The sequence below is a fragment of the Microcaecilia unicolor genome, chromosome 7 (genome assembly GCF_901765095.1).
Source record: "Microcaecilia unicolor chromosome 7, aMicUni1.1, whole genome shotgun sequence".
In the NCBI taxonomy this organism is placed as follows: domain Eukaryota; kingdom Metazoa; phylum Chordata; class Amphibia; order Gymnophiona; family Siphonopidae; genus Microcaecilia; species Microcaecilia unicolor.
Window position 1 is genome coordinate 20,770,380 of NC_044037.1, and position 144,179 is coordinate 20,914,558.

Sequence of the window (144,179 nt, forward strand, 5' to 3'; positions counted from 1 at the left end):
TGAACAGACGCTTCACATCTACCCGTTCAACTCCACTCATTATTTTAGAGACCTCTATCACATCTCCCCTCAGCCGCCTTTTCTCCAAGCTGAAGAGCCCTAACCACTTTAGCCTTTCCTCACAGGGAAGTCGTCTCATCCCCTTTATCATTTTTGTCGCCCTTCTCTGCACCTTTTCTAAATTCCACTATATCTTTTTTTGAGATGCGGCGACCAGAACTGAACACAATATTTGAGGTGTGGTCGCACCATGGAGCGATACAAAGGCATTATAACATCCTCAGTTTTGTTTTCCATTCCTTTCCTAATAATACCTAACATTCAATCCATGATTAGCAATACCAATGAACATAATAATCAGTCAAATAGATACAAATCTCTTTTACAATCCATCCAAAGACTAGGGCCAAGTAAACTACGGTAATAACTTCCAGGTCAAAGACACAAACAGCCACCATATAATACCACTCCTCAGTAAAAGCAAGTTAAGGGAGAATTGATTTCACTGCCTTCCTGAAAGCTAGAAAGTTGTTTAGAGGGGCATTTTTGATATGACGTCTAAATCCAAATCGAGGCAGCTTTGAGCTAGACATTCTCACACTCAACACATCCATCTGTAAGTACCACAAAAAAAAAGAAATCCCAGGGGAAAACGTAGAAAAAACAAGCCATAGGTGCGTCTATCTGGCAGCACTCCTAGTAAAGTGGCCACACAGACATCCCAGCAGGGCAGAGAGGCAGCCTAGTGGTCAGTGTAGTGGACTTCACATAAACGGACCAAGGTACAAATCCAATCTAAACCCTTTCATATTGTATGGTGAGCCCTCCAGGAACAGAAAAAACCTACTGCACCTAAAAGTCCACCACTACAATAGACCTCAGGCTTACAGGTCATTTAAATATTTAGCTATATAGTTAGATACTGGAAGTATTTCTATGTTCCAGGAGGGCTCACATATTTGTACTAAAATTAAAGAGTTAATGTGGAAATTGAACCTGGGTCCCATTGTTCACTGCACTGCTCACTAGGCTACTCCATCCTAGGGTTACCATATGTCCGGATTTACCCGGACATGTCCTCTTTTTGAGGACATGTCCGGGCAACTGGGCAGGTTTTGCCAATCTGCCCGTTTGTCCGGATTTCTGGACAAACGGCCAGGCTGGTGGGCGGCCTGCCCATTTGTCCAGAAATCCAGACAAACGGGCAGATTGCTAGCCTCCCCTCCCCTTACTTACTAATGCCCTGGTGGTCTAGTGACCTCTTCCGCCTTCGGGGCAGGAAAGAGCCGATTCAAAATGGCCACTGAGAGTTGAAGTGACCTCGCGAGACTTCAACTCTTGGCGGCCATTTTGAATCAGCGCCAAGATCACGAACAGGAAGGATGCATGCAGGGCAGCGCTCCAGGCAGGAAAGAGGGGGCTCTTTTCTGCCCCGAAGAGGTCACTAGACCACCGGGGCAGTAGTAAGGTAAGGGGAGGGGGAGTGACGGGGTGTGTGACGGGGGGAGGGGAAAATGTGACAGGGTGCGGAGCGAGGGCGTCGGGTGGGGTGTGAAAGGGGGCGGGGCATGTGTCCTCCTTTTGGGGAGGGACAAAATATGGTAACCCTACCCCATCTACTTGCCTGCTGCTTTCTTAGGAATGGCCATATCTGGAGCTTTCATAAAGCCAAGTATCTAATGTCAATGTCACACAGAGGTGAGAGGCGCTGTCATGTCAGTTCAGGGGGCCCAATACGGAGGGGGGGGCGGGAGCGGCGGCTTCGGGGATGGGGGGGGGGGATGGAGGTTGGTGTGCCGGCAATGTTGCTTCGTCTCCAGGCTCCAGCAGCAGCGTCCGTTTCCCTCGCTGTTCCGCCCTCTGACGTCATCACGTCTTGACGCGAGGGCGAGACAGAGAGGGAAGTCTCTACTGCGCATTTGCGGGTGAGTCAGTCACCTGTCATTTATATGTTTGATATTATAACAGCAAATCCAAACTGGCAGACTATAAAAATATCGAAAAAGGGCACTATACATACACAAACAAAATGCTGAATCGCCAAAACTATTATTGGTATTAGTCACTGTATAGTGCTACTAGACATACACAGTGCTGTAAAAATAAATAATGCTCCCAATGTTATGACATGGACACCAACAGAGATAGCTACCACTGCAATGCAAAGTACTAAGCAGCACATCGTGGGTCTCCAAACTGCCCATCCAGGCATTTCTTTTTTTCCAGATTAGATCCATTAATGTGGCTCATCCACGCATTTCCTGTTTTCAGATCAGATCTTGCCCTGGAGCATTTTTTTTTTTTTACCTTTTTGTTGGCATGCACTCCATCCTGCCTCTCTTTCTCTCTCTCTTGCAGCTTTGGGATTTCATCTAGTTTTAGCAATCCTTCCCTCTACCACTGCCTGGCAAACTTTCCCACTGCTTAGATCCTCCTTTTCCTCTACCAAGAAAGTGACAATGTGACAACGCCAGGAACAATCATTGCCTCTGTTGTCCAGGATTGCTAAACCTGCAGAAAGTGAATCCGCCCATGACCTCTGATTCCCCAAGTTGCACATCAGCTCTGACACTGGGCTGGGGGTATCTGTGTCTCCTTGCTCTAGGAGCTGCAGGATCATAATGTGTGTGCAGATGCTTTTAGCTGCATAAATGGGGTTTATATGCAGATGCACCTACTCAAGTGCTGCAGGACTGGTGGGGGAGAGAGTTACAAGTAAGAGAATAATAGAGGGAATCAAGAGAAAAACAGACAGGAACAAGAGCAGAATGCAATTACATTCTGTGGTTTCCAGTATTATTAAAAAATAATCAAGGCATAATCAAGGGAGTGAGGTGCAGAAGTGAAAAGGGGTGTGCAAATAGGAGATAATGTGCCATCCACCCATCCCACTATCCTAAGAAGCAAACGTTAGAGAAAAGGGGAAGCAAGATGCAGGGTTATCTGACCCACCCCAAGGAATCATGTCCCCTCTCTCGTCCTCATTTGGTATCACCAGAAGGGACAGACAAGGTCCCCATTTTGTTCCTCCCCAACTCAAACTCTTCTCCAAGGAGGATCCTATCCAGATCCAGCCCTCTCAAGAGATGTAAAACGGCCCATGTGGCTCTTCATGGGGCTGGAGGAGTGGCCTAGTGGTTAGGGTGGTAGACTTTGGTCCTGGGGAACTGAGGAACTGAGTTCGATTCCCACTTCAGGCACAGGCAGCTCCTTGTGACTCTGGGCACTTAACCCTCCATTGCCCCAAGTAAGCCGCATTGAGCCTTCCATGAGTGGGAAAGCGCAGGGTTCAAATGTAACAAAAATAAAATAGATACTATTGGAGATTCTACATGGAATGTTGCTATTCCACTAGCAACATTCCATGTAGAAGGCTGCGCAGGCTTCTGTTTCTGTGAGTCTGACGTCCTGCACGTACAGACTCACAGAAGCAGAAGCCTGCGCGGTCAAATTGGTGATCTGCAAGGGCCGACTTCTACATGGAATGTTGCTACTATTGGAGATTCTACATGGAATGTTGCTATTCCACTAGCAACATTCCATGTAGAAGGCTGCGCATGTGAGTCTGACGTCCTTGACTCACAGAAGCAGAAGCCGGGCCACATTGGTGATCTGCAAGGGCCAACTTCTACATGGAATGTTGCTAGTGGAATAGCAACATTCCATGTAGAATCTCAAATAGTAGCAACAGTGGAGGAGTGGCCTAGTGGTTAGGGTGGTGGACTTTGGTCCTGGGGAACTGAGTTTGATTCCCACTTCAGGCACAGGCAGCTCCTTGTGACTCTGGGCAAGTCACTTAACCCTCCATTGCCCCATGTAAGCTGCATTGAGCCTGCCATGAGTGGGAAAGCGTGGGGTACAAATGTAACAAAAAAAAATGCTGGGAATCCCTGCATTAGATGATCTAAACAAGTTATCCTCAATTAGTCTACTGTTCACAAATACATCTGCAGGTTACATTTTGAGAGCTAAAAAAATGTGAGCAAGTTATATTGCCAGTGTCCTATGGTCGTTTATCTAATTATTATGGATGTACTTCCAGCATACATTCATATAGGGAAGAGACAGCTCTCACTTCCCCAACCCAAGAAAATATTCTGCAGACAGTATGTAATGCTACAAATACCTGCTTTAATGTAATACTGTTGTCCCAGGATCCACACAGGTTCATCTGTTTCAGGAAATTCTTCAAGATAATCTGACAAGCCGGTGATCTGGTTCTCATACTTGCATAAAACTGAATGTAAACCTAAAATGTTTAAACAGAATTTTAGAATGTTGTCTTGCTGGTATTATAGGAGACTGTTCTGTTATAGCTCATCCCTTGCCTCTACCCAGCACTACTCAGTCAAATAACTATGGGCCCCTTTTATAAAGGTGACTAGAATTTTTAGTGCGATGCCCATAGGAATATAATGGGCATCTTAGCGTCTAGCGCATGCTAATTTTTAGCACGCCTTTATAAAAGACTCCCTGTGTCCTTGCTCTCATCCTCACCCCTTTCATCCAGGCTACTATTTACTTTTATCCCTCACTACTTTGATTAGAGTACCACAGAAAGGTGGTGTATCAAATCCCTACCCTTTTTCACTACAAGCATATATGTGTGATCATCGCCTTATTTAAATATGGTTTCAGAAAAAATTGAAAACATTTTTCCTTCATGTTAATCTGATTTTTTAAATGGCCTTAAATGTCTAACTTTATTTTGACTTAATCTTTACTATTATTTATTTTTCTGACTTTTATATCATATTATGTAAATCATTTTGAATGATAATTTATCAGGAAAATGGCACAAGAAGGTATAACAAATGTTCAAATACATACATACAAAATGCATTAAAAATACAAATTGTGTACTATTTTTCCCATAGTGAAAATGAATGGAAAAGCAGACTAGTATGATGGAGAAACATAACACACAAAACATATTAAAGAAAGAAAGAAAGTTTGGGAAAGCTGCACTCTTGTCTGAATCACTCAAGCCATGTGATGGAGTAGTCTACTGGACAAGTGGGTTGCACACTAGAGAACCCCTTCCAGTGCACTCCGCTCCATGGATAAATCCTTCTTATCTGTTCCCTTCTCCACTACTGCCAACTCCAGACTTTGCGCCTTCTGTCTCGCTGCACCCTACGCCTGGAATAAACTTCCTGAGCCCATACGTCTTGCCCCATCCTTGGCCACCTTTAAAATCTAGACTGAAAGCCCACCTCTTTAACATTGCTTTTGACTCGTAACCACTCGCCTCCACCTACCCTCCTCTCCTCCTTCCTGTACACATTAATTGATTTGATTACTTTATTTTTTGTCTATTAGATTGTAAGCTCTTTGACCAGGGACTGTCTTTCCTCTATGTTTGTGCAGCGCTGCGTACGCCTTGTAGCGCTATAGAAATGCTAAATAGTAGTAGTAGCAGTAGTAGGATCCTAAACTTTATGATCAACATAACCAACTGTTCCACAGCTTGCCTGGCTATACACCTTTTTGAAAAGAACGTAATTTAAAGGTAGAGCAAATCAGAAGAATGAATGTTTACTGTTTTCATGAAAGAATGATAGTTGTCATTATAGACACCAATATTTCAAAATGACTGGGGTGCACAGCCAGGGCTCATTTGTATTGGGTTTAACAAATTCTCTCTCCCTGTACACAAACAAGGAGCTTGCTTAATATTGGAGATGCTCAGTATCCTTAGAGCTGGTTCCTATGGCTGTTGGATACGAAGAAACAAATATCAGTCAACAAGTTGTAAAAGATGATGCCTTTTTATTGCACTAATTCAGTATATCATCTACACCTGTAGGTGTCAGCTCTGTGGGTGCTCAGCACCCCCCAATATTTCTGTCATTGTGTACAGGGGAAAGTCATTTCCATTGGGTTTTTTAGACCCACCAACATTTTGAAAAGTTTTATTATTATTTTATTTGCTACATTTGTACCCCACCTATTTGCAGGCTCAATGTGGCTTACATTATATTGCAAAAGATATAGTTATGAACAGAGTAAGAGGTTTGTTCTAAATTAACATATTACTATGTAAGAATTAAGGAAAAGTTCGCTCCTATGCCTGTCTGCAACTTGTTTTGACCCTTCTCTCCACGTACTGTTTGAGGATATACATACTCTGACTTATTCACTGTCTCTAAGACGATGAAGTTTTTAGGGACACAGGAGGAAGAAAAGTTTCTTTCCCATTCCCGACGTGTCTAGGTACAAAAACACACTTAAAAGCTGAGTTGGAACCTTTCACGCGTTTCCACAAGCACAGCTCCCAGGGAAGGTCTGTGAAACCCACCCTGGCGCTCAGCAGAACTTAAAAAAGAAAAAGAACAGGAAAAGAAAAGGGCTGCACACACATCCCCCACCCACCCCCACGCAACAGGAACCTGGGTCCCACGCAAAGGCCACGCAGCGGCTCAATGCCGGCACCAACAACAATAACAACAACAGCATGTTCCGCTCTGGGCTGAGAGGGCCGCGGCTCTGGGACGGGGGTGGGAGTGGGGGAATCACCGTGGCCTTACCCGCCTCCATCCTGCAGCTGGACTAAGATGAGCCGCCCGGGGCGCTGAGACCAAAGGAACGAACCGGTCCAGACCCCGCCGCACAGCCCTCCTCCTCCCCCGGGCCGAAGGGCGGCGCGCGGGTTCTACACAGCTGCCGGAAACGGCTGCCACTCACTTCCTCTGCCGCCCCCCGTTGCCAGGGGACTACGTTTCCCAGTGAGCCACTCAGGTGCCTGCCGTCGTGACGCTCGAGAGCGGGCGGGGAGTAAATTGCTGCGTGATTGGACGGGTGGACGCCTGCCTCCGTTTCGGATTGGAGGAAGGGCGCCGTGGGGTGGAGACTAGGGGAGTGCGTGCCTGCCGTCGGGACGCCCGAGAGCGGGCGGGGAGTAAATTGCTGCGTGATTGGACGGGTGGACGCCTGCCTCCGTTTCGGATTGGAGGAAGGGCGCCGTGGGGTGGAGACTAGGGGAGTGCGTGCCTGCCGCCGTGACGCCCGAGAGCGGGCGGGGAGTAATTTGCTGCGTGATTGGACGGGTGGACGCCTGCCTCCGTTTCGGATTGGAGGAAGGGCGCCGTGGGGTGGAGACTAGGGGAGTGTGTGCCTGCCGTCGGGACGCCCGAGAGCGGGCGGGGAGTAAATTGCTGCGTGATTGGACGGGCGCACGGCTGCCTCCGTTTCGGATTGGAGGAAGGGCGCCGGGGGTGGAGACTAAGGGAGTGCGTGACGGTGACCGGTGGCGGCGCGCGAAGAACTAGCGGGCTATGGAGGAGGGTTCGGTGTCGGATGTGGAGCTTTGCGATCTGGCTTACAAGGGGCAGCTGCAGGAGTTGAAGGCCCGGATCCAGGCAGACAGGTCTCTGGTTGCCAGAACCGACCAGGTGAGCCTGCTGCACTTTGCGGTGAGAGGGTGAATCAGCAAGTGTGAGCGGTGCTGGCCGGGACCTGCGCGTGTGTTCGCCTGGGGAACCGCAATCTTAAGGCTACCAAGACTTTAAAAGTATCCCAAACTCTGGGGTCAACCTAAGAGAGGCTAAAAGGCTGCTGTCAGACTAGTAAATTGTGAGGTTTTGACATTTTCTGGATATTGTCGTATTTTTGACAGACGTAGGTGCAATTTTACTAAAAAGGGCCCCGTACTCAAAACTCCGGTGCTGTACGTGCCAGAAAAATAGCGCCTCAACAGTGCTGCAAAAGAACTCTCTGATGCTCAACACTAATAGTATGCAAATAAAGGCATGATTCAGAGTTGCCAAATAGCGAAAAATTTACAAGTCCAATTTGTGGCAAAAAAAACAGCCCAATAGTTTTGATACCAAAATCATCTTAATTATAACAGTTATAATAAAGTCACCATAGTCATTATAATCATCATCATCATCATATTATTATTATTATTAGTAGAAAAGGCCCGTTTCTGACACAAATGAAACGAGCGCTAGCAAGGTTTTCCTCGGAGTGTGTGTGAAAGTGTGTGAGAGAGAGTGAGAGTGGGTGCGAGTGTGTCTGTGAGAGAGTGTGTGCGAGTGCGTATGTGAGCCACAGTGAGTGTGAGAGAGTGTGTTTCACACAGATACAGTGTGTGTGAGAGAGAGACAGATAGTGTGAGAGAGTATGTGTGTGATGCACAGACTGTCTGTGAAAGCGAGAGTTTATGAGATCAAGAGAGTGTTTGAGAGTGACTGTGTGACAGAGAGTGACTGTGATACAGTGTGAGATATAAAGTGTGTGGTAGATAGTTTTTGAGAGTGAGAGAGAGACTGAGAGAGAGAGTGTGTGTGTGTGACAGAGATACCTCCCCCCCTCTCTGGACCCCCTCCCCTCAGGTCTCAGGACCCCCCCCCCCCCCCCGTGGTCTCAGGCCCCACCTTTGCTGCCCCGCCCCCCCCCGAGGTCGCAGCCACTCACCCCTCCACCCCCCCCAGGTGCCACCGCTCCTCCCCTCCACCCTCCCACCCCAAGGTCGCCGCAGCCACTGCTTCCCCCTCCACCCCCCCTCCCGAGGTCGCTGCCGCTCCCTCCCCCCCCTCCTTCCGCTGCTTCTGTCGAGCTGCAGCGGCCGGTACAAAAACAAAAAAAAAAACAAATTAAACCTGCAAAAATGCTTTTAAAAAGGAAGCGGGGCACCGCAGGCAGCCATCGGCGGTCAGCTCTGCGTCCGCTCCTCCTCTCACCTCGTACATCACTGCCTCTGGAGTAGAACCCCGGAGGAGCGCAGCGACGTGAGAGGTGAGAGAAGGAGCGGCTGCAGAGCTGACAGCCAATGCCTGATGGCTGCCTGCGGTGCTCCGCTTCCTTTTTAAAAGCATTTTTTTCAGGTTTAAGTTGCTTTTTTTGTTTTTGTACCGGCCGCTGCTGCTCAACAGGAGAAGCAGCAGTGGCCAGAAATGGCAGCTGACGTTGGACAGAGGGGGGGCGCGGCAGCGACCTCGGGGTGGAGGGTGGAGCAGTGGCTGCGGCGACCTCGGGGGAGGGGGGGGGCGTGGCGAAGGGCTGAAACTGCTCCTCCAACATTTCAATGTTACGAATGCAGCCAGAGACATTGGAACGTTGGGAGTGCAAGATGAACATTCAATGAAGCTGCTTGGGGCCGGGCCCACACTGCTGTTGCTTGGGCTCTCTGGATGACGTCATCTGAGGCTTCAGTCCCAGGCACAGCCAATCAGAATGGAGGCACGGGCCCAGGCAGCTTCATGGAACGTTCATGGTGCAAATTATTATATAGGATTATTATTAATAATAATAACATTTTCAAACTATCTTCATTTTTCTTTTTCGTAAAAAGTAGACTTTAAAATTAATTTGTGTAAGCACTTAGCAGTCCAAAACAAGTGAAGTCAGAAATAACACGGTTTATATCTAATTGTGCAACCAGCCTTAGGATTCACCTTTGGGTTTAAAAAGTAAAACCATGTGCGTTTAAAAACTGGATAAACAAAGTTTTCAAAGCAGATGCCCTTAATATGTAATACTTAGTAGCAATAATGAAATGGTGATGGGGTATTCACATAACAAGCAGCCTGAACCAACAGATTTCCCCCCCCCCCCCCCCCACAGAACATGAGAAGGAACCCCTTCCCTCTTTATGTAATAGCTCTATAAAATAGTAGTAATAAAAAAAGGCAAGTGCAGTTTTATAATATACCTTCATTCTACAAAACAAAAGGAGCAAATTCCCACATGCCATCTTTTTTCTTTTGATCTAGGCACAGGGAAAAAAAGATGTTAAATGCTCCCAGCTTTCAATCTAATTAATGTTTTCTTTTTAAATTGTACTTATAAATAGTAAGTCTGGTTGTTAAGCACCTGATTCTCATAACATGATGTCTGTTTTGGTGGCCCTTTACTAGGTGAAAACATTTCTGCACAAATACAGGGAGTCCCTATAACCAGCCCCTCCAAATGACACAATGAGAGAGAGGAGGGGGGCCAGGCATTTAAAGCGAGCTGGATCCCGCCTCCCTCGCCCTCCTGTTGGTCAAATTTGACCAATAGGATGTCAAGGGGACAAACCTACCAACCCGCGGGCCCCGGTGGTGAAAAACAACCAAAAAGCCACAACCCATAGCTTTTCAAATTTTCTCATGAAGGAATGCGGTTTTCCCACAGACATGGGAACTTTGGTTAGCATCAAGCATTAGGAAGTTAAGGGGGGGAGGGGGCAGGGAGCGCATGGCCAGGGGGAAGAGGCACCAGCACAGACATGTCGCTGGATCCAAGATCTTTACGTTTCTGATCAAACCAACCCATTCCCCTGCCTTCTCCAAACACGCCTTTAGAGTTTCTCTCTGTGTCCTGTTATTTCATGATTTCAGAAAAAGGTACGGAGAAACGTGATTATTGAGGCTATTAGCACTGGGGCTAGCGAAACACGGTAAGCAGGGTATGTATGGCAGGGAGGTGCCAACATTCAGGGGGGGGTACCAGAGACTGCCATGATTACCCTGCCCCCACTGCCACAGCAATGCCGCCATCCCCCTCCCATGTACTACTACCTTGCCGCCTGCCCTGGTGGTGTACTTGTCTCTGCGGGGGCAGGAAAGAATCCCACTCTTTCCTGCCTGCTGCTGTTACTCTGTCTCCAGCGCGCTCCGCTTTTCTGTGCCGCGGAGGGCTCCGCTGTATTTTAAAAATGGCTGCTGAGGCTTCCGGCGGTAGTCTCGGCAGCCATTTTGGGAAAACACTGCGGCGGCACCCACAGCACAGAAGAGAAAAGCGGAGAGCTTCGGAGACGGAGTAGCGGCAGCGGGCAGGAAAGAGTGGGATTTTTTCCTGCAGCCGCAGAGGCCACTACACCACCAAGGCGGGGCAGCAAGGTAGGACTCTAGTACACTGGAGGGGGATGGCGACATTACTGTGGGGGGGGTGGGGGCAGGTTTTGGCACAGTATAAGTCATCACAAGGACCAAATATAAGATAACCAATGGACTGCATTAGGGGCTTAAGGCCCATTTAGTTATGTTAAAACAAATGAGAGATCTGCATGAAAGAAAATATATTTTGTTCTTATTTTGACTTATGAAAACCACTTGTCCCTGAAACATTTTCAAAACAGAATAATCCATTTGTACAAAAGAGATGAGATGAAGATGTGATTCCATGTGCCCCAATGAAAGGAGAGTTTAATTTTACTTATCATCATCTTTATAACACCAGGCTTCCCAAGGCAGATTATTTATTTGTAACATTTGTATCCTACATTTTCCCACCCATTAGCAGGCTCAACAACAACAGTTAAGATGAACCCATCAGTAAACAGGATATCATCACTGAAATTTGGCCATATATTACTGTATTTATAGAACAATGTAGTTCTGTTTCCACCAACTGCAATAATTTTTTTAAGCAGTTTTTGTGATATTCAATTTTATTTCATGATATTTCTATCTACATATAGGAAGGTTTTCAAATAAATTAAAAAGGTGTCAAGTAAAAAAAAAACAAAAAAACTTTTGTTCTTCACCTTTTAAGGCACTGGACTGAAAAAGGGTGCGGGGAGGGAGAAGAGAGAGAGGAGATTCTGGGTGGGGGGAGGGGGGCTGCGCAGCGCCAGAGACCCAAGCACCGACCCTGATCAGCACAGAGGTTTCATTTATCAGATCCCCAAGCAAACCCTTGTTATTGTACTAGCAACTTTTTATCAACTCCGGCAGGAAAAATAAGCCCAAAATATTAACAATTTATCTGTCAATATCGATAGGCACCCTAACGCCAGCTCCGAGTCAGCGTAGGGTTTGCAGTGGTGAGGGTGCCCTTGTTCTGCACTCTCTTCTTCGAGCTTCGGAGGGAATAGGAAATGGCCTCATTTACATGATTTTGACTACACTAGCATGCCACTTGTGCTGATTGTAGGCAAGCTTGTTTTTTTATTTGTAGCATTTATAGCCCACATTTTCCCACCCATGGGCAGGCTCAAAGTGGCTTATATCAGTTTAAAAAGGCTTACATCAGTGCTAAGTGTTTCTCGTGGTAAGGGCCTTTGAACATTTTGCACTGGTAAATGCAGGCGCTAGTCTAGTGCTAAAGGCCTCTAGCACCCGCGTTTGCTTCTGAGCATCAGCTTCTTAATGCGCAGTTAGTGCATTCTAAGGCTACGCACAATGCATTAGAGCATTTTCTGTTATTTTGCCTGATTGTGCAGGTTAACCTTCAAGTTACTGATTTTTTTTTTTTTTAAGAAATACGTGGGAGCATTTAGCACCTCCTAAATAGGAGGCGGTAAGTGCTTCTGTGTTAATTCTTTGTAGGTTCCGTACGCTAACGGAAACATTAGCATATGATCTGCAATTAAAACAAAAGGCCCCCTAAAAATGCTACATTTAGAGGCTCATTTTCAAAGCACTTAGCCTCCCAAAGTTCCATAGAAACCTATGGAACTTAGCCTCCCAAAGTGCTTTGAAAATATGCCTCTTAGTCTGAGCTTACCACGCAGGAAAGTCTCATGTTAAGCCTTTAATCCCAGATTTACCGCAGTTTAGTAAAACAACCTCATAACATAGTATACCACGTTCAAGATGGTGATGTGATTGTATGTGAATTACAGCTACAAAGACTAACCAGCAGCTGCCGAGGTCTGCCACTGATTCATAGGTCAATCCCTTTGCTTTAATTTGTACACCATGTTATATTGATTTTTCTGTGTTCTAAAGGTAGGAAAAGACTTGTATAAAAGTGTGTATAAGTACATACACCAATAACATAAGAGTAGCCATACTGGATCAGACCAATGGTCCATCTAGCCCAGTATCCTGTTTTCCAAACAGTGGCCAAGCGCAGATCAGTCAATCACACAGTCCTGTACGTCGGTGACCTGACACGAGCCGTGTTTCGGCACACAGCGCCTACATCAGAGGTCACTTGGTGTCAACAGTACAATGTAAACACTACTAACATATCAGCTGAAGGCAAAAAATAGGAGCCTTGTCCAAATACTGTGTATAGATCCCAACGTGACGTAGCCTCTGTAATATATGTTCTTATGTTGTTGATTCACATTTCTTTGTTTGTTTCCCCTGCAGGATAACAGAACAGCATTGCACTGGGCCTGCTCGGCTGGACATACAGACATTGTTGATTATTTGCTACACTTGGGCGCTCCAGTGGATTCTAAAGATGATGTAAGATTTTTAGCCTTATATGCCATTGAACATGTATGAAGGACGTGCCTTTCTTTGAATTGTTTAAGTCAAACAGCAAGGGTAATAAAATTATCATGATGAATAATTTCTAGTAATTTAAAGGTTGTGTTGACAAACTCACATTAAGGAGAGTTGGGCGAGAACCTCTGCTTCCCTGCAAACAAGCTTAACTCAAAAATACTCAATATATTCCTTTTGTACAGACATAGAAGACTGATAATAGAGAGAAATGTAGAATAATAATTAGCGAAATTAGTTGAGTCCTCAGTGTAAAATTTCAAACTGAGATAAGAGATAGTGCTCTATTTAGGTATGCATTCGAGTGAAACAACATTCACATAACAGCTGAAGCTTCACACCATCATCGGACACAACTACTTGTGAACAAAAGTGCACCAAAATAAACAGCGCTTATACAGTGAAATCTATAGGAAATGTTCTCTCTCTCTCTCTCTCTCTCTCTCTCTCTCTCTCTCTCTGAAATCAAGTCAAAAAAATGAACAGATATATTGAATGCCAAGTCTCTAGTCAAATGGGTCGATAAGCGGGTTCTACAGAGCTCCGTTTCGGAAGTTTCTCCCTGCAAACAAGGGCACTTGCTTGGTGCTGTTGTTAACTGTTAAAGGAGAAAGTGACAAAAGAATAAATAGAAGAAACTACATACAAGAAAAGCAGGTTGCAAAAATGAATAAATGACTTAATTCTATTTCCTTGTCATTTTTCTGGACTAGTCCAGACCAAAGATTTATGTTTCCTTCCTCCCCCGCCCCCACCCCAGCAGAGAAATGTGAATATTTCGGTGATATCACTGATGGATGGAGTGGTGTAGCCTGAAACACTCAGCTAATTCTCTGCTTCACGGTGGACTGGTGTGGCAGGACTTCCTAGGTTATGAGGTCTAGTCTGTGGCCAGGACCCCTCGGGATCAGCCCATGAACCTTCCTTCATTGAGCTTGGAGTGACATTGGCCTTCGTAGCTCTGAGCTTAGCCTTCAGGCTTTCTTTAAGTGCTGAGGTCAACAGTGGCCCCCAGCTGCTTCTGCTAGTGGGGTAAGTGTATCTCCTTTTTCTTGGCTGTCTCCTCACCCCTACCTCAGGAGTTCTGTCTGCCAGTCCTTTGGAAAAAAAAATAGAGAGGCTGTTTTAAAGCAGCAGCTCCTTTAAAAAAAAAAAAAAGGGAACAAAGAAGAGAGAAACTTCACACAGCCAGGAGACAGGGTCAGGCAGTGTGGCGGAGCAGAGGTAGCCTGGGCAACCCAGCTGTAGAGGGAACCCTGGAAAGGGTGCGAACCAGGTCAATGCTGGCGGCACTCTGCATTTCATGGTTGGTACAGCTAGAGGTTTCTAATGGTGATCTTAGAGAGCCTCCAGAAGCACCCCATCCCCCTCATTCCAAAGTCCTTTCCCTTTACAGGGCCCTGAGATGGTCCTAGCAGAATGAGGAGCTCTGGATTTGAGGCCCAGGATACCAAAAAACTGAGTTATACTGTGTCTTCTGTAGCAGGACCCGGATAGGCCCCTGACATTTCCTAAGGAGGTCACCTTTTATCTGTTTGTTTCAAAGACCACCATCTGTTTTTTTTTTTAGGCTGCTTGTATCACCTCTCAAATTAGTACTCACCAACCACCCGCAATTTAGAGAGATAAAAGACTATGAGGGCCAGCGTATGAGAAAAGCAATTCTTTAATTTCTTACCAAGATAAAGTTACAATTACAAATGCTAGTTTCTCATGTGGAGAGGAGGGGACACAAACATGTGGTCTGCCTCTACCTCTCCAAAGTAATGCTCTGATTCAATTGTTCACATACTTCAGCACTTATCTTCCTGAGAGATCATTCTGTTCTCACCATATATTTTCGCTTCAGTTACTAAATCACACTCTTCTGTTTATACTAGTTTATTTCCCAAGGCCTGCTTTGCCTCCTAAGGGTATAAAATGCCTGAGTTTACACAGTCTCATGTTCTTTAATAAATTACAGACTTCTCAATCTCTGATAGATTCCAGAATGGCTTGTCAGCCTCTGCCTTTTTTTTTTTTTAACCTGTGCTGGGGTGCTAACCTGTGCTCATAATCCTAAACATCCCAGTTCAGGGAGGGGTGGTATCATGATAGTAAGGTAGAACAGCTCTTAAAGCAAACCATTGGTGCCTCCACGAGGCTATGTAGCCAAAGCAATTCTGCAATGGTTGCAGAGGTTTCCTGTATATCCTGAGGCTGGAAGGCTCAAGTTGGGCCTGATAACCTGTATAATCTGATCAGGATCTCTGCCAGCTCAGTTGCTGTGTTTTTGATGGCTTGGGGTTGGCTATGGTTGCGGAATTGATTGGTGGATGCCGTCTCTAAGACTTACCTCAATAAGTTCCTATTTAAGGGACGCTTGTTGTTTGGAGAAGACTTAGAAAAACTGGTCAAGGATTTGGAGGAATCCAGACCTCGGTATCTGTCCAAAGATAAAGCACAGTTGTCTAGATCTACCGTAGGTCACATTCCCAGCACTGAGGCTGCTGGTTCTTGAGCCGTAAGGCCTCCTCTTCAGCTGCCAGAGTGAGTTTTCAGAGGGGCAAGGAGGAACAGGGATGGTGGTACTTCCTTCTCTGCTGTCAAAGGCCCCCAGTGGGCCCTCTCTCGACGGGGTGAGGGGGGCGGTTGGCTCTGCCTGTTCCACTAGGCATGAGCCCTAATGACCTCGCACCGTTGGGTTTGGAGGTTGTACGGAGAGGTTACGCCCTGGAGTTGGTGCAGCCTATTTCAGATACCTTTATGGTGTGTCCCTGCAGTTTGGCTCTAAAAAGACACTGCAGCATGCACTCTTCTTGGAAGCAGTTGAGCCTGTGCTGCCTACCAAGCAAGGCACGAGTCACTATTCCATCTATTTCATCGTGCCCAGGAAGGGAGGGCTGTTTTGACCAGTTTTAGATCTCAAAGAGATGCATGCTTTACCTGGAGGTTCCCAATTTTTGTATAGAGACTTTACGCTCAGTGATAGCTTTGGTGTGTCTCAGGGATTTTCTCACCTTTCTGGATCTTTCAGAGGCATACTTCCATGTGCAGTCAGCGATCTGTGGTTAAGAACATAAGAATAGCAATACTGGGTCAGACCAATGGTCCATCTAGCTTAATATCCTGTTTCCAACAGTGGCCAATCCGGCTCACAAGTACCTGGCAGAAACCCAATTAGTAGCAACATTCGTGCTACCAATCTCAGGGCAAGCAGCGGTTTCCCCCATGTCCATCTCAATGTAACACACTATGAGCTTTTCCTCCAGGAACTTGTCCAAATCTTTTTTTTAAACCCAGATGTGCTAATCACCACATCCTCCAGAAGCTAGTTCCAGAGCTTAACTGTTTGAGTGAAAAATTATTTCCTCCTATTTGTTTTAAAGATATTTCCATGTAATTTCATCAAGTGACCCCTGGTCTTTGTACATTTTGAAAGTGTGAAAGATTGATTCACTACACCACTCGGGATTCTATAGACCTCAGTCATATCCCCCTTAGTTGTCTCTTTTCCAAGCTGAAGAGCCCTAACTTCTTTAGCCTGTCTTCATACAGAAGGAGTTTCATCCCCTTTATCATTTTAGTCGCTCTTCTTTCAATCTTTTCTAATTCTGCTATATCCTTTTTGAGAAACAGCAACCAGAATTAAATACAGTACTCAAGGTGAGGTCGCACCGTGGAGCAATACAGAGGCATTATAATAGTCTTGGTCTTATTTTGCATCCCTTTCCTAATAATTCCTAGCTTTTTTTGGCCGCTTCTGCACACTGAACAGAAGATTTCAGAGTATAGTCTCTAATAGATCTTCTTATTGAGTTCTGACTCCTAAGGTGGACCCTAGCATCAGGTAACCGTGCATCACTTTGCATTTGTCCACATGAAATTTCATCTGCCATTTGGATGCCCAGTCTTCCAATTTCCTAACGTCTTCCTGCAGTTTGTCACAATCCACATGCGTTTTGACAGCTTTGAATAGTTTTGTGTCATCTAATCACCTCACTCGTTGTTACAATTTCCAGATTATTTATAAATATGTTAAATAACACTGATCCCAGTACAGATCCCTGTGGCACTCCACTATTTACCCTCTTCCATTGAGAAAAATACCCCCTGTTTTTTGTACAATACCCAATTCCTAATACAGTGTTTTCGAAATCCAGTCCTGGAATACCCCTTGGCAGTCAGGTTTTCAGAATATCCACAATGAATATATATGAACTTCTTTTGCATGCACTGCCTCCATTATATCAGATCTCTTTCTTGCATATTCATCATGGATATCCTGAAAACCTGACTGGCAAGGGGTATTCCAGGACTGGACTTCGAAAACACTGGCCTAATCCACAGAAGGACATTGCCTCCTATCCCATGACTTTTTAATTTTCTCAGGAGTCTCTCATGAGGAACTTTGTTGAGAGCTTTCTGAAAATCTAGATACAGTACATCAACCAGCTCACCTTTATCCACATGTTCATTCACAACTTCAAAGAAATGGAGCAGATTGGTGAGGCAAGACTTCCCTTGGCAGAATCCATGCAGACTCTCCCATTAAACCATGTTTGTCTGCGTGTTCCAATGCTCTATCTTGCCCAGCATTAACACTGGGCTTACCTGTCTAATTTCCTGGATTACCCCTGGAACCCTTTTTAAAAATCAGCGTTACATTGGTCACCCTCCAAGCTTCGGGTACTATGGATGATTTTAATGACAGGTTACAGATCACTAACAGCAGATCATCAATTTCATGTTTGAGTTCTTTCAGTAACCTGGGGTGTATGCCATCTGGTGGAGGTGATTTCTCACTCTTTAACTTGTCAGTTTGGCTCAGTACGTCTTCCGGGTACTTGGCTGGTATTTTCAGTTCAGTGCTTTCCCCACTGGTTATAGCACCTCAGACCTTCTCCAAGGTCATGGTAAGGGTGGCAGCTTTCATCAGCAAGAAAGGTATTTGGGTACATCCTTATCTGGATGATTGGCTCATTCAAAGAAACTCGGAGACAGACTCATGGCTGGGAAGGGCGAGAGTGATCGAGTTATTGGAAAGCCTTTGTTGGGTAGTGAGTTGTTCAGGTACAGTAGGTATTTTCCTGTCTCTGTAGTGCTTAAATCTAAATTTGTACCTGAAGTAACGGAGGGTTAAGTGACTTTAGTGTTTCCACCAGCTTGTAATATGCAGGGATTCCATTTAGGTCTGATGTGTTTTGGTCTAGCCCAAACACTGACTGTGTGGTGCAATATCTCTGCACACCACATGTACACTGGAGAGTCTCTATGAAGACCAACAGATGCATCCAGTGTCAACTAATTTTGACTTTTTCTGTTTATGTAGCTAGTATATATAAGTGGGACATCCAAGCATTACTTTGACAGTCTGACAGAGTGGGAGGGTGGGGGTGGGTAGGAGGTATGCATGGGGACATCAAAGCGTTTCATTGATATTCTAACAGGATGGGTATGGATAGGTGAGAGGAGGGTGATAAACAGAGAAATACAATTTTATGTTTTATAATGGGCTAGAAAACCCAGATCCTGTCTGTTGGGTGTCAAAATATTCAATCATTTTGACACCCAACAGACAGGACTTAACAAGGATCTGGGTTTTCTAGCCCATTATAAACCATAAAATTATATTTCTCTGTATCACCCTCCTCTCACCTACCCACACCCATCCTGTTAGAATATCAATGAAATGCTTTGATGTCCCCATGCATACCTCCTACCCAACCCCACCCTCCCACCCTGTCAAAGTAATTCTTGGATGTCTCACTTATATATATACTATCTGCTACCACATTTGCTTATTTCCGATCTGACGAAGAAGGGCAACCTTCGAAAGCTAATCAAGAAATGTATTAAGTTATGTCCAATAAAAAAGGTATCATCTTATTTTCTTTCCAATGTTTTATTTTGTTTGATTTCTATTGATAACCTTAAGAGTGGACTAACACGGCTACCACACCTCTCTGTTTTTGTACAAAGATAAAAACGCAAAGCAAATACGAGTATAAAAAAAAGGAATTCATGCAAAATGGTAAACCTGGCAAGATGCAAGAAAAAGTACCTGCTGGATTCACAGCAGGCCAGAAGAGGACTTCTAAAGCAACATGATCTGCGGTATATTGATGTCTTTCTTGTGTTATACTTCCCAACAGGCCGATTGGACCCCTCTGCATATTGCTGCCTCCGCTGGCCGTGATGCCATTGTGAAAGCCCTCATCGGCAAAGGTGCCCAAGTGAATTCTGTCAATCAGAATGGCTGCACTCCGTTACATTACGCAGCCTCCAAAAACAGGCATGAGGTACGCTGCTAACCCTTGTAGTTTACTGCAGCATATGGCTTTGTGAGACCATGTAAACCTTCACCCCCCACCCCTGATTGTTTGCCCTTGTCTTTCCCAGATAGCGCTCCTGTTGTTAAGCAATGGAGCTAATCCAGATGCAACCGATCATTTGGAGGCAGCTCCATTACACAGGGCAGCAGCCAAAGGAAATCTAAGAATGATTCAGCTTTTGTTAAAGCACAAAGCTTCCACCAACATACAGGACACAGAGGGAAACACACCACTGTGAGTAGCTATATGACTTGTTTCTTTCTTTCTTTTTTTATTTACTGTCTGTCTCTTGATCTGTCTTGTTCATCTTCTCCTCCGTTCACATTGGCCTCCTAGCACAGGTCTGGCTCGGCTAATCTGAGGTTTACAGGACTGGGGTGGAACCCTTGAGACAGTGAAAATAAATGGAAGTCACCCAGAGTAATCTGCTGTCTGGTGCAGTGATGTCTGCATGCTATTGCATACCCTTGGTAGAGACTGTAGTTAGTAACAGGGGTGTAGCCAGCCTTCCGTGGGGGAGGGGTCCAGAGCCCGGGGGAGGGGGCACATTTTAGCCGCCCCCCCCCCCCTCCCGCCGCGAACCCGCCGCCGCTGCAGCCTACCTTTACTTTTGCTGGCGGGGGATCCCACTCCCCGCCAGCCGACGTCTTCTCAGTCGCTTTCTGCTCTTCAATTTGTTTGCTGACGTGCAGGACGTCAGACTCAGGGAACAGAACTGTTCTCTGAGTCTGACGTCCTGCACGTACAATTACGTGCAGGACGTCAGCAAACAAATTGAAGAGCAGGAAGGACTGAGAAGACGTCGGCTGGCGGGGAGTGGGATCCCCCGCCAGCAAAAGTAAAGGTAGGCGGGGGCGGGTTCGCCGGGACGGGGGTCCTGGGGTGAATCTGCGGGGGCCCCGGCCCCCTCAGGCCCCACGTAGCTACGCCACTGGTTAGTAACGATGTGCTTTCATGTCCCAGTCACTTAGCCTGCGATGAAGAGAGAATCGAAGAGGCGAAGGTGTTGGTGGAGCACGGTGCAAGTATATACGTCCAGAATAAAGAAGAGAAGACGCCACTGCAGGTTGCCAAAGGAGGGTTGGGGGCCTTATTGAAGAGGATGATGGAAGGCTAACAACCCCAGCAGCCCTGACTCTCTCGTGAAAAATGAGGATGTCTGTAGTTACGTTTTGCTTCTTATGGGACTGCTGCATCAGCTGCAAGATGCGCATTTGTTGTCATCTACCATTTTAAGCTTATGTGAAGACCTGGGACTTGAGTTTTCTGTATTGCTATGAAAATGTTCTTCTCGACTTGCTTTTGTCCAGTTAGAACAAAGGGTTGCCTAGAACCCACTTCATTGGTACTTGAGCATAGTGTGGCTCTTGGTATCCATTCCCTTCGAGCACAGGGTGGGCCTGCAAGGTCTTAATGATGTCCACATCCACCTGTAATATCTGCATTCTTATTATTTTTAATGAAAAAAGGCCTTTAACATGTTGGGATCAAAATGCATTTTTTTTTAAATATGTTTGTCTTATTCATGTCCCTCTGGTGAAAGCTTTTCTGGGAACACAAGTGCCATGATATATTCTGTGGCTGGGTTAGAGAACGCGTTCTGTTATGAGGTAACTTGAAGAAATACCAAGTGAAGTAACTTCAACCCGTAAGAGTTGTTTTAATCTCAGACCTTCATTATAAGACCTTTTGTAGTGCCTAGTTGTACTACCGTCTTTGTGGATAGAGATATTTTTGCTTTGCAGGTGTAGTGTAGGAAAGCCGAGGCAATCGCTATCCTTCCCCTTGCCTTCTCCCCAAGCAAGAAAATGTGGCATTAGAGGCAGAGCCTGGAATCCCGATCTATACTTTGGCTCACCTCTGGGGTAATGTGGACGAGGGGTAGCTGTAGACATTGGGTGTGACAACCTGTGTAATCAGTCAGTTAAGGAAAGGGAATGAGAGAAAAACACAAGAAAACAGATGAGTTAAAATACCCTGTCACAGCCTTAATACAAATTGATACGTACTTGTCAGTGAAGTAAATAAAAAAAACTTCAACTGAATTTCTGCAGTCTGATTATATATAGTTCCCAATAGCGGATTAAGAATGTCTAAAGTTTCACCCACACAGGTAAAGTTCTAAGGAATTAGCTCCCCTGTTTTCTAGGCCGCATTAGTAGCTGCTGTGCGCTAATACCGACACTTTGAATGGGCTGTGTCGGCATTGCCGTGTGGCATGCCGCTAGTACAGCTTAGTAAACAGGCAGGTAAGAGATTTTTTTGTTTTAATATTTTTATTTGGTTTCTATATTGACGTTCTTTGCTGGAAAATGGTGGCTGCTTCTGTCTAGCAGGGTGTACCAGTAAGCACCAGTCTGCATTACTTTATTTGGCAGACTGACCCCCCTCCCCCCCCCCCCCCCCCCCCCCAATAGCATTAGCAAATAATTCAGACCTACGTTTTATTTTTGTGACCTGCTTTGATGTTTTGTTTTTTTTAACAGGCACTATATCAAATTTTAAATTAAGAAAGCAAACATATGTTAGAAGACGACTGTGATATCTTCAGAGCAAATATTTTTTTATTAAAACATAAGGCATTATAATAAAAATGATTCAGGATTCCAGTTTCCTCAACTACTATGCATATACTAACATGTACCAAGGAGCAAATTAATTAGGGTTTTTGGTGCCATCATGCAAAAATATTATTACAAGTACAGCACATATTTATGATATCAAATTCTATTGCCTACAAAATATTGATCAGGCTATGCGCAGTGGGCTAGGTTTACTAAAGTGTATTCCTTCATGTTAACATATAATTCACATTATTAGTAAATACATCTGATTGCATAAAGTACTACTACTATTACTACTGTTTAGCATTTCTATAGCACTACAAAGCGTATAGAAATGCTAAATAGTAGTAGTAGTAGTAGTATTTTATGCAATCAGATGTATTTACTAATAATGTGAATTATATGTTAACATGAATGAGACCTGCAGTCAATAATGTATGTTAACACAATAGTAACTCCAAAGCCCAATGTGATTATATACAACACCCAAAATTAATTCAGGTTCTATACTTTATGTTAAAACAGGAAGGGATGAACGTAAAGAGCTGGAGTGTAAACTTTGTTGTAATACACATGTGACTTAAACAAAAAATAGGAAAGTACCACTACGTTTGAAACAAATGAAATTTTACCATCCAAAGTGGCTCAATCAATTAACAGTTGCTATTCAACTTTTTTTTTATGTAAAAGTAAGGAGGAAAAAAGCTTGTGTGTTCCCGTTTCAGTACATACTTGTGTCCCGGTTTAACAGACACAAGTATGTACTGAAACGGGAATACAGAGGCTTTTTTCCTCCTTACTTTTACATTAAAAAAAAGTTGAATAGCAACTGTTAATTGATTGAGCCACTTTGGATGGTAATACACATGTGGCCATTGTCGTTCAGCTTGTTGGTGTCATGAAGGATCACTCATTCTAACCTGTAATAGGACTAAGACCTGTGTGTGGTATTTCTATTTCAGTTCTGTTAATCCCAGGGGGCAGAAAGCCGTACTCGTCCAGAGTAGCAAAAATTGCACAGAGGCCTATGCCACTTTATCGGGAAACAGATTTGTCATAAGCTTTCATGGACAAGAATCCATGCTGTTGGGTGATGATCATCTGACAAAATCGTCTCTTCTTGTAGAAAGCTTTTGCCTGTTTGTCGATATGGTGGCATTTGCCATTCTTTACAATTTCCAGTGTGTTTGCTTCTCCTTCCCTAATCCCCTCTGGTACCAGCATAGCAGTGTCCACTTGCGTTTTGAGTGATCCTTCATTGCTTCTCCCTTGTCAGCCACTAGATGTCGCCATATGAACAATATTTGGCTCATGCTTCCCCTTGCCATGCAGTTGTGAAGAGGTGCCTGCATGTTCCTCCTCTGAAATTGATGATTGATTTGGTGTGTTACATCAGAGGGTTCTCTATCAGCAGCTCACCTATACTCAGGGCTTTTTTTGAGGGGGTACTGAGTACCGGCACCTTTTCCATTGTCTGATAAAATTGACCCCTGGACCTCAAGTTTTAATGAAAGAGCTCAGGCTCTACACACCAATTCTGCCTTGTCATAGATTTTGTGACTGGTTGCAGGGGGCCTGGCTATTGTGAGGTGGGTCCCTCAGTGATCACCCCACCCCTGAAGGGTGGCCTAGCATTTGAGTACCAGCACCTTTTTTGCTAGAAAAAAAAACACACTGCCTATACTACTTCTACCTTAGAAGAAGCTGGAGTGGGCATTAATGCTGAATTGGGTCCTCTTCCCCCATTGCTAATGTGACTTACTTATCCTTTGCTCCTCCCTCCAAAAAGTAAGCATGCAAACTGCACACCTGTGATTTATTGTTTATCATTTTTATAATGCTATAGAATGCACAAAGAGATGATCCACAGACCTGACCCCAAGGAGACAAAGCCTTGGCATGATAATGTAGCACTTCTAAGCACCCCCAGTGATCACAGACAAGCAGTAAACACGTATTGTAGACCAGGTATTGAAACTGGGGAACTGAGTTCGATTCCCACTTCAGGCACAGGCAGCTCCTTGTGACCCTGGGCAAGTCACCACTTAACCCTCCATTGCCCCATGTAAGCCGCATTGAGCTTGCCATGAGTGGGAAAGCGCAGGGTAGAAATGTAACAAAAATAAAATAGATACTATTGGAGATTCTACATGGAATGTTGCCACTATTGGAGATTCTACATGGAATGTTGCTATTCCACTCGCAACATTCCATGTAGAAGGCTGCGCAGGCTTCTGTTTCTGTGAGTCTGACGTCCTCAGACTCAAAGAAGCAGAAGCCTGCGCGGCCACATTGGTGATCTGCAAGGGCCAACTTCTACATGGAATGTTGCTAGTGGAATAGCAACATTCCATGTAGAATCTCAAATAGTAGCAACAGTGGAGGAGTGGCCTAGTGGTTAGGGTGGTGGACTGTGGTCCTGGGGAACTGAGTTTGGTCCTGGGGAACTGAGTTCGATTCCCACTTCAGGCACAGGCAGCTCCTTGTGACTCTGGGCAAGTCACTTAATCCTCCATTGCCCCATGTAAGCCGCATTGAGCCTGCCATGAGTGGGAAAGTGCGGGGTACAAAGGTAACAAAAAATAAATGTATCGTTCAGGTTTATTTTACTTCCTGCCACCTGTCGGATGCGAAATTTGCAATAGGAAGCCTAAACAGTTTGTTTAATCTTTGTAAGCTTTTCAGATTATGAGTAAAATGTTGAAAGACTGTCCAGACTGGCATGATTTCCTTTAGAGCAGGGCTCAATGAATCTTGCCTCTTTTTCCCCACCCCTCTAACATTGCCCCAATGAAGTTGGGAGGGGGGGATCCCCTCCCAGATCAGCAGTACTCTTAGCAACTTGGAAAATAAGCCAGAAGATCAGTATAACATCAAAAGGATTTTATTAAAGACTAGGAAAAAATGCCCATTTCTGAGCGGAATGAAACGGGCGCTAGCAAGGGGCCCCCTCCCTCCGTCCCTTGAAGCTACTTGCCTTGTTCGCTGTGGGCCATTTCGGCCCTCGAGTGTCAATAGCTCCGCCCTCGACGTCATGACGTTTTGACGCGAGGGCGGTGCAGACACTCCAGGGCACACCGGATATCTCGGGCGCCTCAACTTCCGTGGAGGCTTCAGAACGTTGGGGTTGCCTTTTATATATATAGATACCGTGTGTAAGAAAGTTGCCCAACACAGGCCGTGTTTCGCCCACAAAGGGCTGCGTCAGGGGCTAGAATGTATCCTTTTGAAAAGAACAATTGCAATTTTCATATCTGGACAAGGAAAAAATAAATGAAGAAAAAACCAGTACAAACGGCAAATCCTGTTAGGTTTTCGAATCACTAATGGATACGCCGGTATCTGCTGGCTTATTTTCCACGTTGGATTTTGCAGATCACTTGCCTTGTTGTTTTTTGGTACTCTTAGCAACTGACATACGAAGGCTTTTTTTTTTCCCCCCTATTCTGTGGCAATGGGCGAAGAAACCTTCGTAAATCAGTTCCTTAAGGTGCCTCTGCAAATCACTGGCAGAAGCCAGCAATCTCCCTTCCCAAAGCATGCTTTTTCACCTTGACAGGCGAAGCAAAGGGACAGTTTTTCATGTTATCACATAGCCTGAGTCCCCACTGGTCTCTCTCATGACCTCCCACCCCGTCCGCCCAGCCTCTTTCTCGTACCTCCTTTTCCCCCAGCCTTCACCTCCTTGGTATGCAAACAATCACATGCATATTCATTGGGATTATCCTGAAAATCTAACCGGCTGGGTGTGCCCCGAGGACTCCGTTGAGAAGCCCTGCTTTAAAGGAAAGTAGGCGCCTGCTTTCATTTATTGGATAAGCTCCTTCCAGGGGCCTGGTTCTAGAATTCCCCTCCACATGTACATGACAACCTAAGCCAAAAGGCTTCTTGTGAATGATAAAACACAGGAGCTGGGACCTGAGGAGGAAACAGAGGTGCGGGTTTGTAATGTAGATGAACTGGTTCTATCTGGGAAGGGTGAACTGACCCCAGTGTTTGACAGATGTTAAGAGTAAAGTTGCCATGCACAAAATGTGATCAGAAGAATGTGTTACCTCTTTGTTAATACGCATAGAAAACTCCATTAACTATTCCTTGACACCTGCAACATCTGCCCACTGTGAATTTTTACTTTTAAACCAAATTTCCACCGATTGTCCCAGCAATAGTGCCTTCGTGTGTCACCCATAGTATGCAAAATTCCTCCCCAGAAGCGGAGCCTTACTGTTGATTTAAGCATTTGGAAGGTCCTAAAGCAGTACTTTCTTTTAAAAAAATGACAAGGGGTTAAAATATGGGGAAACTCAAGTGACTCTAATATTCTGTAGCTGCTCAATTCTGTTTTCAGGCTGACAATGAAAATCCCGGCCACATCAATAATAGAATACAGAGTAATAACTGAGTAATCGCATTTTCTTTACAAGGGAGGAGCTTAGTGTATGGCTGGAAATTAGGCCATGGCTGGTGTTTCCTGTCCTTCCCTTTCTCCGTTTTCAATGACAGCAGAGGTGGCGCTGTCATCCTGTTGAGCCTCATGCCCATGGCCTGGCTGGGCTGCCAACAGGCTTTCCGCAGTAGGTTCTGTCTGCTCTGCTGTTCCATGCTTAGAGCTGCTCTGTTGCTGGGTCTGATTCATTGGCCTGTGATAAGTTGAAAAGAGACATGATGATTACGTAAACGAATGCAAAACAACATCATTCGCAGGTAGATTTCTGCAAACTTTTAATAAGGAGTAATTCACATGCATTGCAAGTACAGGTGTACAAATGTACATAAGTATTGTCATACTGGGACAGACCAAAGGTCCATCAAGCCCAGCATCCTGTTTCCAATCCAGGTCACAAATACCTGGCAAGATCCCAGAAAAGTACAAAACATTTTATACTGCTTATCCCAGAAATAGTGGATTTTCCCCAAGTCCAATTTAATAATGGTCTATGGACTTTTCCTTTAGGAAGCCGTCCAAACCTTTTTAAAACTCTGCTAAGCTAACCGCCTTTACTACATTCTCTGGCAACGAATTCCAGAGTTTAATTACACGTTACGTGAAGAAAAATTTCACCGATTCGTTTTAAATTTTCTACTTTGTAGCTTCATCGCATGCCCCCTAGTCCTAGTATTTTTGGAAAGAGTAAACAATCGATTCATGTCTATCCGTTCAACTCCACTCATTATTTTATAGACCTCTATCATATCTCCCCTCAGCCGCCTTTTCTCCAAGCTGAAGAGCCCTAGCCGCTTTAGCCTTTTCTCATAGGGAAGTCATCCCATTCCCTTTATCATTTTCATCACTCATCTAGATTAAGTAAATGGCACCAAAAAAAGGGTGTGGAAAGCGTAGATGCCGTTTATAGAATAGTGCTTAAACTCGATTTCCACGCAAACTTTGGGTGCAAGGATTTACACCACCAACTGAAACCTGGAGTAAGTCGTGGTGTGTAATTTAGATGCGGATCCCTGATATTCAGTAATACTGCACATGTCTTTAGTGACTGCCCCTCCCATGGTCACGCCCCTTTTGAGTTGTACACTATAAGATTTTCACGCGGATTTTTAAAGAATGGTGCATAGCAAGATGCAAGTGCCAATCCAAGCTGTTGCCAATTAACGCTAATAATTGTTAGCACCCAAATATTGGTGCTAATTGTCTCGTAAGCCAATTTAGTTGTGCATTCAGCACAGCACACAATTTTGTATGCAGAAATTTGCACACCATTTATAGGCTCTGGATGACGATGTGATAGCAGGCCACTGTAGATGTGAACTGGGTATTATATGTGGGCAATCCTTTACCCGGGCCAGCTTAAGGTATAAGCCAGGAAAAACACTGGTTCAGGGCAGCGAGGCTCAAGGGGGTCATTGGCTCACTCTTCACAGCAGCGAGAGAGTGTTGGTGCTCTCACTACTATGCTCTCTCACTGCGCTGTCTCCAGCAGTGGCATACCGAGGGGAGGGCGGTCTGCGCTGGGTGTAGGCAGCAAGGGGGTGCGCTGAGCAGCTGCACAGCTTTCGGCTTTTCCGGTCCTCTGCTCTAGGGTTACTATATTTCGTCCCCCCAAAAGCAGGACACATGCCCCGCCCCCACCACACACTCGCCCCGCCCCTTTCCACACACTCGCTCCGCCCCCTGTCACATTTCCCCTCCCCCCTGTCACACACCCTGTCAACCCACCTCCCCTTACCTTACTGCTGCCCACCAGGTCTAGTGACCTCTTTGAGGCAGGAAAGAGCCCCCTCTTTCCTGCCCGGAGCGCTGCCCTGCATGCGTCCTTCCTGTTGCTGATCTCGGCGCTGATTCAAAATGGCCACCGAGAGTTGAAGTCTCGCGAGGTCACGTCAACTCTCGGTGGCCATTTTGAGTCGGCGCCAAGATCTGCAACAGGAAGGAAGCATGCAGGGCAGCGCTCTGGGCAGGAAAGCGGGGGCTCTTTCCTGCCCCGAAGGCGGAAGAGGTCACTAGACCACCAGGGCAGTAGTAAGTAAGGGGAGGGGAGGCTAGCAATCTGCCCGTTTGTCTGGATTTCTGGACAAACGGGCAGGCAGGCTGGCTGCCCACCAGCCTGCCCGTTTGTCCAGAAATCCAGACAAACGGGCAGATTGGCAAAACCCGCCTGGTTGCCCGGACATGTCTGGGTAAATCCGGACATATGGTAATCCTACTCTGCTCCCTCTGATGTCAACTTCCTGTTCCGGAGCATGGGACCTTCATAGCCCACAGCCACGCGACTGCTCCTGGAGGAGAGGGTTCTCCAGCAAAATTAAGGTTTGAATTCAAAAACAGGTACTTACCCATTCTTCAGTTTAAACCTGTAGCAGTGCTGGCAACAGCAAAGGGGAACGAGCGAGAGCACAGCAACATGCTATCGCTACTGTTTAAAGGATACAGAAGCAGCTGCTGCATCAGTGGCATAGCCATTGGGGGCCCGGGCCCCCCAATTTTGGGTTCGGGCCCCTAAGGACTGTTGGTTTGGCTGTCGGGGGGGGTCCCCAATCCCTGCCAGCAGAAGCTTTCCTGCGGTGATATTTGGTGCCATGTTTCCTGTCCGGCTTTACCCCTCCCGTGCGCTCATACTCAGTTTTGGTGCGCATGCTCAATTTCACTAAAACCAAGCGTGCGCATCGGGGTGGGAAAGTGGGCCAGGCAGCACGGCACTGAATATTTCTGCAGGTAGGATTCTGCTGGCGGGGCTTGGGGACCCCTGCCAGCCCCGGTATGTGGGGTTATGGCAGGGGTTGAGCGCAGCAAGAAGGTGGGGCAAAATGACCCCCCCCCTCACACTTTGGGCTCAGGACCCCCCACCCCCAAAACTGAGGTCTGGCTATGTCTCTGATGCATGCAGGTGGAGGAGCTGGCTGGAAGGGAGCCTGAGGGTAGGTGGGAGAGTTGGCTGGAAGAGAGCAGATGCAGGCAGAGGGTGAAGGGTGAGCTTGCTAGAAATGATCAAAAGTTAGCTTAGGGCATCAAAGTCCCTTGAGCCGGCCTTGCACTGTACATATTGGCATGTGTAGTGGCTAGCAGTTGCTGTGGATATAGATTTCAGCATTAAAACCCAACTAAACAGCTTGGGCTTAGATGATATACTATTATGATAATTGTAACCCGGAAAAGATCCACTCATCGGGAAGAAAATCACTTTTCTATCAAAGATATTTACATTATATTCTAAATTAAGATACACATGGAGGGGCATAATTGAACGGCGCCGGCCATCTATATGGCAGGCGCTGCAAAGAGCAGTCCCAAACCGTATTATCGAAAAAGATGGCCAGCCTTCTTTCATTTCGATAATACGGTTGGGGCCAGCCAAATGTCAGAGATGGCTAGCATCGGTTTTCACCAATAATGGAAACCGATGCCGGTCATCTCAAACCCGGCCAAATCCAAGGCATTTGGTCGTGGGAGGGGCCAGCATTTGTAGTGCACTGGTCCCCCTGACATGCCGGGACACCAACCGGGCACCCTAGGGGGCACTGCATTGGACTTCAAAAATTGCTCCCAGGTGCATACCTCCCTTACCTTGTGTGCTGAGCCCCCCAAAACCTACTACCCACAACTCTACACCATTACCATAGCCCTTGTGGATGAAGGGGGGCACCAATATGTGGGTAGAGTGGGTTTTGGGGGGGGGGGGGGTTGGAGGGCTCCCATTTACCACCACAAGTGTAACAGGTAGGGTGGGGGTGGGCCTGGGTTCACCTGCCTGAAGTGCTCTGCACCCACAAAAAACTGCTCCAGGGACCTGCATACTGCTGTCAGGGAGCTAGGTATGACATTTCAGGCTGGCATAGAGGCCGGCAAAAAAGTTTTTTTTTGGGGGTGGGAGGGAGTTGGTGACCACTGGGGGAGTAAGGGGAGGTGATCCCCGATTCCCTGTGGTGGTCATTTGGGGCACCTTTTTGAAGCTTGGTCCTGAAAAAAAAGGGACCAAGTGAAGCCGGCGAAATGCTCGTCAGGACCGGCTTTCTTTTTTCCATTATCGGGCGAAGCCGGCCATCTCCTGACCACGGGCCCGTCCCGCCTTCGCTACCCTACCGACATGCCCCCTTGAAGTTTGGCCGGCTCCGCGATGGAAAGCAGTTGGCGCCGGCCAAAATCGGCTTTCGATTATACCGATTTGGCCGGGTTCAGGAGATCGCCGGCCATCTCCCGATTTGTGTCAGAAGATGGCCGGCAATCTCCTTCGAAAATGAGCTGGATAGTTAATGGTACCATAATCGACCAAGATATTCCAAGATCTACAAACAGAAAACATCAGTGTTGTAACTTTAAAAAAACAAACAAACAAAAAAAGCAGAGCGGTCTTACTTCATTTCAGCAACAGCAAATTTTTCCTTTTTGCTCTTCTTTAACTTTATTGTTAAAAAGACGACAATGGCACAAATAACAGCCGCCACTAGGATCGCTCCAATTACCGCTGCGGCAATGATTCCTTCTCCAGCTGTAACACACAAGGCCAGTGTTGAAAGAAAAGACAAAGCAGGTGGAACAGGGGAAGAGGGCAAGGACTCCAGGACTGTAATGATCCTGGATCACTGAACTGCCACCAAACTATTTGTGGCCATAAGGGGCTGAAATGCCAGACGTCTGTGTCGTAAAAACAGATATTAAGAGAAAAAGCCCCATAATATATATATATTTGGCAAACACCTTCTAAAGATGTTTGGACCACATAAGAGGCGTGGCCATCATAGACACTGTAACTCCACGTAGGGCAGTGCCACCCACTGGATTCACCCAAATTTGTTTGTAGCTTTCATGCATTTTGGAGTGAAAACATACCTGCTTCAGGTACAGGGTGAATCTTCTCAGAGATTTGTAAAGGGTTATGGATTTGATATGTTGTTTTTCTGTGGTACACCCTGGTTTACATTTATTATATGCAGGAACTTTCTGTGTCTCTAGGGGCCGCACTGTCTAAGTGTTTGTACCTGGAGCAATGGAGAGTTAAGAGGTCCTTCTACTAAGCCGTGTAAGCGTCTACACATGCCCAACGCGTGCCAAAATGGATTTACCACCCGACTACCATGTGGCTCTTGTGGTCGTTTCATTTTTGGCGCGCGTCTGAAAAAAAATTATTTTCGGGCGCGCGTAACGGACACGCGTCAAGTGGCATTTGGTTTGCAAAGGCCATTACCGCCCAGTTACCGCGTGAGTCTTTACTACTAGGTCAATGACTGGTGGTAAGGTCTCAGACCCAAAATGGATGCACGGCAATTTTCATTTTGCCATACGTCCAAGGCCTTTTTTACAGGCGTGCTAAAAAATGGATCGTGGCACGGCCAAAACCCGCGCCTACACTACCGCAAGCCATTTTGTAGCACGCCTTTGTAAAAGGACCCCTGTGACTTGCACAGGGTCACAAGGAACCACAGTGAGAATTAAACCCCTTTCCCAGGTTCCCAGTCCACCGTGCTAACCTCCACTTCCAATTGTCACACCCCTTTCAGCTCTAATCATTGCTGTCTCCATGACTTTTACTTGACCCTTACGCTACACTGCTTGAATTTTTAGCACTTCCGTTCCCTACTGCTTTGGTGGCTCAGCTATTTGGTAAGTCTAAAGAGAGGTGGGACTAATGGGATGGGATGGGGCAGGCATAACAGGACAAGTTGAGATCCTTGGGGTGGAGGGCACATCTATGTCAGCAGTACAGGAACAGTGCAGAAACATTTGAAAACAGCCTCCTCCCCTCTCCCCCTCCCCCCCCCCCCCCCCCCCCCAGTATCACTGCTGCTGATGGTATTTCAAAGTCCACACACTAATCCACAAGATCATAGGAGCCCGGTATAAGAGGCTTGGGGAGGCTAAGCCTCCCCTGCTGCAGCAGGATGGATCAGCTGTGGAGTTCCGCTGCTCTGGGGGGGTTTAAATTGTTGATTTACCTCCATCCTCACAGCAGGAGCTGCAGTGAAAGCCCAGTTGTAGAAATTGGTTTATGGTTTAATTTGTTTACCTTACTGCTGGGAGAACAGGGGGGGGGGGGGGGTTGGCTGGAGGTGTCCTGGGTTGCCAGGGAGATATTTAACGTGGATGACTTCCTGACCTGCATATGAGCAGTTCATACCAAAGAGACTTGCACTGACACCTGAGGACAGATAGCAGCAGAATCGGATATTGGGCCAGCATGATCAGAAAAAGTCACCAGACAACAAAGGTAGAAAAGATCATTTTATTTTCATTATAGTGTTTGGAACATGTCCACTTTGAGAATCAGGTGCTCAACATTAAAAGTTTATATTTATTTACTTATTTATGGCATTTTATCCCACATTAAACATGAATTAGGGTGTTTTGTGGCTCTACATGAGAATTGTGGTGATATGATCCCTTGTTTCATATTGTTGACGGTCTGCATTTTCCGTATGGGTGGTATATTGGTGTATTAGGTTCTGCCCAATGTAATATTTATGGTACAGTAAGGTTCTGAGTGTGTTTTTGCACAAAGTTGTGCATAGTGTTTTGCAGTTGAGCGATTGTGGTTAGAATATGCTTTGAGCAACCACTTTATTCTTTGACATATGATACATATCTAATATCTAAATTTAATAAAAGATATTAATTGTGACTTTTATTTATTTATTTTTTCTGTGTGTTATCAGACAATTATGGATTTAAGCTCCACCCTGGCCCCACCCCTAACCCCGCCCCCTTTAGCCTCCCCAAACAGTTGGGCCACCGACCGCCTATGCACAAGATTATCCACGGTGAATCTCCAGGCTATATGCTCGACTTGATCGACCTCCCCACCAGGAACATGTCTACAACCTCACGAACTTACCTCAACCTACACTACTCCAATTGCAAAGGACTCAAGTACAAAACCTATTATGGATCCAACTTCTCCTTCTTAGGCAGCCAACTCTGGAATGCCCTCCCCAGACCAATCCGACCACTCAGTGACCATCTGCCCTTTCGGAAATCACTAAAAACCCATCTGTTCAGACAAGCCTACCCAAACGATCCAGATTAATTCCCACAAACCCATCTATTCATCACATATCCAGGAGACAATGACAACGACCTAGACTACATCTCCCGCCTCATTTTCCCCTGCTTATCCCCTGTTCTATCCCCTTTCGCCTCATCGACCCCTCCCCCAATGCTCACCTACCCTTACTCACACCTCTCCTACTCCCTTCACTCTTGCCCATTCCCCTCCGCCTCATCTACCCTCCAATTGCTCACTTACCCTTGCTCCTACTTCTCCCACTCCCCTCACCCCTGTGTTTCTACATTCTTATTTCTTTTATTACTTATTTCTTTTATTACTCTGATAATACTCAACTTATTTCTCTCCACCAATACTTTGTAATCCCAATTACTATGTAAGCCGCATTGAACCTGCTTTGAGTGGGAAAGCGCAGAGTACAAATGTAATAAATAAATAATATTATGCACACTGAATACACTCCAGGGAATTATTTGCCAAAGAAAAAAAAATCTAAATATGTGCAGTATTCTGGAAGTACGGAACGGGCAGGTACTTTAACACTTGTCTCGCAGTCAGTTCAGCATCTTCCTGACTGGAAATCATTAAGGTGCCCTTTTACTAACAGGCATTAGGCCCTTGGAGTGGAGGAGTAGCCTAATGGTTAGTGCAGCAGATTCAGATCCTGGGGAACTGGGTTCCATTCCCACTGCCGCTCCTTGTGACTCTGGGCAAGTCACCCAACCCTCTATTGCCCCAGGTACAAATAAGTACCTGCATTTACCATGTAAACCACCGTGAATGTAGTTACAAAAACCACAGAAAGGCAGCATATCAAGCCCCATTCCCTTTCCCCTTCCCTTTATGCATGGTTAGTGTGTGTAAACAGCTGCCACAGAAACACGTTTAAGCCTCTTGTGGTATATTGCCTGTTTGCGTGCGCTAACCTGCGTGTTACTGATTTTTAAAAATATTTTTGGGAGAGGGCATGAGGTGGCAGATAGTGGGTTGGAAGCATTAATCAGCTAGCACATTATACTTAATGCACTTTAACTGGCTAATGCAGGGTTAACTCAGGACCTCTTAGCGCGTCCTAAATAGGAGTTGGTAAGTTCTCCCGTGTTAACTCCATGTGCGTACCATGCACTAGTGACAACATTAGCACATGACCTGCAATAAAATATATTTTAAAAATCCCCCAAAAGTACTGAATTATATCTGGGTTTAGTGCACAGTAAAATCCCGCATGACCACACAAAGCCCCGATTCTAGAGCATTTTAGTTAAAGGACCCCCTAAATGATTTGCCTATCGTTTTGTTTTGGGTTTTGGTTTTTTTTTGATAGGTTGCTAAATAGCCATCAGGCTTCAAATCTGTTAGCCTTTAGTTTATTGTTGATTTACTAAACATGTTTGGAGTATGAATTTTCTGTATTAGTCATACACAGTGGTTAGAGCAGTTTGCTGAGAATAGTGGAAGCCAGGATTCAAATCCCACCACTGTTCCTTGAGATCTTGAGCAAGTTACATAACCCTCCATTGCCTCAGGTACAACAAAGTTCTCCAGGACAGGAAAATACCTACTATATCTGAATGTACCTCACCAAGAGCTACTACTGAGTTAAATCCAAATGCAAAATCCAGTATCAGTCATATTGGCGTATTTTCAAAGCACTTAGACTTACATAATAACCTATGTGAAAAATTTCACTGGCTTCCTATCAAAGAACGAATCCACAAGATTATCCACGGTGAATCTCCAGACTATATGCTCAATCTGAATGATCTTCCCACCAGAAACATGTCTGAAACTTCGTGAAATTACCTCAACCTACATTATCCCAATTGCAAAGGACTCAAGTACAAAGCCTATTATGGGTCCAACTTCTCCTTCTTAGGCAGCCAACTCTGGAATACCCATCCACTCAATCAGTGACTGTCTACCCTTCCGGAAATCATTAAAAACCCATGTTCAAGCAAGCCTACCCAAATGACCCAATCTAATCCTTTGAGCCCATCTACCCAACACATATCCAGAAGACAACGACAATGACTCAGACTACATCTCCCACCAAACTTCCCTATGCTTTTCCCATGTCCCATTCCCCCTCCCGCCTCCTCTACCCTCCTCCAATGCTCATCTACCCTGGGCTCATACCTCTCCTAATCCCTACACCCTTCCCCATCTCTTCTATTATTCTAATATGATTAACCTATATTTTCTCTATCAATACTCTGTAATCCTTATTATTATGTAAGCCGCATTGAACCTGCTTTGAGTGGGAAAGTGCGGGGTACAAATGTAATAATAAATAAATAAATAAATATGTAACTTTGTAAGTCAGAAGTCTTAAGTGCTTTGAAAATGAGCCCTGATTATTGTGATGTAATACAAAACCCCCACAAAAGTCACTCAGGACCTAAATAGCAATTCCACCATACCTTAACAGCACTAACATCCAGGAGTCACACCACAAGGGCCTACCCAGGAAAAGGCAGCACAGTAAACATTTCAGTATGCGCTAGAACATTAATACACTTACTGGGAAAACTAAACGAACCAGTACAAATGGATTCTTCACAGACAATCAGTGCTAACAGAATACTTCACCTCTTTCACATAATACAGACAGAACCTCACCAAGAACAGAATAAGTAATCACAAGGTAAAAATAGAAATAGGTAGACAAAAATTAGAAACAGTGGTGAATGTTCCCATTGTGCATATATAAAGATAGCAGATGTCAATTTTAAAAATATTCATATTCCAATCACAAAATTAATCAATGCAGATTTAAAAATAAAACATGAAATAAAGGTGATACCAAAATATTGCTCTGACCTGCCCCCTTCTGCCTAGTATCACCCTAATCAAAAAATATATTAAACCAATAAAAATGGCATCACCTTATTTTGTGTTTTCTGCTTTATTTCTATTTATTAACCTTTCAAGTGGACTATCAGCTACCCACCACTGTTCCCTCTAAGCTGAGCAGGAGTCCTCCGCCTACAGTCCTGCCAGTAGGTGGTGCTGTTTCACTATCACATTTTCAATAGAGCCGGACAGGCAAGCTCTGCAGGACTCCAGGGAACTGTCTCTAGTCATTGAACACATAATATTGAACTCCCCCCACACACACACACCCACACTCACAGACTGGCAGCAATGCAGTTGCCGGACTCCTGTTCACCTTAGAGGGGACAGTGGTTACCACATTACTGTATCCTAAATTAAAAATAAAATTCTTTTTTTCTACTGTTGTTATCTGGCCATTTAATTTTTGTAATCATGTTGGTCCAGGTCTCTAGTTTCTGCTTTCCTCTATTTTCTTATAGCTCTCTTTCCATGGTATTCTGCCATTTATTTGTTTTTTTTTTCTCTTCTCCTGTCATCTTTTTCACCTCTATTCCTGTTTTCTAGTTTTTAATCTATTGTTATTAAGTGATTATAATTTTGTTGTTTTGTCCCACAGTTTTGCCTCAGACGCAGGCTTTGGCCAAATAATTCCTTGCCATTATTATCCATGTGGTTGTTCAACCAAAGCCGTTTACATTTTATATATGCAGGCACATATTTCAATGCACACGATGGATTATGCTACTTCACTTAGAATTTGTCTTGGTGCCAAAATCAAGCATTTCTGCGTTGAAAAAGTATTGCTGTTTTAATGTATGCAAACAGATAGGACTGGAGCACACAGCGATACTTTTTATGGTTCTTCTAGCTGACCTCGTGCACTGAATATAGATTAAAGGTTCTCGGAGCACGAACTGATGCTGTAATGGCTGAGCTACAGAAAGAGAAGAAGCTATATAAATGGGATGAAAACCCAGGGATTAAAAAAAACATGTCATTTATAAATAAAAATTTTATAATTACCTCCCGTGCTTAAGTCAAGTTCACACGTAGCGTTCCCAAGGCGGTTAGAAGCAGTGCAGCGGTAATGTCCTGTTTCAAAACTAGAAAGATTCCCAATAATCAGCTCACCTTTCTTAGAATCTAAAACACAAAATAAAATACAGGTTCTTAATGTTATATTTATTTATTTAACACATTTATACTCCACATTTTCCCACTAGTTGTAGGCTCAATGTGGCTTACACAATACCGTAGTGCAGGCTACAGTTAGTAAAATACAATTAAACAATGTAATAATAAGATAGTAATCGTATATGCAACGTATAAAACAACAGAGATAATAAAAGATAATTAAAGATAATAGAGTCCATGAATTTTGCTGTAACAAAGAAGAAGCAAGTTAGGTTGAGTCTGGAAGGTAAACAGGGGCGTATCTGCGTGGGGCCAACTGGAACTAAAGATGCATGCAGCTTTCACGGCGCGCTGCACGACAAGGATGAAAAAGTTAAAGATCGCGGCTGGGCTGGCAGGGGGTTGGGGTCCCCCGCCAGCTGAAGCAATATTTTAAAAAGCCGGAGGAAGTGGACCTCGGGGTAGGTGATGGCGGTAGGCGAGGGAGGGAGGGAGGGAGTGTTAACGGCGGTGGGGGGCGGCTGACGGCGGTAGGGGGGGCTATAATGTGCCCCCTCACTCTAGCCCCTGCCCCCCCTACCGCCGAACCTCAGATACGCCCCTGAAGGTAAGCCTTCTTGAACAGGGTGGTCCTCAGTAATTTCCTGAAATTTAGATGGTTCTGAATTGATCTTAGGTAGTGCATTCCATAGCTGTGTGCCTATGAAGGAGAAGCTGGATGCGTAGGTAGATTTGTATTTAAGGCCGTTGCAATCTGGATAATGTAAATTTTTTTGCACGTTAGATACGTTAATCTAACATGCAAAAAACCACTGCTGCTCAGGTTTATGGCTTTAATTTCTAGACTTTTGTTTCTGCATATTTCGGCATTTACTTGGGAGCCCTTTTACCAAACAATGGTAAAAAGTGACCTAGCGTCCCTTACGCAGGTCTTTCCTGTGCGCTAAGGCCATTTTTTACTGCTGGGGTAAAATGGGGAAATTTCCTATTTTTGTATTAATGACCATGCACTAAGGGGTCCTTTTACTAAGCCACAGTAAAACGTGGCCTGTGGTAGCGTGAGCATATGTTTTTGGCACATGCTGGGCCATTTTTTACTGTGGCTGGGAAAAAAGGCCTTTTTAACGGGGCAGTAAATGGCCACGCGCTATTTACTGCCATCCAATGACCTAGCGGTAAGGGCTCATGCACTACTCATGTGGTAATCATGCAGTACGCACCAATGTGGTTGTGCTGTCGATTACCTCTGGAAACGCCCCCCGTGGTAGAAAATAGAAAATTATTTTCTACCGCGGGAAACAGCACGCGCCAACTTTGGAATTACCGCAGGCCACCTGCGCTACCCCAGCGTTAGTACTAATGTGGCACTACCGCTGCTTAAGAAAAGGGCCCCTAATTTTGCCATTAGCGTGTGGTCATTAAAGCAGATTAGCGCATGAGCCCTTACTGTCACCCGTTACGTTGGCGGTAACTGCAGCTTTGTATAGGGGTCTCTTAGTTATTTGGATAAAAAGAGTATCCTCCTCCAGCTCAACCACAACTGGATTTGCAACCACCCAGGTTCTCTTCCCCCCCCCCCCTCCACCCCCCATTTATATCTCCTTCTAGATCACATAATGCAGTTATTAAATTGATAGTTCTCAGGTGGAGGTCAAGCGAGAGAGCTCCTTCCAGAATTCTAAAATCTTGGAGGACAATGTTTGAGGGGGGGGCGGGGTCAACTGAGAGAGGGTGAATGATGGGGAAAATGAAGGAAGGGTGAATTCTGGACAGTTGCATGGGGAGGGGGGGGGGGGAATGATGAAGCGTGAGTTATTCCCAGGGAGTGTATGTGTGTTTCTAAAAAGAAAAGCATGCATTTGCTCAAGAAAGGACCTAGGAAAGTAGATTTTTACAACAGGAAATGTGGCCGGGATAGGAGCTTAATCATCTCCAGCCCATGGCCTAGCTCACTGTCAGGCAGGTAAAAAAAAACATTGGATCAAGGAAAATAACAAGTACACAGCTCAATTGGATGGGCACTGAAAACTTCCATGGAATAGAACACAATCTCAAATGAAAAAGAGAATCGTGGAAGGGGCCAAGGGTGAGAGAGACTGGCAAATAAATTGACCCATAGATAGAGGCCAACTTTTTGAAATAATTGGGGGTGCCAAACACAACACAAATTACCTTACCTGGACACAATATTGGGGGTGCTCAGCAGCCAGCGCACCCACAGAGCTGGTAGCTATGAATTGACCTCCTTATTTAAGGGGTTCTCGCCTGCTCGACTGCAGTCTCATAATTGGGGGAGGGGGAGAGCGTCCTCCAACACATCACTGGTTATAAGGCTCTCAAATGCTACAGGACCTTAGGTATTACTTACTCATTTCTGGCGGTGTGGGCTTGAGTTCATTATTTACCACCTTATTCCACTGGTAAGTAGGAGGGGGCATTCCATCCTTGGAATAGCATTCAAGGGTGATATAATGACCAGTTTGGACAGCCCCTCTGATGCTGCAGTGTGGCGTTGAAGGTGGAACTGAAAGAAGAAGGAAACATTCAGTCTGCCGGCAAGATCCGATCACTGTCACTGTTCTTTACCACTTCGATATGGATCCAAGCATTTGCATGGACGCCAAAATCCAGAAATGTAACTAGCAGAAAGGAAACCATCTCATCTCTTGTAAACTGTGTTAAAGCCAGGGATCCAAGTGCTTAAGGTACTCATTTTCAAAGCACACAGACTTACAAAGATATGTGGAGGGGCATTTTCAATAGTGCATCTAAGTCACACTTTGGACGTTCTGCACTAAACATACCAAATCTGAGTTGGAAATATACCCATTTCAAAAAAAGAAAAAGGTCCTTTTTTTTTTTTCGAAAATACCATTTCAACCAAGGTTTTGTGCTTTGTGTGTTTATCTTTTTAGGCCATTTTCAAAAAAAAAAACAAAAAACCCACACAAGTTAAAGATATACAAAATCAAGCCATTGGGATGTAGGAGGGGCCAGTGTTTTTAGTAGACTGGTCCCCCCAGACATGCCAGGAGAGCAATGGGGCACCCTAGGGGGCATTGCTGTGGACTTCATATAAATGCTCCCAGGTACACATCTCACCATTACTCCCTTATTTTGTCTGCTGAGCCCTCCAAAACCCATTACCCCCAACTGTACACCACTACACTAGCCCTTATGGATGAAGGGGGCACCTATATGTGGGTTCAGTGAGTTTCACCACAAGTGTAACAGGTAGGGGAGATGTAGGCCTGGGTCCACCTGTCTACAGTGCACTGCACTCACCACTAAATTACTCCAGGGACCTTCATGCTAATCTGAGGCTGTCGTAGAGGCTGGTGAGTACTATTTTTATTCACATTTTTAGCAGGTGGGAGGGGGTTAGTGATCACTGGGGGATTAAGGGGAGGTCATCCCTGAATCCTTCCAGTGGTCAACTGGTCATTTAGGGCACCTTTTTGTGTCTTATTCATTAGAAAAACAGGTGTAGAAGTTTTTGTTCAAGACGTTTTGATTTTGTTCCATTATGGCTCGTCCAGCGGAGAAAAGGCAGGAACGATGCTCACTTGCTCTTGCCCATTGCTACTTCTCCTTCAAAATGGCTGCCACTAGAGGATGCAGCAGCCATTTTGAAGGGGAAGCTGTAATGGGCAAGAGTGAGTGGGCATCGTTCCTGCTTTTTCTCTGCTGGACTACCAGGGATTGGGAAGGTAGGCCGGAGGGGACCTACAGAGGGTGAGGAGGATCCTTGGACGTGGGCCAGATGCAGTGTTGCCAGGTGGGCGGTTTTCCGCGACCCACCACGGGAAATTTTTGCCTGCGGCGGGTTGCGGTTTTTTGGGCTTGTTTTGGGGTCTTTCGGCGGTTTTTTAAGTGGTTTTTCGGGCCGTGGGGGGCGGGGCTAGTGGCATTTTGGGCGGGATCAGTGATGTTTTGGGCGGGGTTAGTGACGTTCTGGGCGGGGTGATGACACGGGAGTGGAGGTGTCAGGGGCGGGGTTTGACTTTGGGCGGGTTTTGGGCTGGTTTGGGTGGGGAAAAAATTTCCCACCTGGCAACCCTGGCCAGATGCTGTTCCAGGGAGGATGGAATGGAGGGAGGGGAGATTGGAAGGTGGCTCAGATGCTGTTCCAGGGGGAAGAGAGAGAGTGGAGATTGGAATCAGGGTTGAGGTCGGGACCTGGCCAAATACCCTTAAGCGGGTTCCAGCTGATATTCAGCCAGAATTCGCATGTTATGTGGGTGCCTGGCTGAATATTAGCCAGGACCCACATAAGGTCTGGTGGCTTCTTCCTATCTGGTCAGGCCTGAATATTGAATGCTGGTGTAGGTGACAGTAAGCATTTAAAACAACCCTCACCAGCTGAATATCAACTGGAACAAAAATTATTTAACTTAAATTATTTATCCTGGAATTCTTATATTAAAAATATTGACTCTTGACCCTGCACCATCACAATCTTAAATGGAAAAATATTCTGCATCCACAGAAGTCTTCCAAATGCAACAATGGATGCAGAATAGAACTAGGATATTTCCCCCCATAGAATTCACCACATTTTTTTTTGTATTATTTGCTACAGTTTAACATAAAACTTACAATTTTGTTAACAGCATAGTAAAATGACCAAATATTAAACAGAAATGCAATAAATGAGGTGAACTTTTTTCCTTTTTTGAAATCTAGCATAGCAATGAAAAAACGTGTATAATTTAGGCCCGAACTCTTGCACCAGTCATAGGTGCTAACAATTACACAAAAATTATACTATTCAATAATATATGTGTGTAACTGTGCACCCCACCCAGAATCTGCTGTATAATTATGGTACAGCCAGAGACCCCCCCCCCCCCCCCCACTGGAATGGTGGCGGGCCCAGTCATAGAGCTCAGGCCATTACAGACCTTGGCTGAGTCAGAAATCTGATGGCTGACATAACTGGGAGCTTACTGGAAAAGTATGGCCTAGTTTGTAGCCCGGATTGAGGCCTAAATAAGCTAAATTAGGAAAAGTTAGGTCAATAGATATGGAAACAAAATGGAGGATTTCAGCACAAAATGGAAGCCGTATCTGTTACAAAGTGGAATTTTCTCTAATGTAAGTTAGAAAAACAAGTTGAGAAATGAGACTTTCCTGTGAGCAGGATTGTGGTCAGCCATGGTGTGAGAAAGGAAAGGTGTAGCTGGATGCAGGGTCTTGCTTAAGATTTGTGGTCAAGCGAGCTAAAGACAAAACCATGTTAGCAAGATAGAAGCTACTCATTAGCATGAGCCAATCAGTGACAACCATGACATTAGCATAGATCCAATCAGGTATATCTATTGTCATATTATTCATATCCTGAGGGCACCTATAAAAATCAGGGTATTTCCTGGTTTAGGTTAGAGAGAAAAGGGTTGCCACTCTCTCTCTCCAAGGGAAACCAATGTGTCCAGTAGAATTGACAAATTACCTAATTGCTTTCCCTTGTAAAACCTCTAATTGGTAAAAGAAATTATAAAAAAGATTAGGAACTAATTAACACCTGTTTGCAGCTGGATTATTATATTCCTATAACTAATTGATTGATTGTACGTGCCTGTTGTCACTCACTGATTTGACTTGTACCTTGGCAAATAAACTCCTCATTCCAAATGATGATTTGTGGACTTCACTTAATGATGAAAGGCTGTAAGTATAAATGCTTTTGCTGTATCAGGCTCTCTTTCTCTGCATTGTATAACTTGTAATCTAAATCCAGTTTGTCATAAGGCTGGTATCTTTTCCTTAGACCTAACATCTCTCTTAGTGGCAATTCCTTTTAGAACTTCACAACTCCTTGATTACCCCAGTACTAGTGCTATTTAGAGATGGAGTCAGATTTAAGGTCACTCCAGCCTTCTCGGGGGGCTCTGGACCCCTAAATTCACAACACTGCCTAGATACCACCCACGTCTAGCCAGATCGCCATCTGCCATCGTATCTAGACACTATTTTATAGAATAGCCATTGGCAGGACTAGTGACATTTTTGCACAGATGTGGCAGTATTATAGTCACTTCTGCACGTTCTTGGCGCCTTCTTCATCTAACCTACCCTCCTCCCACGTGCACGCTGCACTGAACTTACAGGCAGCACACTATGCTATGGGAAGATTAATTAATATTCTAAGGGCCCTGTTTACAAAGATACGCTAGCGTTTCTAGCCTGCACTAAAAAATATCACACGCTAACCATGTAGATGCCCATAATATTCCTATGGGTGACTATCCTGCTTATTTTCAAAGGGGAAGGGCGGCCATCGTCCAACACAAATCGGGAGATGGCCGGCCTTCTCCTAAAGTCAGCCAAATCGTTATAATCGAAAGCCGATTTTGGCCGGTTTCAACTGCTTTCCGTCACAGGGCCGGCCAAAGTTCAAGGGGGCGTGCCGGCAGTGTACCGAAGGCGGAAAGGGGGCGTGGTTAAGAGATGGCCGGCCTCGGCCGCTAATGGAAAAAAGAAGGCCGGCCGTGATGAGCATTTGGCCGACTTTACTTGGTCCCTTTTTGTTCACGACCAAGCCTCGAAAAGGTGCCCGAACTAACCAGATGACCACCGGAGGGAATCGGAGATCACCTCCCCTTACTCCCCCAGTGATCACCAACCCCCTCCCATTTTTTTGCCAGCCTCAAATGTCATACCCAGCTCCATGACAGCAGTATGCAGGTCCCTGGAGAAGTTTTTAGTGGGTGCAGTGCACTTCAGGCAGACGGACCCAGGCCCACCCCCCCCCCACCTGTTGCACTTGTAGTGGTCAATGGGAGCCCTCCAAAAAAACCCCAAAACCCACTGTACCCACATGTGCCCCCCCCCTTCATCCCTAAGGGCTATGGTAGTGGTGTACAGTTGTGGGTATTGGGTTTTGGGGGGGATTTGGGGGGCACAACACCCAAGGTAAGGGAGCTATGCAGCTGGGAGCAATTTGTGATGTCCACTGCAGTGCCCCCTAGGGTGCCCGGTTGGTGTCCTGGCATGTGAGGGGGACCAGTGCACTACAAATGCTGGCTCCTCCCATGACCAAATGGCTTGGATTTGGCCGGGTTTGAGATGGCCGCCATTAGTTTCCATTATCGGCGAAAACCAATGGCGGCCATCTCTAAGGCCGGCCCAAATGTTGAGATTTGGCCGGCCCTGACTGTATTATCGAAACGAAAGATGGCCAGCCATCATGTTTCGATAATACAGTCGGGTATGCCGCTTTACGGGGCCGTCATTACAGATGGCCGCCCTTATAGATGGCCGGCCCCATTTGATTATGCCCCTCCACACTGCTAGCATGCCTTTGTAAACAGAGCCCTAAGTCCTTGCAGCTGAATAATAATTCCTGCTCTGCCCATAGAAACATCTAAATCTTAATTTCGCTGGCTAGACTAGATTAGATTGGCTTGCTGGTGCTTACCCGAAATCATACTCATGCACCTCTTGAACTTCACATGCAGCTGTCCTTAAGTTAGTCCCCTTACTTTCAAATTCCTGTTACTCTGTTTTATCTGTCTATATGTTCCACCTCCGCTTATACCCTATGCATCTATTAAGATGTTTTAATGTGTATTGTGTTGACATTATACGTAGCATACTATAACAAATTTGTACTCTTATTTCAATATTTGTTTGTGCTGATATTGTCTATTACATATAGAAACATAGTAAATGACGGCAGATAAAGACCTGAACGGTCCATCCAGTCTGCCCAACAGTCACACTCATTATCAATTCATGATTAAATCAACATTGACTGTGATATTATGTACTTTATCATGAGCCTTTCTTTGACATTTCTGGGACATAGGCCATAGAAGTTCACCCGACTCTTTCCTTATGTTCCACCCACTGGAGTAGCCGTCAAAGCTTACTCCAGCCTATCCAAATCCATCTTGCATTTGCGGGACCCAGACAGTAAAAGTTTGTCCAGCACTGTCCTCGGTTCCAGCTACTGAAGTTGTCATTGAAGCCCTTTCCAGCTTATCCTAAACTGGATTGCCATATACGGACACAGACCTACAAAGTCTGCTTGGCACCGGCCTTAGTTCTTCACAGCCGGAGTAGCCGTCCAAGTGTCACTCACACATCCACCCCCTGCAGCCATTTTTTTTGTTTTCTACCATCTATTTTCTAAATAGAGTTCCTCTGTGTTCATCCCAGGGGCGTATCTGCGTGGGGCCACAGGGGACTGGGCCCCTGCAGATTTTGCCCTGGACTCCCCTACCGCCGTCAACCCTCCCCGCTGCCGTTTTACCTTTGCTGGCGGGGGACCCCAACCCCCCGCCAGCCGAGGTCCGCTTGCCGCCTTTAAAGATATTTCTTCAGCTGGCGGGGGACCCCAACCCCCGCCAGCCGACCCGACGTCTTTAAAGTTCTTCTTCGGCCTCCATGGCCGTGCTGTAGTTGACTGTTCAATCCAGTTCGGAGTCTGACGTTCCAGCACGTTGTACGTGCAGGACAACGTGCTGGGACGTCAGACGCCAAACTGGATTGAACAGCTATCCCATGCCTTTTTGAATTCCGTCACTGTTTTTGTCTCTACCACTTCCCTCGGGAGGGCATTCCAGGCATCGACCACCCTGTCCGTGAAAAAGAATTTCCTGACATTACTCCTAAGTCTACCACCCCGCAATCTCAGCTCATGTCCTCTACTTTTATCATTTCCCCTTTTCTGGAAGAGATTTGTTTCTATATTAATACCTTTCAAGTATTTAAATGTCTGTATCATATCTCCCCTGTCCCTTCTTTCCTCTAGGCTATACATATTCAGGTCTTCCCATCTCTTCTCAAAAGTCTTATGGCGCAAGCCCCCCACATCATTTTTGTCGCCTTCCTTTGGACCGCTTCTAGTCTTTTTGCATTCCTAGTAACATACGGCCTCCCAAACTGAACACAATACTCCAGGTGGGGCCTCACCAGCGTCTTGTACAGGGGCATCAACGCCTTTCTTCTGCTGGTTACTCCTCTGTCGATGCAGCCTAACATCCTTCTGGCTACGGCCACTGCTTTGTCACACTGTTTTTTCGATTTAAGGTCCTCGGACACCATCACCCCAAGGTCTCTCTCCCTATCTGTTCATTTCAGTTTCTCACCTCCTAGGACATACAACTTTTGCAGATCCATTTTCATGTTTTCCACTCCCTCCGGGGTGTCCACTCTGTTATAAATCTTGGTATCATCCGCGAAAAGACATACCTTAACTTTTAATCCTTCAGCAAGGTCACTCATAAATATATTGAACATAATCAGACCCAGAACCAATCCCTGAGGTACTCTGCTACTCACCTTTCCTTTCCCTGAGTGAATTCCATTGACCCCCACCCTCTGGTGTCTGTCCGTCAATCAGTTTCTAATCCATTTTACCACTTTTGGTCCTACCTCCAGCCTTTCAAGTTTATTCAAGAGCCTTCTATGAGGAACCGTGTCATAGGCTTTGCTGAAATCCAAGTAGATTACATCTAGCGCATGTCCTTGATCCAGTTCTCTGGTCGTCCAGTCAAAGAATTCAATCAAATTTGTTTGGCACAATTTACCTTTGGTAAAACCATGTTGCCTCGGATCTTGTAACTCATTGGATTTCAGGAAATTCGCTATCCTTTCCTTCAGCAACTCTTCCATTACTTTTCCAATAACCGAAGTGAGGCTTACCGGCCTATAGTTTCCCACTTCTTCTCTGTTGCCACTTTTGTGAAGAGGGACCACATTCACTCTTCTCCAATCCCACGGAACCTCTCCCATCTCCAGGGATTTATTAAACAAATCTTTAAGAGGACCCGCAAAAATCTCTCTAAACTCCTTCAGTATCCTGGGATGGATCCCATCCGGTCCCATGGCTTTATCCACCTTCAGTTTTTCAAGTTATTCATAAACACTTTCTTCTATGAACTGTGAAATCCACTCCATTCTTATATGTACCTTTACCAGCCGATCATGGTCTTTCCCCAGGATGTTCGTCAGTGAACACAGACGAAAAGTATAGCACGTTCGCTTTTTTTTTTTTTATTTATCATTTTACTTAATTACATTCACATTTACCACATAAATGGAAGGAAATACAGAAAATAATACAAAAAGGAAAACATTTTCTCTCAACAATATATATTTACATAATTGTCCACAATTGGAAGATCCAAGATCAGGAAAACAATCTTAAAGAAAATAAGAAAAACTCAAAATGGTTAATCCTACACTTCACATTTTCTGAGGGAGGAAGGTTAATCGGTTGCAGCCGGTACAGTGGTAACTGAAGGAAGTTGCTGCAGAGGATTCTTCATCTGTTTCCACAAACTCTTATAATTTCTTAGGTTCAAACAAATAAGTAATAAGGAAATAAAACACTTACAAGGGAATCGTGCTAGGAAGGTCCCACCTGGGGCAATGATTCCTGGCTGAAAAGCCAAGACTTCACACCTCCCAGTCTGCGATTCCCTTGATGTGTCAGGAAATATATTCATCTTTGAACCCAAAAAACTATCAACCATGTATCGGAAATACAGTTTCAAAACGTTGTTCCTATCTAATCAAAGACGAAAGTCACTAATAATATAACTCTATAACTTCTGAATTTTCCAAAATGTCAGTTAAACACAAGGTGGCTATCAGAAAGTATTAGCAAAGTATCAGAGAAATATTTCTTCAAGAATTCAGTAGCTGATATATAGGATATTGTATGTAAATTTATCATTCTCAAGTTATTTTCCCTTAATTGGTTCTCCAGAAATTCCAATTTTTACAAGAAAGATAACTATAGCACGTTTGCTTTTTTTTGTCATCGTTCTCCACATAGCCATCCACAGCATCTTTCTGTCTCATAATTCCATTTCTGACCTTCCTTTTTTCACTAATATACCTGAAAAAAACTTTTGTCTCCCTTCCTTGCATTTCTAGCCATTTGCTCTTCCACCTCTGCTTTCGCTAGACGTATCTCCCTCTTGGCATTACCTATGTCTGGATTGTTCTTCTACACCGCTTTGGGTGAATTTCTTTGAAAAAATTGGTAAATAAATCCTAACCAACAAACCTCAGCTGCACAAAGCTGGAATGCAGGATTTTTCAGGTTGGTCACTTTTACCCCAGGTGCAGCGTATGTGTGTTTAGAACCTTCCTTTTCCATTTTCGTTATCAGTGTTTGTTTCTGCTTAGCTATGTATCTAGATCGTACAGTAAGTACCATGTACCTGTGCAGTTATGCAGATATGGCTCGGCACTGAGCCACTGTACACATGGACAGTGGCTGGGTGCAGTTACTAGTACCGGTCATTACCTCTCAGACTAATTAAAAAGTCTTTACTCTCATGGTTTAAGTACCTTCTGCAGATCTGCCTGTTATTCATTGTTCATTCAATGGGCAACTCAAGAATTTCAAGATTATGTTTAAAAGCTATTATTTTAGGCAGGTGCAGGTGCAGTGGTGTAGCGAGGGCGGCTGACACCCAGGGCGGGTCGCCGCTGCGCACCCCCCCCCCCCCCCGGGTGCAGCACAGTGCACCCCCCCTCAGCGCGCGCACACCCCCCCCTCGGAGTGCATTCTTACCACTGGCGCTCCGGCCCCGAGTGCACGTCGGCTCCGCTGGTTCCCTGCTCTGTCTCGGAACAGGAAGTAACCGGGGCAGAGTGAGCAGGGAAGCACCGGAGCCAACACCCCCCCAGCGGCACAGCGTGCACCCGGGGTGGACCGCCCCCTCCTTCCTACACCACTGGGCAGGTGTCTCCTTTTATTGGACAAGGGGAAATTAGGATTTATTAGAAATCTGTCAATGGTTAGACAATACTATTTATTTATTTAGATTTTGCTCACACCTTTTTCAGTAGTAGCTCAAGGTGAGTTACATTCAGGTACACTGGATATTTCTCTGTCCCAGGAGGGCTCACAATCTAAGTTTGTACCTGAGGCAATGGAGGGTTGAGGGTTAAGTGACTTGCCCAAGATCACAAGGAGCAGCAGTGGGATTTGAACTGGCCACCTCTGGATTGCAAGACCAGTGCTCTAACCACTAGGCCACTCCTCCACCCCAAAGAATCTTGTTACTCTTTGGGGTTCTACATGGAATGTTGCTACACTTTGAAATTCTGCATGGAATCTTGTTAATCTTTAGAATTCTAGAATCTTTATTTATTTACATTTTACTCACACCTTTTTTAGTAGTCGCTCAAGGTGAGTTACATTCAGGTACACTGGATATTTCTCTGTCCCAGGAGGACTCACAATCTAATTTTGTACCTGAGGCAATGGAGGGTTAAGTGACTTGCCGAAGATCACAAGGTTGTGAATGCCTTAAGACTATGTGGTTAAGTCTTTCCTGTCAATAAAATTGGTGTTCCTTTCTTTTAAAATTGTAATTGTATTTTGTTAACCGCCGTGATGTGAAGCGTCTGTTCACGCTTTCCAAAAATACTAGGACTAGGGGGCGTGCGATGAAGCTACAATGTAGTAAATTTAAATCGAATCGGAGAAAATTTTTCTTCGCTCAACGTGTAATTATACTCTGGAATACGTTGCCAGAGAATGCGGTAAAGGCGGTTAGCTTAGCAGAGTTTTAAAAAGGTTTGGACGGCTTCCTAAAGGAAAAGTCCATAGACCGTTATTAAATGGACTTGGGGAAAATCCACTATTTCTGGGATAAGCAGTATAAAATGTTTTGTACATTTTTGGGATCTTGCTGGGTATTTGTGACCTGGATTGGCCACTGTTGGAAACAGGATGCTGGGCTCGATGGACCTTTGGTCTTTCCCAGTATGGCAATACTTATGTACTTATGTTATCTGTAAAAGCCAGGTGGTAAATTAACTTTGGCTAATAAACATAAAATTCCGGTGATCATGCTTGTCCTCCTCTGGCGAACTTAGGGGCCCTTTTACTAAGCTGCAGTAAAAGGGACCCTGCAGTGGCAGCAGTGGCCGTTTTTGCTGTGTGCCAGGGCCCCTTTTACCGCAGCGGGTGAAAATAGCCAAAGATGAAATGGCTATGTGGTAAGTTTGCACTTGCCGCGCAGCCATTTGGGGGGGGAGCACTTACCGCCACCCCAGTGGCGTAACTACATGGGGCCATGGGGGCCTGGGCCCCCGTAGATTTGGCCCTGGAGCCCCCTGCCGACGACCCTCTTGACCCCCCTCCCGCCGCCAACCCTCCCCCGCCTCCGCCTACCTTTGCTGGTGGGGGACCCCAATCCCCACCAGCCGAGGTCCTCTTCTTCCCGCGAAGGCTTCGTTCTGTTTCTGACGTCCTGCATGTCAGACTCACAGAAACAGAACGAAGCCATGCGCCGGAAGAAGAGGACCTCGCTGGCTGATCTGCAAGGGTTCGTTCTGTTTCTGTGAGTCTGACATCCTGCACGTACAGCATGCAGGACGTCAGACTCACAGAAACAGAACGAAGCCTTGCGTGGGAAGAAGAGGACCTCGGCTGGTGAGGGTAGGGGTCCCCCGCCAGCAAAGGTAGGCGGCGGCGGGGGAGGATTGGTGGCGGGAGGGGGGTCGAGAGGGTCGTCGGCGGAGGGGGGTCAAAGTTGGTGGCGGCAGCAGCAGCGGGGGGGGGGCTAAAATGTGCCCCCTCACCTCGGGCTCTGGACCCCCCTCCCACCGAAGTCTGGCTATGCCCCTGCGCCACCCATTGAGGTGGCGGTAAGGAATCCTACGCTAAACTGGCAGTAACCGGGCAGCATGCGACACTGCCCAATTACCGCAAGGTAACTAACTCCCTAAGGAAATATTTTTTCAATATTTCTGCTAGCACTGGAAATAGCACCTGCTGGGGTGGAACTACCGCCGGCTCTCGCGTTAGGCCGGCGGTAGTTTTGGGTTGCCACGCAGTAACTGTTTAGTAAAAGCATCCCTTTGTAAAGTAGGAGATGTCAGGAGATTAAGACCATTTAGCCCGCCCGTTGTATCCAATTGCCCCGCCTATGCTGCTTTAGCTAAAGATATCTCTTAGCTAGCAGTTGTACAAGCTTAGTTAATGAGTGACAACAGAAAAAAAAAGGATTCAGATACCATATGAAAATTAGAACACTTCTAAATACAAATAATGATAAGTATATGGGAAATACAGGAAGTATTTCAAAAATAGGGAGGAAAAGGCCTCATCAAGACCCAGATCGCTAGTATCGGAGTTCAAACTTTCTTATGGCTACCTTACAGTGTGATCGGTCAAAAAAAAGTCATCAGCGGTCTAGAAAAACCTCCCTAAAAAAAGTTAGGTAGATCTAGTGAACATCAAAACTTTTAATTACTCTGCATAACATCCACCAAACCAAAAAATTAAATTAGAATAATAAAAAATAAAAAATGACACTTAGCTTAGAGCGCACAGCTGAATCGCATCACATTCTGTTGATGTATCCGTTCTACCGGTTCACTCTTCATAAGGAACCGTACAAGCTTGGCCACCTGCAGGAAATCTCTCTTTCTCCTTTTGTCTTTAGCTGAGGTCAGCCTGTAGCCCATGCCAGCAATCTTGCCACCTCCCCAGAATTCTATCTGAAAAGGCACCAGGACATTCCATGCTGCTTAACTTTGCCCCCCATCTCTTCTTGAGAGCTTGCCTCAGCCATATCACTAGGGTGTGCAAACTGGCTTTGTGTCAGACTTGTGAGTTCTTGTACCAAGTAGAGTGCTGCTGAGCCCAGTGCTCGGACCAGGTTCTGCTTGGCGGCTGGACAACCCCAGGTTTCATCTGCGCTGACTGCCGTTCCCCAGAGGTTGAGCCCCTAGGTGCGGGCGGCCTGCAGGATGTACGGGACAGAGCTGGAAGCGGGGTGATGAATGTATCGGCCAGGCAGGCAGCAGGTCAAGAGAGTAATCCAGGTACAGGCAAGTCAGTAGGCAGGCGGCAGGCAAGAGAATAATCCAGGTACAGGCAAAAGTCAGTAGGCAGGTGGCAGGCAAGAGAGTAATCCAGGTACAGGCAAAAGTCAGTAGGCAGGCGGCAGGCAAGAGAGTAATCCAGGTACAGGCGAAAGTCAGTAGGCAAGCGGCTAGGCAAGAGAGTAATCCAGGTACAGGCAAAAGTCAGTAGGCAGGTGGCAGGCGAGAGAGTAATCCAGGTACAGGCGATAGTAGGCAGGCGGCAGGCAAGAGAGTAATCCAGGTACAGGTGAAAGTCAGTAGGCAGGCAAGAGAGTAATCCAGGTACAGGCGAAAGTCAGTAGGCAGGCGGCAGGCAAGAGAGTAATCCAGGTACAGGCAAGTCAGTAGGCAGGCGGCAGGCAAGAGAGTAATCCAGGTACAGGCAAGTCAGTAGGCAGGTGGCAGGCAAGAGAGTAATCCAGGAACAGGTGAAAGTCAGTAGGCAGGCAGAAGGGTAATCCAGGTACAGGCAAAGTCAACAATGAGGGACCAGTAGATAAGAAGCAGACTACAGAGTTAGAAACACCTACCAAAGTAGAAGCCGAAGCATGGAGTCTACTACTACTACTACTATTTAGCATTTCTGTAGCGCTACAAGGCATACGCAGCGCTGCACAAACATAGAAGAAAGACAGTCCCTGCTCAAAGAGCTTACAATCTAATAGACAAAAATAAAGTAAGCAAATCAAATCAATTAATGTGTACAGGAAGGAGGAGGGTAGGTGGAGGCGAGTGGTTACAAGTGGTTACGAGTCAAAAGCAATGTTAAAGAGGTGGGCTTTCAGTCTAGATTTAAAGGTGGCCAAGGATGGGGCAAGACGTAGGGGCTCAGGAAGTTTATTCCAGGCGTAGGGTGCAGCGAGACAGAAGGCGCGAAGTCTGGAGTTGGCAGTAGTGGAGAAGGGAACAGATAAGAAGGATTTATCCATGGAGCAGAGTGCACGGGAAGGGGTGTAGGGAAGGACGAGTGTGGAGAGATACTGGGGAGCAGCAGAGTGAGTACATTTATAGGTTAGTAGAAGAAGTTTGAACAGGATGCGAAAACGGATAGGGAGCCAGTGAAGCCACTTGAGGAGAGGGGTAGTATGAGTAAAGCGACCCTGGCGGAAGATGAGACAGAAGATGAGTCCAGGGAGAGCTCAGCTGATAAAGTGCTGGCGTCTGACATCAGCAGGGAGAAGGGGCACAGCCATAGGACAAGAGCAGGGGAAGGAGGAACCGGAAGACGAATAGGAGAGAAGCAAGGGAAGCCAGGCAGAGAGAGAGAGAGAGAGAGAGAGAGAGAGAGAGAGAGAGAACAGAAACAGGTGCATGGAAGCAAAGCAATTAAGGAGCCTGCAACCACTGCTCTCTGAACAAACCCAGATAAAACTACACACACATGGCTCAGGCAGTGCCAGCCAAGTGTGCATGTCGACCGAACCCCACGCAGCCCAAGAACGCCGCTTGTATTGAGGTAGGGGACATGACACTTTGTCTTCTTCTATTTTTGGCAACCTACTGTTTCAAGTATTGAGTATATAGGTTTCCATGATCAGCCCTACAGTTTTATTTAGTAACATAGTAAATGATGGCAGATAAAGACCTGTACGGTCCATCCAGTCTGCCCAACAAGATATACTCATTTTAAATGGTGTGTGATACTTTATATGTATACCCGAGTTTGATTTGTCCTTACCATTCTCAGGGCACAGACCGTAGAAGGCTGCCCAGTACTGTTCTTGTACTAAGTTTATTTATTTATTTGTTACATTTGTACCCCGCGCTTTCCCACTCGAGGCAGGTTCAGTGCGGCTTACATAGGAATAGGGGTTACAAGGTATTGCAGAGAGAGTACAAGCTGTGGTATAACAGAATAATGATGAAGTTCTGAAGCTAACATCGAAGCCCCTTAAAATTTACACTCCAGTCCATCCCTATCTATTCAGTCACGATCAGGGCGTAGACTGTAGAAGTCTGCCCAGCCCCCGTTTTGTCTCCCAATTACCGGCATTGCCTCCCAATCTCCGCTAAGATTCCACGGAACCATTCCTTCTAAACAGGATTCCTTTGTGTTAATCCCACGTATGTTTGAATTCCATTACCATTTTCATCTCCACCACCTCCCGCAGGAGGGCATTCCACATATCCACCACTATCTCCGTGAAAAAATACTTCCTGACATTAGTCCTGAGTCTGCCCCCCTGCAACCTCAATTCATGTCCTCTAGTTCTACCACCTTCCCATCTCCGGAAAAGGTTCGTTTGCGGATTAATACCTTTCAAATATTTGAACGTCTGTATCATATCACCCCTGTTTCTCCTTTCCTCCAAGGTATACATCTTCAGGTCAGCAAGTCTCTCCTCGTTCGGTTTGCAACGCAAATCCCATACCATTTTTGTTGCTTTTCTTAGTTTGCACTGCTTCCAGTCTTTTTACATCTTTAGCAAGATAAGGCCTCCAAAACTGAACACAATACTCCAAGTGGGGCCTCACCAACGACTTGTAGAGGGGCATCAACACCTCCTTTCTTCTGCTGGTTGTGCCCCTCTCTACGCAGCCTAGCATCCTTCTGGCCATGGCCGTCGCCTTGTCGCATTGTTTCTTCACCTTCATTCCCACACCTGCTCTTACCACCTCCTATTCACATTTTATGTTGTATTATTTTTTAATGTTTGAGTTGTTATACATTGCTTTGATTTATTTGTAGTTTGTTTATTATTTTGTAGCCCCTGACGCAGCCCTTTTAGGTGAAACACGGCCTGTGTCGGGGCATTTTATTTGGTTGAGACTCTACCATAAAGAATACTTTCGACTGTTTACTGATCTGCTTTGTTTATTTCCACATTGTGAGTATGTAGGTTTCCATGATCAGCCCTACAGTTGTATTTACCTGTCATTCTCACGCCTGCTTTTACCACTGCCTCTTCACATATCCCTAAATTCTGCCACATTTTTGATTATTATTACCTCTTTTCCTAGGCAATTCCAAGCATCCTCTGCACCCTAAATAAAGAAGTATTTTCTCTTGTTTTCTCTGAACCAGGGATTCTCAACCCAGTCCTTGGGACGCACCCAGCCAGTCAGATTTTCAAAATATCCGCAATGAATGTGCATGAGAGAGATTTGTATACAATGGAGGTAATGCATGCACTGTATATCATGAGATATTCATTGTGGATATCCTGAAAACCTGACTGACTGGTTGTATCCCAAGGATTAGGTTGAAACCCCTTGCTCTGAGCCATCCTCCAACTACATATTTTTTTTTTTTTGTTACATTTGTACAATGCGCTTTCCCACTCATGGCAGGCTCAATGCAGCTTACATGGGGCAATGGAGGGTTAAGTGACTTGCCCAGAGTCACAAGGAGCTGCCTGTGCCGGGAATTGAACTCAGTTCCTCAGTTCCCCAGGACCAAAGTCCACCACCCTAACCACTAGGCCACTCCTCCACTCCATATTATGACCTCTTGCCCATATGTTTCTGTATTTATGGAAGAATGCAACCAATAACAGGTCTAATAGGCTGGTCTTGCCCAGGCAGTTATTGGGCAAAAGAGTGACCAAGAACAAGCCAATTCAGACTTGCCTAGTTGACAAATGGACAGCATGGTGACTTCCGTGGCTCAACAGACTGGATGGTTGCCCTGCTTGGCCATCTCTTATCGTGGTCTTAGCTCCTGAGCATTTCAGCCTTGTGTCAGTGTACTTTGAAGCAGTGGTGCAGCCAAGGGTGGGCCTGGGTGGGCCCAGGCCCACCCACTTTGGGCTCAGGCCCACCCAGTAGCAGCACACCTATGATGTGGCTGGCAGAGATCCCCAAGCCCCATCAGCCGAAAACTCCCAACAACTGTTCCTCCTGCATACGTTGTAAACAGCAGATCTTTGCCTGCAGAGACCAGCGGCTGTTATATACTGCTCGCACCGGCCCCACAGCCTTGCCTCTGATGTATTCCCGCCTATGCGGAAACAGGAAGTTGCATCGAAGGGAAGGCTGTGGGGCCAACATGAGCAGTGTGTATTTGTTGCTGCGCGCTGAAAGTGAAAATCTGCTATTTAAAAGGTATACGGGGGAGGGGGGATGTTTGAGAGACCATATGGCATGCAGGCGAGAGAGGGAGAGAGCAAATCATTTGTGGGACAAGGTGGAGTTCTTCGGCCCACCCATCTTGGGCCCAGGCCCACCCAAAATTGGGTGTCTGGCTACGCCCCTGCGTTCTTTTTGTGACGGCACTTTCTTCATGAGCTGAGGGTCTTTCTAATACTTATTTTGAATTTATACCCTGCCTTTCAAAATGGACTACTCAAAACACCTTACGGTAGATCATTGTTAAAGTATAATTAAATCATACCAAATAAAAAATACAACAACAACAACAACAACCCAAAAACAATTAATAACATCAAAAAATCCTAATAGCTAACCTAGGTTTTGAACCTGGATGGAAAGAGATAAGATAAAGATAAATACCAGTGACTATTAGTTGGACTTTTCCTATATTATTTCCTTCGAAGTCTGGTGGGTTGGTAACTTCACATGCATACAGTCCCGAGTCTTCAGATTTCACATTGGAGATAGTAATTGAAGCATTTCCTTGAATGGGTGAAGCTGTGACTCTGTTTTTAAAGTTCCCAATAGCTTCAGTGTATCCTCTGCTACTGTAATATACCTGCAATAGAAAATTGCATTGAGTGAAATTGGAAAACATTAAGGAGAATCCACTCGTATGTTTGCACAGTAATCTTTATTACTGGACAAAAATCTGTAGGAACGTGCTTTTAGTTCAGAAAATTTTATTCACTTAAATAACGCACACTGAACCAACTCAGCACACATAAAACCTCAAAATGAACGTGCATAAAACTGATTCACAGGCATTCAGGCTTTTGAAATACACATTAGTTAAATTTTATCCCCATTAATTTCTGAAATGAACCAAAAAATGTCCAAAAATTAGCCAAAATACCTGAAAATGATCCACAAACTAGTACATCCCTAATAATTTGGCTGATTATTTACAAATATTATATCAGAAAAAAAATCATCCAGACACTCCAGTAAAACCATTTTAATAATTCAAAATTATTCTAAGAAACACATATTGAAGTCTAGGATTATTATACTGTGTACTGCCAGGCAAGAAGCTCATTTTGATTTCTGAATATAGTTTCTGAATCTCAAGCAGACCTGAGTTAGGATGCTGTGACCATGACCTCCAGCGGAAAGGGAGTCTCAGCCATTGCAAAACAGCGCCATCTAATGGTCAAACTCAGGGTGCTCATGTGCTGGATTCCAGAGAGAGCAAGTAGTCTGTAGCCCCAGCAAAAGGATGTTCCTGCAATAACTAGGCTAGATGGAGGAATAGGTGTGTTAAAAACCCTGCACCCTGGGTATTAATGAATGAAGTTTTATGGCCTTGTAGCCCATTTCCAATGAAGCTGGAAGCTAAGAAGAACGGAAGAAAATGGTGAGGCCAAAAATTGTCCATGCTTGGAATTACTACTAGCAGGGATGATTTTTTTTTTTTGTTACATTTGTACCCTGCGCTTTCCCACTCATGGCAGGCTCAATGCGGCTTACATGGGGCAATGGAGGGTTAAGTGACTTGCCCAGAGTCACAAGGAGCTGCCTGTGCAGGACGTCAGACTCACAGAAACAGAAGCCTGCGCAGCTTTCTACATGGAATGTTGCTAGTGGAATAGCAACATTCCATGTAGAATCTCCAATAGTAGCAACATTCCATGTAGAATCTCCAATCATATCTATTTTATTTTTGCTACATTTGTACCCCGCACTTTCCCACTCATGGCAGGCTCAATGCGGCTTACATGGGGCAATGGAGGGTTAAGTGACTTGCCCAGAGTCACAAGGAGCTGCCTGTGCCTGAAGTGGGAATTGAACTCAGTTCCCCAGGACCAACGTCCACCACCCTAATGACTAGGCCACTCCTCCACTGTTGCTACTATTTGAGATTCTACATGGAATGTTGCTATTCCACTAGCAACATTCCGTGTAGAAGTCGGCCCTTGCAGATCACCAATGTGGCCGCGCAGGCTTCTGCTTCTGTGAGTCTGACGTCCTGCACGTACGTGCAGGACGTCAGACTCACAGAAACAGAAGCCTGTGCCTTCTACATGGAATGTTGCTAGTGGAATAGCAACATTCCATGTAGAATCTCCAATAGTAGCAACATTCCATGTAGAATCTCCAATAGTATCTATTTTATTTTAGTTACATTTGTACCCTGCGCTTTCCCACTCATGGCAGGCTCAATGCGGCTTACATGGGGCAATGGAGGGTTAAGTGACTTGCCCAGAGTCACAAGGAGCTGCCTGTGCCTGAGGTGGGAATTGAACTCAGTTCCTCAGGACCAAAGTCCACCACTAGGCCACTCCTCCACTCAGTCATCATAGAAGTAGGCCTGCTGGGTTGGATATGGAGTGTGGAAAAGGGGGAGACTAAACAGTTAAAAGATACGGAGACAACATGTGTTGGGTATGCAGGAACTGAAATGCACATCTATACGAATGTAAGAATCTGAACTAGGCAGAATGGATGGGCCATATCTGGTCTCCTGTTATCATTCACTATGCTACTTTTAATTGAAAAGATTCTGGCTATTAGTCCTACACGAGTTTTCAGTTGTATTTATTTTTTGTGTGTACACAAAGAGCTGCTGAAAGGAGTAACACCCTTACAACTTAGTAACACTACACAGTGCTATAATCCTGTGAGCTGTAAGCACAAGTCTTTCCAAAGCTGTCTGATTAGAATTTAAACATTTCTGCAATATTAGCAGTTATCAGATTATTCAATTTACTTTATATTCTTTCATCCAGATAGCAGAATATAGAAGGGCAGGAACAGTCTGACAATAATTACTTTGTTCAGTGTGTGTCACCGAACTCTCACCTTTTTTTTTTTTGCTAAATGACATCACAAAGTCAAGCAATAGCACCTGTTGGGGAGGGAGGAGGAGGGAAAGAGAATGAGAGAAGGGGGAAGGGAGAGAGGGAAAGGATGAAAGCAAGCATGGGTAAAAAGTAGGGTTACCATATTTTGTCCCACAAAAAGGAGGACACATGCCCCGCCCCCACCACACACCCCACCCGCCCCTTTCACACCCTGCCCCCTTTCACACCCTTGCTCCGCCCCTCAGCACACCCTCACTCCGCCCCCTCTCACATTTCCCCTCCCCCCGTCACATACCCTGTCGCCCCCCCCCTCCCCGTCACCCCCATCCCCATTACCTTACTACTGCCCTGGTGGTCTAATGACCTCTACAGGGCAGGAAAGAGCCCCCTCTTTCCTGCCCAGAGTGCTGCCCTGCATGCATCCTTCCTGTTGGTGATCTTGGCACCGATTCAAAATGGCCGCCGAGAGTTGAAGTCTCGTGAGGTCACTTCAACTCTCGGTGGCTATTTTGAATCGGCGCCGAGGATCAGCAACAGGAAGGATACATGCAGGGCAGCACTCCGGGCAGGAAAGAGGGGGCTCTTTCCTGCCCCGAAGGCGGAAGAGGTCACTAGACCACCAGGGCACTAGTAAGTAAGGGGAGGGGAGGCTAGCAATCTGCCCATTTGTTTGGATTTCTGGACAAACAGGCAGGCTGGCGGGTGGGCCATCCACCCACCAGCCTGCCCGTTTGTCCAGAAATCCGGAGAAACAGGCAGATTGGCAAAACCAGCCCGGTTGCCCGGACATGCCCTCAAAAAGAGGACATGTCCGGGTAAATCCGGACATATGGTAACCCTAGTAAAAAGGGAGAGAAGAAAGTCAAGGGGATGGGAGGAAGAATGCAAGAGGAAGTGGAAAGGAGGGCTCGTACAAAGGGGATGGGGAAGGGGAGATGAGGAGCGAGAACTCAATGGTTGTGGGCAAGAATAGCCTGGGGGATGCGGAGGGAAGCAAGGTCATGGTAGACAGTGGCGTAGACTTGGGGGCCTGGGACCCCCAATTTGTGTTTGGGGCCCCCCAAGGTCTGTTGGTTTGGCTGGCTGGGGTCCCCAAATCCTGCCAGCAGAAGCTTTCCTTCAGTGATATTTGCCACCGCACTGCCTGCCCGGCTTTCACCCTCTCCCGTGCGCATTCTTGTTTTTAGTGAAATTGAGCATGCACGATGCTCAGAACTTAACGCCGGCACTAGAGGCAATTAATTCCAGACTTCTGCCAGCATTAATGCGCACAGGATGAGTGCGGGAAACAGTATGTGCGCCAAAGAAGGCCACAGATATTATTTAAATGTAGTCAAACGCATGTAAATAACGTCATTTGCTATTCCCTCACAATTCTCAGAGAACAGTGCACAAACCCTTCCCTTATCACTGGAAACTACCATCAGCTCAGAGCTGACATGGGGGGGGTGGAGGTGTTGAAGAGAGGATTTCTTGTGATTTTCAATTTACAATCTGCCAGTTTTGATTTGCTTTGGAAGCAGATGAAAGTCTGGGCGAGCCTCTGAGTGCCAGTACTGAGAATCAAATATGCGAAAGCCCAAGCAAACCCGAAAGTAAAAACACACATTGGTGCCTGCTTCCTGTGCTTAAATATAAGCCTTTCCAGTGAAAATAAAATTGAGGCACTTATGTTTAAAGGCGCAGAAGAGTGGCAGTGACATGTGCTTCGTTCCTGGGTTTGCCTGACGCATGCACACAAGACCTGCACTTATCACAAAACTTCTGTGCATAAGCGCCAGGCACGTTCCCCTCCCTTGCTTTCAGTTTCACGGTGTGCATATCATTTGATGCATATCATTTGAGTATAATTTTGTTGGAGCATTAGAGGGCTCCGTTTCTGCGCTGTTCTGGCGCTATGGGATGGGCGCTCTTTGCTTCTCTCTCCTCCCTCCTCCTCCCGTGAATGCTTTCCCTTAGTCTAGAAAAAAGTATCAGTGGTAAGGAAGCCTGTATATACCATTAACCTAAACCACATTTTTCCCAAAAAATAACAATACCATGAGAAGATTTTTAAATAATAATGGGAGCCCTTTGTGTCCACTCTAAAGCAGCTTAATTTAAAATTGCATTACTACAACCGGTAAGGCCAAGTGATGAACCCCGACAAAAATCCAGTTTTCATGCCTAATAATACACCATCATAGGGACACCCAACGTGTATAATTAAATTGTGCAATCAATACAGTGTTCAAAATAATATTTTTATAAAATTAGGCATACAAGCTGCATTTTCAACTAGGTTCATTACTTGGCCTCACCGGTTGTAGTAATGCAATTTTAAATCAAGCTGCTTTAGAGTGGACACAAAGGGCTCCCATTATTATTTAAAAATCTTCTCATAGTATTGTTATTTTTGGAAAAATCTGGTTTAGGCTATGATTCAGGTGTTTTTCCATTGTTGAGTTTTTCATTCATTAGCTAAGAAGAGAAGAGAAGCTTCAGAAAGGGCATCATACTACTACTACTACTTAACATTTCTAGAGCGCTACTAGGGTTACGCAGCGCTGTACAATTTAACAAAGTGAGACAGTCCCTGCTCAAAGAGCTTACAATCTAATAGACAAGTGAACGGTCAGTCCTTTGAAAATTGCCCTGCTCTGTAACAAAATATGTCATGACTAGTAAAAGAGGCCCGTTTCCAACAGAAAGGAAACGGGCGCTAGCAGGGTTCCAGGGCCCCCTCCCCCCTCCTTCTCCCCCGCTTCAGGCAGGCTGTGGTTTCGCTTCTGTTTACTACTACTACTATTTAGCATTTCTATAGTGCTACAAAGCGTACATAGAAGGAAGACAGTCCCTGCTCAAAGAGCTTACAATCTTCTGCAGTTCCTGTGGTCCCACCCTTCCGCAAACAGGAAATGAGGGCGGGACCAGAGGAACAGCGAACCACAGCCTGTCTGAAGCGGTGTCTGTACTTGCTGTACTTCAGTGTTGCCGGCCGAGCAGGAAGTAAAATGTTTTATACAGCAGCTGCCACATACGAAGGGCTGGGGCACCCGCACATGTCCTTCTTGCACTCGGAGGCCACAGAGACAGGAAGGGAGATGCTGGGTGGCGGAAATGGGAGGAGAGGGGGCGTGGAAATCGGAGGAGAGGGAGGGCGTGAAACTCGAATGGCAGTGGGGCCGGAGCGGCCTGTGGAACTCGGACGACGGGAGTGGAAGGAGGGAGGGAGGGAGGGAGGGAGGTTGGGGATCATGGAACTCGGGGGGGGGGGGTGCTTGGTTACTCACCTCCGGTGGCTACTGCTGGGTTCCCTTCCCTCTCACTTCCCATTGGTCCGCCCTGTGATGTCATCCCCAGGGCGGACCAATAGGAACTGTGTTACGAACCCAGGCAGCCAGACGGATGTGCAGAGGTCCAAATTATTATATAGGATGATGTCTCTGATATTTAAGGCAGACACTGGAAGTCCAAACAGTTTCTTTATTTGTACAGACCCGAAGTGGCCACATTTCGCCAATTAAGGCTGCGTCAGGGGTGATAACATAAAACAGCTAACCAGGGACATGAAAGGCTTAGCCCAGATAGCACAAAATGACTTCAGCAGTGGTTCCTTCACAGAAGTGGAGCAGCAGCTTCAATCCTCAGAATTCTACACTCCACCGGTAACCAGTGAAAACCCATCAGTACCAGTGAGATATGATCAAATCTAGATAATCCCTTTTGTTATCCAAATAACAGGCCAAATATTGCGACACCAGTCGCCACTGAATTCAGATGTTCAGCGCTGGCTGCTATCCAAAGGTGTGCTGATAAATTTTTAACAATAGGTTCTTTCTCCGGGTGTAGCCAGCCCTGCAATTTGGGGGGGGGGGGGCTAGGGGTGGATTAGTGGGGGCAACGGATGCAGCAGCAGTCTATTTACTCGGCTGGTGGGGCTCAGCATCCCAGCCAGCACAGTAAAAGAGAATTCAGGAGGGGGCCCAAGCCCACATTTTGGGAGCCAGTTGATAAAGTAGCCATGGGGGGGGGCTACTTGAACAACCGGCTCCCAAAATTCTTAAAAGCTTAACAAATGGCTCTCATGAGCTCGTGAGAGCCCTCTCCAGCACACCACTACTGTTATCTGAATAACAGCGCTGGATATCTGGATTTATTTCAGCTGCAGCAGCCGGCATTAAAAGAACATCAACCGATGAGGCTGAATATTGATTCAAATGGCTTATTTAACGTATGTTGTCTCTAACCACATAGAATTTCTATTTTAGTTGATTTCATGAGATGGCTGAGGGGAGGTATGATAGAGGCCTATAAAATAATGAGTGGAGTGGAACGGGTAGACATGAATCGCTTGTTTGCTCTTTCCAAAAATACTCGGACTAGGGGGCACGCAATGAAGGTACAAAGTAGTAAATTTTTTAACAAACTGGAGAAAATATTTCTTCACTCAACACGTGATTAAACTCTGGAATTCATTGCCAGAGAATATGGTAAAAGCAGTTAGCTTAGCAGGGTTTAAACAAGGGTTGGATAATTTCCTAAAAGAAAAGTTCATAAGCCATCATTAAGATGGATTTGGGAAAATCCACTGCTTATTTCTAGGATTGGCAGCATAAAATCTATTTTACTGTTCTGGGATCTTGCCGGGTACTTGTAACCTGGATTGGCCACTGTTGGAAACAGGATACTGGGCTTGATGAACCTTCAGTCTGTCCCAGTATGGCAATGCTCATGTTCTTATGTTCATTGTGCTGGCCTCATTATTCCATCCAGATATAGCTCAAACCCCTTTATAACGTGATCCGTTACAATGTAAATCCGCTTATAATGCAATGCAAGTGTGGCTCACAATTTGATTAACAGGAGACGCCGATAGGATCAAATTTGAAATCCTGAAAACCCAAGTGGGTAGAGAGGTATGTTGTCTCACACTGGCCACCCATTTGGTATCAACCAGCAGGTAAAGGCAGTTCCTAGACTATACTTTACTCTCTGTTCTGCATGCTCCCTATGGCCACAACCAACATGGCTGCGAGCACTGGAAGATGTGCAAACAGATGCTTCATATTTACAGCAAAGGAGGGAATGGAACTGTTATATATATGTCTGTTTACTCTGGGCTTCCACCATGTGAACATGACCTCTATACCTTTTCCCTGTGAGTTTAGCAAAAATGCATAGATGACTTCCACCATTTTATAAAACTTGCAGCAACAAGTTTGAACTTCCGAAAGACGCTGATACTGCGAATAATCACGAGTGAAGATTCAGTCACTGTATTTTAAAAAGAAGCAAAACTCTCTTTCAGTTTCAACTATTAAAAGGCATTTGATTGAAATCATCAAAAATAAGCAAAGAGACAATAAAACAATCGACCCCCCGGCATTTTTTTTAAAACACAAACCACTTTTAAGTAGACTCTAAAGTTCATTTGTTTATATTATAGTTCATTTAAAAAAACAATTATTGGCGTCTTACATACTTGTATGGACAAGATGGTGGTTTGAGGCTCTCAATTATTTTTCCCTTTACTTTTTAATTTTATTCCATAGTACTGTATGAGTTGAATGCAGAAAAATGGGTTGGAATTTCTAATGCGATCCACGTATACTGCAATGTGATTCTTTGGACCCCAATCACTGCGTTATAACAGGGTTGCGCTATATGTCTAAGAACACCTCTACAAGTTCTCACTTTTAAATATCCCGTTCTAACATGTAAAATCTAAAAACTTCCTGTAGCAACGGGAATTGCCCCATTGGATCTTTTAAAGAAATATCTTACCGAAATACTTAGATACCCTCAGGAGGCAATTCCTCCTTTAAATAAAGTTTATTATTTACCGCCTCCGAAAACAACAAATATGATACCAGAGAAGTTACCAAATTTACCTTCTGACGGGATACAGGATTTATCTGCTTTATTGGAGGAATCTTTGTCGGAGATTGAAATAAGAAGAACTTTATTCGTGTCCTTTATATTCGAACAGGACCTGAATGCTCTAATGAGATTATATTTTAAAAATTCAACTAAGCTCTTTTGTGGTCAAAAGATATGGATATTTCCTGACGTGCTAAAAACAACACAGGATAGAAGGAAAAAATTTCTAACTTTCAGAGAAGAAGTTAAAAGTATTGGTGCTAAATGTTTGCTTGCTTATCCTTGTAAGTGTTGTGTTAAATATCTAGGAAACAAATATGTCTTTTTTGATCCTGACCAATTACAAAACTTTTTGAATGTAAAACGAATAGTTAACTAGATGGTAAATTGTTAATGAAGGAATAACTGATTAAGATATAGAAAATATGGAACTTCTGGACAGGCCTATTTACCGAAAAGCATATTATTTGGATATCTCCTCTGTTTCTATTTCCCCTTCCCCCTCCATTATATGGTGGTCTAAGAAGAAGAATTATTTTCCTTCTATTGATTGGAATTTTATCCAATGTAAATGATTTTTCTTTTTTTTTTTTCCTTTCGTGTTACTAAAGCAAGTTGTCTTGTATAAAATTATAAATGCAAAATAAAAAAAATAAAAAAAAACTAAAAACAAAGACAAACAGTACTGTTTTATGCTAAACGAGGTACTGTGAATCCTGGTTCCCCATTCTTCAGTCTGTTTTACTGGTAGCTGGATCCCATTTCTCTAAAATACATGTCATAAGCGGTAAACACAGCTATGGACCCTGTCAAAGTGTTGACTAAAGTCTTCAATCAACGTTATCTGAGCACTTTTGTTCCCTGAACCTAGTTACAGCCATAGACTATTTAAGGCCAGCTGCTAACAAACTGATAAAACCGAGCTCGATGAAGGTCATACATCCTGATTTGGAGAGCTGCTAGATATTGTAACACCAGCTGCTCCAGTGCCACACAGCAATCTTCAAGGCTGTTTCCCCGAAGAGGAACGTTCCAAGACCAGTAATTATCCACAGAAGGGAAATGCTGATGTTTTTCTACAATTGCCCCAAACACAGCCATGGCAACATGCCATGGCCTTTTGTTTTCATTGCTGCCGAACCAACGTGCCATGCACAACTTCTGTTCGCCCCTTCCACGGGTAATTCAGTTTATCATGGAGCAGGTTTTTGTCATGGAAGATGCAAAGGTTTTTAAAAATCCCTTTCAATTTGCTATTTTTCAGAAGTGAAATGAAACTAAGCTCTTCTTGGTGATTTTAAACAAACAGTGGGAAAACATTTTCACACTGATTAGTGGCATAGCTATGGGGGGCCACGGGGGCCACGGGGGCCTGGGCCCCCCCAAATTAGCTCTGTGCTCCTGGTTTAGCTGGCACAGGTTCCCAACCCCTGCCAGCTGAAGCGTTTGTCCAGTGCTGGTGTCCGACGCTGTTGCATTGCCTGGCCTTCTCTCTCTTCCCCCTCACACCCGGCACGCTCGTTTTAGTGAAACTGAGCAGGTGCGCAGGGCAGGCAATGCGGTGGTGCCGGAGACCAGCGCTGGACAAATGCTTCAGCTGGCGGAGGTTGGGGAACCCCGCCAGTCAAGGTATGTGCAGTGGTGGCAGCGACGGTGGCAGTGGCGGCAGTGCTTCAGCAGGCGGGGGTTGGGGAACCCCGCCAGCCAAAGTATGTGCAGCGGTGGCAGTGTGTGGGGAGCGCCAGAGCGGCAGTGGGGGGTGGCAGAGAGGCAGACCAAAATATGCCCCCCCACTTTGGGCTCTTGCCCCCTCCTACCTCGAGGTCTGGCTATGCCCCCAGACTCTGTCCACCTGGAAGCATAATAACTTTCCTCAGGGTAGATCAGGTAGAGTCATATTTGAGGTGAAGCTTGGTCCTCCTTGAATTTATTGAAAATGAGGTCACCTTGACAAGACTGAAGTTAATTTCAATAGGGCCATGTTGAAAAACAGTAGAAAGCTGATATCTATGCAGGATTTTATTCTTTTCTTGTGGGGGGGGGGGGGGGGGGGGGCAAAATCTCCAAACAGAGAACAGGAATGAACCTCACTCCTAAGACAGGGCATATGGAGTATGATCTCAGCCTCTCAAATTTACTGCTACCACTCGTTCTAGAGCGTCTTTCTGGAGTTCATAAGACGTTACATGTATAGACAATATGTCCTTAACAGAATTTATGACGCTTCTTAACTCAACTTTCATGCCTACAGCAATTTTTATAAAGAGGAATGTCTATTTTCTTTGCTTAATTATTGTACTAGCTGCGCGTTTGGTTGTTATTCTTATAAACAGTGGCGTAGGAAGGGGGGACGGGAGGAGCGGTCCACCCTGGGTGCACGCGCTTGGGGGGTGCTGGCCCCACTGGTTCCCTGCTCTCTCTGCCCCGGAACAGGTTACTTCCTGTTCCGGGGCAGAGAGAGTAGGGAACCAGCGGGGCCGACGCAGCTCCGAGTGACGTGCACTCGGGGCGGATCGGCCCTCCCACAGGTAAGAATGCAGTCCGGGGGGGGGGGGGGGGTTACGCTCTGGGGGGGGTGCGCCACAGAGGGGGGGTCACGCCGTGCTGCACCCAGGGGGGGTGCAGCGGCGACCCGCCCCGGGTGCCATTAGCCCTCGCTACGGCACTGCTTATAAAAAAAACTCAGGCTAAGTTAGAAGAAGAAAAGGAATCTTTATTTCTCACTAGCAACAGCACAAGAAATATTATTGGCTCTTGGCATTAGTAGTTTCACAGAACAGAGTCTAACAATAGGAAAGAAGAGAAAGAAAGAAAGAAAGAAAGAAAGAAAGAAAGAAAGAAAGAAAGAAAGAAAGAAAGAAAGAAAGATTCTTAACTGTAAAGAATTAGTTTTTATGAGGGGGGGGAGTACCCACTTTGGTAAAATAGGCCATGGGAGGATATGAAACTCTCTTACCAGCCTGGCTAGTTTTCAGAGTTTTTTTTGTCTGCAAAGTACTTTTATAGGCCTGTAGTGTGCATTCACGTCTCCTCTACCCTGGACCAATCATAGGTGCTGCATATGTGCTGGAGACTTGTAATTTGGTCTTTCATATGTGCTGGAGGCTTGCAATTGGTGTCCTTGCCATACCTTTTCTCAGTAAATTACATTTGTAACAAGTTATACCAGGTAGTTGAGTTGCCCTAGCAATGGGAGGCACCATCAGAGTTTGTGATCAGGTAGAAATTCCTTTGTGAGGCTGATAGTAAAGAAAGATGGGGGATGGGAAATAGTGCAGCATACCTCAAGTAGAACATTGTAGCTAAATATTTATAGACATTATACATAGAAGCATAGAAAATGACAGCAGATAAAGACTATACATCCTATCCAGTCTGCCTATCCATATCAACTGCTAAGCTCTACAATCTCTTCTTCTTTCTTACATATCCTCCGTGCTTGTCCGTTGTCCTATGCAGGGGCGTATCTGTGTGGGGCCACAGGGGCCTTGGCCCCCACAGATTTCGCCCTGGCCCCCCTACCGCCGTTAACCCTCCCCTCCGTCGCTGACTTTTGCTGGCGGGGGACCCCAACCCCCGCCAGCCGAGATCCGCTTCCTCCTCCAAGTCCTACCTTTAAAAATATTTCTTCAGCTGGCGGGGGACTCCAACCCCCGCCAGCCGACCTGAGATCTTCTTTAACTTTCTTCTATCTTCGTCCTCCGCGTGGCCAACGTGTTGCTGCTGTTGTGCAAAGCTGAAATCCAGTTTCGGAGTCTGATGTCGCAGCACGTTACGACGTCAGTCAGACTCCGAAACTGGATTTCAGCTTTGCACAACAGCAGCAACACGTCGGCCACGCAGAGGACGAAGATAGAAGAAAGTTAAAGAAGATCTCAGGTCGGCTGGCGGGGGTTGGAGTCCCCCGCCAGCTGAAGAAATATTTTTAAAGGTAGGACTCGGAGGAGGAAGTGGATCTCGGCTGGCGGGGGTTGGGGTCCCCCGCCAGCAAAAGTAAGCGACAGCGGGGAGGGAGGGTTGGCAGCGGGAAGGGAGGGGGTGTCCGGCAATGGCGGGGAGGGGGAGGCGGCGGCGGGGGGGGGCTAAAATGTGCCCCCTCCCTCTGGCTCTGGCCCCCCCTACCGCCGGAGTCCAGATACGCCCCTGGTCCTATGAATTCAGATTCAGTCCTTGTCGCCAACACCTCGGTTTGGAGGCTGTTCACACATCCACCATCCTTTTCGTAATGAAATACTTCCTTAGATTCTCCCCTTCCATCTTTAATTAATTAAATGTATTTTTGTTTATTTAAGTACTTTGCATGGTGGTGTTGTACCAGATTTTAATTTCTCTTCTACTTGGCATGTGAATTTATGTGGTCAGAATACTGCGCTGTTCTAATTAATTTATGCTGTATATCGTTCTGAGTCTCCTAGGTTAAGTAATTAATGAATGCTCTTAAATAAAGAATGAACTAATAATGATCTGCATTTGGCATCTGCATCTTCCTCTTGAAAACCAGTTTCTTTTCTGAGAATGAGCACAGCATGTCACGGATGGGTTATGAAATGTTCTGGTCACAGATAGTTGACTTCAGTCAGCACCAGAAATTCCATAGTGAGTGATCAGGTGGTTCGGCCAGTGGTTGACGAGCTTTCTTGGCACTATATGTGGCCTTGAGAACTCTTGTGACTTCAAGGGAGCAGTCTTGATGCCCTGAGACATTTCTATAGATTGTCTTGACAAACATTTGGATAACCACTTCTCATTTCTGAAAATTAACAACAGGGAAGGAATTTTCCTCGTACGATCCATTGGGTACCTCCAAGTGAATTGAACTGGTCACTATTATACCTAGCATACTACATCTTATGATGCTAACATTTAACTCTTTGCCAGGGACATAGCTACCATTAAGCGAGCCCGGCAAAATGCCCAGGACTGCCCAATGGTAGGGGGCGGGACCACCTGAAGCTGCTTCCGACCTCAGGTCCAGCATCCCATTCCCTACCTTCCTCTCTCCCTCTCCTTATCCCCCCCCCCCCCATACACAACCAGCCCAGTATCACTCCATCCCGCTCTTGTCTCTCTGGCTTCTCCCCGGTTCTGTGGCAGGTGGGTGGCAGCAACAGAGGCAGCCCTCAAATGTGGCTGTCTCCAGCCAGCAAGGCCTTTTCTCTGTCACGTCCCACCCACAGGAAGTTGCATTAGAGAGGCAGGATGCAGCAGAGGAAAGGCCCCATCGACTAAAGACAGACAGTTTTCAAGGCTGCCTCTGCTAGCCACCCGCCACAGCAACAGGGAGAAGCCAGAGAGACAAGGGATGGGGAATGGAGGGCAGTAGAGATGCTGGGGGAGAGAGAGCACACATAAGGGAATGGGAAGAGAGGGAGAGTAATGCCAGACCTTGGAGAGGGGGACAGATGGTACAGTAAGAGAGAAACCTGGACCAAAGGGGAAACAGAAGAAAGCGGGCAGATGCTGGACTGGGAGGGGGGAGGGAACAGAGAGAGGCTGGACCAATGGAGGGAGGTAGAGAGTGATGCTACGCCACGGAGAGTAGGGGGTGCACAAGGAAGGGAAGAGAAGAGAGATGCTGGCTGAGGATAGGGACAGGGACACAGAGGGGACAGGATGGATAGGGACACACAGGAAGGATGGATGGTGGACATAGAGAGAGATTCTGGAGAGAGTTAAGAAAAAATAGAAAAAATCAGAAGAGAGAGACACCAGGACCAAAGCATTGCTTGGACAACAAGGGTAGAAAAAAGTAATTTATTAACTGTAATATGCCAGCTTTGGGAAATGTGCATCCTTCCCCATCCCCCTGGTCCCCACCACTTAGTGAGCGATGGTGTGATATGGGGCCCACCTCAATGCTTCTGCCCAGGTTCCCCTTCCGTCCTAGCTACGCCACTGCTCCTTGCCTTCAGTAGAGCTTCATCAGGACTATTGTCACAAGCTGCCTTTAGCACCCTAGTGCTATAAATTAATTCTTCTGACACTTGGTGGCCTCTGCAATACCATGAAATCTATTTAAGTATAATCGCTTAATACAATTTGGCTCTTTATTTGTCACAATAAATCCAGTTGTTTTATGGAAGCGTTGCACAGCGATTCTCAGCACAGTCCTCCAGTTTTCTGGATAGAGCTCATTTGTGCAATCGGCGACTTGTTTCTTTGACCAGAGGTTGGCAATGTCCCCAACCACATCAGAGGAAACTGTCCAACAATTTTCATTTTGTCACACATCCATTTTCATCAAAAATTAAAAAAAAAACAACAACACATTTTTTACAGGTGCGCTGAAAAATGATTCTGCACACGCCCAAAACACGTGTCTACACTACCGCAGGCCATTGTTCAGCACGCCTTTGTAAAAGGACCCCCATTGTATTTTAAAAGAAACTATCTGGCACTGGAAGGAGCGTGTGCTGTTCCTGAGTCGCTTGTCATAAGCGGAGGAGTATCCTAGTGGTTAGTGCAGCGGACTCTGATCCTGGGGAACTGAGTTCGATTCCCACTGCAACTCCTTGTGACCCTGGGCAAGTCACTTAACCCTCCATTGCCCCTGGTACAAAATAAGTACCTGAATATATGTAAACTGCTTTGAATGTAGTTGCAAAAACCTCAGAAAGGTGGTATATCAAGTCCCATTTCCCTTTCCCTATTGGAGATTCTACATGGAATGTTGCTGCTATTGGAGATTCTAGATGGAATGTTGCTACTATTGAGATTCTGTTGCTACTATTGGAGATTCTACATGGAATGTTGCTATTCCACTAGCAACATTCCATGTAGAAGCCTGCCGGACGTCAGACTCACAGAAACAGAAGCCTGCACGTCCGCATTACTGATCTGCAAGGGCAGGCTTCTACATGGAATGTTGCTAGTGGAGGAGTAGCCTAGTGGTTAGTGTAGTGGACTCTGATTCTGGGGAACTGGGCTCAAGTCCCACTGCAGCTCCTTGTGAGTCTGGGCAAGTCACTTAACCCTCCATTGCCCCTGGTGCAAAATAAGTACCTGAATATATGTAAACTGCTTTGAATGTAGTTGCAAAAACCTCAGAAAGGCAGTATATCAAGTCCCATTTCCCTTTCCCCTTTTGTGTGGCCAGTTGTAAGGGGGTAGCTTCATTGTTGGGGAATATGGAGTTTGTGATAAAGAACTGAAGCTTCAGGGTTTATATTGAAATTCTGACCAATCTTGTACAGAATCCAATGGTTTTACCGGGTAGTTTAAACAGACTGGAGAGGAGAGGGTTTCTTTTATGTATAGAAGATTGTTAATTTAAAAGTGGAGGGGGGAAAGGGGCTTATGTATGCAAATGTTGCTTTGACTTGCTCTTACCCCCCCCCCCCCCCCACACACACACACACATACTTAGTTTGCACCCCTGTTGTCACCCCAAATATTTATATCTAGAGTTGCCACTGAGCCTTGGGTGAATTTCTTCCAAAAAGTGGTAAATAAATCCTAATCTCAAACATGAACCAGAAAAAAAACCATGAGTAATAAATAAATAATGAAAACGCTGTGTCCCAAATTTATCTTGTTTTGAAAATGTAAGGTTCATTTTCTTACCTGGGATCTCCAACTACATCTTCCCCGTGCATCTCTCGTAAATTCCATCTTTAGACACTGGTTCAGAGAACTTTCATTCCAGCTCTGAGCGCTGAAGCACGGGAAGAACTGCATTGGAGCAGAAAGGTGCTGGTCTGAGAGTTTAAAGTTGTAGGACTCCGTCTATCCTACGCACACCTAAGACTAATCTCTCTACATGGTCAAGTGGAGCCTGAAAGTCAGGGGATGTGCTGCTGGAAAGTTTCGGGAGCCTTCAAAAAAAAGGAATAAGAGCTTTAATCAAATGTTTAGATGAAACAATCATAGAGTGGACCCGACACGGTCCGTGTTTCGGCGCACAGCGCCTGCGTCAGGGGTCGCGAGGTGTAGCACAGAGCTTTCGGATGTGGACTGGAAACAGTATGCTGTACCACCGTGCTATCCCTTCATACAATATCAAGCGAAAATATACTCTCGCGAGTGAACTTGTTCCGGTCACGAGATCATTGAAGAATCATTCGTGACCGGAACAAGTTCACTCGCGAGAGTATATTTTCGCTTGATATTGTATGAAGGGATAGCATGGTGGTACAGCATACTGTTTCCAGTCCACATCCGAAAGCTCTGTGCTACACCTCGCGACCCCTGACGCAGGCGCTGTGCGCCAAAATACGGACCGTGTCGGGTCCACTCTATGATTGTTTCATCTAAACATTTGATTAAAGCTCTCATTCCTTTTTTTGAAGGCTCCTGGTACTTTTTGTTTTGCTGCTTGGACTTTTGTTTCTACTTTGTTCCCTCTCTTGGCTATACTGCTGGAAAGTTTGAAATCCCAAGTGCTTATTCCAATTAAATCACAGCGGGGCCCTTTCACAGAGCGGCGGTAAGCCCAACGCGGGCTTACCGCGTGCTCTTCCGGGACTACCGCTGGCCCAGCATGGCTGCCAGCGACGGTTTCCAGAGGAAAAAGAAAACCCCCAGAAATGGCTTGTGCGGCGATAACCTGGCGGTAATCAGGCATCACCTCACTTTGCCCGGTTGCCGCAGGGTTAGCGCAGGAGACCTTATCGCCACCTCAACGGGTGACGATAAGGACTCCCTGCCGCATGGCCATGCGCTAAGAGTCATTTCTATAGCACTACTAGACGTACGCAGCGCTGTACACTTGAACATGAAGAGACAGTCCCTGCTCCACAGAGCTTACAATCTAATTACCGCATGACCATGTGTGCTGGAGGCTTTTTTACCTTCTGCAGTAAAAAGAGCCCTGGCACGTGGGAAAAATGGCCCCCGCCGCTCGCGCAGGGTCCTTTTCCCTGCCGTTTGGTAAAAGGACCCCAATGATTCTTAGCCAAACCACTCAATGAGCCATCGGCGGCAACTTGTTTCACATGAGCTTCCTCTGCTCCTCATCGGCTCAAACTAGTAATGGGTTTGCTTTTGTTAATTCAATTCACTTAAATATCTCAATAAAATTCACTCATTATTACGGCAAAATTGATTATAATTTCATTTTTCACTCAATTCAAACCATTACATATAGGACTAGAGTCTATATATCATGCCTAAAAAATCAGTGCTGAAAACAAGCTGCCTACATTTCTGTGCGGCTTATAGAATATGCTGAGCACCCACCCGCATGACTAAATTTAGTCGTGGGCAGTTACGCCAAGTAAAACTTGGTGTACGTACCAATGCCTAGTGTACAGCGCTGCGTATATCTAGTAGCGCTATAGAAATGATAAGTAGTAGTAGTAGTGCGAACTGGGTGTATTCTATAATAATGCCCATGGATTTTAGAAATGCCCAAGGCCATGACCCCTTTTCAACTATGCAACTTAGAATTTACACGCGTCAAGTTACAGAATACACTTAGAATGTTGTGTGCCTAAATTCTAATTAATGCCAATTGTCAATAATTGATTGTTGATTGGCTTGTAAAAAAAATTAAGTTGCATGCGCATATCCAGAATACAAGTCATGCTATATAGAATCCTGGAGATAATGTGCAAATTTTAAAGCACTTATCAGGAGACTGTGGACCAACCGACATGGACCATGTTTCATTACTGTGTCAGGGAAAGTCGTCGGTACTGCCACATTCCAAGCTTAACATGATCATGCCATTAATTTGTGATAAATGATGGAATAAGTGCTGGGATTTCAATGTGGTTTTGACATTGACTTCGCTATGATATCTACCCCTACTAACAGAATTGTGATCTATTTCCGCATACAGTTCAAACTCCTCTTATTGACCTATAAGTGCATTCACTCTGCAGCTCCTCAGTACCTCTCCACTCTCATCTCTCCCTACATTCCTCCCTGGGAACTCCGTTCACTGGGTAAATCTCTCTTATCTGCACCCTTCTCCTCCACTGCTAACTCCAGACTCCGTTCCTTTTATCTTGCTGTACCATATGCCTTGAATAGACTTCCTGAGCAGGTACGTCAAGATCCATCTCTGGCCGTCTTCAAATCTAAGCTAAAAGCCCACCTTTTTGATGCTGCTTTTAACTCCTAACCCTTATTCACTTGTTCAGTACCCATATTTTATCATTCCTACCTTAGTAATTCCCTTATCTCTTGTTTGTCCTGTTTGTCTGTCCTAATTAGATTGTAAACTCTGTCGAGCAGGGACTGTCTCTTCATGTTCAAATGTACAGCACTGCGTACGTCTAGTAGCGCTATAGAAAAGATAAGTAGTAGTAGTAGTTATCGATGGAAAGTTTGATTTACGATGCTCACTTTCTCAGCAGAGCTTGGAGGGTTATTTCACAAAAAAAGCTAAGGGGCCCTTTTATAGAGCGGGCTTACTGCTCGCTCTTCTGGGTCTACCGCCAGCCCAATGCAGCCGCCGGCGGTAGTCCTGCCCTGAGCGCTAGCCATTTCCGGGGGGAAAAAAGAAAACCCCGGAAATGGCTAGCGCGGCTGTAACCTGGCAGTAATCGGGCATCTGTGCGCACTGCCCGGTTGTCGCCATGTTAATGCGAGAGCCCTTATCACCACCTCAGTGGGTGGTGGTAAGGGCTCCCCGCCACATGGCCATGTGGTAAAAAGGCCGTGGCGCACAGGAAGAACGGCCCCCTGCTGCTAGCACAGGGCCTTTTTTTCCCGCAGCTTGGAAAAAGGACCCCTAAATGTGCTCTACTATTTACAATACTAATAAATGAGAGGTTGATCCCAATAGTGCAGTGGCAGTGATAAGCATCTGAATTTGATGTGGAGTCCGTCTGCTGCCCTTTGAGCCAACTGTGATTATGGACAACATGGAGGCAGCATTCACAGTCCAAGGGAGAGGGTAAAGCAGTGGTTCTCAACCCAGTCCTCGGGACACAACTAGCCAGTTGGGTTTTAGGATATTCACAATGAATATGCATGAAATAGTCCTATATAATAAAATGCACCTCCAACATTCTGAAGCTGACTGCGTGGCTGAGGCATTCCTGCTCTCTGTATCCATCTCCTGAATTGACATCACGTACTTCCGGGTTTGTCACAAGCAGAAGTGACCAACCACAGGAGGTTTCTCGGCTTCAGAATGTTGGAGGTGCATTCTATTAAATAGGATTGGTCAGTTCCTTGAAGCACAGCCAGAGCTCAGTGTCCTGCACAGTAACGCTCAGACACCAGAGAGAGAGGGGGGGCCTGACACCAGAGAGGGGGGGGGAGATATCTCTGTCACACACACACACACACACTCTCACAGTCAATGTCTTTCTCTCTCTCACTCTCAAACACTGTCTCTCACACACTCTATGTCTCACACTATCACATTCACTCTCTATGTGTCACACAGTCACTCACACACTCTCTTGGTCTCATACACTCAGTCTCACAGAGAGTCTGTGTCTCACACGCACTCTCTCCCTCTCTCTCTCTCTCTCTCTCTCTCTCTCTCTCTCGCACACACTGTATCTGTGTGAAACACACTCTCTCTCACACTGTGTCTCACATACGCACTTGCACACACTCTCATTCTCACATACACACTCTCTCTCTCACAGACACACTCGCACCCAGACTCACTCTCTCTCACACTCGCACATTCACTCTCTCTCTCTCACACACAGTCACTCTCACATACACTCTCTCAAACATTTGTGTCAGAAACGGGCCTTTTTTACTAGTTTTGCATATAAAAGAGGCAGTGCATGCAAATCTATCTCATGCATATTCATTGTGAATATCCTAACAGCTGACTAGCTGGGTATGCCCTGAGGACTGAGTTGAAAACCACTGGGGATAAGGATATGTCATTACACTACAGTGACACCTAGTGGTTCAAGTCAGAGCGCATACAAATGGGTAAGCCTTGGTTTGTGGCCCCTGGTTAAGGGGTGTTGCTGTAATGATTGAACCAAATGGGAAGAGAACTATGGAAATGGTTCCTGGGTAGTTATGGCACCATAGCTCCTGCAGAGGCTGTTTCCATTTCAGCTGGAAGGCCAAAGGAGCAGGATGTCAAATGTCACCAGTCGACATCCATAAAAGGATTTTATTGAGTAAGTCCTCTCTACTGCCTCTCTGACAGTAATTTATCTCACATCTGCTATAGCCCTGTAATGAGGGAATTCTAATGCTGCTATGGTAAAAGAGAAGCAAAGACCCAGGCTTCCCAATTCTGTGCTGGGATTTTCACAGCCGGTTGGGTTTTCAGGATATACATGAGATAAATTTCCATTCATTGGAAACCAAGTATATGATTACATTTATAAAATTTGATTGACTTCTCTTTTGTAATAAACAACAAAGCCATTTACATGTCTCTAAAGCACCTGAAACAAGAAATAAGTACATAAGTAATGCCACACTGGGAAAAGACCGAGCGTCCATCGAGCCCAGCATCCTGTCCACGACAGCGGCCAATCCAGGCCAAGGGCACCTGGCAAGCTTCCCAAACGTACAAACATTCTATACAATCAAGCCATTGTGACATCACTAATGAGGTTGGCTCTTATTGGTGGAATGAGCCACTATGACATCACAATAGGTTAAATCACTGCTCTATGTAATAAAAGTGAGCCAAGTAGAGGACATTAGTAAATAAGTAATGCCACACCTGGAAAAGACCAAGGGTCCATCGAGCCCAGCATCCTGTCCACGACAGCGGCCAATCCAGGCCAAGGGCACCTGGCGAGCTTCCCAAACGTACAAACATACAGTCAAACCGCTTATCATAAAACAACAAAACTCAGCAACAGACAAATTCAAGCTAAAATAAAATGTTTAAAACTGAGCAATTACACTGACTGCAAACCTTGGGTAGAAGCAAGTGAGCCACCCCTGGTCTCCAGTGCCACCAAAACAGGAAACGCCTAATTATTGGCTCTGGGATCCCCAGAACAAGTTTGGGAAACCTCAATATAGTCCATAACAATTCTGTGCCACACAGACCAACTGCGGCTTGGAAATCTACCTGCCACCTTCAATGAAGGAAGCCAAACTCATAGCGTGAGCTTCAGCAACATTGTTCTCATTGTTTTCTTTAAATGTTTTATTTTTCTAACCTTTTCTTCTCCTCACTCTGTTTAGATGACATTCTCCTTATCATTGACTAGATTCGCTCTGAATTACTTACTTTGTTAAACTGATATAATCCTGTAACTATCTTAAAATATTAAATAAATGATAAAAGACCATAAATGTATTGCAGAAATAATTCTGTTTTATTGTTTGTAATGTGCTCACATATTTGTAGTTTTGTTTTATTTTGATGGAATCTGGTGAGTTTCTTTCTCCGCAAGTTCTGTTTTTATAAATGAGTCTATTTTGCTCTTTTACCCTTTAATATAAATACAGCATACTTATCTGCTTGGACTGCTCACTAAACTTGAGTCCATGCCAATACAATTCACATCTCTTTCTTTTTTAGATTGTTTAATGTTCTGATGTCTATACAATAATTATCTGGTTGAATAGATCAGAAGCCTTTGAGCATAAAGAAGCCTGAAAGGAAATATTAACCTCGGATAATGACAAGATTGCCTCTGTTAAGTCCAGCATGCTTGTCAAAGCGCCCCCATGGGGCAAAGCAGGGGCGTAGCTAGATGGCTGATTTTGGGTGGACCTTAGCCCCCAGCCCTGCTCTGCTCGCTACTCTCCACCCCTTTCCCCCCACCCATAAACACAATATATTAAATATTTGACTTGGCAGGGATCCCCAAACCCCTTCAGCTAAAGATTTCCTCTTCCTTGGGCAGCCGGCTCTCTTCCAAATGGCAGCCAGCAGCACTTGTCTCGAGTTGATGCCACTGCTCGCGAGCTGTGCATGGTCAGCGCTTGCGCATTTGCGAAAACTGAGCATGTGCGGAAGGGCTGGTGTCAGACATTCAGGGGCCCAGGGCAGAAACTGGGGAGGGGGCACCAAAGCTGGTTTTCAGTCTATGCCTTCTTCAGTCTGAGGCAGGTTTTTGGGCCCCCTGTATTATGGGGGCCCAGGGCAATTGCCCTGTTTGCCACCCCCTAATGCTGGCCCTAGGTGTTGGCAGCAGCTTGAGACAAGTGTTGCCAGCTGCTGTTTTGAAGAGAATTGGCTGCCTGAAGATGAGGAAGTCTTCAGCTGGAGGGGTTTAGGGGTCCCCACCAGCCACAGCAAGAGTGCCACAATTTTGGGTGGGCCTGAGTCCAAACTGGGTGGGCCCCAGCTCACCCAGACCCACATTTAGCAACACCACTGGGGCAAAGACAGAGATAATTTTATAACAGAGAGGCTAGGTTAAGAGGCCTTTCTAAAATACCAGTGAATGTGGCAGAAACCACATAAGACCATATATTCAGCAGGTTTCTCATGAACCTGTGAACTGCCCTACCCAAAAGCTTAAGATGCATAAGTCAATACCTCAACTTTCGAAAACATCTCAACAGTGGCGTAGCTACAGGTGGGCCTAGGTGGACACAGGCCCACCCAACTGCAGTGCCACACTGCTCTCTTCCTCCCTGTCTTCCACAGCCCACCCAGACCCACATGTGGCTACGCCACTGGGGCAAAGACAGAGATAATTTTATAACAGAGTGCCTAGGTTAAGAGGCCTTTCTAAAATACTAATGAACGTGGCAGAAATCATACCTTGAATGCAGGTACGGACATGTGCACCTGTGTGTAAAATTCATAAATATGTGTGTTGATTAAAGTCTTTTAAAATGAACGCATGTACTTGCAAGCTCGGCCCAGACCACGCCCCCAGCAAAGTACACACCTTCTTCACAAGACACCAGTTGGCCAGGGTGTTAATCTGCCATAATGGAACAAAGTAAAAATGTCCGGGGCTAAAAGTTAAACATCTGTTCAAAACATGGTAATAAGACTTATTTTTTCATTAAAAAGGCATGATTTATACTAAATTGCCTTGGCTTCCAGGAGAGGCAAGGATCCAATTCAAACTGGCATGCTTTCTATTAAAATACAAAAAAATTCTTAAATAGCTCTTACCAGGGGCGTAGCCAGAAAGCAGATTTTGGGTGGGCCTAGGCAAGAAGTGGGTGGGCACCAAATGTTCTCTCCCCCTCCCCCACACCAAAAAAATATCTCAGCTGGTGGGAAAATGCTTCTCTCCAGTCTCCACCTTGGTAGTCTGCAGCAGGCATGCGCTGAAAAGTGAGCATGCGAAGGTGCCAGTATTGTGGAGAGCAGCATTTTCATTACCATGTGCTACTGTTGGATGGGCCTGAGCACTAAGGGGGTGGGCCACGGCCCTCCCATGCCCACCTGTGGCTACACCACTGGCTCTTACTATTGGTAAGATCATTGTTTGTTCGCTACGCCATCTAACTCATACAGGAAGCCTAATTTCTTCCCAACTTCTAGAGGTATAAAGGAGATTAAAATTGTTTGAGAAACTATTGGCCTTTCAGGCAGCAAATTTTGGAAAGGAGATATCTCCTTTCTTAGCTTCTCCACAGAATTACAAAATGTTCTCTTTTAACTATATGTACTGGGCAGCAAGAACTGGTAATATTTGATCAGGGTAGAGTAGAGATGGCTGTATTATTAGCACTGTATTATGACTTTTGTGATTCCTGGTAATTTCCAGCTTCTTGGGATTGTACTCCGCCAAGAACTGAGAGGTATAGCAGATTATACATTTGAAATGATGTTCTGTTATCTATATCCATATCTTTATATATATGTGGCCCCAGACTACATGAGAGATCTAGTCAACTTACCACTTAGGAACGCAAAATTAGGAGTACGCAATTACCTAACTCTACACCACCCAAGATGCCAGAAATTAATTTATAAGACTGTATATTCAGCAGGCTTCTTATACCAACCATGAACCTATGGACTGCCCTACCCAAAAGCTTAAGATGCATAAGTCAATACCTCAACTTTCGAAAACATCTCAACAGTGGCGTAGCTACAGGTGGGCCTAAGTGGGCAGAGGCCCACCCATTCTTGGCTCAGGGCCACCCAGCTGGAGTGCCACACTGCTCTCTTCCTCCCTCTCCTCCACAGTGTCCCAGCATCTGCGCTCTTGTCTCTGAACTGTGTCTCTCCACATTGTCGGTATTCATTTTTGCTGCTTACGCTGGCCCTGCAGGCTTCCATATGCCATGTTCCGCCACACATGAAGCAGGCAATGACATCAGAGACAGCGGGACACAACAGATGGAAGCCTGCGGGGCCAATGCAAGCAGTGAGAATGAATCGCTACAGGCGCTGAGGATGCTTGTACCAACACCGGGGAGGGACGAGGTTCAGAGACAGGAGCACAGGTTCCAGGATGCCACGGAGGAGAGGAAGAAAATGTGGGGTAGGTGAAAAAAATCTGTGTTTTAAACAAATATCTCCAGGAAGATGTTGTAGTGTGGTGTGGTGGGGGTGGGGGTGGCACGTGCACATGGAAGGGCACATCCAATTTACCTCTGGGCCCATCCAAAATATCAAGTCTGGCTACCCCTCTGCATCTCGAAGTCTTTTTCTTCAGAAACTTCTATTACAAGGACCATAAACGATCGTAATACAACCTAGAATAATTGCTGATGTCTCAGTTCCCATGTCGTAAATGTTCCATTTGATCTGTTAGCTTCCCTGTTCCACCCCTTCAGCATCATTTATAATCCCATGCTCCATAAGGTTTGTTAACCTCCCCTGCGTCTTATGTATGAACCAAAGTAAGTTGGAATACTGTGGGGTATAAATGCTATTATAAATAAATAAATAAATAAATATCTATACATATGAAATACTAGTGTATTCAGAATATTCCAGTATAGTTAACCCAGCAGACTTGGAAAGAGATTTAGTTAGACGTCAAGAAGAAACAGGAAACATGCTTGTGGGTTATTATAGCCTGACATAAGGAGATCATATAAGGGGGACTCATTAGGCAACTGGTAAGAGAATCCACAAATAATTATGAACCTGGTGTCAGCAGCCTCTTCCTCCCCCCCCCCCCCCTTACCCCCTCCACAGTGTTTCTAATTTCACAGTAAGTAGTTACCATGTGATTTAATATAAAAGCCAAGTCAGAGAACAGTTACACAAAGGTCAGGAGTACTGAACTTATTGAGATAGGACAGTTCCAAAATAGGTAGTGGCAGGTTAAGTAGATATAAGTAAAGCAAAAAGAACACTAAAAGGATCTATTTTAAGAGTAAAAGAAATATTTTTATTGGAAAAGCAAATAAAAGTAAGAGAAAAAAAAAGAAACATTATGGTGTTCAAAAGAGGTAGCTAAAAAGCTAAGGGCAAAAAGATTAGCATTCAAAGGGTACAACGGATCTCAGAATCATAAAGAGAACAAAAAAACATTTAGAAAGACTGAAAATAGCTGGGAAGGTAGCCAGGATAAGCAAGGTGCGATCGAGGCAAAACCTGGCTCTGACATTAAAGCAAAGGGACAAGACCTTTTTTTAGTTTTGATTTTAAGAGAGGTTAGTGAAAAGAAGGACGTGGCATCCAACTGGGAAATGAAATTTAGTTGGGACTAGTGCAAAGCGATAGACATAGGAAAGAATAGCCCAAATAATTCTTACACAATGCTAGGTTCCACATTAGGAGTCCCCGTCCAGGAAAAGCATCTTGGCGTCACCATTGGCGACGTGTTGAAATCTTCAGAATGTTAGAAATTATGAGGAACGAAATCCGATATAATAAAACTCACCCTCAACGTTCTGAGGACACTGACGTCACTGTCAGGGCCTCCGGGCACTTCCTTCCGGTTCGAAGGGTTCGTGGTGGTGAAGCCACCGAAATCACTGTGTTGGGGCTCCGCCCTCGCGTCAAACGTGATGACCCTGGAGGAGCGCAGTGACGTGACAGGCGAGAGGAGGAGCGGCTGCAGAGACTGCGTTGTAAGACTCGGGCATTTGCGAATGATTTGGGCTGGGTTTTAAAACATTTATCGCTTCTTTTCTTTTTGTAGCGGCCGCTGCTGCTCAACAGGGGAAGCCGCAGCGGCGAGACACAGTTACCACTGGCAGCTGTGGGTGGCGAGGGGGTTTGATGCGCCGGGGGGAGGGGAGGGTTGCTGGACATGGGTAGCTGGAGGGGGGAGGGGAGGATTGCTGGACATGGATAGCTGCAGGGGGGCAGGGGGAGAGGAGGGTCGCTGGACATGGATGGCTGGAGGCGGGGCAGAGGAGAGGGAGGTGGGGAGGGGGTCCTGAGACCAGAGAGGTGGGGGTGGGAAGGGGGGCCCTGCAAGAGGGGGGGTGGGGGCTCACACTCACTCACTCACTGTCTCTCACATACACTCTCGGACACACTCCCTGTCTATCACACTCTATCTCTGTCACACATCCACAGTCTCACACACACAGACACTCTGTCTCTCACACACACTCTCTCACACAAACACACACACACACACACACACACACTGTCTCTGTCTCTCTCTCATTCTCTCTATGACACACACACTCCATCTCTCACACACACTCTCTCTCTCTCAAACATACACACTCCGAGGAAAACCTTGCTGGCGCCCGTTTCATTTGTGTCAGAAACTGGCCTTTTTTACTAGTGTTCTTATGTTCTAATTCTTTACTCATTCAAAAATACAAAGACTAGGGGATAATAATACATTTAAAACAAATAGGATAAAATATCTTTTCACTCAATGCATAATTCATCTCTGGAATTCATTGCCAGAGAATGTGGTAAAAGCCTTGGCTGGGCTTAAAAAGATTTGGATAAGTTCCTGGAAGAAAAGTCCATAAACCGATATTAAAGGACAACTTGGGTATGGCCGCTGCTTATCCCAGGGAGAAAGCAGCGTGGAATCTTGCAACTTTGGGGATAATGCCAAGTATTTGTGACATGGAATGACACATGTTGGGAACAGGGCACCACGCTTTCTTTTGTCTGACCCAGTGCAACAACTCTTTTCTTCCTACGACATGCAAAGGGTAGTATTGTGAGACAGAGATGTGGAAGAAGGAATACGTAGAGGATGGCTAAGAAAAAGAAATACTGAAGAAATATTTTTGTTCAATGTTCACCAAAGAAGGGATTGCAGAAGGCTCACAGTTACATGGCGGTAAATCGCTATAATGCGCTATCCACTGAGTAAGCGCGTTATAGCGATTTACCGAGGAGATTTGTTTTTTGGCAAGAACAGTGTGTGATATGCACACAACATAGGAGTTTGGCTTGAATTTACCCGCTCTAGGAAAGCATACCGCTTTACAAAATTCCTAGACCCCTGACGCAGGCCGGTAGGGCCGAAACACGACTCGTGTTGGGTCGCTTTTTTCATTTACGGTTTTGGAATAAAGAGACTACTGAGAACACCATCTGAGAGAGGTTGTTTTTTTTCTCCACCTGTTTTCGCTTGTCTCTCAAAGGTATCCCAACCTGCTGTGACTCACAGTAGTAGAACAAAAGGGAATCATCGATTTCATTTCAAGTTCTGGAGATATATTCATTCCAGGGGCGTAGCCAGACACCCAATTTTGGGGGGGCCTGGGCCCAAGATGGGTGGGCAGAAGAACTTCGCCCCGTCCCACAGGTGATTTGGTCTCTCAAACATCCCACCCCCCCCCCACATACCTTTTAAATAGCAGATTTTCACCAGCAGCGAGCAGCAACTAATACACACTGCTCATGTTGGCCCCACACCCTTCCCTCTGATGCAACTTCCTGTTTCCGCCTAGGCAGAAATACATCAGAGGGAAGGCTGTGGGGCCGGTGCGAGCAATATGTATATCACTGCTCACTGCAGGCGAAGATCTGCTACTTACAAGGTATGCAGGAGGGACACTTGTTGGGAGTTTTGGGCTGATGGGGCTTGGGGATCCCTGCCAGCCACATCATAGGTATGCTGCTACTGGGTGGGCCTGAAACCCAAAGTGGGTGGGCCTGGGCCCACCCAAGCCCATCCTTGGCTACGCCACTGCTTCATTCCATGACGGAAACTAGATCCAGAGACGACATTTTCTGGAAAGTTATTGCTTCCACTCTTTTATATTTGGAAGGTTGTGAGAAGCAAAACAAGTCCTGCATCTTCAGGTGAACAAACCTCCCCCCCCCCCCCCCCCCCCCGAATCCAGTCGTCACATCACACTCTCGAGCTTGACATGTCTGTGGGGTTTGTGGTTCTCCATTCCTAACTGCCACCTGTTTGAACTGTAAGACACCTGGGACTGTCACCTACCTCCAAGTAACGCAGAACAGGATGTGGCAATCTGAGTTGTGAAGAGCCTGGAGAACGCTGTGCATGGCAAATGTTTGAAGTACACAATGAGTTAAATCTGTAGCCGGCACAGGACGCTTGCTTTAATGTAGCATAAGAAACTGTAATTGCCTCATGTTTCTCCTCAATAGAAACAGAGAAACATAGAAACATGATGGCAGATAAAGGCCGAAAGGCCCATCTGGTCTGCCCATCCTCTGTAACCCCTAACTCTTCCTAAGTGATCCCAGGTGAGAAGTTTCTGTCTCTTATGTATTACAGAATGGCACTGCTTCCCTCAAACTTGCTACCTCATTTACAGTTCTGAAGAAGATAATGTAAAAAAAAACAAAAAAAAACACTAAATTAAAATATTCTGGGGTCGATATTCAATGGCATTTAACTGGGCAGGGGAGGCTCCAAACTCATTAGCCGAAGATTTTGTGGGCTGTCCAGGGGCTGAGTCAACATTTGCGCGAGTAAGTTCCGACATAGGAGCCAACCAGGGGTGTAGCCAGACTTCGGCAGGAGGGGGGTCCAGAGCCCAAGGTGAGGGGGCACATTTTAGCCCCCCCCCCTGCCGCCACCACCACCACCAACTTTGACCCCCCCCCACCCCAGAAACAGAACGAAGCCTTGCGCTGGACGAAGAGGACCTCGGCTGGCGGGGGTTGGGGGTCCTTCACCAGCAAAGGTAGGCGACGGCGACGGTGAGTTGGCGGCAGGAGGGGGGGTCGAGCGAGTCGTTGGCAGGGGGGTCCAGGGCCAAATCTACAGGGGCCCAAGCCCCCGTGGCCCCACGTAGCGTTCCAATATGATTAGTTGAGTGGACAAATAGGGCTGCATTTCACACTGACCTATCTTTGCACTTAAGCAGATAAGTGATAGTTAGCTGCACATAGCCGAATATTCAATGCTGGTGCCTGGATATGGCTCAGCATTTAGTATTTGGCCATAGCACTGGTCAAAAGAAAAATGCTGGATGTTTCTGGCTAGATGTACTGGTACTACTAATTGTTTCTATAGTGCTACTAGACATATACAGTACTTTCTCTGTCCCTAGAGGGTTCACAATCCAGGGGTAGACTGACCATTAGGGGGCACAGAGTCTCTGCCCGGATGCCCGGCGTGCCACTGGTGATCTAGTAGCCTTAGCAGGGAGGAGGGGGGAACATGTTCTTTCCTGCCCAGTCAGCTGGGCTGCCGCTATTCCCCCACCCGGCACAACCGTATTTTTAAAATGGTGGCCGAAACTCTCTGTGGAACTCTCGCGAGAGTGTAGAGACCTGTGAGACTACCACGAGAAGTCTCGGCCGCCATTTTGAAAACATGGAGACACCGGCAGGCAGGGGAATAGCGGCAGTGCAGTGGGCAGGAAAGAACATGCCCCCCCTGCAGAGGCCACCAGACTACCAGGACCCTTCAGGTAGGACTGGAGCAGCAGGGGGGGCTGGGTGGGGGTCCCAGATCACCGTCATGCCCGGGGGCTCAGACCACCGTCAGTCCACCTCTGTCACAATCTAAGTTTTTGTAGCTCTGGCAATGAAGGGTTAAGTGACTTGGCCAAGGTCACAAGGAGCTGCAGTGGGAATTAAACCTGGGTTGCCAGGATCAAAGCCCGCTGCGCTAACCGTTAGGCTCGTCCTCCACCCCTTTGTCTGTGTGGCCTGAGTAAACAACAATCTGAGGCCAAGTCAAGCCGTTTATTGTATTGTATTGTAACATTTATAACCCGCGCTTTCCCACTTGTCAGCAGGCTCAATGCGACTTACATAGAGGGGCATAATTGAACAAAAACGTCTATCTCCATGGGCGTTTATCTCCGAGAATGGGTCCGTGAAGGGGCGGACCGAACCGTATTTTCGAAAAAAATAGACGTCCATGTTTTATTCGACAATTTGTGAGCTGGGCGTTTTTGTTTTTCAGCGATAATGGAAAATGAAAGCGCCCAGCTCAAAAACGAATAAATCCAAGGCATTTGTTCGTGGGAGGGGCCAGGAGTCGTAGTGCACTGGTCCCCCTCACATGCCAGGACACCAACCGGGCACCCTAGGGGGCACTTTTACAAAAACAAAAAAAAAGGTAAAAGAGCTCCCAGGTGCATAGCACCCTTCGCTTGTGTGTTGAGCCCCCACAAATCCCCCTCAAAACCCACTGCCCACAAGTCTACACCATTACTATAGCCCTAAGGGGTGAAGGGGGGCACCTACATGTGGGTACAGTGGGTTTGGGGGGGTTGGACGACTAAGCATTAAGCAGCACAATTGTAACAGGTGGGGGGGGGATGGGCCTGGGTCCACCTGCCTGAAGTCCACTGCACCCCCTAACAACTGCTCCAGGGACCTGCATACTGCTGCCAGGGAGGTGGGTATGACATTTGAGGGTGAAAATAAAAAGTTGTGAAACATCATTGTTTGTGGTGGGAGGGGGTTAGTGACCACTGGGGGAGTCAGGGAAGGTCATCCCCGATTCCCTCTCGGGGTAATCTGGTCATTTAGGGCACTTTTTGGGGCCTTATTCGTGAAAAAACAGGGTCCAGGAAAAGTGCCCTAAATTCTAGCTACAAACGCATACTTTTTGTCCATTATCGGCGAAAGGCGCCCATCTCTCCTCGGCCGATAACCACGCCCCAGTTCCACCTTCGCCACGCCACCGACACGCCCCCGTCAACTTTGTACGCTTCCGCGATGGAGTGCAGTTGTAAACGTCCAAAATGGGCTTTCCATTATACCGATTTATTCGTTTTTGTGAGATAAACGTCTATCTCCCGATTTGGGTCGGAATCTAGGCGTTTTTCTCTTTCAATTATAAGGTGGATAATATAACAAATTTACAAGATAACTCAAAATGGATAAAACATCTAAATATCTCTCTATATAAAAGGCAACACCAACGTTCTATGAAGCCTCCAGCCGGAAGTGTGAAGGGGGAGAGATATCCGGTTTCCCCATGAGTGTCTGCCCCGCCCTCTCTAACACAAACAGTCAGTGAAGGAAAACACAGCAAAGCAGTGAAGGACTCAGAGGGGGGGAGGGGAGAGAGGGCAGGGACACACACACTCCCACATGCACACAGAAGAAAACCTTGCTAGCCCCCGTTTCATTTGCATCAGAAACGGGGCTTTTTTACTAGTAGTATATAAAGAGGTGAACAATAAAAAGGATAAGGGAGGAAGGTGGTAGAGGTAGGGAGCGGGAAGAGGGTGTAAGTTGGGGGTAATGTGTTGTGAGTAAGGAAGAATGTATAATAATGGTTCGAAGAGGATAAAAGCATATTTTAAGTTCTGTCGAGTAGTCAGATCCAGGTATCGCAGGTGGATTTCTAATTTAAGTCGTCATATGTGTAGGCTTGCTTGAAAAGGTGAGTTTTCAGCAGCTTACGGAAGGGTAAATGGTTATTGACTATTCGAATCGATCTTGGTAAGGCGTTCCAGATCTTGCTGCCTATAACGGAGAAATTGGATGCATAATATGTTTAAGAGCAGTAAATCATTTCTAACTCCGCTCCTTTCTTCTTGTCTGGTACTGGGACCTATACAGAGATATTCTATAAAGGGGCACCTATATTCTGTAAAGAAAAGTTGGAACTTACTTTCCCCCATGGAATACTAGCGTAACTCGGTATTACTTTCAAAGTCTTTTAGGCGCAAGTACTTATGCCTGCCATAGAGTATGCAAAGAGGCGCAAAGACTTAATATCAGCCATAGAGCTGGAGTAAATGCTTTCTCCTAGGTTGGTTAAAAAATGCATATAAATTAGAGCATTCTATAGTTTACATGTGTAACTGTTTGCCACACCCATGCTCTGCCCAGACTTCACCCATGCGTCCACCTTCCTTCAAACCACATGGTATTGCATGTATGCGCCATTTTATAGAACAGCGCGTAGCTGGCATATTGATATTTATGAGCGGATTTGCACACATGCATGCATATATGGCAATTTTCGGGTCATTTTTGTGCATGCTTGGCTTCTAACTGTTGGTGCCCAGTTTAGGGAAAGGGAAAGGGGATGGGACTTGATACCTCGCCTTTCTGTAGTTACAATCAAAGCAGTTTACATATTATATACAGGAATTTATTTTGTACCTGGGGCAATGGAGGGTTGAGGTGTCGATCATCTAAAAGTAAACGCGGATGCTAGAGGCCACTAGCGCCCGCATTTACCAGCGCAGAATGATCAGAGGGTTCTAGCGCAGCAAACAACGAGCACGCCAGGCCTTAGCGCAGATAGCACGCAAATGTAGTCAAGCTCATTTAAATGAGGTCATTTTGTATTCCTCCCCAATGAGCAGAAAAGAGCGCCCGAAACAAAGGTGCCTTACCACTCTATAAAAATAACGCCAGGTCCGAGAAGGCATTACGGTGTTGGAAGAGAGGATTTCCCATGATTCTCATGCTTCCTTCAGGGGCGTAGCCAGACTTCAGCGGGAGAGGGGTCTAGAGCCCGAGGTGAGGGGCACATTTTAGCCCGCCCGCCATTGCCGACCCCCCCCCCCGCCGCCACCACAACAACAACTTTGAACCCCCCTGCCGATGACCCTCTCGACCCCCTCCCGCTGCGAACCCTCCTCCCCCACCACTGCCCCCGTCGCCTACCTTTGCTGGTGGGGGACCCCAACCCCCACCAGCCGAGGTCCTCTTCTTCCAGCGCAAGACTTCGTTCTGTTTCTGAGTCTGACGTCCTGCAGAAACAGAACAAAGCCTTGCGCCGGAAGAAGATGACCTCAGCTGGCGGGGGTTGGGGTCCCCCGCCAGCAAAGGTAGGCGACGGCGGGTTGGCGGCAGGAGGGGGGTCAAGAGGATCATTGGCAGGGGGGTCTAGGGCCAAATCTACAGGGGCCCAGGCCCCCGTGGTCCCACGCAGCTACGCCACTGGCTTCCCTCATGATTCTTTCTGCAAAATCTACTGGATCTGATTGCTTTTGGAAGAAGGAAGCCTGTGCGAGCCCTTGAGTGCCGGTTGCGAGAAAGAGCAGACCAGAATGAGCACATATCAGCGTTCTTGTCCTGCGTCTAGACTCTAAATTTAAAGTGTATACACTGGCGCCTGTTACTTGCATCCAGAAAAAAAAACGCTTATATTTAGGCTGCAGAAAACAGACGCCAATGTGTGCTTGACGTTCGGGTTTTACCAGGTGCGTGCGCACAGAAGCTGAGCTTACCGGTGAACTCTTCTGCGCATGCGCCATGCACAATCTTCCCACTGAACTCCCTAATGCTCAAAGCTATGAGTGTACCTATATTTGCTTCTCATTAGCGTTGAGCATTAGGGCGTTGTCCTTCTGCATTGTTCCTGCACTATTTTTATGGTGCACCAGAATTTTGATCATCTGCCCCTAAGTGACCTGCCCAGAGTCACAAGGAGCTGCAGTGGAAATCAACCCCAGTTCCCCAAGTTCTCAGGCTGCTGCTCTAACCACTAGGCTACTTTACAGAATGGATGCTGTGTTATTCTATTAGGCTACATCAGTGGGGTAGGAAGGGCGGGGCGGTGGGGATGGTCCGCCCTGGGTGCATGCTGCTGGAGGGTGCAGAGAGCAGCCGCGCGCCTGTCGGCTCCGCCGGTTCCCTGCTCCCTCTGCCCCGGAACAGGTTACTTCCTGTTCCGGGGCAGAGGGAGCAGGGAGCTGGCGGAGCCGACAGGTGTGCGGCTGCTCTCTGTACCCTCCAGCAGCCAAGAATGCACCCGGGGGGGGGGGGGCTTGATGCGCTGGGGAGGGAAGTGTCATTGCGCTGGGAGGGGGGGGGCTTGATGCGCTGGGGGGGTGTCATTGCGCTGGGGGGGGGTGTCGTGCTGCACCCTGGGGCGACAGATGCTGATGCACCCGGGGGGGGGCTTGATGCGCCGGGGAGGGGGTGTCATTGCGCTGGGGGGGTGTCGTGCTGCACCCTGGGGCGACAGACGCTGATGCACCCGGGGGAGGGCTTGATGCGCCGGGGAGGGGGTGTCATTGCGCTGGGGGGGTGTTGTGCTGCACCCTGGGGCGATAGATGCTGCTGCACCCGGGGGGGGGGGGGTGCGCAGTGGCGATCCGCCCCGGGTGGCAGCCAACCTAGGATTGCCACTGGGATACATAGAAGTGTGGGTCAACAATTTCATCAAACCTTTCTAGTGAGCTGAATAGGGCTTGATGACCTTTATCTGTCTGTTACTATCCTCAGACACCTTTTACTAAGGTGCACCGAAAAATGACTTGCGTTGTTGTAGGCGTGTGTATTGGACGTGCGCAGGTCCATTTTTCAGCAGACCTGCAAAAAAGGCCCTTTTTTGTTTTTTTGGCACCGAAAAGAGACATGCAGAAAAAATTCATATTGGCTTGCGTCCATTTTGGGCCTGAGACCTTACCACCACCCGTTGACTTAGTGGTAAGGTCTCACATGTTAACCGGGTGGTAATTGTCAGTGTGTGCACACTGCCGATTACCGCCCGGTTTGTGCCACATGGTAGAAAATAAAAAATATTTTCTGTCGCGTAGATTGGACGCGCACCAAAAAATGGAAATACTGCCCAGGGCACAAGGCAGCCGGAAGGTATTTCCAAATTGACGCACGTTGGATGCGCGTAGGCGCCTATGCACCTTAGTAAAAGGGCCCCTGACATACTTGCGTCTGTCTCCTGTTATACTGAAGGCACGTAAAGGTATTTTGCCCACCTAACCATTCTCTACTTCATAGCTTAAGAAGCCATCTCGGCAGTAGAGAAATACGCCACCCATAGGCTTCTTTGCTTTCTCTCATACAGAATTCAGGACAGCTTATCCCAGAATGCAACAGTAGAAGAAGCCAAGACTGATTCAGCCTCTGCCCAGTTTGCCTCCAAGGGAAAAAGACAGAGACAGCAATTAATAACAAATACTCCAGTGTCTACTTACAGGGAAGTACTGATGTGAAGATCTTGCATAAAAAAACCAGCTGATGGAGAGGTTTGTCAGGGGTGAAGAGGAGACGTATGTGCAGAGGAGAGTAATATCCTGGCCAATGGATGCATTAACGTTTACTTGGGGCACCGTCACCTGCACAGCGACTGAGAGTCCTGAAACAAAGATCATGGGAAAGCAGTCAGGGACCCCTGCAAACTGGCAGACCCATGAAGAACATAGGACTAAATTCAGTACAAAAAAAATGTGTGCTGAGTTCCATTCGATAAACAGCGCTCTGAGTTAGGCATCATTCAGGGGCCCTTTTAGTAAGCCAGGTAAGCGTCCACGTGCGCCCAACGTGTGCCAAAATGGAGTTACCGCATGGCTCTTGCGGTAATTTCATTTTTGGCGTGTGTCTGATACGTGCTTCCAAAAAAATAATAATTTTTATTTTCAGACGTGCGTATCAGATGTGCGCCAAGTGGCGTTTGACACGCGTAGGTCATTACCGTGTGAGACTTTACTGCTAGGTCAGTGGCTGACGGTAAGGTCTCAGACCCAAAATGGACGCGCGGCAATTTTCATTTTGCCACAGGTCCATTTTCGGCAAAAATGTCAAAAAAAGGCATTTTTTTTTTTTTTACAGGTGCGCTGAAAAATGATTCTGCGCAGGCCCAAAACACATACCCTATACTACCACAGGCCATTTTTCAGTGCACCTTAGTAAAAGGACCCCTATAGAACACTGCGTAGCACCAGGATTCATGCCCAACTTTTAGGCATGAAGATTTACACCAAGTGAACCCCTGATGCTAATCCCGGAGCCTAAATTAGGTGTGGATCCTATAATAGTGTGTGCATTGTTAGTGAATGTCCCTGACCTGCCCATGCCCCTCCCATGGACACACCCCTTTTTAGTTGCATGCTAAAAAAATGTACCCGCATATCTTTATAGAATAGCGCTTAACAAGATAACATAACATACATAACATAGTAGATGACGGCAGAAAAGGACCTGTACGGTCCATCCAGTCTGCCCAACAAGATAAACTCACATGTGCTACTTTTTGTGTAAGGTGCATGCGTAGATCCAAGTTGTTGCCAATTAATGCCAATAATTGATTGCTATCACCTGATTATTGGTGTTAATAGGCTCAATATTGCATATGCAAACTGGGCCCACACCCAAATTTGTGCGTACAATTATAAGCGTTGTTTATAGAATTCCCCTGATAGGGCTCCATACTGAAAAGCACTAATGCATATAGGAGGCAATTCGATAACAAGTCACCAAAATTTAAGTGCTATATTTCCACCAGTGGTGAGCTTGTTCAGTATGAAAGGGAAAGGGAAATGGGACTTGATATACTGCCTTTCTGTGGTTTTTTTGTAACTACATTCAGTGCAGTTTATATAGTATATACAGGTGCTTATTTGTAGTTGGGGCAATGGAGGGCTAAGTGACTTACCCAGGGTCACAAGGAGCTGCAGTGGGACTTGAACCCAGTTCCCCAGGATCAAAGTCCGCTGCACTAACCACTAGGCTACTCCTCCACTAGCAACATTCCATGTAGAATCTCAAATAGGGAAAAGGAAATGGGACTTGATATACTGGGGTTTACATAGTATATACAGGTACTTATCCTGGGTCAATGGAGGGTTAAGTCACTTGCCCAGAGTCACAAGGAGCTGCAGTGGGAATTGAACTCAGTTCCCCAGGACCAAAGTCCACTGCACCAACCACTAGGCTCCTCCTCCACTCATTCCACCAATAAGAGCCAACCTCATCAGTGATGTCACAATGGCTTGAATGCCTGATACTTGGCTCACTTCTGATATTGTGATGTCATAAGGGAAAGGGAACTGGGACTTGATAGACCACCTTTCTGAGGTTTTTGCAACTACATTCAAAGTGGTTTTACATATATTCAGGTACTTATTTTGTACCAGGGGCAATGGAGGGTTAAGTGACTTGCCCAGAGTCAGAAGGAGCTGCAGTGGGAATCGAACTCAGTTCCCCAGGATCAAAGTTCACTGCACTAACCACTAGGCTACTCCTCCACTAGCCACAGTCCATGTAGAAGCCCGCCCTTGCAGATCAGCAACGCGGCCGCGCAGGCTTCTGTTTCTGTGAGTCTGACGTCCTGCACGTACGTGCAGGACGTCAGACTCACAGAAACAGAAGCCTGCGCGGCCGCGTTGCTGATCTGCAAGAGCAGACTTCTACATGGAATGTTGCTAGTGGAATAGCAACATTCCATCTAGAATCTCCAATAGTAGCAACATTCCATGTAGAATCTCAACTAGGGAAAGGGAAATGGGACTTGATATACCACCTTTCTGAGGTTTTTGCAACTACATTCAAAGCGGTTTACATATATTCAGGTACTTATTTTGTACCAGGGGCAATGGAGGGTTAAGTGACTTGCCCAGAGTCAGAAGGAGCTGCAGTGGGAATCGAACCCAGTTCCCCAGGATCAAAGTCCACTGCACTAACCACTAGGCTACACCTCCACACTTATGCATGTAACTCTGTGGCCTAAATGCAACATTTCTTATATGAAATACATATTTGTGCCGTTCTCCTGCTATACTGAAGACACACAAGGATAAGTTAAGCATGTAAATTTCGACCTTCCTTATGCCCACCTATGTTCCCCCCCCCCCCAGCAATTAGAAGCTAAGTCATTTGCGTGCATAGATTATAGAATAGCGCACAGCCTGCTGCTGTCAGTTATGCCCGTAAGTGTACATTTATTTATTTATTTCATTTGTATCCCACCTTTACCCAAAGGGGTAACAGAAACACATACTAGTATCAATAAAAAAACATAAAACATAAGAAACAACAAAGCTCAACAACAATCAATACATCAACCCAATTAGCTGTAAAACAATTAATTGAATTCACTTCATTTTTTCAAGCAGGGCCGTCGAGAGACTAAGCCAGGCCCAGGGCAGGGCCGCCGGCGGGCCTGGGACAGAATCACAATCGCTGCCCCCGCCCGCCCTAAGTACCTTGGCCTGTAGACAATGCGGCTCCTTCCTCTGCCCAGCATTGCCTGCCCCTGCGGCTGCTTTCCTCAGGTCGCACGTGCTCAGTCTCAAAACTGAGAATGCGCGGCCTGAGGGCCCAGCAGCTGCTAGGTGGGCAATGCAAGGGGGGCACGGCGCCGGAGTTTTCTCTCTCCTGCTCCTGTCTGGACGCGATCACCCGGGTCCCGTCAGGAGCAGGAGAGAGACCCCTGCGCCAGGCCCACCCTGGAGGCCCGGGCCTGAGGAATTTTGCCCCCCCCCCCCCCTCGGTGGCTATGTCTTCGAGAAAGGCCTTTAAAAAATAGTGAGTCTTCAAGAATCCTTTAAAATGCTGAGCATTATCACACAGTGTTAAATTCCCAGGCAACCCATTCCATAGCAAAGGACCAACAATGGAAACTGCTCGCATCTTTGTATCCATATAGTGATACATCACTGGAGAAAGGCAAAGAGAAAATGACACTTAAAGTAGGCAACTTGGAATAGAATGAGGGGGGGGGGGGGATAGTGTCAGCCACAGAACGGATGGGGCTCTTATCTGTGAAATTTCAGCAATACTATATTTATAATTATGTCAAATGGAAGAAAGTAGGGAAGACCAATTCAATTCCAACTTTAAAATTAAGGGGCCCTTTTACTAAGCCGCGGCAAAAATTGGCCTGCGGCAGTGCAAGCGTGTATTTTGGGCCGTGCGCTGGACCACTTTTTGCCGCATCCTGGAAAAAGGACCTTTTTTAAGGGGCTGGAAAACGGACGGGCGGCAAAATAAAAACCAGAATGTGCATTTTCGGCCTGAGACCTTACCACACCCACTGACTTAGCGGTAAGGTTCCACGTGCTATCCGGGCGGTAGGCATGCAGCGTGCATCCACTACCATTTACTGCTGGGTAAGCGCCACATGGTAGAAAATAGAAAATATTTTCCACCGCGTGTTTTCGGCGCGTGCCAAATTCTGAATTACCGCCTGGGGCACAAAGTAGCTGAGCGGTAATGCTGATTCGGCACACACTGGATGCGTGTAGACCCTTACACTCCTTTGTAAAAGAGCCCCTTAATGCAATATAAAATTACCGATGACAATAAAATAGTGAGTTAATAGGTCCAGTACCATAAAAACAAATAGGTGTGACAAAACTAACTTATTATCTTATCCTCCTTCCGCAAATTACTGAAGACTCATTTGTTTGAAACAATTTATGGCAAGAGCCAAAACACATAGAGTCCACACTCACTGATCATCAATGCTCCATACATCCACTCCCAACCCTCATCCCCCGTAATTCCACATCACTCATACATCTGCTCACAGGAATATGTACACCATATATCTCTGTGTCTTAACACTGCCCTTTAAGCTTCCCATTGTCTCTTTCCAACGTTTCAATGTTGATGTCCCATTGTCATATTCTTAATGATACTTCGATGGTTTCACAAAACTTGTACAATGTAACCTATAACCAAGTTATAACAAATGTATTTCCATTATTCATATCTTATTGTAAGCCACACTGAGCCCACAAAGAGGTGGGAAAATGTGGGATACAAATGCAATAAATAAATAAATAAATCATTGTCGATGATTTTTATATTGCTTTAAGGGGGTCTTTTACTAAGCTGCGGTAGCATTTTTAACTTGCATTAGAAATGAACCTCGGCTTCCACATCATGAACTCAAGGGCAAACGCATTCCAACTAAAACTCAATACAGAAAAAACACACTGCCTCATCCTCTCATCCCAACACAACACAAATATACCCACAAACTTAGTCACCCCGGGCTACGCCCTTCCTGTCTCAGATAGCCTGAAAATCCTTGGTGTCACAATTGACCTTAACCTCACACTCGAGACCCAAGTTAACTCTACAATCAAGAAAATGTTCTACTCAATGTGGAAACTTAAACGAGTGAAACCATTCTTCCCGAGGGTAACTTTCCGCAACCTGATACAATCGATGGCATTAAGCCATGCTGACTATTGCAATGGACTGTATGCAGGATGAAAAGAACTACTCACAAAGAAACTATAGACTGCTCAAAACACAGCAGCCAGGCTTATATTTGGTAAATCCCGATTCGACAGCACCAAACCCCTACGGGAAAAACTGCATTGGCTCCCAATCAAAGAACGTATTACTTTCAAAATCTGCACCCAGGTCCACAAGATTATCTATGGCGATGCCCCGAGTTATATGGCTGATCTCATAGACCTACCAACCAGAAACACCATTAGAACATCACGAACATACCTAAATCTTCACCACCCTAGCTGCAAGGGACTCAAGTACAAATCAATTTACGGATCCAGCTTCTCCAATAGAAGCACGCAACTATGGAACGCATTACCGAAAGCCATAAAGACAACGCAGGATCACTTCAATTTCCGGAAATAATTAAAGACCGATCTGTTCGAAAAGGCATACCCTACTGATCCAACTTAAGTAACTGAACTCAGCAACACAACGAAGCCATAACCTGCAATGAACAATATATCGCTCTTCTCCTCTTGATTCTCTAATGTTCTGTAACAACATCACTCTGTATTTGTTTCATCACCGGAGATGGCTAACACCTCACGGTACTATGTAAGCCACATTGAGCCTGCAAAGAGGTGGGAAAATGTGGGGTACAAATGCAATAAATAAATAAATAAATAAATAAATTAGCTAGCTGTAAATGCCAAGATGCCCATTATATTCCTATAGGCCTATTCTATAAACTATGCCTAAATTTCTGTGGAGTTTTGTAGAATATGCCGAGCACCCGTCCGCACGACTAAAGTTTGTCGTGGGCACTTACGCCAAGTAAAACTTGGTGTAAATGCTGATCCCTGAATTAGGTGCAGACCGGGTGTATTCTATAACAATACGTAGAGATATTAGAAGCACCCACGACCTGCCCGTTTCACACCCATGGCCATGCCCCCTTTGCAACTTAGAATTTGTGTGCATCGCGTTCTAGAATATGCTTAGATGGTTGTGGGTATAAACCCTAATTAATGGCAATTAGTATCAATTGCTTGTTAATTGGCAAATATTGGAGCTGATTTTATTTATTTTGTTTGTTACATTTGTACCCCGCGCTTTCCCACTCATGGCAGGCTCAATGCGGCTTACATGGGGCAATGGAGGGTTAAGTGACTTGCCCAGAGTCACAAGGAGCTGCCTGTGCCTGAAGTGGGAATCAAACTCAGTTCCTCAGGACCAAAGTCCACCACCCTAGCCACCAGGCCACTCCTCCACTGTTGCTACTATTTGAGATTCTACATGGAATGTTGCTATTCCACTAGCAATATTCCAAGTAGGTCGGCCCTTGCAGATCACCAATGTGGCCGCGCAGGCTTCTGCTTCTGTGAGTCTGACGTCCTGCACGTACGTGCAGGACATCAGACTCACAGAAACAGAAGCCTGCGCAGCCTTCTACATGGAATGTTGCTAGTGGAATAGCAACATTCCATGTAGAATCTCCAACAGTAGCAACATTCCATGTAGAATCTCCAATAGTATCTATTTTATTTTTGTTACATTCATACCCTGCGCTTTCCCACTCATGGCAGGCTCAATGCAGCTTACATGGGGCAATGGAGGGTTAAGTGACTTGTCCAGAGTCACAAGGAGCTGCCTGTGCCTGAAGTGGAAATCGAACTCAGTTCCTCAGGACCAAAGTCCACCACCCTAACCACAAGGCCACGCCTCCACTCCACTTGGCTTCTTAACTAATTAAGTTGCACATGCAAATCCAGAATGTGACCTGATTTGCACACGCAATTTAAGTCGCGCTATATAGAATCTGGGGTTAAGTTAATGTTCTAGAATCTGAGGTATGTGTTTATGGATGTGTTGCATTTGGAAAATGTCCTGAAGAGATTTGTTTTCCACAAGAGTAGAAGGAATATTTGCTTATCTTCGAGATGCGCCTCATTTGTTTTACATTTTCAGCTCTTTTTTCAGCTCCTAGGTATTCCTTTACTTTTGAACATGTGGGCTATATTTTTATGTAATATTACAAGTTCATCGGTTCGAGACTGCATTTTTGTTTTGATTGCTTTATGGATTATCGCTGAATTGCTTTCACTTATTTAATTGTCAGAGTGACTACAAAGTCTTTAATAAACAAAATAAAATCATGTACACAAAAGGGAGAAAAAAATGAACAGTGGGGAGAATGAAAAGCCACGTTCAGTATATTACAAGGTGAAATGCTTATAGGTTCTGATATCTTTCACTGGGAAACAAGATGTAGAAACCACACTGGTCCCCTGTCGGGTTTATAACATAGAAAGTATGTAGCTGTTAACCCAATGTAATTTGGATAATGGGTTCCATCCGCTAGCAACACTGTTGTAAACTGATTTCACTCAGCTTTGAATTTTATGAGGAGAACATAAGAGGAGCCATTCTGGGTCAGACCAATGGTCCGTCTAGCCCAGTATTCTGTTTTCCAAACAGTGGCCAAGTCAGGTCACAAGTACCTGGCAGAAACCCAAATCGTGGCAACATTCCATGTAGAACCCCGAAGAATAGCAAGATTCTGGAATCCTAAAGAGTGACAAGATTCTGTGCAGAATCTCAAAGAGTAGCAACATTCCATGTAGAACTCCAAAGAATAGCAAGATTCTGGAATCCTAAAGAGTGACAAGATTCCGTGCAAAATCTGAAAGAGTAGCAACATTCCCTACTACAAGTCCCAGGGCAAGCAGTTGCTTCCCATGTCTATCTCAATAGCAGACTAAGGACTTTTCCTCCAGGAATTTGTCCTAACCTTTTTTAAACCTAGATGAGCTAACCACTGTTACATCTTCCGGCAAACAGTTCCAGAGCTTAACTATTCGTTGAGTGAAAAAATATTTCCTCTTATTTGGCTTAAAAGTATTTCCATGTAACTTCCTCAAATGTCCCCTAGTCTTTGTACTTTTGAAACGAGTAAAAAATTGATTTGCTTCTACTCATTCTACACCACTCAGGATTTTGCAGACCTCATTAATTTTATTAGGATTTATTTATTAGGATTTATTTACCGCCTTTTTGAAGGAATTCACTCAAGGCGGTGTACAGTAAGAATAAATCAAATATAAGCAATAGACAATTACAGCAGTAAAAATATTCAAATAACAATACAAAGTATGGCACAGTATACTACTTAACAATATCAACACAATACGTAATAGAACATTTTACTAGACAGCGTAACTTCCTCAAATGTCCCCTAGTCTTTATATTTTTGGAATGAGTAAAAAATCAATTTACTTCTCCTCGTTCTACACCACTCAGGATTTTGTAGACCTCAATCATATCTCCCCTCATCCGTCTATTTTCCAAGATGAAGAGCCCTAACCTCTTTAGCCTTTCCTCCTACGAGAGGAGTTCCATCCCCTTTATCATTTTGGCCACTCTTCTTTGAACCTTTTCTAATTCCGCTCTATCTTTTTTGAAATACGGTGACCAGAACTGAACACAATACTCAAGGTGCGGACGCATCATGGAGCAATACAAAGGCATTATAGTGATTTTGGTCGTATCCCTTTCCTAATAATTCCTATCATCCTATTTGCTTTTTGGACGCCACCGCACACTGAGCAGAAGATTTCAGAGTATTATCTACAACGACACCCAGATCTTTTTCTTGAGTGCTGACTCCCAAGGTGGACACTAACATCAGGTAACTATGATTTGGATTATTCTTTCCAATGTGCATCACCTTGCATTTCTGCAAATTAAATTTCATCTGCCATTTGGACGCCTAGTCTTCCAATTTCCTAAGGTCTTCCTGCAATATTTCACAGTCTGCACGTGTTTTAACGACTTTGAATAGTTTCGTATTATCTGAAAATTCTTGCCTTAGACTGGGATAAGTAGCCTTTCAAGATTGGTTGCATTTGAAGATGAGTGTCCTGAACCCCTGCTAGCATTGCCACCCCCCCTCCCCACTCTACCCCACCCCACCACTAGAAAAAAATGTGCGGACATTCTTGTTCTATACTCTCCAAAGAATCTATTGTATAACTGCAAACCCTCAAGCATAGTAATTTGCAACCAATTAGATTTTTAGTCATCTTGGTTTTGCTTTATGTCAAAAGATCTATTATTTCATATCAAGTATCTAGTCATCAGCAAAACTTCACAAAATTCTTTCTCTATACATCAGTAAAATCAGTCTAACACATTTTAAAATGCACATTCAGTTCATTTATGTGTTTTCACCTTACCTGAAAGACTTGCTATGATGGCAAAAATCTTCAGTACTGCTGTACGCATTTTCACGTTATTTTTTCAGAAAAGCAAAAAGAGAAAAGCTCATAAATGCTTGCAGTTTGATGGTGTGAACCTCAACTGACTTTTGAGCAGGGTGTGCTGCTTGTTCGTTATCACAACATCAGCAAACCAACACGATACAGAAACGTAACCCAATGCGACTGTGTGACTTTTACTGCTGAATCCATTTCTCGGGGTGTGAACCATCTGATACGTTTGTTATAATGTTAATAATAAACTCTATAATTTAGTGAATCACACAGCTCATATGAAAGTGAAAATCTCTTATATATTTGTCCCTGGATTCTATATAATACGCCTATAGATCTGCGCCGAAATCCAAGCGCAATCTATAACAACATGTGTAACTTAATTTGCTTAACAAGCTAATCAGCATTAATAACAGCTCTTGCAATAATGAACACTAATTGGCAATAATTAGAATTTACATGCACAATTCGCTAAGGCCCTCATGATCCAAAGCCCTGCGCTGTTCCAGCGCTATTTTTAGAGCACTGTTCGGAACAGCGCGGGGCTTTGGATCATGAGGGCCTTAGCGAATTGTGCATGTAAATTATAATTATTGCCAATTAATGTTCATTATTGCAAGAGCTGTTCCGAACAGCGCTCTAAAAATAGCGCTGGAACAGCGCAGGGCTTTACTGCATATATGATCAAAGATAATGCATGCAAATCTAAGCAGCGCAATTATCTTTGATTATCATGAAGAAGTGCGGGCGAATTGTGCCGAGCATGCGCTCAGCACAATCCTCCCGCACATGTTTGACAGGAGCGATTCCCTTACATGGTCTGTAGCCCCGCCCAGCGCGTCCCAGGATGCAATGGGCATGGCTGGGTGCCGCCATTTTGCGGCAGCGTCGACTGAAAGAGGAGGGAGGCAGGCTGCGTCCCTCCTCCAACAAAAGGTAGGGGGGCCGGGAGGGGGGTTGTCACCACGGACCACCAAGGATTGAAAGGAGAATGCTGGGGGGGAGGAGTTGGGGTGGGCTGGAGGTCCACCGGACCACCAGCCCCCCCCCCCCCGTTGCTGGGTGGGAGAGCGTTTGGCCAGAGGCAGCCACTTCACAATTTCTGGGGGTTTGGGGGGGGGCTGGAGACCCACCGGATCTCCAGCCCTCCCTGAACATGGGGGGGGGGGGTGGGATCATCAGGGGGACCGGAGGTCCACCGGACCTCCAGCCCCCTGTTTGCGTTTGCTTTGGGGGGGGAACGGGGGCCTGACAGCACGCAACTGCATGCTGGACAGGGCTCACCATTCCTCCACAATGATCCGCAAAGTCTAACGCCAGCTCAGAGCTGGCGTTGATTTTGCCGCAGCCAGCGACCCAATCTTTGGCACGCTGGACGCTGATCATTGGGGATGAATGCGTTAAGCACTGATTAGCATGCATTTGCAAGCTATTTGCACTAAGAGCCCTGTTTAGCATGCATTTGCATGCTACTTGCGCTAAGAGCCCTCAAGTGCGTTGTTTCAGGCGCTCGAGGGCTCTGATCATGGGTCGGCAGCAAACTCTGGCGCTAGTATGGCATTAACAACCTGTAGCTGCGGAGTTTGCTTTTGATCATGAGGGCCTAAGTGCATTCTGTAATGCAGTGTCCAACGTGGGCTTACCGGTCGCTATTTAGGAAGTACCGCCGAGCTACTGCAGCAGCCCAGCAGTACTTCCCACCCCTACTAAGCCGTCATTTCCGGCGCTATGAAAATTTGTAGCACCGGATAGTACCCGGCGATAATCGGGCAGTGCCACGCGCTGCCCGGTTACCGCCGGGTTAGCACAGGAGCCCTTAGCGCCACCTCAATGGATGGCGGTAAGGGCTCCCCCCCCCCCTGAAATGGCCATGCAGCAACTGCTTTACTTGCTGCCTGGCTATTTCTGGAAGGAAAGCGAGACGGGCCCTTTTACCACCTGCAGTTAAAAGGGGGCCTTGGCGCACGTGTAAATCATGCACCGACGCCAACGCAGGCCCCATTTTGCTGCAACTTGGTAAAAGGGAGCCCTAACTTCTATCGCGTACAGGGAAAAAGGGGCAGGGTTATGGGCAGGGGAGTGGGCGCTTCATGGGCATTCTGAAATTTATGCATATAGTTATACAATATGGCCCAGTGCGTCTAAGTCTGTGTGCTGGGATTTACGCAATGTTTTCATTGGTGTAAATGGAGGCACGCAGTTTTAGGCGGTGAGATATCAACTAAGCATATTCTACATACCGCGCCTAAATCTAGGCACCTCTTATAGAAAATGTTTAGTTGGCATCGATTTCTGTTCCAATTTTTTAGGCGCCATATACAGAATCTCCCCCCTGGTCTTTCAGGGGTCCTTTTACTAAGATGGGGTAAAAAAAAAAGTGGCCTTAGCAGCACCCTTACAGCGACAAAAAGGAACAAATCACAATAAGAAAGGTTCTCTTCAGATCTTTATTCTTGTGAGGTCTGAAAATAAAACCAAACAAGCCCAACTCTGGCCGTGTTTTGCCCACGCAAGGGTTGCATCAGGGGCTAGGGTACTACCAAGTACCAAGTGGTGAGCAGCAAACACCTCACCGCCTTGGTTCAGAGCAACTCTCTCCAAAAGATGGCAGCCATCTTGTATTTTGCAGATCGTCTGTCATGTTGTTTCCTCGGACTTAGCGCATCCTTATGCAGGTTTGTTCCCCACGCTCTAAGACCATTTTTACTGCAGCCACAAAATGACCCATTTTCCATTTTAATAACCATGCACTACTGTTGGCATGAGCAAGCAGCCATTACCAAAAATTAGCGAGTGGGCCCTTTCTGCCACCTATTTTGTAGGCTGTAAGGGCTCCTGCGCTAATCCAACGCTAATCAGTTACCCCCCCCCCCCCCCGTTTACTACGCCATGTGCTAATGCCGACACAGCCCATTCACTTTGAATGGGTTGTGTCGGCATCGTCGCATGGCAGTCGGTAGCGTGACTTAGACTTGTATAATATAATGTAAAGTTTCCTGTAGGTGTGTAATCTGCTGTATCGTATTCTCTGTCACACCTGCTGATGCCGTGCATGAGCAAGAATAGTAGTTGTTTGTGTCAATACCGTAAAATGTGCCCACGGTTAGCTGAGTCACACCTTCTCTTACCATACAGCTCCTGGTACTGTTTAGCCCATTTCCAGCTGCATATTTTGATAAGAAGGAGCCTGCTGCTTGTCACAAGTTGACTAATGAATGGGAAAGCCAGTACACAGGACTGAGATCAGAGCACAAAAATTAATTCTACCCTTGAAGGGGACAAGAAAGCCAACCATTAACCATACCTCCTTTTTTCCTCAATACAGTAGATTCTACTTGTTCTTCGGCTTTACCCTTCATTTCCTACCACTGAAGATCCTCCATGCTTGCCTCATGCTTTCTTGAATTCTGATATTGTTTCTGAGCCTGTCATCTCCACTGGAAGGCCATTCAATGTATCCATTATCCTCTCCAGGAAGAAATGCTCAGGGCTGCCGAGAGGGGGGGGCAGGGGGGACAAAATTCCCCAGGCCCGGGCCTCCAAGGGGGGCCCGGCGCCGGGGTCAGGCTGCCGGCGCTGCAGTCCCCGGTCTCACCTGCCCACCTCCTCGCCTCCGGGCCCCCTGCGTTCAAAGCGGCAGTCACAGATCACCTCCCTTCGGGTCTTGCCTCCGTGTCCTGCCCTTGTGGAAACCGGAAGTTACATCAGATGAGGGCGGGACACAGGGAGGAAAGGCGAGGCCAGAACTGAAGAGAGGCGATCTGCGACTGCCGCTTTGAATGCAGGGGGTCCGGAGCCGAGGAGGGAGGCAGGTGAGACCGGGGACTGCAGCGGTGGGGGGAGCGGCGGGGGGAACAACAGGGGGCGGCAGCGGTGGGGGGAGCAACAGGGGGCGGCAGCGCCGGGGGGGGGGGGGGGCGGAGGCGGGGCGGCCTTGCCCCGGGCCCGGCCTAGTCTCTCGGCAGCCCTGGAAATACTTCTGTACGTTGCTTCTTTCCTCACTCCCTCCAATTTCATATCATGATCCTATGCTCCAAGTGCAAATTTGGGGGATCATTTTACTAAGTTTACCGCAGCAAAAAATGCCTTACCGTGAGGCGTGCTCACGCATCCCGCAGTAATTTTTGCATGTGTGCATGCTACCCATGCGTGTTCTGCATTAATCGATTAGTGCAGATACATTGTCATGCGGTAACCAATTAATGTGTGCTTAGCGCGTGAACCCTTACCGCCTACATGATGGGTGGCAGTAGGGGCTCACATGCTAATAAGAAAATGAGCACATAGCCATTAATGAGGAAAAGAGAAAAATCAGCCATTTAACCCTGGCAGTGAAGTGACTTTAGCACGTGGGAATGATCCATGTAAAGATGCGCTAAGGCCACTTTTCACTTTTGATAAAACTCTTGCCAAACTCTTGACCACTCCTCAAGTTTTATTAAATTAATATAATCTAATAAATTGTTACATTTTAAAGACAAAATCCTGAGTGGTGTAGAACGAGTAGAAGTAAATCGATTTTTTACTTATTCCAAAAGTACAATGACTAGGGGGCACTCGAGGAAGTTACATGGAAATGAATTCTTTTAAAACACATAGGAGGAAATATTTTTTCACTCAACAAATAGTTAAGCTCTGGAACTCCTTGCTGGAGGACGTGGTAACAGTGGTTAGCGTATCTGGGTTTAAAAAAGGTTTGGACAAATTCCTGGAGGAAAAGTCCATAATCTACATCTCCTGAGATTTGTAGCTTGGGATGTAGCCACGATTTGGGGTTTTGCCAGGTGCTTGTGACCTGGCTTGGCCGCTGTTGGAAACAGGATACTGGGCTAGATGGACCATTGATCTGATCCAGTATGGCTACGCAAGGCCACCTTTTGACGTCCCCCCTGATCTGAGCTGGCTTTGAACTGGTGATGAGTTAAAGGGAGAATCTGTAATGCTGTAGCAGTACCTCCAAGCCATTCTATCCCCATGTTTCCATCTGCTCTACTGGGTCTTCCATAGAATTTTTGCTAATAAATTTATTGTTAACTTTAGGCTGTGAGGACATGGACCATATTCAGATACTTAGGACTACATTACCTCAGAATGATAGTAGTTTTGATTAAATAGTGGAATTAAATACCCTGGTACTTGCACATGCACGCTAAAAACATTTCCTTTCTTTTTCTCTGAGGAGGCGTGTCGGGGGGGGGGGGGGGACGAAAAGTGGGCATGACAGTGCAAATCAGTTAGTGCTGCTACATTACCACACACTAATCCCCCTGTTTGCTAACAGGCTTATTTTCGAAAGAGAAGGGCGCCCATCTTCCAACACAAATCAGGAGATCGGCGTCCTTCTCTCGGGGTCGCCCAAATCAGCATAATCGAAAGCCAATTTTGGGCATCCGCAACTGCTTCGTGTCACGGGGTTGACCAAAGTTCACGGGGACATGTCAGCACCGTAGCGAAGGCGGGACTGGGGCATGATTAAGAGATGGGCGTCCTCGGCCGATAATGGAAAACAGAAGGGCGTCCCTGATAAGCACTTGGCCGACTTTACTTATTATTTTCAGTCGGTTCCTTCTTCCATTTTCTGAAGGATTTTCTTTTAGCTGTAATTGCTTCCTTCACCTCATTTTTTAACCATGCCGGCTGTCGTTTGGTCTTCCGTCCTCCTTTTTTAATACGCTGAATATATTTGGCCTGGGCTTCCAGGATGGTGTTTTTGAATAGCATCCACACCTGATGTAAATTTTTGACCCTCGCAGCCGATCCTCTAAGTTTTTTTTTCACCGTTCTTCTCTTTTTATCATAGTCTCCTTTTTTAAAGTTAAACGCTAACATATTTGATTTCCTATGTATACTTATTTCAAAGCTAATATCAAATCCAATTATATTATGATCACTGTTATCAAGTGGCCCCAGCACCATTACCTCCCGCACCAGATCACGCGCTCCACTAAGGACTAGGTCTAGAATTTTTCCTTCTCTCGTCGGCTCCTGTACCAGCTGCTCCATAAAGCTGTCCTTGATTTCATCAAGGAATTTTACCTCCCTAGCGTGCCCCAATGTTACATTTACCCAGTCAATATCGGGGTAATTGAAATCACCCATTATTATTGTGTTGCCCAGTTTGTTAGCGTCCCTAATTTCCTTTAACATTTCTGCATCTGTCTGTTCATCCTGGCCAGGCGGACGGTAGTACACTCCTATCACTATCCTTTTCCCCTTTACACATGGAATTTCAATCCACAGTGATTCCAAGAAGTGTTTTGTTTCCTGCAGAATTTTCAATCTATTTGATTCAAGGCTCTCGTTATTAAACAATGCTACCCCTCCACCAATTCGATCGACTCTATCACTATGATATAATTTGTACCCCGGTATGACAGTGTCCCACTGGTTATCCTCCTTCCACCAGGCCTCAGAGATGCCTATTATATCTAATTTTCCATTTAGTGCAATATATTCTAACTCTCTCATCTTATTTCTTAGGCTCCTGGCATTCGCATATAGACATCATGCTCAATACTTGACAGTATTAATTTGCAATCTATTTTCTGATTTTTTTTTTTACTTATAAATTTTTATTAAAACAACATCTCAGGTACAACATCGAGCCTCTGGCTCTAAACACATTACAACAGGGCCGTGCCTAGGGTCTCTGGTGCCCCCCTGCAGACTATCAGTTGGCGCCCCCCCCCCCCCCCCCCCCCCCCCGTGTGGCACAAGATGACAAGGCTTACAAGCCTTTCTTGCAAAATACTTGATCGCAAATAATTTTTTATGATTTTTAACCGTGAAAATGATCGCTCACCACTTGCCAGACTGACAGGAATTGCCAGCAATATTCTTAGAAAACAAATTGCTATACATTGCAAAATAAGATAGCAGATGTAAATTCTCAAAGTGGACATATTCCTGTTATGATCGTGGTCAGAACCCCTCTCAAACTTACCTTTTTCCTGGGGGTCAGCTTCTTAGCTGGCTTCTGTTTCTTTTGTCTGTCCTTTCTGAGCTAGCTCTCTCTCTCTATGCTGGCAGCTGCACATTTACTACTACTACTACCCTGTTTCCCCGAAAGTAAGACATCCCCCGAAAATAAGACCTAGTAGAGGTTTTCCTGAATTGGTAGATATAAGGCCTCCCCCAAGAGTAAGACCTAGCAAATTTTTGTTTGAAAGCAGGGCTGCCGAGAGCCGGACAAGGCCGCCCCCGGGCCGCCCCCCCACCCGTGGTCGCCGGGCCCCCCCTCCACCCACCCTCCGTCGCTCCTGGAACTAATCTTAAATGCCTCCTTTCACCAAGCAGCAGCAGGGCTGCCGAGAGCCGGACAAGGCCGCCCCCGGGCCGCCCCCCCACCCGTGGTCGCCGGGCCCCCCCTCCACCCACCCTCCGTCGCTCCTGGAACTAATCTTAAATGCCTCCTTTCACCAAGCAGCAGCAGGGCAGACCTCTCCTTCCTTCCGTGCCCCGCCCTCACGGACATTACATCAGACGAGGGCGGGACACGGAAGGAAGGCGTGGCCTGCCCTGCTGCTGCTTGCTGCGAAGGTGAAAGGAGGCATTTAAGGTTAGTTCCGGGAGCGACGGAGGGCGGGCAGGCCAACCCCGATCCAACCCCGATGTTCTCCCGAAAAATAAGACAGCCCCTGAAAATAAGACCTAGTGCATTTTTGGGGGCAAAAATTAATATAAGACAGTGTCTTATTTTCGGGGAAACACGGTACTTATCATTTCTATAGCACTACTGGACGTATGCAGCGCTGTACACTTGAACATGAAGAGACAGTCCCTGCTCGACAGAGCTTACAATCTAATCAAGACAAACAAATAAGGCAAATAAGGGCCAAGGACAAAGAGTAGTAAGATTCCGGAATCCCAAAGAGTTGTAAGATTCTATACAGAATCCCAAAGACTACTACTACTACTTATCATTTCTATAGCACTACTAGACGTACGCAGCGCTGTACACTTGAACATGAAGAGACAGTCCCTGCTCCACAGAGCTTACAATCTAATCAAGACAGACAAATAAGGCAAATAAGGGCCAAGGACAAAGAGTAGTAAGATTCCGGAATCCCAAAGAGTTGTAAGATTCTATACAGAATCCCAAAGAGTAGCAAGATTTCCAGAATCCCAAAGACTACTACTACTACTTATCATTTCTATAGCACTACTAGACGTACGCAGCGCTGTACACTTGAACATGAAGAGACAGTCCCTGCTCGACAGGCATTCCTCTCCCCCCCCCTCTTCAATCTTCTCCCACATAATTTTTTTGGACAACCTAGCTGGTCTGCCCGCCCACACAAAGGTCCCGATTTCTGACTGTAACTTTGATATTTCCGTTCTGGGGACTAGTATTGGTAATGTCTGGAATAGGAAGAGTAGTCTGGGCAGGATAACCAATTGTTCTTCCATTTATTCAAGTCCCTTCTCACATCTCTGAGGAGCGGTGTATAATTTAAGGAATAGAAGTTATTCAAATCTTTTGGTATTATGATACCCAAATACCGGAAGCTGTGGTCCGTCATTTTAAAAGGGAAGGCCTGTTTCAGCTGCTCTAACTCTACCTCCGTGTTAGTGATCCCCATCATCTCAGATTTATCATAATTTACTGAGAAACCCGCTACTTTCCATATAGGTCTAATTCTCTTATTATGATAGGGAGCGTCAATATTGGTTGGGAGATATAATAAACGATGTCATCAGCAAACAAGGCTATTTTATGTTCGTGGCCCCCCGTTCTGAGTCCTCTAATGTCTCCAAGAGTTCTTATTCTCAGTGCCAGAGGTTTAATAGAAATGATTTTTTTTTATTTATTTAAGGACACCTGGAGGGGCATAATTGAACGAAAACGCCTATCTCCATGGGCGTTTATCTCCGAGAACGGGTCCGTGAAGGGGCGGACCGAACCGTATTTTGGGAAAAAATAGACGCCCATGTTTTATTCAACAATGTGTGAGCTGGGCGTTTTTGTTTTTCAGTGATAATGGAAAATGAAAGCGCCTAGCTCAAAAACGAATAAATCCAAGGCATTTATTCGTGGGAGGGGCCAGGATTCGTAGTGCACTGGTCCCCCTCACATGCCAGGACACCAACCGGGCACCCTAGGGGGGACTTTTACAAAAACAAAAAAAAAGGTAAAAGAGCTCCCAGGTGCATAGCACCCTTCCCTTGTGTGTTGAGCCCCCCAAATCCCCCTCAAAACCCACTGCCCACAAGTCTACACCATTACTATAGCCCTAAGGGGTGAAGGGGGGCACCTACATGTGGGTACAGTGGGTTTGGGGGGCGGTGTGGAGGGCTCCCATTTACCAGCACAAGTGTAACAGGTAGGGGGGGATGGGCCTGGGTCCACCTGCCTGAAGTCCACTGCACCCCCTAACAACTGCTCCAGGGACCTGCATACTGCTGCCAGGGAGGTGGGTATGACATTTGAGGGTGAAAATAAACATTTGTGAAACATCATTTTTTTGTGGTGGGAGGGGGTTAGTGACCACTGGGGGAGTCAGGGGAGGTCATCCCCGATTCCCTCCAGTGGTCATCTGGTCATTTAGGGCACTTTTTGGGGCCTTATTCGTGAAAAAACAGGGTCCAGGAAAAGTGTCCTAAATTCTAGCTAAAAACGCATACTTTTTTCCCATTATCAGTGAAATGCGCCCATCTTTGTTCGGCAGATAACCACGCCCCAGTTCCGCCTTCGCCACACCTCTGACACGCCCCCATAAACTTTGTCCGCATCCGCGACGGAGTGCAGTTGAAAACGTCCAAAAATCGGCTTTCGATTATACCGCTTTATTCGTTTTTGTGAGATAAACGTCCATCTCCTGATTTAGGTCGGAACTTGGGCGTTTTTCTCGTTCGATTATAAGCAGGCTGATCTACTACAGTCTCTTTTGCAACTCACTATCATGATACCCTATCTTCCCTGTTTTGGTGATATCTTTGAAAGATACCTTATCCCGAACCATGCGCTTTTGAGTAACTGTTGGCCTTCCCCCCATTTATAGTTTAAAAGCTGCTCTATCTCCTTTTTAAAAGCCGATGCCAGCAGCCTGGTCCCACCCTGGTTAAGGTGGAGCCCATCCTTTCGGAATAGGCTCCCCCTTCCCCAGAATGTTGCCCAGTTCCTAACAAATCTAGAACCCTCCTCCCTGTACCATCATCTCATCCACGCATTGAGACTCCGGAGCTCTGCCTGTCTCTTGGGCCCTGCACGTGGAATGGGTAGCATTTCAGAAAATGCTACCCTAGAGGATCTGGATTTGAGCTTTCTACCTAAAAGCCTAAATTTGGTTTCCAGAACCTCTCTCCCACATTTTCCTATGTCATTGGTACCCACATGTACGAAGACAGCCGGCTCCTCCCCAGCACTATTTAAAATCCTATCTAGGTGACGTGTGAGGTCCGCCACCTTTGCACCAAGCAGGCAAGTCACCAGGCGATCCTCACATCCACCAGCCACCCAGATATCTATATGCCTAATGATCGAATCACCAACTACAACAGCTGTCCTAACCTTTCCCTCCCGGGCAGCACTTGGAGACATATCCTTGGTGCGAGAGGATAGTACATCTCCTGGTGGGCAGGTCCTGGCTATAGGAGTACTTCCTACTTCACCAGGGTGATGCTCTCCTTCTAGGAGACCTCCCTCCTCCAAGGTAGCACAGGGACTACCAGACTGGAGGTGGGACTTCTCTACAACATCTCTGTAGGTCTCCTCTATGTACCTCTCTGTCTCCCTCAGCTCCACCAAGTCTACTACTCTAGCCTCAAGAGAACGGGCACGTTCTCTGAGAGCTAGGAGCTCTTTGCATCGGGCACACACATATGACATCTCACCAATTGGAAGATGTTTATACTTGTGACACTCGATGCAAAAGACTGGATAGCACCCTTCTCACTGCTGGACTGTTGACTCCATCTTAGTGTTTTTGAGCTTTTCAATAATTTAAAACTTGCTACAGTATTAAGGATATTAGCCTAATATAAAAGTGTCTTTTAGTTTATGTAGAGGGGCATAATCAAACGCGAACGCCCATCTCCATGGGCGTCTATCTCCGAGAACGGGTACATGAAGGGGCGGGCCAGACCGTATTTTCGAAAAAGATGGGTGTCCATCTTTTTCTCGATAATACGGTTTCTGCCAGGCAAATGCATCGAATTTGGGCGGATTTGAGCTGGGCATTATCGTTTTTCAGCGATAATGGAAACCGAAGGCGCCCAGCTCAAAAATGAACAAATCCAAGGCATTTGGTCGTAGGAGGGGCCAGGATTTGTAGTGCAGTGGTCCCCCTCACATGCCAGGACACCAACTGGGCACCCTAGGGAGCACTTGTAACAATTAAAAAAAAAAAGTCAAATACCTCCCAAGTCCATAGCTCTCTTCCTTTGGGTGCTGAGCCCCTCAAATCCCCCCAAAACCCACTCCCCACAACTCTACACAATTACCATAGCACTTGTGGGTGAAGGGGGGCACCTAGATGTGGGTACAGTGGGTTCTGGGGGCGGTTTGGAGGGCTCCCATTTACCACCACAAGTGTAATAGGTAGGGGGGATGGGCCTGGGTCCACCTGCCTGAAGTCCACTGCATCCACTAACAACTGCTCCAGGGACCTGCATACTGCTGTGATGGAGCTGGGTATGACATGTGAGGCTAGCATACAGGCTGGAAAACAAAGTTTTTAAAGTTGTTTTTTTTTGGTGGAAGGGGGTTAGTGACCACTGGGGCTGAAAAACGAAACCACCGAGCTCAAATCTGCACAACTCCGATGCATTTGCCGGGCACAAACCGTATTATTGAAAAAAGATGGGTGGCCATTTTTTTCGAAAATACGGTCTGTCCCACCTCTTCTCGTACCCATTCTCGGACATAGACGCCCATAGAGATGGGCGTTCGCATTCGATTATGCCCCTCTTTGTCTCTTGGCGGCCCTGACAAACATAAATACTCGGGCAAGTGGTTCCACAGGAGCGATCCTGCAATGGAAGAAGCAGCCACCCTTGTGTCAGCATAGGTGATAGGTCTCTTTGTCTGTGTCTTGCTTTTTGTATTTTGCACAACTGGAATTTGGCGCCACCTGCTGGTTATAATGCAATAAAATAAAACCTTTTGAAGCTGTTTCCAAATGGAAACCCCGGCTTTCAACAATTACATATATGCATGCTCTAAACAAACTTCCCACGGCATGCTAAATGAGTATAAAGGGCAAAAGAGATGTCACTTACCTAGCTGCCTTGATGGACAGACTGGATGGATTATACAGATATTTATCTGCCATCATTTACTGTGTTACTATGGTGCTTATTTTAAGAAGAGAAAAACATCTCAAAAGCGGCACAGAGTAGCAGATAGACATATTTCTCACAAAAACATCCAAGCTGCAATTTTCAAAACTCAGAATTGGGATGTTTTCCTCCACAGTTTGTTTAAATCATAAGGGGGCATGCTGGAGGTGTGTTATGGGCAGAACTTTTGCAGGCTTTTTAAAATCTGGATCTTTCTCAGCAATAATGGAACAGGAAAAAGGCCCTGGGCAACAGTGGCGTTCCTAGGGTGGCTGACACCCGGGGCGGATCGCCGATGTGCCCCCCCCCTGGGTGCAGCGTGACTCCCTCCACCCCTGGCGAAAGGACACCCCCCTCCCTGGCGAAAGGACACCCCCCGGGTGCATTTTTACCTGCTGGGGGGGTGCCGCGCGTCTGTCGGCTTCGTTCATTCCATGCTCCCTCTGCCCTGGAACAGGAAGTAACCTGTTCCGGGGCAGAGGGAGCAGGGAACGAGCGGAGCCAACAGGCGCACGGCACCCCCCCCCCCCAGCGGCGTGCACCCGGGGCGGACCGCCCCCCCCCCCCTTGGTACGCCACTGCTGGGCAAAAACAAACAACTGCCTTAACTGACCAGCTGACCACTGGAAGGATTAAGGCATGACCCCCCCCTTAATCCCCCAATGGTCACTGACCCCCCTCCCATCCACTCCCAAAGATGTGACAGGGATAATAGATATCAGTCTGTATGACAGCTCCAGATATTAAGAAAGCAGCAAGCAAGTGGATGGAGTAGCCTAGGAGCCAGTACAGTGGACAGCGAACAACAGGACTCAGGTTCAGTTCCTACTTGAACTCTTTAATTTCTTTTTTTTTTAAATATCTTTATTGGTACATGAAAACAATTGCATCGGCAAACTATGATACAAAATGAAAAAGAAACGTTTGAAACCATTGCCCCCTCTATAAAGTTAAAACAGATATTGACTCTCAAGCGTTTTTGAATGGGGATGCCCTTATTTCCATGAATTTTGGGTTTTCCCCCCCCCCCCTTTTTACCCCTTCCCATCCCTCTACCTCTTTGTTGCCCCCCTCCCCAGCCAGTTATCCCTTCCCTCAAAACTCCCTCCCTCCCCCTTGCTGTCCGTTCACCATTTCCTTTTCTTTTCCTTCCTCAGAGACTGGGTCCTGTGACACAAACCGGGCCAGCACTCTCCCCCATATATCTCTATATTGGCGGCTGCTCAATGAGACTGAATGCTTGAGCGCTGTAAGTACCCAATGAGCCATCTCCTTCATATAGTTCTTCCATAGCTCCAGGGATGGGGGCAGTTTGTCCACCCACGCCTGCAAAATACATTTTTTGATCAGTAAAGTCGCTAGTAAAACAAATTTACTCTGGTCAGCTCTCAGCCCCTGCTCCCTTAAGGACTCCACACAACCCATCAAAATGATTGAGTATTTCCATTCCACCTCACACTGCAGGAGTTCCTCAATTGCACCCAGCGCTCCTACCCATACAGTGGGGGAAATAAGTATTTGATCCCTTGCTGATTTTGTAAGTTTGCCCACTGACAAAGACATGAGCAGCCCATAATTGAAGGGTAGGTTATTGGTAACAGTGAGAGATAGCACATCACAAATTAAATCCGGAAAATCACATTGTGGAAAGTATATGAATTTATTTGCATTCTGCAGAGGGAAATAAGTATTTGATCCCCCACCAACCAGTAAGAGATCTGGCCCCTACAGACCAGGTAGATGCTCCAAATCAACTCGTTACCTGCATGACAGACAGCTGTCGGCAATGGTCACCTGTATGAAAGACACCTGTCCACAGACTCAGTGAATCAGTCAGATTCTAACCTCTACAAAATGGCCAAGAGCAAGGAGCTGTCTAAGGATGTCAGGGACAAGATCATACACCTGCACAAGGCTGGAATGGGCTACAAAACCATCAGTAAGACGCTGGGCGAGAAGGAGACAACTGTTGGTGCCATAGTAAGAAAATGGAAAGAAGTACAAAATGACTGTCAATCGACAAAGATCTGGGGCTCCACGCAAAATCTCACCTCGTGGGGTATCCTTGATCATGAGGAAGGTTTAGAAATCAGCCTACAACTACAAGGGGGGAACTTGTCAATGATCTCAAGGCAGCTGGGACCACTGTCACCACGAAAACCATTGGTAACACATTACGACATAACGGATTGCAATCCTGCAGTGCCCGCAAGGTCCCCCTGCTCCGGAAGGCACATGTGACGGCCCGTCTGAAGTTTGCCAGTGAACACCTGGATGATGCCGAGAGTGATTGGGAGAAGGTGCTGTGGTCAGATGAGACAAAAATTGAGCTCTTTGGCATGAACTCAACTCGCCGTGTTTGGAGGAAGAGAAATGCTGCCTATGACCCAAAGAACACCGTCCCCACTGTCAAGCATGGAGGTGGAAATGTTATGTTTTGGGGGTGTTTCTCTGCTAAGGGCACAGGACTACTTCACCGCATCAATGGGAGAATGGATGGGGCCATGTACCGTACAATTCTGAGTGACAACCTCCTTCCCTCCGCCAGGGCCTTAAAATGGGTCGTGGCTGGGTCTTCCAGCACGACAATGACCCAAAACATACAGCCAAGGCAACAAAGGAGTGGCTCAGGAAGAAGCACATTAGGGTCATGGAGTGGCCTAGCCAGTCACCAGACCTTAATCCCATTGAAAACTTATGGAGGGAGCTGAAGCTGTGAGTTGCCAAGCGACAGCCCAGAACTCTTAATGATTTAGAGATGATCTGCAAAGAGGAGTGGACCAAAATTCCTCCTGACATGTGTGCAAACCTCATCATCAACTACAGAAGACGTCTGACCGCTGTGCTTGCCAACAAGGGTTTTGCCACCAAGTATTAGGTCTTGTTTGCCAGAGGGATCAAATACTTATTTCCCTCTGCAGAATGCAAATAAATTCATATACTTTCCACAATGTGATTTTCCGGATTTAATTTGTGATGTGCTATCTCTCACTGTTACCAATAACCTACCCTTCAATTATGGGCTGCTCATGTCTTTGTCAGTGGGCAAACTTACAAAATCAGCAAGGGATCAAATACTTATTTCCCCCACTGTATGTCATGCAAAGAGGGGCACTCCACAAATAAGTGCAAGAAAGTGCCCACGCCTTTCCCACATTTATTGCAGCTGTTATCCTCCCACATCCCCAATACTTTCCCTTTTTCCTTAGTGATATGCACCCGATATAATACTCTATACTGGATGTCCTGCAGGGCTGCATTTGGCGTCACCTTATGTAGGTCTCTGAACACCGCCTTCATCCGGTCCTGAACTCTTTAATTTCAATACAAATACGTGAACTCTCCTGGAACATATAAATACCTCCTGTACCTAAATATATAAGTGACCTGCAAGCCTGAGGTTTATTGTAGTGGTGGACCTTTAAGTACGGTAGCTTTTTTTTTCTGTTCCTGGAGGGCTCACCATACAATATATGTCACGATCTACGCAGACGATGTCATGATCTACATCCCGTTCAAACATGACCTAACTGAAATCACAAATGAAATCAAACACAGCCTCCAAATAATGAACTCATGGACGGATGCATTCCAAGTAAAGCTCAACGCAGAAAAAAACACAATGTCTCATCCTCTCATCACTATATAATACGAACAAACCCACCACTATAAATACCCGGACTACTCCCTTCCTGTTTCGGACAATTGACCGAAACCTCACACTAGAAATCCATGGGAAAAATACAACAAAGAAAATGTTCCACTCAATGTGGAAACTCAAAAGAGTCAAACCTTTCTTCCCAAGAGAAATATTCTACAGCCTGGTACAATCAATGGTGCTAATCCACCTAGACTACTGTAATGCCATCTACACCGGTTGCAAAAAATAAATCATTAAGAAACTCCAAACTGCCCAAAACACAGCAGCCAGACTCATATTTGGGAAGGCGAAATATGAAAGCACCAAACCCCTAAGAGAAAAACTGCACTGGCTCCCACTAAAAGATGAATTGCATTCAAAATCTGTACCCTGGTCCATAAAATCATCCACGGCGAGGCCCCGGTATATATGTCAGACCTCATAGACTTACCAACCGGGAACACAAAAAGGTCAGCACGCACATTCCTGAATCCCCACTACCCCAGTTGCAAAGGAATTAAATATAAATCAACATACGCATCCGGCTTTTCCTACATTAGCACGCAACTATGAAATGCATTACCAAATGTCATAAAAACAACGCACGACCTAACAATCTTCCGAAAATTACTAAAAACCAACCTGTTCAAAAAGGCATACCACAATGATCCATCCTAAGTACCAGACAACAAAACTCTTCCAGAACTAGACAAAACCGAACTCTCTACACCTGACTGCTTCAGTCACTCTGTCACTAACGAATGTCAACGCACTACCACCTTATTTTTCACGCCGAAATGAACTGATTATCTAATTTAATCTATCATTTACTCTACCATCTATGTACTTAACGCAATACCACTTTGTATTTCTCATCCCGGAAATGGCGATCGCCACTACGGCATACTGTAAGCCACATTGAGCCTGCAAAAAGGTGGGAAAATGTGGGATACAAATGCAACAAATAAATAAATAAATAAATATAAAGGGGGTGTAGGTGGCATTTATACCTGGGTCTGTTTATGTGAAGTCCACTGCACTGACCACTAGGCTGCCCCTCTGCACTGCTGAGATGTTTGTGTGGTCAGTTCACCAGTAATGCTGCCAGGCAGATGACCCTATGGATTGTTTTTCTTCGTTTTTCCCAGGGACTTTTTCTTTTTTTTTAATGGTACTTACAGATGGACGAGCTGAGCCTGAAAATGTCTAGCTCAAAGCCATAATCCATCCAGAAATGTAGATGTTTTTTCTGGTTTGATTATGGCTGTGACCTAGACTTTTCTTTTTTTGCTACGTTTTCAGCAAAACATTTCAATTTGGACTTAGACGTCATATTGAAAATGCCTCTCCTCATTATAGCTCAGTGATTTCTGTAGCCAATACAGCCAAAACTACAGTAGCAGCATTGGAAGTACCACACTGTATAGACCTTCCAGCCTGCTGTCATCAGAGTAACACCGCTGACACTGGCAGAGATGAATGATATTGTTAGGAAAGTAAAAAATAGGGGCCCTTTTACTAAGCCGCTTAAGCGTCTACACGCACCCAACATGCACCAAAATGGAGTTACCGCATGGCTACTGCATGGCTCTTGCGGTAATTTCATTTTTGGTGCACGTCTGATAGGCGCGGGCAAAAAAATAAATTTTATTTTCTGCTGCACGTATCGGACGCACGGCAAGTGGAATTTGGCGCGCGTAGGTCATTACTGCCCAGTTATCGCATGAGTCATTACCGCTAGGTCAATGGCTGGCGGTAAGGTCTCAGACCCAAAATGGGCGCACAGCAATTTTGATTTTGCCTTACGTCCATTTTCGGCAAAAATTTTTAGAAAGGTCTTTTTTACAGGTGTGCTGAAAAATGATTCTGCGCGCGCCCGAAACCCGTGCCTACACTACCGCAGGCCATTTTTCAGCGCACCTTTGTAAAAGGACCCTTAGTTTCTAATTATATTTCATCAGGGCTGGCTCAAATTATTAAAAGACTTCAAATGGCCCAAAACACTGCAGTCAGACTCATATTTGGAAAAGCGAAATATGAAAGCACCAGTCCCCTTAGAAAAAAATTACATTAGCTCCCACTAACAGACCGAATTACATTCAAAACGTGCACCCTGTCTCATAAAGTCATCCACGGAGAGGCCCCGACTTATATGTCAGACATTATAGACCTACCAGCAAGAAACACAAAAAATTCCTCACGTACTTTTTAAAACCTCCATTACCCTAACTGTAAGAGACTTAAATACAAATCATTATATGCATCCAGCTTCTCTTACATCTGCACGCAACGTTGGAATGCACTGCCGATTGCCTTAAAAACAACGCACGATCTGGCAGCCTTCCGGAGGTTACTGAAAACCAAATTATTCAACGAAACTTATAATAAGATTCCTTCATAAAAGACTCATTATCACATCTATATTAGAATTAATAAATCCTGAACTCCTTAACTTAGTTACTTAACCATACTGTTATTAGGTACGTTATATTTACCCTACATTTTGCATATCCGATATGTATTAATTATTTTCTTTACTTCTAATTTTTTCGATATCTTATGTACCTTAATTATATCAATACTATGTTCCGTTAATGGCGATTGTCATTGCGGCATAATTTAAGCCACATTGAGCCTGCAAAGAGGTGGGAAAATGTGGGATACAAATGCAGCAAAATAAATAAATAAACATTAGGGGCTCAACCATTAGGCACTGTAAGTGATCAACAAGGGCTGTACCTTCTGAGGGGTGGCAACGAGGATCTGCAGTCAAAGCAGAATAAAGAGGCTGATAGCCACACAATCTCAAAGAACCATCAACACTTTTCTTTGCTTTCAAATCTGCGTGCCAGACTGTGTTTACTTATTTATTTCCCAATCTGAGGGCTGGATTAACATCATCAATGAGCGTTATTACTCACATTGCAGTAAATAATGCACATGAATGCATGTTGGCGTGTAGCAATACAGTAGGTTTTCTTTTTAACTAAGTCTAGCCCTGAATTTGCTCTCTCTTTGTGGATTACAAAAATGTAATTTGTACATAACAAGAGCTACGCAGGACAAACTGAATGACAAAATGTCTCTGGACATTGGTAATTATACCTGATCAGAGGCAGACGTAAGTGTCAGGTAACTGATCATTTTCACCTGGGTTTGCACCCATAATTGTGCTACAGCAGTGGCGTAGCTACAGGTGGACCTGGGTGAGCCAGGGCCCACCCACTTCTTGCTTAGGCCCACCTAAAATCTGTTGTCTGGCTACGCCCCTGTCAGCTACAGTACCTCAAAATGTATTTTTAAAAAGCTATATTTTGTGATTCCATAACTGGTTCCTTCTGGATATCAAGTTTTGTAAAAATACAGCACTTATGCATCAAAGAACTAACATTTACACAAGTAGGTTGGTAAATTGGTATATATGTGGGTATACGTTGGCAATTAAACAAGAAAACCCTGAGTAATGCTGCTGCTCTGTTTTGCATGTTGGTACCCTGTAAAATGGCTCTCCCAGAATGTATCTTACATGTGTATTTATTTTTTTCTTACATTTGTACTCCACGCTTTCCCACTGATAGCAGGCTCAATGCAGCTTACATATTATATACAGGTAGTTATTTGTACCTGGGGCAATGGAGGGTTAAGTGACTTGCCCAGAGTCACAAGGAGCTGCCTGTGCCTGCAGTGGGAATCAAACCCAGTTCTCCAGGACCAAAGTCCACCACTCTAACCACTAGGCCACTCAATGTGGCCGTGCAGGCTTCTGTTTCTGTGAGTCTGATGTCCTGTCAGAATCACAGAAACAGAAGCCTGCGCGGCCACGTTGCTGATCTGCAAGGGCAGGCTTCTACATGGAATGTTGCTAGTGGAATAGCAACATTAACATTCCATGTAGAATCTCAAATAGTAGCAACAGAATCTCAATAGTAGCAACATTCCATCTAGAATCTCCAATAGTAGCAACATTCCATGTTGTTGTTACATTTGTACCCCGCACTTTCCCACTGATAGCAGGCTCAATGCAGCTTACATATTATATACAGGTACGTATTTGTACCTGGGGCAATGGAGGGTTAAGTGACTTGCCCAGAGTCACAAGGAGCTGCCTGTGCCTGCAGTGGGAATCGAACCCAGTTCCCCAGGACCAAAGTCCACCACTCTAACCACTAGGCCACTCCTCCAGTTCCAGTTCCCACATGTCCTTGAATATATTTTACCAAAGACTCCACATTTAGAAGAGCTTTTTGTAAAATACATGGGGACGTGTGAACATCCAGGCTTGGTCATCCTATTTCCCAGCTAGATTTCTTTGCAAAATTGGGTTTCATATCTTCCTGACTAAGTTATGCTTTTTGTTGGAATATTTTCTGAATTATGAAGATCCTCTTCTCCAACGGATGGATCCCATTATGTGCTATAAAGGCAGCAAAATTAACTTCTTTCATAAACAGATTTAATTAGGCAATTACAATCAGATGTAAAAGCCTACAATTATGGTTATTAAAGATTAGGTATTTTATATCAGTTCTGTATGTAGAATATTAGAGGTATAAATCAGATCCTAACATCATAAAATAATAATAGATAGGAATGTAGTTTTCACATTTCTGTGTTAACCCGACGATTTGCTTTAATTTGCTAATATTGCAAAACAATTCCCATTGGCCATTAATGAATTTTCAGGGCTCTTTTCATCATCATCAGTAGCAAAATCACCATCCCCACATGTTGTCTTCAGTACAAAGGTTGGTGATCCATTTCTCCATAAGCTCTTGGGGAACTGAGTTCATTTCCCACTGCAGCTCCTTGTGACTCTTGCCAAGTCACTTAACCCTCCATTGCCCCTGGTACAAAATAAGTACCTGAATATATGTAAACCGCTTTGAATGTAGTTGCAAAAACCTCAGAAAGGCGGTATATCAAGTCCCAGTTCCCTTTCCCTATTTGAGATTCTACATGGAATGTTGCTACTATTGGAGATTCTAGATGGAATGTTGCTACTATTGAGATTCTGGTGCTACTATTTGAGATTCTACATGGAATGTTGCTATTCCACTAGCAACATTCCATGTAGAAGCCTGCCCTTGCAGATCAGCAACGCGGCCGCGCAGGCTTTTGTTTCTGTGAGTCTGGCGTCCTGCACGTATGTGCAGGACATCAAACTCAAAGAAACAGAAGCCCATGCGGCTGCGTTGCTGATCTGGCAAGGGCAGGCTTCTACATGGAATGTTGCTAGTGGAGGAGTAGCCTAGTGGTTAGCGCAGTGGACTTTGATCCTGGGGAACTGAGTTCAATTAGTGAAAGGGGGCCTAAACCCAGGGCCGCCGAGAGACTAGGCCGGGCCCGGGGCAAGGCCACCCCGCCTCTGCCCCCCTCACTGCCCCGCCTCTGCCCCCCACTGCTGCCGCCCCCCGGTGCTCCCCCCGGTGCTGCAGTCCGCAGTCTCACCTGCCTGCCTCCACGGCTCAGGGCCCCCTTCATTCAAAGCAGCAGTCGCAGATCGTGTCTCTTCTGGCCTTCCCTCCCTGTGTCCCGCCCTCATCTGATGTAACTTTCAGTTTCCGCGAGGGTGGGACACAGGGAGGGAAGGCCAGAAGAGAGGCGATCTGCGACTGCCGCTTTGAATGAAGGGGGCCCGGAGCCGTGGAGGCAGGCAGGTGAGACAGCGGACTGCAGCGCCGGCGGCCTGACCCCGGCACCGGGCCCCCCTTGGAGGCCCGGGGAATTTTGCCCCCACTGCCCCCCCCCCTCTCGGCGGCCCTGCCTAAACCTTTCATTTACCTCAGATGTAAACGTGATCTGAAAGCTCTCTTGGGACAGAAAAATACTTATGAAAGTGATCTTGCTTTGAACTAAAGAGAAAGGGGTGCACAAAATGGATTTATTTACCACCTTTCTGAAGGAATTCACTCAAGGTGGTGTATGGTAAGAATAAATCAAACATGAGCAATAGACAATTATGGCAGTAAAAATATTCAGATAGCAATATAAAGTATGGCATGGTATACTACTAACAATGTCAACGCAATACATAATAGAACATTTTAATTGACAGTGAAGGGTAAAGCAAAGATGGAACATATAGGGGTCCTTTTACTAAGCTGCGCTGAAAAATGGCCTGCGGTAATGTAGACACATGTTTTGGGCGCGTTCAGAATTATTTTTCAGCGCACCTCCAGAAAATGCCTTTTTAAAGTTTTTGCCAAAAATGGATGTGCGGCAAAATGAAAATTGCCGCGTGTCCATTTTGGATCTGAGACCTTACTGCCAGCCATTGACCTAGCGGATAAGTCTCACACAGCAACCGGGCGGTAATGACCCACACGTGCCAAATGTCACTTGCACGCGTCCGATATGCGTGGCAGAAAATAAAAATTATTTTTCAGACGTGCATATCGGACGTGCACCAAAAATGAAATTACCACAAGAGCCATGCGGTAGCCGTGCGGTAACTCCATTTCGGCGCACGCTGGGCAAGCGTACACACTTGTGCGGCTTAGTAAAAAGACCCATAGATAGGTAAGAGAATACGAGGAGTTCGAAAATAAGGTGACTAATTTAAAGAAAGGTGTACGTAGGTCTGAGAGATGGTTAAATATGATCTCAGCTAGGGTAGGAGTGGATAAACATGTCCAGCTGCAGTATGTGCAACCCGTGTCACTCGTGTGCGTGAGTGAGACTAACAAGTTAGTTACTTCTTCCATTAAAGGCTTGGTTGAAGAGTCAAGCTTTCACCTGCTTCCTGAAGTAGAGATAGTCTTGTGTTAAGCGGAGCCTTTAAGGGAGTGCACTCCAGAGTGTGGGGGCTGCTCCGGAGAAGGCTCGCTTGGTGACCATATGTAGAGTTACCATATGGCTCCAGAAAAAGGAAGACACATTGATCCACTCCAGGTTTAGCTTCCATTGAAAGCAATGGAAGCAAAACCCAAACTGGTTCGATCTGTCCTCCTTTTTCTGGAGCCATATGGTAACCACACCCTCCCCCCCTCCCCCATATCATATCATGTAATGTCTTTTGGAGAGGGTGCCCCCTTAGAAAAAATAATCCTGGAGTTTTCCCTGCTTTACCATGCTGTTTCCTTTTACTTTACTCAAAGTAGGAGGAAAAGTTACTTTAAGACAGACCAAGGTGACACAGATAACAATAAAGTCTGAATTTGGAATTAAGACTAACACCCAGGAGAAGAAAAAGTACAGGCAGCGGAAGGAAACACCTTTCAGCATGACGGTTTGATTTACCTCCCAGGGAACATTCACGTCTGTCAAAGGGCTAATTCTTTAATGGTGAACTAGGGAATTCATGATTTTTCTTTATCCAGGTTATTCATGTATCATTTATTTTTAAAGGCTTCATTGTTACCGTTAATTTGATTCAGGGAGGTCTACAAAAGAACATTTTCTTTCACTTGGTATATTCAATTATTTGAAGTAGTTACAGTGTAATTGTTCTTGGTCAGTGAGGATGATTTATGAAGCTTAACATCCTAGCAGAGATTTCACTTTTTGATATCATGTGCCACAGGGCCAAAGTTTTTTCCTGTGATATTCAGTTCTAGGGTTTGACATCTGATCTGTGCTGAGCTCTGTCTGAGAACTAACGCAAGTATTTTGCATTGTTCGACCACCTTTTCCAATTTTACCAAAGTGGTTTGCATGGGGGGGGGGGGGGAGGGGGTTTGCTAAATCTCTGACCAAAAGAGATGGGAGTAACTAGTGAGGTAATTAAATTTGCTGATCACGCAAAGTTATTCAAAGTCGTTAAATCGCAGGAGGATTGTGAAAAATTACAAGAGGACCTTACGAGACTGGGAGTCTAAATGGCAGATGACATTTAATGTGAGCAAGTGCAAAGTGATGCACGTGGGAAAGAGGAACCCGAATTATAGCTACGTCATGCAAGGTTCCACGTTAGGAGTCACGGACCAAGAAAGGGATCTAGGTGTCGTCGTTGATGATACGTTGAAACCTTCTGCTCAGTGTGCTGCTGCGGCTAAGAAAGCAAATAGAATGTTCGGTATTATTAGGAAAGGAATGGAAAACAAAAATGAGGATGTTATAATGCCTTTGTATCGCTCCATGGTGCGACCGCACCTCGAATATTGTGTTCAATTCTGGTCTCCGCATCTCAAAAAAGATATAGTGGAATTAGAAAAGGTGCAAAGAAGGGCAACAAAAATGATAAAGGGGATGGATGACTTCTCTATGAGGAAAGGCTAAAGTGGTTAGGGCTCTTCAGCTTGGAGAAAAGGCGGCTGAGGGGAGATATGATAGAGGTCTAGAAAATAATGAGTGGAGTTGAACGGGTAAATGTGAAGCGTCTGTTCACGCTTTCCAAAAATACTAGGACTAGGGGGCATGCAATGAAGCTACAATGTAGTACATTTAAAACAAATCGGAGAAAATTTTTTTTCACTCAACATGTAATTAAACTCTGGAATTCGTTGCCAGAGAATGTGGTAAAGGTGGTTAGCTTAGCGGAGTTTAAAAAAGGTTTGGACAGCTTCCTAAAGGAAAAGTCCATAGATCGTTATTAAATGGACTTGGGGAAAATCCACTATTTCTGGGATAAGTAGTATAAAATGTTTTGTACTTTTTGGGATCTTGCCAGGTATTTGTGATCTGAATTGGCCACTGTTGGAAACAGGATGCTGGGCTCGATGGACCTTTGGTCTTTCCCAGTATGTCAATACTTATGTACTTATGTGAGAATTTACAATTTATGTGGGTGCTTCAGGTAACAGGAAGTGAAATGACTCACCCAGGGAATGTCAGAGGAAGACACGCATTTGATCCCTGGTTTTCCTAATTTACATCCCATTGCTTTAACTGCCACTTCTTGGCTGTGACTCTTACCTTGACCAGCTTTCTGCTGTTATAAAACAAAATAATTCCACTTTAGGGCATAACTAAAATGCTAAACATCCACTTTTCTGGCATGTCTTTCATTTCTGAAGGAGACTCTGAAAACTGTAAGGCTGGTTATAGCTATTCTGAATGCTGTTTTAGATTTTTTTTTTTTTTGTAATTTTTCAGTTTATATTTTGTGTTTCTTATCTTTTCGTTACTTTTTATTCTTTAATTGGGCTGCAAGTCACGTAACCCTCCATTGCCCAGAGTCACAAGGAGCTGCAGTGGGAACAAAAATAAATAAACAACATACCTTTAATCGTACGATTAATCACGATTAAATTTGTATTGAAATGCAGTCCTAGATGTACTTCCCTCTAGCAATGGAACTGGTTGGGGAGGATCTGTTTGCCTTGTCCATTTATTTGTATCCATAAGTTTCTAATCAGAAATCATGAACAATAAACAAAAACAAAACAAACATAAAAGTAATCATCCCTTCGATCATTGCACCTATATTTTGACATTAAGTATCAAAACCGTCATGAATAATAGTATTAAGGTAAATATAAACAACTGTGCTAATGAAATATCCTAGTCCATATATCCAATCAGACATAAAGGGCCTTATTCTATAAAGGTTATGCTCCGAAATTTATGCTCCGAAATAGATTATGCTCGTAATTTAAGAGTATAAATTTAGGAGCATAACCTTTATAGAATAAGGCCCAAAGGGTTATTATAGTGGTGTACATTTGGGTACAGTAGGTTTTTAGTGGGTTTTGGAGGACTCACCATACAATATAAGGGGGGTAGCAGTGAGATGTGAACCTGGGACCTTTTATGTGAAGTTCACTGCAGTGTCCTCTAGGCTGCACCACTGCTCTGCTGGGATGTCTGTGTGGCCAGTCTAGTAGACTGCTGGCCCCCAGATATCCCAATGGCTTGTTTTGTGTGTTTTTCCCTTGGACATTTTTTGTTTGAAAATGGCCTTTAGTGTCAACAATTTTTATTGATGATTCAACAGAGAGTAAACAACTTGCTCATGATGACAAATCAATGACATTAAACACCCGAATTAGAGCAGATCAACACACTCATCATCAAGAGATTTCCCCCCCTCCCCCCTCCTCCCAACCAGAACCTCGAACCCAACAACAACAATAACAAATTCTCCTTTTCCCTCCTCTCCCTCTCTCTTCCTCCCTCATAGACCATTTAACACTAAGCTACGTGCCCTCGATGACAGCGCTTGCATGGAAGGTCTCCGTATTTCCAGAAACCACGCTCTTTTCTTCGGGGAGGCTCCCACCGCCCTACGTTCATGTAATAATAGATCATGTAGCCTGTTCCTCCAACACAGGTAATCCGGTGGATCCACACTTAGCCACATATTCATAATCAATTTCTTTCCCAATATGCAACTGCTGAGTTCCCCTTCGTTGGAGAACGAATAGTTCATACTTATCCAATAAGATCCCCATGAGAGTAATACTGATCCGGGACTTCACTAAACCTTCTAAGTACTTAAATATCTCTTCCCAATAAGCTTTTATTAAAGGACACGCCCAAAGATAGTGAAAAAACGTGCCCTCCCTCTGCTGGCACTTTGAAAATGGCCTTTAAAGAAAGACGCACTGAGCACAAAAACATCTAAAATAGAGTGATGCTCTAACCAAACAGATAACCAAAAATTACTCTGTTTGAAAATGGCCTTTAGTGTCAACAATTTTTATTGATGATTCAACAGAGAGTAAACAACTTGCTCATGATGACAAATCAATGAAATTAAATACCCGAATTAGAGCACATCAACACACTCATCATCAAGAGATTCCCCCTCCCCCTCCTCCCAACCAGATCCTCGAACCCAACAACAACAATAACAAATTCTCCTTTTCCCTCCTCTCCCTCTCTCTTCCTCCCTCATAGACCATTTAACACTAAGCTACGTGCCCTCGATGACAGCGCTTGCATGGAAGGTCTCCATATTTCCAGAAACCACGCTCTTTTCTTCGGGGAGGCTCCCACCGCCCTACGTTCATGTAATAATAGATCATGTAGCCTGTTCCTCCAACACAGGTAATCCGGTGGATCCACACTTAGCCACATATTCATAATCAATTTCTTTCCCAATACGCAATTGCTGAGTTCCCCTTCGTTGGAGAACTAATAGTTCATACCAGTGGCGTACCAAGGGGGGGCGGTGGGGGTGGTCTACCCCGGTGCACACTGCTGGGGGGGTGCCACGTGCCTGTCGGCTCTTCGTTTTCCTGCTCCCTTTGCCCCGGAACAGGTTACTTCCTGTTCCAGGGCAGAGGGAGCATGAAAACGAAGAGCCGGCAGGCGCGCGGCACCCCCCCCCAGCGGCGTGCACCCAGGGGGGTTCTTTTGCCGGGGGATCGGGGGGGGGTTTCGCCGGTGGGGGGACGTCGCGCTGTTCCGGGGGGGTGCTGCACCCGGGGGGCGGGGCGCATCGGCGATCCGCCCCAGGTATCAGCCCCCCTAGGAACGCCACTGGTTCATACTTATCCAATAAGATCCCCATGGGAGTAATACTGATCCGGGACTTCACTAAACCTTCTAAGTACTTAAATATCTCTTCCCAATAAGCTTTTATTAAAGGACACGCTCAAAGATAGTGAAAAAACGTGCCCTCCCTCTGCTGGCACTTTGAAAATGGCCTTTAAAGAAAGATGCACTGAGCACAAAAACGTCTAAAATAGAGTGATGTTCTAACCTAAAAGATAACCAAAAATTACCCTGTTTGACAATGGATTTTTGGACATTTTGCATAACATCCAAAATCGGATTTGGCCATCATATCGAAAATGCCCCTCTTAATCTCCTAATTTTTCTTAGTTTGAAAAAAAAACTATTTGAATAATTCTTTGAACCTGAAACCTCATATGTATGATAGAGTCCAACAAACAACCCATATTCCACATTTTATTCAATATGGGAATCAAAATATCACCCATCAAAAATACTAGGACTAGGGGGCACGTAATGAAGCTACAAAGTACTACATTTAAAATGAATCAGAGAAAATATTTCTTCACTTAACGTGTAATTAAACTCTGGAATTCGTTTCCAGAGAATGTAGTAAAAGCAGTTAGCTTAGTGGGGTTTAAAAAAGGTTTGGAAGGCTTCCTAAAGGAAAAGTCCATAGACCATTATTAAAATGGAGTTGGGGAAAATAAAATGTATTGTTGTTTTGTGATCTTGCCAGGTACTTGTGACCTGGATTGGGCACTGTTGGAAACAGGATGCTGGGCTTGATGGACCTTCAGTCTGTCCTAGTATGGCAATTACTTATGTAATTATGCATTTATGAGCAGGGATGTCATCAGATGAATAACTTGATAATAACAGGATTTGAGTCTTCCTCATCAGTTCTTTGGCTGGCATAAGTGCTCGTGCCTACCTGCTCGGACTATATATACTCGATTAGTCTACTATTCTATAAGGGAAAGTAGTTGCCTACATTCCTTTATAGAACAGGCTCCTACCAGGTGCTGTATAATAGAATTGCCCTCACAGTGCCTAGGCAAGAGGCACAGAAATATATGGACTATATTAGACTAGTATGAATCGGGGGCACACAATGAAGCTACTAAGTAGTAAATTTAAAACAAATCTGAGAAAATATTTCATCACTCAACGTGTAACTAAACTCTGGAATTCGTTGCCAGAGAATGTGGTAAAAGCAATTGGCTTAGCAGAGTTTAAAAAGGTTTGGATAATTTCCTGAAAAAAAGTCCATAAGGTAGTATTAAGATGTATGTATGTATTTGTTTCTCTACCGGAGTTGGCGAACGCTTTCACGGTACTATGTAAGCCACACTGAGCCTGCAAATAGGTGGGAAAATGTGGGATACAAATGTAACAAATAAATAAATTTGGGAAAATCCACTGCTTATTTCTAGGATAAGCAGCATAAAATCTGTTCTACTATTCTGGGATCTTGCCAGGTGCTTGCGACCTGGATTGATAGACCTTCAGTCTGTCCCAGTGTGGCAACACTTATGTTCTTATGGAGTGGTCTCACAGAATAGAGGTGATGAAAAGCTCTAGTAGACAGTGCCGTAGCGAGGGCTAATGACACCCGGGGCGGGTCGCCGCTGCACCCCCCCCCCCCCGGGTGCAGCACGGCGCAACCCCCCCTCTGTGGCGCACCCCCCCTCCGGAGTGAAACCCCCCCGGAGCGCAACCCCCCCCGAACAGCATTCTTACCTGCGGGAGAGCCGATTCGCCCCGAGTGCACATCACTCGGAGCTGCGTCGGCCCCGCTGGTTCCCTGCTCTCTCTGCCCTGGAACAGGAAGTAACCTGTTCTGGGGCAGAGGGAGCAGGGAACCAGCGGGGCCGGCACCCCCCGAGCGTGTTCACCCGGGGCGGACCACCCCTCCCGCCCCCCCCCCCATTCCTACGCCACTGCTAGTAGAGAAGGGATTTACATTTACTGATTATAACATTCTGTTTTCTAATTTCTTAATGAAGCAGGTTCAGTCTTCCTATGCATTCAACACTACCTGGTTCCACTCCCTTTTCTGCAGACCTTTATCTCTCTAATACACACAGGGATCCCTCCCTTTAACTATTCTCAGGCAGCCTAATGCCCAATCAAGGTGTAGCTTTTCCTTTGCTGACCAATTTCTCGGGTACAGGAAATTGCTTCAACCCATTTATTTATTTATTGGATTTACATATTGCTAAAAAGGTGGTTACAAAATTTAGATTTGTAGAAGTCTAGTACACAATACAGAAGTACAATAAACGCTTAGATTGATATATTAGAAAAAGCATCAACACATACAAGTAAAAATCTGAAGTAAAGAAAAAAGGGGGAGGGGAGTAAAGAGAGGAAACAGGAAACATGGGCTGGAGAGAGTGAATAATCCTGTTTGTATAGGAAAGGTCTGGAAGAAATGGTGTTCCAGATGCAAGAGGGTCATGTGATACCAACTTCAAAGTCACAACAAGGCTAGTCATTGCTGTGGAAGGATTTAAAAAATGAGAATCACAGGGAATGCAACATCTTACTTTTTCCTTGTATACTTTATACTTTTTGGTGATGCACTGACTGCAAACTTTTGAAATTCACCTTCTCACGTATGAGCCACTTCTGTTGGTGCGGTGCCGTGCTCAGCACGCTCTTTCACTGTATCCAGGCAGGGGTAATTTGTGTTTGGTTGGCACCCCCCAATCATTTCAAAAAGTTGGCATCTATTCTTGCCACTCCTCCCCTCCCCCACACCCACGTGAACCTTTGCTCCACTGAACAATGGTAATAGGGCGTGGACCCAGACAAAAACAGATCATTCTTGCACCATATGTGTAAATAGACAGTTTACCGTAACTAGGTATTCAGGTTTCAAGCACCTGTTCATGATAGCATGTGTAGGAGGTGATTCAGTCTGCAATTTTTTAATACTTCTTAAGAGTGACATTTCTTTTGAAGACAAATGGCAGTGCATTAGATATCTAGGAAGGACCCATTTGCCTTCTTTAGAAAACATGGGGGTGGTCCACCTATCATTGGCCTTTGATCTCAGCAATAAGCCTGGGGTTTGATATTCCACCTTTCTGTGTTTTTTGCAACTACATTCAAAGCGGTTTACATAGTATATACAGGTATTTGTTTGTACCTGGGGCAATGAAGGGTTAAGTGACTTGCTCAGAGTCACAAGGAGCTGCAGTGGGAATTGAACCCAGTTCCACAGGATCAAAGTCTGCTGCACTCCTGTACTACCAACATTCCATCTAGAATCTCCAATAGTAGCAACATTCCATGTAGAATCTCAAATAAGGAAAGGGAAATGAGACTTGATATACCTCCTTTCTGTGGTTTTGCAACTACATTCAAAATAGTTTTATATGTGACTTGCCCAGTGTCACAAGGAGCTGGTGGGAATTGAACCCAGTTCCTCAGGATCACACCCTCCATTGCCCCAGGTACAAATAAGTACCTGTATATACTATATAGAATCTCTTTGGGATTCTGGAATCTTGCTATTCTTTGGGGTCTCAATTAGTAGCAACATTCCATATAGAATCTCCATAAGGGAAATGGGACTTGATATACCCCCTTTCTGTGTTTTTTTGCAACTACATTCAAAGCAGTTTACATAGTATATACAGGTACTTATTTGTACCTGGGGCAACGGAGGGTTAAGTGACTTACCCAGAGTCACAAGGAATTGAACCCAGTTCCCTAGGATCAAAGTCTGCTGCACTAATGATGGGATTTGATATACCACCTTTCTGTGGTTACAAGCAAAGCAGTTTACTTATTATATACAGGTACTCATTTTGTACCTGGGGCAACTTAGATTGTGAGCCCTCCTGGGACAGAGAAATATCCAGAGTACCTGAATGTAACTCACCTTGAGCTACTACTGAAAAAGGTGTGAGCAAAACCTAAATAAATAAATAAAGGTTCTAGAATTCTAAAGAATAACAAGATTCCATGCAGAATTTCAAAGTGTAACAACATTCCATGTAGAACCCCAAAGAGTAACAAGATTCTTTGTGGTGGAGGAGTGGCCTAGTGGTTAGAGCACCGGTCTTGCGGTTCAAATCCCACTGCTGCTCCTTGTGATCTTGGGCAAGTCACTTAACCCTCCATTGCCTCAGACACAAACTTAGATTATGAGCCCTCCTGGGACAGAGAAATATCCAGAGTACCTGAATGTAACTCATCTTGAGCTACTACTGAAAAAAGTGTGAGCAAAATCCAAATAAGTGAGTGGAGGACTGAGTGACTTGCCTAGAGTCACAGGGAGCTGTGGTGGGAGTTGATCCCCTTGTGGGAAGGAGCTGCCTGGCTGCACACACACACATCTAGCTCCATCCCCCACCCCTCTGACATTTCCATCATTTTAGGGCACAGTCAGACTTCGGTGTGTGCGCTCTGTCTAGTACAGATTATTGAGCAATAAACGCCTGTCTATTTGCTTTCTAATAAGGAACATAACATAAAAATAGCCACACTGGGTCACTCCAATGGTCCATCAATGGAAAGCCCAATGAAGAAATGAAATTGAGACCTTCTGCGAGAAAGTGCACACTAGACAATGACACGGGGACGGGGACACGCAGTAACTGTGTGGATGGGGAAGGGGACAGAGCCCACAAGGACGGGGACAAACCTTGTCCCCATGTCATTTTCTACTTTGAAGCCTGTTAATGAACTGGACTTTTCTGTTATTTATGTTTTGAGTGATGTAGACGATATTTTGATGTTTTGGAAAAACAAGCAAACATGCTGGTCACAACTAGCAAAATTTGCATGCGGGATCCTGTACATCCTGCTACCAGCATATTGTCTAAAAAAGATATCTTCTATTGCAGAAAAGACTGTGGAAGACAGGAGAGCTAGACTGAATCCTGAGATTGTTGATGCCTTATCATAACAGTGCTTCTTCATAGGGCATATTTCTCCCCTCTAGGCAGGGGTGTGCTGGTAAATTTTTAACAACAGGCTCTTTCTCCTGACATAGCCAGCTCTGCAGTTGGAAGGGCCAGGGGTGGCTGGGTGGAGGGGGGAGGGAGCAACACTTGCCTCTCTCTCCTCCCTCCCTTCGTGTGGGCACGCTAGGCATACCTTTGCTGGCAACCAATAATGGACTGCCACCACTTCCAACATCTTGCTCTGAGCAGCATGCTGTAACTTCTCACACATGCTGGAGAAGTCCCAGCCTGCTGCTCAGAGCTGGAAACAAGGAGCAGGGAGCAGCAGCAGTCTATTTACTTGGCTGGCAGGGCTCAGCATCCCCACCAGCAAAGTAAAAGAGAATTCAGCAGGGGGCCCAAGCCCACATTTTGGGAGCCAGTTGTTAAAGCAGCCATGGAGGGCCCTACTTTAACAACCGGCTCCCAAAATTCTTAAAAACTTAACAACCGGCTCCTGCGAGCCTGTGAGAGCCTGCTCCAGCACACCACTGCCTCTAGGGCATACAGAATGGGTTGTATTTTGTACCCCTGGACAATTTAACGGGGAGGATTAGGATTCCTTGGAGTAGTAGAATGTTCAGCGCTGCGTGCGTCTGGTAGCGCTACATAAATGCTAGTAGTAGTATTGGTAGTAGAAATCAACTATTGTTGGGGTTGGAAGGGTAGAGGGTGGTGCTGAGGAGGGTTATTATAGCTGCTCACTGTTATTATTGTTTTCTATTTGTAATTTATATACAATAGTTGCACGGCATATTGTTCCTTTTTATACTTTAATAAAAAGATTTAATAAATATAAAATCATAATTGTTCAAGGCTTCTGTAGATGAGGACAAAGCCCAGGGGGACAGGGACAGAGACAGAATCTGCGGGGACGGAGCGGGGATGGAGACAGAACCTGCGGGGACAGGGCGGGGACAAGCTTTGTCCCTGTGTCATTCACTGGTGCACACTACATGCCACTAAACCACTGCCCCAAAGTTACCTTCTGAATTATGGGACAGGAGCATGCTACTACTTGTCATGTACCCAAGCACTTTTACAAAATAAGGTTTGGACAAGTTCCTGGAGGAAAAGTCCATAGTCTGCTATTGAAACAGACATGAGGAAGCCATTGCTTGCTCCAGGATTAGTAGCATGGAATCTTGCTGCTCTTTGGGATTCTGCCAGGTATTTGAGACCTGGATTGACCACTGTTGGAAGCAGGATACTGGGCTAGATGGACCATTGGTCTGACTCAGTATAGCTATTCTTATGTTGTCATTTTATTTTCATGTATTTTTATTTGGTTCCAAAAGCGCATGGAATGAGCACAGAGGAAACCAAGATAAGAAGTGAAGGGAAGAGCAGACATTAGCTGAGATCTGTGCTATTGCACCAAAAAAGTTTAACAGGGCAGACCAAGTGGACTTTTCAGACCTTGTCTGCCATCAGATTTTTTAATCCTATGTATCATTCAGGCAGCAGGTGTTGAAAACATGCAATGAGATTAACATTTTTTTTCCTATTTCTGCAATTAATGCACCACTCACTGAAGCAAGAAGAATGCTAACTTTGTTACTGAATAAACACAGGTGTGGGGGGGGGGGGGGGGGAGCCCGATTTTTAAAGAACCTTCTTGATCAGGAAATAATTTGCTTCCTCCGGAGCATCTAAGTCTAAGTCTCACAGTATCAAGTCGGAATTAAGCACCTCTCTTTAATCCCTTATTTAAATATCATACAATACAGGCAGCTTAGAGGCGGGGACCTGCCCCAGTGCCCAAGGGTGCTACTGGTTTTGTTGCTCTGTGCTACCAATTATTGTGATGTCATCCTCCCTCCCCCCTCCCCCCCCCCCCCCCCCCACACACACAGTATATTCAAAAGGAGAATTCTTTTTTAAATCAATAAATGAGTATCTAAAAAGTGCCTAGAGGAAGCCCTTGTGGCAGCGTTAGAGCAAAATTACCACATTTCTGTTGGGTTGGTCTAAGACACCTTGTTCATCTGTAACAGGCAGACGATCAAAAGCAAACACCGGCGCTAGAGGCTGTTAGCGCCATACTACCACTGGCGTTTGCTACCGCCCCATGATCAGAGCCCTCAAGCTCTTAGCGCAAGTAGCATGCAAATGCATGCTAAACAGGACTCTTAGCGCAAGTAGCCTGCCAATGCATGCTAATCAGCGCTTAACGCATTCATCCCCAATGATCAGCATCCGGCGCCAAAGATTGGGTCGCTGGCCGCGACAAACCCTACGCCAGCTCCGAGCCTGTGCGTCTACCCCCGTCTTTGGCCGTTTTCAAGTCCAGGCTAAAAGCCCACCTCTTTGACAGTGCTTTTGACTCCTAGCCACTACTCACTTGCCCTGTACCCCACCTCTTTAATTCCCTTACCTCTTAATTGTTCTGTCTGTTTACCTGTCTTATGTAGATTGTAAGCTCTTTGAGCAGGGACTGTCTTTTTGTGTATGGTGTACAGCGCTGCGTATGCCTTGTAGCGCTATAAAAGTGATAAGTAGTAGTAGTAGGGCTTGCAGATCATTGGGGAGGAATGAAGAGCCCTGTCCAGTATGCATTTGCATGCTGGCAGGCCCCCATCCCCCCTACAGCAAACCTGCCAGCGAGGGCAGTTGAGGACGTCCAAAATTGGATGTTTCTATGAGAAAGACGTCTTTCTCATAGAAACATCCAATTTTGGATGTCCTTAACTGCCCATTGCAGAAACGTCCAAATTTGGACGTCCTCAACTGCCCCGTCGCTATACCTCCGACACCCCCTTGAAATTTGGCCATCCCTGCAACAGGGCAGTTGAGGACGTCCATCTTCCAATTTAAAGATGGGCGTCCTTCTCTTTTCATTGGTCTCCAGCCCAGACCTGTCAAACAAGTGCGGAAGGATTGCGTTGAGCGCATGCTCAGGCAACAATTCTCCCGCACTTCTACCCCATGATCTGAGGTAATTGCACTGCTTAAATTTGCATGTATTATCTCTGATCATAGGTCTAATAGCGCCCCGCGTTGCTCCAGCGCTGTTTTAGAGCGCTGTTTGGAACAGTGCGGGGCTTTTGATCATCTGCCTGTTAGTGCCAGTATACTGGGGGAGGTTGGTGGTTATCCAGTGGACCCTCCCAACAGAAAATAGTAATCTACTCTGAAAATATTCTTCAAACATTGTATCGTGTTGTTTAGAGGTCCTTTTCCTAAGCTGCGCTAGCATCAGTGTGTGTTTTTGACTCGTGCTGAGACTCCCTTTTACCGCAGTGGGTAAAAGGCTGTCTGTTGTTCTGGAAAAGAAATGGCCGTGAAATAAGTGAACAACTTGCCGCGCAGCCATTTTGGGAGGGGGGGGAGTTCTTACTGCCACCCATTGACGTGGTGGTAAGGGTTCCTATGCTAACCGGGCAGCACTGATTACTGCCGGGTAAGCACAAAAATAGAAATTTTTTTGTAGCGCTGGAAATGGCATGTGCTGGAGGTGGGAACTACTGCCGGGCTCCTGTGATAGCCCGGCTGTAGTTCCGAATTGGTGCACGGCAAGCCTGTTGCTCTGCATCAATCCTTTAGTGAAAGGCCTCCTTATTTAGGAGTCCTTGTATTAAGCTGTCATAAAAAGTGCCCTTAGCGCATCCATATGAGGGTTTTTCCCACAGGCTAAGGCCATTTTTCCTACTCTTTCTGTTAATGGCCATGCGCTAATGTTGCCCTTAGCACACAACCATTAAAATGAATTACCATGGAAGCACTGTTCCCTCTAAGCCGAGCAGGAGTCCTCCACCTACAGTCATGCCACTAGGTGGCGCTGTTTCACTATCACATTTTCAATAGTGAGGGACAGACAATGTCTGCAGAACGCCAGGGAACCTGCCTGTCCCTAGCAATTGAAAATACAACATTGAAGCATCACCTCCTACTGGCAGCAACAGAGTTGGAGGACTACCACTGAGTTTAGAGGGAACAGTGCATGGGAGCACTTACTGCAGTGGCGTTCCTAGGGGGGGGGGGTGGGTGCGGTCCGCCCCGGGTGCACGCCGCTGGGGGGGGTGCCGTGCACGCCTGTCCTCCGTTGTTCCATGCTTCTTCTCTGCCCCGGAACAGGTTACTTCCTGTTCCGGGGCCGAGAAGAAGCATGGAACAACGGAGGACAGGCGCGCATGGCACCCCCCCCAGCGGCGTGCACCCGGCGGGGGGGGGGGGGTGTCCTTCGCGGGGGTGTCCTTTCGCCAGGGGGGGATCTGTGCTGCATCGGGGGACTTACTGACACCTATTTTGTAGGCAGTAAGGGCTCACGCAGTAATTCTGCACTAACCAGTTAGTGTGCGGTAAGTAAATAAATACATAAATAAAATCTCTGAATGTTGAGCACCTGATTCTCATAACATGATGTCTGTTTTAGTGGCCCTTTACCAGGAGAAAAAAAAAATATCTACATGAATATAACAGTGCTAGGGTGTCCCTAAAACCAGCCCATACCAATGACACACTGGTTATGATTTATAGCAAATTATTACTCTACCTATGAAAAGTTATTCCGTTATTATACCTCCTCTGTGTACATCCGTATGCTGCAGAAGCCAGCACGTTTGAAAATATAAGTGGGATCAATTAAAAATGCTACCAGCAATAAAGAACGACAACATGGATGCAGCAGCTCATACATTTGTTTGCTTTGTTTTGAGTGCACTTGAATAACGGCTGTGCGGGGAGAGGGAAAAGAAGTGGCTTCAACGTTTGACATCATCCCGTCTCAAACGTTTTCTTCGACCTCCTTGATACAGGTCTTCTGGTCCTCTCTCAGTGCTTCCTTTCCTTCTTCTTTTTCTCTGTCAGCTCCTCATTACCGTTCACAGTATCTCTCTCAGCATTTCTCCCCCTCTCTATGGTAGACCAAAGGCAGGAAGCCTGACAGGCCTACATTGCTACTGCCCCTGTTACTAGGGTTACCATATGGCCGGATTTCCCCGGACATGTCCTCTTTTTGAGGACATGTCCGGGGTGTCCGGCAGGTTTTGCCCGCCCGCCTGTTTGTCCGAATTTCTGGACAAACTGGTGGGCGGGCAGGCGAGCGGCGCCATGGGTCTCCCCTCCCCTTACTTACTATCTGCCCTGGTGGTCTAGTGACCTCTTTGGGGCAGGAAAGAGCCCCCTCTTTCCTGCCCAGAACGCTGCCTGTCCTTGCCCTGCGTTGTTCTCAGTCTCGGCTCGGGATTCAAAATGGCCACCGAGAGTTGAAGCGACCTGGCGAGACTTCAACTCTCGGCGGCCATTTTGAATCCCGAGCCGAGACCGAGAAGGATGCAGGGCAAGGCAGCGCTCCGGGCAGGAAAGAGGGGGCTCTTTCCTGCCCCGAAGCGGTCACTAGACCACCAGGGCAATAGATAGTAAGTAAGGGGAAGGGAGGGGAGAGGAATATGTGACAAGGGAGAAGGGAGGTGACGGGGGGGCAGGGGAGGGGAATATGTGACCCAGGGGGAGGGGAATATGTGATAGGGGGCGGAGTGAGAGCGAGAAAGGGCAGGGTGAGGATCCGAAAGGGACGTGGTGTGGGCAGGACAGAGGGCGTGGTGTGGGCGGAGCAGGGGTGGGACAGGGGGCGTGACGTGTGTCCTCTTTTTCAGAGGACAACATATGGTAATCCTACCTGTTACCCCTAGGTCAGATATTCCTTAGTCAGCCAATAGCCTGCAGGGGAGGTGGGAGCAGTAGCTTAGGAGACACAGCCTTCCTTCCTGTTTCCCCCTGCATAGGGTTACCATATGTCCGGATTTACCAGGACATGCCCTCTTTTTGAGGAAATGTCTGGGCGGGTTTTGCCAGTCCGCCCGTTTGTCCGGATTTCTGGACAAATGGGTGGGCTGGCGGCGGACCTATCCTAGCCTCCCCTCCCCTTCCCTTACTTACTATCTACTGCCCTGGTGGTCTAGTGACCTCTTCGGGACAGGAAAGAGCCCCCTCTTTCCTGCCCAGAGTGCTGTCCTTGCCCTGCATCCTGCTGCTGTGTGACAGACTTGGGATTCAAAATGGCCGCCGAGAGTTGAAGCGGCCTCGCGAGACTTCAACTCTAGGCAGCCATTTTGAATCCCGAGACTGTCACAGCAACAGGATGTAGGGCAAGGGCAGCGCTCCGGGCAGGAAAGAGGGGGCTCTTTCCTGTCCCGAAGAGGTCACTAGACCACCAGGGCAGTAGATAGTAAGTAAGGGAAGGGGAGGGGAGGGGAGGTGACAGGGGGAGGGGAATATGTGACCCGGGGGGGAGGGGAATATGTGACAGGGTGCGGGGTGAGGATGTGAAAGGGGCGTGGTGTGGGTGGGGCGGGGCAGAGGGCGTGACATGTCCTCTTTTTCAGAGGACAAAATATGGTAGCCCTACCTCTGCAGCTCTATAGCCTGAAGCTTTGAGCTTGGGTGCCAGGGCAGTGCAGGAAAGAATATTAGGGTGGGGGCACTGTTCCCTCTAAGCTGTGCAGGAATCCTCCACCTACAATCCTGTCAGTTGGGGGGGGGGGGTGCTATCACACTTTCAATAGTGAGGGACAGGCAAACTCTGCCGAATTCCAGATAACCTGCCCATCTCTAGCCATTGGACGCACAGTATTGAATCACCATTGGCAGAACGGTTGGAGAACTCCCACTCAGCTTAGAAGCAGCAGTGATCGGGGGGGGGGGTGCCCCGGCACCTATTTAAGGATGCTCTTTGGGAGGATCTTAGAGGTGCATAGAACGAAGCCTTGTTCTTCAGGTAGTCTGGTCTATTTCATTTAAGGGCCCCGTTCAAATTACATATTTCCAACCCAGTACAAAAGCCTCAGGTCTGGTGGATATGCCCTGCATAGAAAATAATTAATTATCGACCAGAAAAAGTAAAATCAGTCAACAAAATCCCAACTACACCCAACCTATAAATCCTACGTGGGAGAGATGTGTCTTTGAACTGGTTCCCAGGATATTTTTTGAGTAAATCTTAATATTTAGTACATAAGTACATAAGTAGTGCCATACTGGGAAAGACCAAAGGTCCATCTAGCCCAGCATCCTGTCACCGACAGTGGCCAATCCAGGTCAAGGGCACCTGGCATGCTCCCCAAACGTAAAAAACATTCCAGACAAGTTATACCTAAAAATGCGGAATTTTTCCAAGTCCATTTAATAGCGGTCTATGGACTTGTCCTTTAGGAATCTATCTAACCCCTTTTTAAACTCCGTCAAGCTAACCGCCCGTACCACGTTCTCCGGCAACGAATTCCAGAGTCTAATTACACGTTGGGTGAAGAAAAATTTTCTCCGATTCGTTTTAAATTTACCACACTGTAGCTTCAACTCATGCCCTCTAGTCCTAGTATTTTTGGATAGCGTGAACAGTCGCTTCACATCCACCCGATCCATTCCACTCATTATTTTATACACTTCTATCATATCTCCCCTCAGCCGTCTCTTCTCCAAGCTGAAAAGCCCTAGCCTTCTCAGCCTCTCTTCATAGGAAAGTCGTCCATCCCCACTATCATTTTCGTCGCCCTTCGCTGTACCTTTTCCAATTCTACTATATCTTTTTTGAGATACGGAGACCAGTACTGAACACAATACTCCAGGTGCGGTCGCACCATGGAGCGATACAACGGCATTATAACATCCGCACACCTGGACTCCATACCCTTCCTAATAACACCCAACATTCTATTCGCTTTCCTAGCCGCAGCAGCACACTGAGCAGAAGGTTTCAGCGTATCATCGACGACGACACCCAGATCCCTTTCTTGATCCGTAACTCCTAACGCGGAACCTTGCAAGACGTAGCTATAATTTATCTATTTGCTGCATTTGTACCCCACATTTTCCCACCTATTTGCAGGCTCAATGTGGCTTACACTATGTTGCAAAGGTATAATTATGAACAGAGTAAAAGGTTTGTTCTAATTGAACATATTACTATGTAAGAAATAAGGAAGATAGGTTGGTAGAATGATTTACATAACACATAATTAAAAAAAAAAAACAGTAAAATATAACGGCCAATAATGATAACATGACTAATATAGACAATAAATATGTTCGCTACAAGACTAAAAAAGGTTTCCAATCTTTGCTGCCACTGGTTTGATTTTCTCATTTCTGCCTTAACCCTCTTTTGCCTCAAGTGCAAACTTAGATTAGAAGCCCTCCAGGGACAGGGAAATGACCTCTGCACCTGAATGTACTAGTCAAAAAGGTGTGAGAGAAATCCAAATAAAATAAACAAATACCAAATTAATGGATCCTCATTCTCTGGTCCTGTCTCTCTGTTCTTTTGCTATTTTCTCTCTCTGGTGCCCTTTTCAGGTGTGTTTCACCCAGGGCTGGTGTTAGACATTCAGGGCCCCAGGGCAGAAACCGGGGAGGGGGCCCAAAAGCTGGCCTTCAGCCTATTTGTCCATTAGCTTGAGGCAGGTTTGGAGCCCCCTATGGTATTGGGGCCCAGGGCAATTGCCCTGTTTGCCACCCCCCCCCCCCCAAAGTGATAGCAGCTTTTGGGGAGACTTTATCCATCTATCTGCCCTATACGCATAGGCTCAAAGACATACAGAAAGATGAAAACAGACACACATGAAAACATACACAAGCGCTTCAGACAGCTCCTGCCTCCTAATGTGACAGTTTTCCGTGTCTTTTCAAACCCAGTCGCTGAGCAGACATTCATGAGTTTGGAGGGAGGAGAAACGCACCATTTGCTGGCAGTATAAGTGAGCACTATTCAACTTGTTTCTTTCCCATTTTAATTCTCTCTCTTCCTTTGTTCCTTTCTGACAAAATGAGTATTTTAATACTTTCTCTTCCTCCTTATCTCCTCTCCTCATTCCTGTTCTCTTCTCACTTCTTTTCCTTATGTTCTCCATTCTCTCTGCTTCAGCCACAAGTCCTTCCTCTCTCCCTGAATCCTTGGCTACTGCCGCCTACTACTACTACTATTTAGCATTTCTATAGCGCTACAAGGCGTACGCAGCGCTGCACAAACATAGAAGAAAGACAGTCCCTGCTCAAAGAGCTTACAATCTAGTAGACAAAAAATAAAGCAAACAAATCAATTAATGTGTAGAGGAAAGAGGAGAGGAGGGTAGGTGGAGGCGAGTGGTTATGAGTCAAAAGTGGTGGGCTTTCAGTTTAGATTTAAAGGTGGCCAAGGATGGGGCAAGACGTAGGGGCTCCTGCACTCTTTCTCCACAACCTGGGGCTTCTTCCCCTGTAGGGCCTTATCACCTCTCCCACCTTATTTTTTTTTTCTGTAGAAGGAAGGTCTTCACATCCTAATTTCCCTCTCCCCTCTGACTGTTTTGTTTTTTTCTTCTCCTACCCATGTCATTCTGTCAGACGTTCTTCTAGAAGTTTATATCCTGCTTTCTCTTTATTCTTTTGTTGAGCTCATTCTCATGTCCCCATTTCTTTTCTTTTCTTTCTCTTAGCCTATTGCAGGGGCGTAGTCAGATACCCAACTTTGAGTGGGCCTGGACCCAAGATGGGTGGGCAGAAGAACCCCTCCGTGTCCCACAGGTAATTTGGTCTCTCCTTGTCTCACCTGCTATTTACAAGGTATGCAGGAGGGACAGTTGTTGGGAGTTTTCAGCTGGTGGGGCTTGGGAATCCCTGCCAGCCACGCCATAGGTGTGCTGCTACTGGGTGGGCCTGAGCCCAAAGTGGGTGGGCCTGGGCCCACCCAGGTCCACCCTTGGCTACGCCACTGGCCTATTGTATATATTTATTTTATTTTTGTTACATTTGTACCCTGCACTTTCCCACTCATGGCAGGCTCAATGCGGCAGGCAATGGAGGGTTAAGTGACTTGCCCAGAGTCACAAGGAGCTGCCTGTGCCGGGAATCGAACTCAGTTCCTCAGGACCAAAGTCCACCACCCTAACCACTAGGCCACTCCTCCTACCTCATTCCTCCCTTCTTCCTCTTCCCTTCTACTCTCACATATCACATTTCATCTCCCTCTCCACAGGGTTGGCCTAGCCATCAAGTAACAAGGCGGTTGCCTAAGGAAGAAGCTGCAGCACTTGGTCACAGAGGCATGAAGTGAGTGAATGAAACAAATCCTTATGCAGAATAACTTCCACATGAGGGGATGTGAACCAGACAGCAGCAGAGAGCCTCAGAAAGATATTCCCTACTCAATCACTGCCTTTTCTGCCAGGTCTTCAGTTTAATCTTGCATGATATTACATTATGTTCAACACAATGAATTGGGAGCACAATGCAGGGCAATGATTTGAATAAATGTAGATCTTTAACTTTTAGTACAATAGGATCTGCAGGGCAGTCTAGAATCATGATCTATGGTACAACACATTAGATATAGCCAGTGTTTCAATCAATGTTCATGAGGCGAATAGAACATGTACTAATCTGTACATTTTATTTTCACTACAGAAGTGGAATATACTGATAAATAGAAACTTCAAGCGTAGTATTCAAGGTGACATTGTCTAGCCAGAAGAAATGAGCTCCCTGGAAGGCTGGAAACTTGCCTGCATGGTCCCGATGCTTTCTCAAACAGCAGTGAGCGATTCCTCCCGTGGTCTGCCAGTGGAACGATACCGGCTTCAGGGTCACGGTAAGACCGTGACACTTATATATTCCA

At 45.9% G+C, this 144,179-nt stretch overlaps 3 protein-coding genes across 4 annotated transcripts in view; 1 reads left to right on the forward strand and 2 right to left on the reverse strand.

Annotated features, from left to right (window-relative positions):
* The window catches only part of ATG4A (autophagy related 4A cysteine peptidase), a 33,718-nt gene extending 27,031 nt beyond the window's left edge, over positions 1-6,687 (reverse strand). Inside the window, exons 1-2 of the mRNA XM_030210183.1 lie at positions 6,531-6,687; positions 4,127-4,249 (exon numbers count right to left, since the gene is read on the reverse strand). Coding sequence (XP_030066043.1) covers positions 4,127-4,249; positions 6,531-6,540 — 133 coding nt within the window. The 5' untranslated portion in view covers positions 6,541-6,687. The remainder of the gene's footprint in view (positions 1-4,126; positions 4,250-6,530) is intronic.
* Positions 6,688-7,155: 468 nt separating this feature from the next.
* Positions 7,156-20,985, forward strand: PSMD10 (proteasome 26S subunit, non-ATPase 10). Its single transcript, XM_030209220.1, has 5 exons — positions 7,156-7,394; positions 13,032-13,130; positions 19,304-19,450; positions 19,551-19,717; positions 20,447-20,985. Exons 1-5 carry the CDS (start codon positions 7,278-7,280, stop codon positions 20,598-20,600), a joined length of 684 nt encoding a protein of 227 aa, XP_030065080.1. The 5' UTR covers positions 7,156-7,277; the 3' UTR covers positions 20,601-20,985.
* A 4,502-nt stretch (positions 20,986-25,487) lies between these two features.
* VSIG1 (V-set and immunoglobulin domain containing 1) lies at positions 25,488-101,465 on the reverse strand. Of its 2 annotated transcripts, XM_030210667.1 has the most exons (8): positions 101,336-101,465; positions 92,108-92,268; positions 72,635-72,742; positions 56,766-56,964; positions 39,835-39,990; positions 37,356-37,475; positions 30,854-30,986; positions 25,488-26,687 (listed from the first exon to the last, which is right to left on the reverse strand). In XM_030210667.1, the coding sequence occupies exons 1-8, from the start codon at positions 101,382-101,384 to the stop codon at positions 26,498-26,500; spliced, it is 1,116 nt and encodes a 371-aa protein (XP_030066527.1). In that variant the 5' UTR covers positions 101,385-101,465; the 3' UTR covers positions 25,488-26,497. The 2 variants fall into 2 exon arrangements, with proteins under 2 accessions (XP_030066527.1, XP_030066528.1); XM_030210668.1 differs by lacking the exon at positions 72,635-72,742.
* Positions 101,466-144,179: the final 42,714 nt, after the last annotated feature.

What these genes read in the sequence shown, in the direction of transcription:
- PSMD10 (XM_030209220.1), top strand. Translation starts at nt 7,278, where the DNA reads ATGGAGGAGGGTTCGGTGTCGGATGTGGAGCTTTGCGATCTGGCTTAC. An exon ending in TGGTTGCCAGAACCGACCAG is followed by an intron (nt 7,395 to 13,031) that starts GTGAGCCTGCTG and finishes TTTCCCCTGCAG; the next exon opens with GATAACAGAACAGCATTGCA. An exon ending in CAGTGGATTCTAAAGATGAT is followed by an intron (nt 13,131 to 19,303) that starts GTAAGATTTTTA and finishes ACTTCCCAACAG; the next exon opens with GCCGATTGGACCCCTCTGCA.
- VSIG1 (XM_030210667.1), bottom strand. Translation starts at nt 101,384, where the DNA reads ATGCGTACAGCAGTACTGAAGATTTTTGCCATCATAGCAAGTCTTTCA. An exon ending in CATCATAGCAAGTCTTTCAG is followed by an intron (nt 92,269 to 101,335) that starts GTAAGGTGAAAA and finishes TCTTTGTTTCAG; the next exon opens with GACTCTCAGTCGCTGTGCAG. An exon ending in TTTGCTGTTGCTGAAATGAA is followed by an intron (nt 26,688 to 30,853) that starts GTAAGACCGCTC and finishes AACTTATCACAG; the next exon opens with GCCAATGAATCAGACCCAGC.